General features: G+C 41.4%; 1 protein-coding gene and 1 long non-coding RNA gene across 7 annotated transcripts; both read left to right on the top strand.

Moving 5' to 3' along the window:
* The first annotated feature begins 1,378 nt into the window (after positions 1-1,378).
* LOC128915861 (uncharacterized) lies at positions 1,379-5,209 on the top strand. The gene is made up of 3 exons (XR_008468779.1): positions 1,379-1,661; positions 2,658-2,773; positions 4,980-5,209. It is a non-coding gene; the product is annotated as an uncharacterized LOC128915861 (long non-coding RNA).
* Positions 5,210-14,465: 9,256 nt separating this feature from the next.
* On the top strand, positions 14,466-106,960 carry TAFA4 (TAFA chemokine like family member 4). 6 transcript variants are annotated; one of them, XM_054216201.1, is made up of 7 exons: positions 20,880-20,987; positions 21,260-21,457; positions 48,070-48,205; positions 51,308-51,423; positions 89,549-89,704; positions 98,595-98,678; positions 103,227-106,960. In XM_054216201.1, the coding sequence occupies exons 3-7, from the start codon at positions 48,126-48,128 to the stop codon at positions 103,322-103,324; spliced, it is 534 nt and encodes a 177-aa protein (XP_054072176.1). In that variant the 5' UTR covers positions 20,880-20,987; positions 21,260-21,457; positions 48,070-48,125; the 3' UTR covers positions 103,325-106,960. The 6 variants fall into 6 exon arrangements, with proteins under 6 accessions (XP_054072177.1, XP_054072176.1, XP_054072175.1 ...); XM_054216202.1 differs by lacking the exons at positions 20,880-20,987; positions 21,260-21,457 and adding an exon at positions 14,466-14,636; XM_054216200.1 differs by lacking the exon at positions 20,880-20,987 and having other exon boundaries at positions 21,219-21,457.
* The last annotated feature ends 8,393 nt before the right edge of the window (positions 106,961-115,353 follow it).

Genomic DNA, 115,353 nt, shown 5'->3' with positions numbered 1-115,353 from the left:
CTCTTCACGATCCCTCCATCAATTCTCGTCATCCTTCTTGCATTTCAATTCCTCATCTCACAGCACGGGTGCAAAGCCTGCAGCTACTGGAGCTACTGACCTAGTCTGAATGGGAGCCGCTCCTCCTGTCTACGGACTGTGTCGGTCAACTTCAGTGAGGGATCTCTGCCTTATTTCAGCCCGAGCCAGCTGGTTCATAGCACAAACCTGCAGCTTCAACTCTTGGCCAGACACTCTTTTTTCCTGCAGGTAAGGGCTGTGGTGTAAGGGCTGGCTGTGTGAGCTGCTCCTCTGGTGTGGCAGTGCCTTGGAGCAGGTAGACGGGTCTTGGTTGTGGTTGGGGTAACCTTTCTAAAGGTTCTAGAAGAACCATAGAATCATCTAGGTTGGAAGGGACCTTTTAAGATCGAGTCCAACCATCAACCCAACACTGCCAAAACCACCACTAAACCGTGTCCCTCAGCATCACACCTACCCATCCTTTAAGTACTTCCAGGGATGGTGATTCAACAGCTTCCCTGGGCAGAAGAAACTGGAGCTGGAAGAAAACGACTGAGCCAGTCTTGGTGAGCCCAGGTCTGAACTTTTAGTAGCTTCTGTGTTGGTGGAACTGAGCAATTTACAGTGGGCAACTGATAAAAGCGTTTTGTGGAGGTGGGGAGGGAGATGCACAGAGGGAATGAGAGGGGTGAGGAGGAAGGAATGAGTAAGTGTAGAGGCTGCAGAGGGACAAAATGGACAGAGTCACTCCCAAGCCCGAGGCTCAGAAGACCTCTGTGAATGCAATTATAAATCCAGTGAAGTGTGTGGAAACCCCGTTGGGACAGAGCCAAGAATGAGGATAGCAAGAATGTTTCTGTCATAAACTGCACAGAGGGAGAAACCAAAGGACCTGAATCCCCTGAGTCTGAGCTGGGTGAGGACGGGGGCAGCATCCCCAGCCAGGTGGGGCTCGGGGAGAAGGGCCGGGGCTGGAAAACTGGGTGGTGACTTGGAAGTTGTGCTGCAGGGGGCAGGGGAGGTTGGCCGGGGGGATTTGCCACAGCTTGAGAGAGCTGACAGCACATTCTCCAATGTATTTTTTTATATGCTGCTGTCCTCTCTTAGAAAAGTGAAATACTTTTATAATATATAAATAGATATAATATATTATAATATATAAAAATAGATAAAATATAAAAATAATGTTAGTATATAAATAACATTTAAAAATATAATAAATAAAATAGATATACAAAATATAGTATAACTTCAGCTATTTCTGTTATTACCATTGTCTTTTGGATAAGGGCATAAAAGTCAAATAAAGAGCAGACTGTATCTCTTCCACTTATGTTTTCTTGGTTTTCCTTCCCCTTCCTATCTTCCCATTGGCAAATCAAAAAGGAGGAGAAGTAGCAAAAAAAAGAAAAATGGCACTATTGCTTAGCAGAAAAATACTTGAATTTGTTTTGAATGTGTATAACCTCTAAAGTGCGTTTTGCCTTGGATTTGGCAGGATTTCCAGGGAAGGCAGAGCGGCGTTACCGGCTGTCTTAGCGGAGAGCGGTAGGTGGCACTGGAGCCCTTTCCCACCTGCTCTTGGCCGTGCGGAGGGAATCTCCTGCCAGAGGCGGAGGCTCAGCTCGCCGAGGGCTGCAATAACCCAGCTGCTCCCGCAGGTGAGGATTTTGTTTTTCCCTCGTCCTGTTTGTAGAAGGAAATGCCTGGGAAAACTTAATCAAGGGACATTTTAGTTTTTCAGCCTAGAGTTCTTCGGATGCTGTAATATCAGAATATTTTTCTTCGGTTTTTCTTCAAGCAATTTAGTTGGTGATTGAAAAGAATTTTCAGTTAATCGTTTTGTAGCAAAATGCTCTTTCTCTTTTTTCTTCGGTAAAAACGTTTTGTGCCAAACCATCAATTTTTAGCAGTTAATGCAATTCCTGTTCTGCTGCAAAGTCTTGACTTTCATTTACGCAATACATTACTCAGTTGTGCAATATATTGTGCACCTTCCAGTACCTAATTACTTCTCCCACTTAGTTCACTTGAGGGGTGCGTGTGCATCTGCTGCATCTGACGTCATTGAAAATGTAGACCACTGACACTTAGAAAATAGTAAAAAAAAAAAAAAAAAAAAAAAGATGGAAAATGAATGGCAGTTTTTCTTTTGTTTAAAAAACCCAGTTACTGTGAGGGCATTTGTTTTTAAATAAAAATATTTGTGCTTTGCAGATTTTTCCCCTTTACCAAATTTATCCCACAGTTAGTCGTTAAAAATGGAATTGATTGACTTTTCTTTGCGGCTTTGAAAGCCTTCGAGCTGCCCTGGGGTGGGGTGCGATGTCCCACACTGCCCCAGTGCCTCGGTTAGAGCTGGTGGAGTTGATTTCTCTGCCTGATGTCTGACCTGCAGCTTTCAACATCTGAGCAAAATAAAAATAAGCTTTAAAAGTTAATCCAGGGTAGTAATTGTTTGAATTACTGAGGAAGAATGATGGAAAGCAGGTGAGTTTTGTAATACAATGGAAGTGTTGAAAGATGGCAGATGCTCTCCCTTTCCGTGACGCAGGAGCAACACATCCATCGTTAACTTTGGTGTTTGAATTGGGGCTCTTTGGAGTCCCTCTATGGGCACACGCGATGAAATCTGGAAACTCTCGTTTTCCTTTCAGTGGTGCCAGGGTGGGCAGACCCTGTGGGAAGAGGGAGGCCGCCATGGACAATGAAGGTCAAGAACTGACTGCCACGAGTTGGCATCTCTCCGCCGTCACCCACGGGCCTGCATCAGGTGAGGAACATGGGCAGACCCTGAACGCGCAAGGTAGTTTGTGTGCAGCTCGGGTGGAGGCTGCAGCAGGGGTTATCCCTGCTTGGCATTTGATTCTCGCACCTTGCAGATAATTAAAATCCTTGTTGGGGTCACATGTGAGGTGCAGGAACATGCCCTTGGGATGTGCAGGAGGCCCTGAGGGGCCGTGTCCGTGGTGGGGAGGGATGGTCGTGCTGCTCAGGGCTTTATGAGGGCCGCAGGTAAGAGGGTGTGAGCACAGCGGTGACAGCCCTTGGACATCATTCATTACCCCGTCAAGGACTTGTCCCGTCAGTCAGTGAAAAGCCGTGTGTGTCGAGCTGACAGCTCGGAATTGTTTCTTCACCAATTACCACGCCAAAGCCTGGATAGCGTAATGAAATATGCCTCCTACCTATCGCTTCGTCTTCGTCAAACTGACTGGGTGTTCTTAGTTTGTTATGACTGGGAGAACTTCAGTAGCGTCAGAAAAACAAGCAAGCTCGTCTCTGGTGTAAAAGGATCGAAGGCTTAAAGACAGGACGGCTGCTGTTAAATGTAGGTGCCTCAGTCCAGAAGAAAATGTGCATGGAAGAGCCCGCACGGACTGGCTGAGCCCCCAGCTCTGTCTTCATGTGGGACCCAGTGAGGGATGAGAATTGTAGGAACTTTTCTTTTGCTAGACGTCTTTATACTTAGTAAAGTATTCAGCCTTTCTTATAATTTATTCATTGTGGTCTAGCATAGTCTAAAATATCAGACCTTCCCTCTCTGTCCTTTTACATATGCATTCTTTGATGCCTCTTAATTCATTATTTAAGCAGCCTGCATTCTGCTTTACAAAACGCCCTCCTCCCCGGTAACTTAATGTTATCGGTTATTCTTGTATCTGCGTCAGCAGCTTTCCGGCAGGCCAGGGGCAGGGTGGGATGCTCCGGTCCCTCTGCCCTCGCTCCCTGGCGAAAGGAGCTGGGCAGCCGGAACTGGAGCGCCACAACTCCAGCAAAGCACTGGAGCGCTCAGGTGATGCTCAGCTGTGTGGTGCTTTGGAGCCCAGGAGCTCTTCTGAGTAGGAAGTGTCTTGGTGGCACTTTAGGGAACGGGGCACCGCGGCTCTCGGTACCCGGCCGGCCGGGGGAACCGCGCTCCTGCTGGGACCTCTAGTCCTGGCACAACGCGTCCTGCAGCAGCAGCTGCATTATCACCGCTGAAATGCGGGGGATTCCGCTTGGAGTACAAAGTATTCCTTGCCTTGTCATTAATTACAAAGTTGGATAACTGTCAACAGGAACCATTGCAGCTGAAAAATGCGTCTGTACATTTTGAAGTCTGAGCGATGCTTTGATTTGAATTCTTGCCAGCAATCCGTTTGCTCCCTGGGTGTCGTGTTTGAATTGGTGCCAAATGTGCCATTTCTGCCCCCCCCCAAGTTTTGTGTGTAATGTCTACATCTGGGAATGGTGAGTGAGGAAGGAGTCATGCTTATTTGTAGCACTACTTTTCCCCAACAAGGAAAACTGTGTACTTAGATCAATGCAGAATATTAAAACATTTCATTAAAAAAAAAAAAAAAGCTAAGTAAATCAAGAGGAGCACAGATACTCCAAACGTCCTTCTAGTGCCCTTGGTTGCAAAACTGCCCTGGATATTATCTATTCGATGTCTTTAACATTCCACCCAAAGAAAAACTTGGGAATATTTTACCTTGTGCTTCAAAGAAAACATTTCCCAAAGGTATGTAATAAATCAATCATTACTTAATAACCATAATGTTTTCCTTTCAAGTCAGGAACTCATGAGAAAGTCTAGGATTAAAAAACAAAATTGACAGCTTTCTGGTCATTTAATGTAAATTGTATTTTATTGATGAGATTTGAAAGCATTTAATATTAGCTAGGAGCAATGACATCAGCTGAGGATGCTGTTGTGACTTGGAGACAATAGTGGGAAGTACAAACCCCGTCTGCCTGGCAGCGGCTTGGGCTCAGCAGAAGGGACTTGGCTGAGGACATCTCAGACCCCACTGACTCGAGTCCTCAGCTACAATTTTTTGCCTTATGTTTTACGAACACTTAACAATTTTGCTTATTTTCAAGACTTTCTGGGATTTGTCTCCTCCTCATAAAACAATGTTTACTTGTTATCATATTTACTTTCTAACTACTCCAATATCGTATTTACACAATTGAAACTCTTCTGTTGGCAGATTACTTTTAACCGAGGAGTTTGTTAAAGTGTTTTTCACGAGGATGTGGGCATTGCAATGCTGTATCAGAGCGCTGCTGTACCAGAAAGGTTTCTCCTGAATGCAATAACACAGCGACTTGCTCATCAGACTTTGTGCGTGGGACGTTTAAATGAAGCAGGATAAATAGGAATGTGGCTGCGGACCCTGTGTAGATCCTTGTGCAAATCCTGCTGTGGGTGAAATCCTGCTGGACACCGATGTCTTGTAAAGTAAGTAGAGCACGTTCCTTGCGGCGTTGTTGTCCCCCAGTGTATCTTCCCGTTACTTTTTAAATTCCTGTCATTGAAGTTCTTTATTTAAGTCTTTTTTTCTTATTATTTTTTCCCTCTTTACTAAGAAGAGATGCTGAGTTTCTCTCCCTGGGGGCAGGTGTCAACTTACCCCCAGGATATTCTGTCAACTGTCTCCTCTTGGAGTTAACCAACCTGGACTGCTTTTTGGTAGGTGTGTTGTTTTTTTTTTTTTCTTTTTTTTGGAAGGGGGTACACTTTGGATTTTTGCCATCAGTCCGAGCTGGAGGGTGGGGGCTGGCACAGGCCACACTGAACTCTACAACTCGCCCCTCCTGGGACGTCAGCGGTGCTAAGATTGCGTGAAAGGAAGGGGCTGATGTCATTTTACATGGTGACATTTCTAGCAGCCACTCTCCCAGCCAGCACGTCACAGAAAAAAGTTTTGGCAGGGGTATTGAAGGGAGCTCAATTTCATTTTTTTTCTTTTTCTCTATTAAATATTATTGAAAGCAGCTTCCAATGAATTAAGAGACTAATGTCTACCGGGGAGCAGGGCTGCGTCGTGCTCTGAGTGTGTGTGTTTGTTTTTCTGTATTTTCATGCAGATTTCCCGAACCCCTGGAGTTTTTCTAGCTTCTCTCTAGTATTTGACATTTGTTCTTTGTGTGCTTTTCCAGCTCATTAATTTATAAAACATCAATGATGATGCAGGTCTTTGATCCCCTTAAAAATTAACCAGCTATGCCTGTCTCTTAACCGGTTCTTGAGCCACGGCCGTACTCCCTCTCTCCTGGATACTTCAGCTCATCAACAGACCCTCGCCACTGCCTTTGCCCAAGACCTTTCCAAAGATCACACGATTTATATGTAAGTTGCCCTTATTTTGCAGATTAACTTGCGGAAAGGTGCGGTTTTCCTCTGCAGAAATATATTGCACACCTAGGTGTGTGTAACGACCTCTCAAAATAATCAACTACTTTGTGGAAGGTAAAAAAAAAAAAAATCGTGGCTGGGAAATGGATTTGTCTCGAGCATTTCTCACTCAAAAAAGGGCGACGCCTGATGATAATGAGAAGGGGTCTCCGTGCTAGCGGCTCAGTTGCTCTCTCCTTGCAGAGCTTTTGGGTGAAGCCATTTGGCCCTGGAAATCTGCACTTTCCTCTGCGCTGCTGGCACCTCTCCTCTGCCAGAAACGCCTGGGCATCCCCGATGCCCAATCCAAGACTTGAATATCCTCATTTACAGGACTGCTTGATTCCTGTCCACGTTCCCAATTTTTTTTTTTTCTTTTTAGTGTGATCTCTTCCTATGGGAGGTAAATTATGTCAGTGTAATATACTGCAGCCCCTAAAGCCTAATGGTCCGGGCAGAGCTTATTGCTAAACTTTGGTCCCCAGGAGATGGGAACTTCCAAAAGCTGACTCCGAGTTGCTAAGAAACAGCTTGTCACTCTGGCAGGGCTGTCATCAGTTGCATACAAGTAATTAGGAGTTACTACTGCTTTATTATTAACTGTTTGTTGATTTTTCAAAAATGATTTTCCTCTCTGTCCCTGGAGCCCCCCGTACAACGCATCTGGTGCATCTGCATCAATTATGTGTTGTCTGTGTGATTTTTTTTCTTCCCTTGGAAACTTGGTTTCCAGAGGCTCTTTCTGGTGCTCTAGCCATGACCTGACCCTCCTTTGCTGAATAATTCCTACCGAGACAACACAGTTTCCCTGCTGTGTTTTCCACGCTACCGTGTTTCAGCAAGGCAAATAAATCAGGCTGTCTCCCATCACCAGGCAGCCTTGTTTGCTCAATTTTGCCATTCCATTTCTTGCTTTATTGAATAAGCATGTATTTATGTACCTCGTGTCCTTTTTCTGCCTGCACGTTTTTATTGAACTTCTCTGTCGGCCGCATGGTTGGGTCTTCCTGACAGGGGTTTGGATCTTAAAATGCTATTTCTTCTGACCAGCTGTCACTTCTGTCCTAACCTTGTCCCATGAGATCTCTGTGCATCACTTACGTGTCTAGCTCTGCCTGCCTGATCTAAGTGCCCCCTCACCTTCTCCTCAGCTTTTAGTTTTAACACCTAAATCTCGCTGGTCTTCCACCCCCTTCTCTTTAGTTAAGGTGACCCTCTGCTTTTTTGGCACTCTCCAAAAACCAGCAGCGACGCAAAATGATACCTCCACAGCTTTGTGCTTGAACTGCTCTTTGTGCCGGTCCCTCATGCAGGCAGTGCCGAGCCTGTGTCCACAGGGAGGGGGGGGGACCATCAGGGAGGACACTACTGCACCGCCCCGGGCTTAGATCTTTTCCCCAGTAACAGAAAGACAGTCTCCAGGCACAGACCTATGGGTTTGTTTTGACACGTGTCAGTCTGCAATAGAGCCGTAGAGTGAACTGCCAACGGTCCTTGGCTGGGCGGGTGGAGGGAGCCTCGTGCTCCGCTTTGCTGGAGCAAAAGCCCCTTTATAGCCCCTTCCAGTACCTAAAGGGGCTACAGGAAAGATGGGGAGGGACTCTTCACTGGGGAGTGTAGTGATAGGACAGGGGGTAATGGTTTTAAACAGGAAGAGGGTAATTTAGATTAGGTATTAGGAAGAAATTCTTTACTGTGAGGGTGGTGAGGCACTGGAACAGGTTGGCCAGGGAGGTTGTGGATGCCCCATCCTTGGAGGGGTTCAAGGCCCGGCTGGACGGGGCTTTGAGCAACTTGGTCTAGTGGGAGGTGTCACCCCCGATGGCAGGGTCTTGGAACTAGATGGTCTTTAAGGTCCCTTCCAACCCAAACCATTCTGTGATCCTATGATAAACACCCAGTGGCAGCGTGGGGGAAGATGTGCGAGTGTTACCCCCGCAGTGGGGATCTGCTCTCGGCTGATGTTATCCCCCACATAACGAGTTCAAATTTTAGGACTGGAGGGGAAGATTTTTCTGTGGATTCACGGGTTTGGGAAAATGCCACTTGGTGGGATTTCCCCCCTCCATCCCAACTCCCGATGTCTCTCGGGAGAGGACTATGGAGCTTTTGGGGATGTAGGAAAGCAGAAAACCTTTTCCCTAATGGCTCGTATTGCTGCTTAGTGGCCACCTGCCAAATTTGATGTCGGGAGATGCCGAGATCTGTAGGGCTGAAAGTTGGCGTATAATGAAGGAACGTCAGGATGCGAATGAGGTTTCTTGTCCTTGCACAGCTGAATGCGTGGATGTTATTTATAGCTGCTCACTTGCACCATAAGCACCTGTAGAGACTTTATTCTTCAGCCTCTCAGTGGAATCACAAATGACAGAAAGAGCTGAAGATGTAATGACCCTTGAGGTAGGAGAAATTATTTACCAAACCATAGATAAGGCGACTGTTATCTCCTGTACTGTGTTTAGGGCACCCAATCTATTGCAGATGTTACCATAGTCACGCTGTTTAATTTAAAATTGTCCGCATTCCTTATGTCTCAAATACTTTTCTTGGGAAACTAAATCCTTTCATAACCTAAATGCAGCAGAGGAGATGAAAACGGCTGGTTCGTGGATGGATATGGCCATTCCAAGGGAGCTTTATGTAATTGTTTTTTAAATAGAAATGCTTGCTCTGTTTTTTTGGGTCTGGTTCATCCTGGTTTTGTTGTTTGCCATATGTTTTCTGACATATGCTCCTTGTCTAGCAATAAAAAGCTACCAAGACTAAGAAGCCTTCGTTAATTTGTAGCAGGCATAGCAAGAGCTCTTCTCATTTTACTGACTTTGCAAACTCGGTGGCAAATATAATATAATAGAGGGATTATATAAAGGAGTTCTTACCAGTGGTTTCCTGGAATAATTTTCTTTGTGCATGGGTCAAAAGGATAAGGATTAACAATACTATTAGGTATTGGAGACAGTAGCGCCATCTGTTTAGCTTTTAAAATTTGTCTCTTAAAAGAGCAGGTGATTCTGGAGTGGGGCGACCTGGCACTCTCTTGAATGGAACGTGGTCTCTACTCCCCAAAACCTCATTCACTGCAGACAAATCTCTCGCCACCAAACACCCAAGAGGTCTGTCTCCTCAAATCGGACAAGGATCCCAGCTTTGTCTATGTATGAGGAAACTGATTTATACTTGCAAGACATTATACGATTGGTCACCTTTTTTATATTTGCATTCAACTGCAATGCCGGGCAGCGAGCTGTGTATGTCTGTCCAATGTGAGCTTTATTTATCCCTCACCAATCACATGTGAACCCTAATTTTAGTTTTCCTTCTTCTGAGACAAGGTTTTGGAGGCACTTAAAGGATGTCGGACACATACAGCCGCAGACAGCCCTGGGGATGAATTTCACCCACAGCTTTGTCAGTCCTCTGGCAAGACCCACGGTAAAGAAGAGGGACCATTTACCCGCAGATCCCGAGCTGTTCTTCCTGCGACTGGCACTGCTGCGCAAATCGGGGCGTTTTCTATAAAACGCTACTGCACAGTGGTAATCAGTCCCAGGCTAATGGAGTGGCAATCAAAGCTGTCAAGGAAAATGATCTACATGCAATGGCTTGATTATATTTGTCCTGAGATACTTCTATGCTAAAGGATTTTCAAGTTTTAATCAGTCTGCATTAACTGTGGTGCTCTTCCAGTTGATCATGGAAAGAAAGCAACTGTTGATTGTACTAAAAGCATTAAGTGACCTTTGCTAATTAAAAGATAATGTCAGTGCAACTAAGTGGAGTGCCTGGGTCTTCAGCCTTTTAGATAGACATTAAATGAAAATCAAAGAGTTTGTAGGAAATAAATGTGGTAAAGGTAAGAGACTTGTTTGTGGAAATAGCAGGTCATGTTTCAGTAAAAGATGTTTAATTCATTAATGGTACCTAATATGCCATATAACCTGCAATTTGTTGAAAAAGAACAAGCTGCCTCCCCAGTTGTGAGACATCTTCACTTACTCTATCTTGACTGGAGCCTTTCGCTTGGGAAAGCCTATGATATAGTGAGTCCAGTGTGTCTCTGTTGTCCATAAATAAACTAAACGCGTTTTCTCACAAATGCGTGTCACCTTTTAAATGACCCAGACGTTCAGTGTTAAGTTCTGTGTTCAGGAATAATGTAGTCAGTGTCTACAAATGCAGTCTTACTTGCCTTTTTTCATTAATCTCCGTGTCTGGGAGAGAAAACAAAACAGGTGGAATAACTATGTGCAAGCACATCCCTTATTCCTTGGAGACTGTAAATGGTAAACAGCCTCTTCAGCTTTCTACATTAATATAGATGCAGAATGAAACCCCTTTGGACAGAGAAGCAACGGCACAAATTCTGTATGGAATTGCCTGAAGGTGCTGCCTACCATTGTCCTCCAAGGAGCCACGGTGGCCAGAGAGCTCTTGGAGGAGATGCCAAAGCAGTTGGTAAAAGTTTGGTATCATTTTTCAGGTTCGTGCCTCACTCTTTGACTCCTTTCTCTGTGAGAAGAAACAGAAGAACAGTTAAAATAATTTTTTTTCATGTGGAAGAAGTTAAATCACATGTGGGAATAGAGAGAGGAATGTAATGGTTCAAACTCTAGTGCTCAAGAATGAGCTTGGCTCCACGCGTAAAGCAGAGGCTTCACGGGGAGGAGAGGGAAGGTCTCTGCTTCTCTTCAGATTAGAAGAAATGTTCTTGAAACCGAAGGTAATCTCTTCCCAGGCAGTTTGTAACTGAGCTTTACAGCTGCCAAACTGTATTTGGTCACATTCAGCATCTCCAGCTGAGGAGGCTGCAGGGTGAGGAGCAGCCATGTCACCGGGGTGTGAATGCATCCAAGCCAGCCCTGGCCTCGGTCTCTGTCAGAGGCTTTATCCAAAGTGTCTTTCCAGGCAGAAAATGCTCGTTCAGCCACCGTCCTGAAAGCTACAGGGCGAGGTGGGCTGAGTCTGCCTGGTGCTGCTGATCTTTTGGCCAGGAAACCTGTGCTGGGATGAGCTGGTGAGCTACAGACCCAGCTATTACCACTCCGTGCCTTGCATGCCATCACACTGTGGGTAAGAGATCCCCTTTGCCGGCACGTGGCCCCTCCTGCCCTCGGTGACAGGCGCGCGGGGCCAGCTGGCTGTGGGAACAGCACCTCGTGCACGGCCATATGATACTCACCTCGGATGAGGCAGCTCGGTAATTGCCTCTGACAAACGCAGCCTGGGCCCATCGGTGCCGCCTACGTCAGGCTACCGAGAACAGGACCTACGTGCAGTTCTCCGCTCGGTCAGGCTGGAGAAAGTCGGAGGCACGGACTGGTTTTGGGGTGCAGGGGGGAGAGCAGCAGCACCGGCACCGTGCCCGGCACCCGGCCTGCGCGCACAGGGGGCTGGTGGCTTCCGAGCAGTGTTTCGGGGCGGGGGGTATCCTCTTGGTCAAAGAGACTAACATGATGAGGGGGAGGTTTTTCAAACAGAAAATAGGGATATTTCTCAGTGCCACCTATCCTTCTTACAAAAAATATCATCCATCTGAAGGGAAATCTAAAAGGGGGGTTTTGACACAAATATTCCCTTTATAGAAGCCTTTTTTTACCCTCCCAGCCTTCTTGGCAGGTGAAATTTACATCTAGTTATGGGAAGCCCTGAGAATTTCACTTTGGGAAAAAAAAATAAAAAAATACCCTTTCTGTTTACCCTGAGCACTGAATTTCATGGAATCCACCCCTTTGTTGTACTGTGGTCAGAGGCCACTGCGGATGGGCAGTTCTCTAGTCTCAGCAGTGCCCGATGCCTCACTTCTCTCTTTGATGTTTTACAATAAGCTCTTATTATCAGTGGTTTGGTTTTTTTTTTAAGACCAACATGTATACCTGAAGATATTTTAAAGAAGCTATTTAAAAGGTTGTAAAAAATAAAATAAATACTTGGCATCAAGATTCTTGGAGTGCATGATGAATATTTTAATAGTTAAAAATGTAGCCAGAGAGAAATGAAATGATTTAGTGCTCTAAATAAATCTCTTTGTGGGTTTTAATGTGCAAAAATGGACAACAATGGCTTTAAAACCTCTCCACAAATACATCTGTGCCCTGATAGACTTTGTATATGTTATATCCGTAGCCAGTAATGGTCTGTTCTATCTTTTTAGATGCCGAGGGGAAGGTATTACACCAGTTTTTCTCCTCTAGGACTTTGCGTAATAACCTTTAGGTTCTGAGCAGAGAGTGTAGACCTTTGGGAAGATGGTCATGGTCGTAAAGCTCATCCTCAGCACCTTTGTTCTCAGAGGTTTTGTATCCTGTGTTGGAAAGTGGAAACCAGAGAGAGGAAAATTTTGGGGAGGCTGGAAGGGGAAGGGAGAGCTGGGAGAGGAACGTTCCCGTACAGAGTGGCTCAGGCAGCAAAACATTTTGGGTATCTCTGTGCTCGCACGACTTCTAATTGTCTTGTGACTGTAATAAGTTTCAGCCCAAAATAGAAAATATTTGGTTGTGTCGCTGCTTAACATTTCAAATTCTCTGTCTCACGCGCACGTCCCCCTGTAAGTGGAAAAAAGAAGCTTTTTGTAATATCAGCTATGACAGAGGTGGAGCACTGCTTGAGATGTCATTCGTGTGACTGATCAACGTGCTAGCTAAGAAAGCCTTTAATTTTTTATTTTTTTTAATTAACCAAATGTATTAGTGGCCATGAAACGTGCATCTCTGAGTTCCATTTCTGTAAAATACTCTTTCACCTGAGCACGAGTCCTTCAGTCCTGCTGCAAGGCTGCCTTTCTGGCAAATCATCCTGCTAATTGAGTCTTCTATATTTTCTTCCTTGCTTCTATAGTAATTCCTGTTGCTAAATGTAGCGAATGCAGTTGCTAAAATGACGGTGCCAGTGTAACTTATTAAAATTACATAGAGTAATAAAAATGTGTTGTGTATAAAAAGATACAGAACAAGGCAGTAAGACACAATCTTTTAAGTTACTTCAGAAAATTCTCTAGTATCTATAACATGGGCAAGCTATATATTAAATAGAGTTGGGTTTTGTCTTTGCATGTTCTCTAAAGCAAAACGTTCTGATGCCATACTTTTTACGCTTCCAGCTTTCCTTGAAAAAAATGAGACGGTGAGAGATCTGCTCACAGGTTTTTGATAATTTTGGAAAGCATCTTGGGTTGGATGCTTAAAAACATAGTGTCCGCAATCATAAGTCACTTCTGAAAATGTATGTGGGATGTTTGTAACAAGGAGCACTGAAAAGATTAAATTGTATGAAGTCCACTCTGTATCTAATCTATAAATTCATTAATTTAGCGCATAATGTCCGTTTCCTTTTTTTGTTAAAACAGTAAAGTAATTGAGAATCAATGCAATAAATAGAGCTTTTGTCACCTGCTGGCCCCTCGACCTCATAGTAATAAAAATAAACAGTTTGAGTTTTTTCTTTCTTGTAGCAGGCACTCAGAGGCTGGATATGGGAAGTGTTATGGGAAGTTGGAAGAGGCACTAAACAGCACAGATGTAAGGTCGGTGTTACACAAAAAAAAGAGTTCAGTGCATAATCTGAGCCCTTGATGGAGAAGATATGGTGAAATGTTGACTTTAATTGCCATGGGACATAGATTAGCAGATGGTCCCATGGATAGACTGCTCTCCATGTCTATAAATAACATAAGTTAATTTATGCAAGATCTTTCTTTTCTTTTATAGCTATCTCCCAACGTGTCAATATCTTTCTGGCAAGGAAGTACCCAGCACTGGAGCTAGAATATAGGTCCTGTCTAAAGCCCTGGCATCATGTGATTATGTTACAGCAAAAAAGCATCTGATCAAGTAACTCATGATTGAAAAGACAGGCTGTGACAGCCTGAGCTGAATGCACCTTCATTTCAAAAATAACTATTGGGTATCTGTAAGTCAGCTGGAATAATAGCTCTGAGAAGTGGGGAAGGCAGCACGGCTCCAAACGGGGTCAGGGATCTTCGCGCGGTTTCCCATCTCGGACTGGCTGAACGGCATTTCGCTTTGCAGATCTCATCTGCCTTCAGCTGCCACCTCCCCACCGCTGGATGAATTTCTCTGCTTGCAGATAAACCTCATTGCCACAACCTATTGCTTATAGCTGCTCTTTCCAGCTGGTCCTGCACAGCTTTGCTTGGTCGCATCCTTCCTCTCCCACTGCCAGTGTGCTCAGGTTTTGGGACTGGTCCCTGAAGCTGCTGTGCTGGGAGATGTTTGCCCAGTTTAGGGCAACCATGTTAACCTAACGCTGTTGGGGTCCTGCTGCTCCTGTCCAGCAGCTCGATGTTCAGTGGGACCAGCGCCTGCTTTCTGCCATCTCACGGGTCTGGACCTTGAGTTGCACTGTGGGACCAGCCACGACTGGAAGAGGTGAGTGGTCCTGCTGTAGCTGGTGGAAAAGCTCACGTCTCCGAGTACCCTCCATCGCTCAGGCCGAACAGCAAAAGCACTCGCAGGTAAGTGGCCGAAGGGCTTTGGATTGGTAGCAGGTACAGGAGATGCTGCTCCCCTAAAAAGGCACCTGCCATCTCCCGCACGGGTTGGTGGTGCAGCCCCTGCTCCTGCCCGTGCAGCAGCCGCCAGCCTCCCGTCTCCAGCCCTCTGGATCCTGAGTTTTGCCTCCCTGTCACGTAAAGCCCAGGTGTTACACCTGCCTCTCAGCTCCTTATCACAGGAACTCATTTTCCTCGTTACTCGGCTTTCCCAGGCCTCCCATTCAGAATCTCTCTGTCAATAGTTCCTGTAAGGGAAACCTCACTTTTTGGTTCATAGCTTTGTCTTCTCTGTCATTCAGGAAACCTCACGTTGGCAGGCTTGGCTGCAACTGTTACCTAGCAATCGGGTACCAGATTCCCACCAATATTTATACCTTGTGTTTTTGTGCCTCGTCCAAAGAACTCTTAGAAAGCCCCACTTTTAAGCAAATACATCCATTTTTGTGCAACACTTAGCATTATAAATCAGCTGAGTCCAAGCAATCTTTATGTCCAGTTCTCCCTTGCTATTACCTCGAATTAAAAAGGTACTAATAAATAAGAAATAAGCAAAGAATTTGCTAAGCTGCATGTGTAAGTACAGGGAACATTTTAAGAAAGAGCAATTTCTTTCCCCAGCAGTAGCACAGGACTACGCAGCAGGAAGGCTGAGCCATCCCTTTGCTCACCCCCTGGACAGGTAAATGAAAATGTAACAGGGGACCTGCCGAGTGACTGGCTTTGTGCCATCTCAAGCCCGATGCCCATCAAAATCAGCCACCAGAAACAGGCGTTGGAGGATCAAGGTCCAGATTCTGCTCCACGATAAATCTAACCCCGCTTTGGTTCAGTGGGGATATTCTAGATTTACCTACATGTAATTTAGAGCAGATTTTGGACCCCGCTCGTGAGCATTATGCCTTTCCCTACCGGAAGGAAGATTGTTTCTGACCTTACTTAAACTAAGCAGCTTTAATCGTTGAGTATGGAAACACCAAGACTGGGCTGGGGGCTGGGGACGCAGACATGGGAATCCTATAATCTTTGGTTAAGTTGTAATGAAATTGTCCAGGATGAGAGGGAAACAGATGGAATCTGATTAATTTCTCACAAGTGTAGACCTCAGCATCCGATGGAACATATGTGGCGAGCAAATGTCACTCATGCCTCCAAAGTGCAGAGAATATCACTATTGTCAGGATATATTCATTGGCATATTGGCTGCTGAACTCCCAGGGGTATAAGGATGCTGTGCATTACATTTAGTCCTGAATTAAATATTCAGAGGCAGAGATACCTAACCCTTTCCTGTACGCCTCACTGGTTATTGCAGTTGAACTTAATGAATTGAAAGAGGGAGGGGAAGGGAGATTTTCCTCCTCCTTTGTAAATCGTTATTTACTGTGGAAGGAATATCAAGACGGCTTGATATTTCTGCTTTACAGAGTTCAGTCGACTAGCAATACAGCCCGAGTTAGGCAAAATAATGCATCTTTGAGCTGTAAATGAGCAACTACGCTACTTTGATCTCATACTGATAGAAATCAGAGCCCAGCTCTGTGTTTGCGGAGTTGTTCTGGGTTTTGTCACGTCTAAAATCTATTTCATGTAATTGCATATTTTAAAAAAATGAAGTTCATTCATTGATTGCCACTATATTGTTTAAGGCAGGTAAGATAAGAGGCCAGAGCCACTTGCTTTTGTCTCCTTGTAGTCTTAGGAAGGGGAAGAAGCTCTGCATGTGAGTAAAGTGAGGCCCCATCTGCGCCGAGGAAAGAGATTCATTACAGCTGACTTGTCCTGTTAGAATTACTGCCCCAGACTGTTTCTCGGGAAAGGATGTCACTAAGATATCTATTAGAGTATTTCATCACCAAACTTGGGAAATGAATTTTGAGCAGTGGGGGGTCCCGTGTAGCTCAGGCTCTGCCCCTAGATAACGCTCCCCCCTTTCAGTCAATCCCTTGGCAAAACCAAGCAACGTGTACATTAATGTCTTCTCTTTAAAAATTAATTCCTTGTTAGAAAAATGGGAAAAAAATAGGTATTTGCCTCTCTGCTTCACTGTGTGTTGAAATTATATCTGTCTTAACTGGTGCATTCCCCTGTCCCCCTTTGGCAAACACCTCTCTGGTTCACGTTACGGGCTGGTTTGTTTGGCTTAATGATCTCCTTTTTAACAAGGGAATGTACATCTTTGGGGGAAGCTGAATCGCCTCAAAATTATTTCTGATTGAGGCAAATGGAGCTGATAGGGCTGGGCAAAGTTGGAGACATCCACGTTTGCCACTGTCATAGACTGTCTAAAGTGTGCCCGCTCGCTCTTTCTAACGCAGCGGTTTTTGTTCTAAATTGAAGCTGCAGCAAATCTCGGTAATAGCTGGGACTATACTAAACGGCACCCATCTTCTAAAGTCATGACCTTCATTTTAATTAAGACCGTTAGTGTTGGAAAACTTGACCTGAGATTCTTGTTTCCCTTTTCTACCGTTTAACATTGCGACCTGTGTTGGCCTACAGGCTCCTCTCGGCTTGTGAAGCACCGCAGTACTTGTTTGACTTCTGCGCTCATTAGAGACAACTAGTAGTCTCTATGCTTAAACCTTTAAAAATTCTAATAAGACAATCAGAGTCTCATTCCTCAGGAAGATGACCGAGTGTTGGTTTTGCTGAAATTCCCGAATTTTTGTTGACATTGGTTGTTTTCAATAGCTTTCACCTGTTGTTGCCTTAATTATGTGCCAGACGGGAGGGAACAACTTGTGCATCTGCAAAATTTTTGAAGAGCAGAGCTATCCCTTGTCGGTTGGAAACTTCTTTTCACTTTTTCTGCTTTCGACGTGGTTCCTGACAATGCATCACTTGGAGTTTCCTCCATGAATCTGTTATCAGTGCTAATGGGTCTAGGTTTGATCGTTGCTTGTGGCATCAAGACTGCACAAGGCAAAAATCACGTAAGTCCTCCACTGATCTCCAAAATCACTGGACAAGGTCAGATTGGCTCTTTTTTCCCTTGTTTTATCACCTGGCACTGGAATTTCCTTGAAATGTGCAGTCCCCCCTTTGGCATCCCGGAGACTAGAAGCTGCGCTGGGACTCCTTGGCCCATAAAAGTGGTGACATTGCAAAGCTACAGCGGGACTTTTTTTGACCCAGTTTGTGTTGCGTGAAAACCTCAGAGGCTCATGATGCCATCCCAGCTAAACACATGGTTTGCTGAATGAACCTACCTGCTGCTTTGCTTGGCACAGGGTTTTGTGGATAACCAGGAAAGCCTGAAACCGCAAGAAGAGGTGAAGTCAAGGAGAGAGGGGGAAGATGGATTTATAGGCAAGCTAAGATGGTGGGTGTGGACATCTGTATTAATTAATTGTAAAGCTAGAGAGAAAACGAATATACAACCAATACAGAAATAGCTTGTGGCTAAAAATAGTTCCCTAAATCAGTTTAACTGAGATAAACTCAGTCAAGTGAAGCCATTTCCAAGGTGCGGCATGATGAGAGAGGGACCTGAGTGCGCGGTGCCTTTGTCTCCTCAGCCGAAGCATCACACATGAAAGTCCCAGTTGCTGCTTCCTGTGTACAGAGGACCAGTACAGATATTAAATTGGGGCATAATGATGAATGAAACTGTGGGATGTGTCTTGATTATCCCAGGTTTCTAATGTATAATTGAATTATTTTGGTAAGTATATTTCAAGCCCTTTGATTTCTGGCCTCTGTTTTTAATTACTCAGCCCCCTCTTGCCCTTGCGCATTATTATGCTGTTCATTAGCATTCAGTGAGACTACAGAAGTTTGACTTCTGAATAAAGTAGCGTACAAAAGAGAAGGGATGCTTTTTATCTTACCACTTAATAATTTAAATGGAACTCTTTTCTTTAATCAATGTTTAATAGTACAATAGTTGTTTATTTAAACTGCGCATTGCCTAATTTTGCAAACAAAAAAGAGAGGAAGGATAAACACGTTTAGAAATGATGAGCTTTGTAACCATTGTAATCTTCAAAGGATTTAAAATATCTACAGCACTTATAATGTCAGTTCATCTCAACAAGACAGTAACACGGGCCTTGAATGTATCTGTATCTTTTAGGCAGCGCTAAGTAGTACAAGCCTGTTTTTTATTTGAGGGAAGCAGAAAACCTTGCTAATTGCAAAACTGAAAGCTACTCAGCAGCGTTAATATTGTTGGCATGACCGCCAGCTGTGACGATTAGGATGTGTGACAGAGGGAGAGATAATTTGATCACAGGCCTCGGGACTAGAAGCTCCTGCGTCCTGTTCCTTCCCAGTACACCTACAAAGGCAAGGAAAATACAGAGAGGGATTTGGGTCAGCCCCACAACGCCCACACTTTGTGGGGGGGTCCTGCAGGGCGCAGCGGATGCCAGAAGGACACATGTAACACCAGGTTGCGGGAGGGGCTGGGAGCTCAGACCCGGGCATTAACATGTCAAAGGCAACAGCTTTATGGGGGGTTAGTAATCAGGGGTGGATACACTGCAGGTGTGATGCTTGTTCTGCATCATCCGCAAAATGTGGCTTTGGACTGGGACTTGGTCACTGTGAGGCAGCAAGTCAGAGCCTGAGCCATGGCAAGGTCAGGGGGATCCGCAGGACCCAACATAAAAGAGATGGACTAAAGCATCTGTCCCTCTGCTTGGCTTCCTGTAAAACAGGAATCGATCAGGGATATCTTGAGGATTTAGAGATATCTGGAGACCGCTTTGGAGGCATTAAAACTAGTGCGCATAATATCTGCATTTCAAAGTACTCTTTGGACATTACTTAATTCATTTTGACAGCAACCCCGTGCAAGAAATGTGGCTGCCTCCATTGTCTGGATGGGAAAACTGAGTCTAAGAGACGGGCCTGAGACAGGGGTGGTTGGGGAGGGAAATGTGGGTGCGGGATAGCAGCAGGTCAGGGGGAGCAGTGAGCTCCTGTCTCCCACGGCTCAGCAGCCTGGTTGTAGGAGCACCCATGGCAGGTAAACTGCTCCGTCCGCACATACCAGGGGGGTGTTGAGCCTGCGTAATCCCTGTCTGATGTCCTGACCAGCCTGCTTTCAACAGATTGTTCCCCAGGCAGCAAGACCAGACCTTTTTCCTGCTGATCTATGTCTCCTGTCCTCTAAATCTTTCCCTTTCCCCAGTACATCCAATTCTCTCCCTTTTCCCCAGATCTACTTCTCACAAGCCTTTTTGCAAGCTTGGAGCTCCTTCCCTTCTCTACCCATTCTCCGTCACCTTTTCTAGGCTTGCTAGAGGACCGGAGGGGGGTTAATTGTCAGGAGCACTGGGCAAGAAGGTGGTAGCTCCACATGTAAGAAATGAGATGGAGAAATGTGATCTGATACTTGTCCCCTCCTGTTTTGACTGTATTGTAGCTCCTGTTGATTAAAAGAGCACAGATGAGTCATGCTAACGTGAAATGAGGGAGAGCTAAGGCTGGGGGTTTGGATCCTTTCTTTCAGGCTAAATGAATTTATCCAAGATGTGAGAGTCTGTTACTGTATTATTAATTTACAATGAACTGTGATATAAAAGCTACAGAGATTTTTACTGGTTTTCACACGTACACTAGAAAAGTTGCACACGGACAACTTGAAAGGCAATATGCAGTTCCAAATCAGTAGCTGAAGAGTGATTTCCTGTGAGAAAAGCAGCCTGCCCCATTCCACAAAGGTGTATTTTCAGTGGTTCTTCCAATTTAAGGAAGGTTTGTCTGTGATGGTGATGATTTGTTTCAGTACATCATTTAGGGAATATAGCCAAGATCAGCCTCCCGTTGCACTGAGCTCCATGGTCACTTACGGTGAGACACTGCCCCCTCTCATGGAAATGGGACTAATATTTATAGGTATTTAAATGCCTAACTCCCACTGAAGCATATATTTGGACAGCACTACTTAAACAAGCACCAGAGCTATAGAAGAAACTGAGGGTATGAAGTGAGTTGATAAAGGTTGTACAGAAACTCTGTGTCAGAGTGAGAACCAGGATCCGTTTCCCAGTGGCTGCTCAAAAGCCTGTCGAAGTGACCCCGGCTTTGTAGTCTGTGAAACACCATCTTTCACTTTTTCCATTTAAACTGAATTTTTGAAGGGGGTAATTTATTGATAGCCCGTAGGACTGCGGTGTGCAGGGCAGCAGTGATCAGACACGCGATAAGAGGCTTGGGGAGGTCGTAGCCCTGACCCTCTGCACCCTTCTCGAGTTGCGGTTGTCTCCAAAAAGATGCTGCGAACTCTGTCCCGGCTGCGAGCTGAAGAAACATCTCCTTTCTCTTCCCTCGGCTGAGCAGCGACCGCTTGGATGCTAAAATAAGGTGAGGGCTCAGCTAAAAGCCCGGGCGGAGCAGGGCGTGCGGCTCTGCCTCCGGAAGGCAGCGCGATCGTCCCCTGCTGCATCCTGGCTGCCCGGAGCCGAGGGAGGAGAGGGCACTTTGCCCAAACAGTTTTAGCTCCTGCACTTAACGTGCGCGGTGGAGTCGTGTCCTGGGGGGGCGGGGGGAGGGAGGGTGAAGGGAGGAAGCAGGGAGTGGGAGAGAAAGAAAAGCCGTAACACTGTGCGTGTGCTTCCTCCCCCGTCTCTGAGGAGGAGGAGGAGCGGGAGGGGGAAGCTCCGAAGCCACTTCGGGCGACGTGCGGGAGGTTGTGCGGAGCATCCTCCTCGCAGCTTGAAAGCCGGGTGCGCTCCCCGCTCTGCCGTGGGTGATTTCCCCCCCTTCCCGACACGTCTGTTCCTGCCTCCCTCCCTCTTCAGCGCAGCATCTCCTCGGGCGCAGGCGGCGGCCAGGTAAGAGGTACCCGGGGAGCAGAGCTGGGGCCGGGCGGTGCGGGGTCGGGCTGCCGAGCTGGGGGGAGGCTGCCGAGCCGGGGGTCCCCTCCGGCTGCCCGGGCCGGTGCTGGGCTCTACGCGTCCCGGGCGGGCTGGAGGGGGGCGATCCGCGCTGGGGCTGGCGGGGAAGCAGCTGCGCTGGGAGAAGCAGGGCTTAATCTGCGCGGTAACTCGTATTTAGGAGAGCAATTATCGGGAGCGCGGTGGATAATAGTGACTCATGTGTTCCCGAAGTGGCCATCTGGGTCTGGCAGGTTGCCCCAGCTGGGCAGCGGGCTTCTCTCGGCATCAGGCAGACCCCCTGACCGGCAAGGGGCTGGGGTATTTGGGCTTTTAAGTAGGTCTGTAGGGAATCCTGCGGGCTGGGCGAGCTCTGGCGCTGTGAGGTGCCTGCCCGAGTGGCAGTCCCGAGCACTTCAAGTATTTGCGTTGTAGTTAAATATATCTGTGTACCAGTCTCTGTGCATGCAACTCATTTACTGCTGTAGCTACTCTAGTGATAAGGATGTCACAAGCAAACAGACAAGCTTGCTTTGTAGCTATCTTTGTAGCTATCGCTCTTACCTTTTTTTTTTTTTTTCCTTTTTGAAAAGTATTTACTTTTGGCTACTGATTTTATAGCTGCTGAAATACTTTTTTTTCCCAGATCAGTTGGTTTCTCACCCCTGGCACTTTTACCTTTTTGAGTGGGAGATCTTGAAGCTTTCCTTTTTTTAAAACAGAACTATAACAATACACATTCCTTTCAGTGAGGTATATTTGTCTTCTGACCCCGCCAACTTCACTTTGACAAAAACAAAAAGCTGGAAATAATCACTTAAGAGATCTGACTTTCCCTGTTTCAACAAGTTGCTTTATTCTCTGCTCCAGTAATTTCCTCTAAGACGCGCGTTCATTGTCGTTATGTAGGTGATGTGGTGATATGAGTGATGTTAAACCTGCAGTCACTGGGGATTAATGCATGGGCATGACATCACCGACAGCCAATGAGGTGATGGTTTTGGACATGTACTGACCCAAACTGGCTTCCAAACTGATGTGGCGATCCTGCCATACTCCTAAGGAATAACGCAAGTTTGGACAAACGGAGCGGTTTCCTAGCACGGTTTCATTGTGTTTCTCAGTCTCGTGCCCTCCTCTGGGACAGGTACGGTTCATTAAACAGCCACGTGCATGTGGTTAGTCTGGCTGATCAAAGGTTTCACTTCTTGGGAAGAGGTTATTGAAAATGGACATGTTAGTTCCCTGGTATAGAGAGAGACGATGTGACTGAGCTGGTTGCTGGCAGAATACAAACAGCCACAGAGTTCTCAGCCTCTGTGGCAGGAAAGCTGCCAGAACAAGGGGTTTGAGCACACAGTGGATTTACCTGTAGTAAATTGCTTAGTGCCTGGAGTAGAGCCGCTCACATGAAGGTAGGCACAGACTCCGCGGCAGGGGAGCGATGAGGGAACCCGTGCAGGTGGGTGGATGCTGGTGAGGCAGAAAAATGTGTGTTCCCAGCTGCGCTAATGGCTCCTGCTGCGCTCTCGCCTTCACCCCAGGACCTTGGTGCCTCCATGTTGCCAAGGTCTAGCAGGTTTGAAGCCCTTGGCCTCAGTTCCTGTTACACTGCTGTAGGGTTACTCAGAAACTCAGCTGTCTTGGGTAGCTTTTGCAGACTCACACCAGATGTTGCCAAGCACGGTCTCTGAAATGTGCATTTCTGAGTTCAGGTTGCCTCCTCTCTCGAACGTTTCGTTAACCTTCCTCATTTTGCAGCAGACTCATTCAAGTCCCCCGCAGGTCAGTCAGGGGCTTCCCCGCAGGCTGTGTGCCCCCGCTTTGTGTCACCATCACAAATATTTGCACACAAATCACTTATATTAGCTTAAATATTTTCTGTTTGCCCGAGTCCTTAGTGTTGAATGTAGATTTTTGGGTCCAGATTTCACCCCTGAAGCCTTTCAATATTTTTGTTTGTAATTTAAATATATGTTCAAATATGCCCTCCCTTATCAGTGCTGCTACACTGATAGCCATTTATATTGAGGGAACTACGTAGAATATTAGCGGTATGACTGATGTGCCTCAGAGGTGTGTATGATTCTTACGCCTTCAATGCCAATAAGACATGACAGAATACATCTAATGAATTACCTTTAAATTAGAAAGCAGTAAACAACCCATTATTGGATTAGAGGAATATTAAAATTAGAAGAACGTTACCGTCTTTTGATATCCTGTGGCATATTTTTACTAGCTAGGAAATGACACGGGTTACTGCAGAGAGAGAGAGGGTCTCTAGAGAACTGTAATGATTTTCATCTGTGTGAAATAGATTTATTTTTTTCTAATGCTATTACTATCTTATGTTTAGATGATGCTGTAGCAGATTTCTTTTTTTTTGCCTTCTAGTTTCACATTGATGTTTACTATCATTTTTCTGAGTGACTTCAGTGCTTGTGGAAGGTACAGGTTTGATGTACTCTGATAGCTAAAAGCTTCTAATTATTGAAGAAAAACACAGACAAAATGATACAAGAGGCTTGGTGATAGATTTCAGTCCAATACTGAAGAGCCTTCTGCCTTGCCAGGGTGCAGAGATAGTCTGGGTCCATGCCACTTATTCCATGGCCCCTTTTCTTGGCTGCCTAGAAGGCTGCTCCAGCTCTGGTAATTCTGGGATATGATTTAAATTGCATAAAAAGATTTCTGTTGACTTCACTGAGATTTCTATAATTTCCTAAAAACTAGATTAAATCCACCAGTTCTCCCGGTCGTACACCTCACTTTGCAGGCGTTACCTGGTATCGCCTTCCAGATGTGACTGCCCTGGATTAGATCTGAATTGGCAACCGGATGGTGGTACTTGTGTGGCGCAGCTCCTAATCTCCCCACGCCAATCTTTTATTAATCTAAGGCCAACACCTGCTGTCCTCTCAGGCAAGCTGCCCAATTAAGGACTGGGCTTTGACTGAAAAGGGCAGAATTTGGCCAGTACTCCTCAAGTGTTAGAAAAAATGTACATTTAAGAGATAAACACTAGTATATTTGATGGAAAGCAGTTAATTCTCAGGTTCATCTATAATGAAATTTCTTATAAAATCTGGTTCTTGCAATAACACTTAGCTCTGGCCAATGAAAAATTAAGCCCTTAGTCTACAGCTAAACTTGAATTTGTTGGTGCAAGAAGTGGTTTTGTTGCAATATCAATCTTAAATAGCACTCTAAGTCAAATTTTTTATCCTTTTTAACTCACTATTGATATGAATACGGAGGAACAAGATTCCTTAGAGTGCTAAGCCTCATTCCAGTCTCCTGAGGAAAGTCTTGAGGATACGGTTTTGTCCTGGAGTTTGGAAGCATATTCAGAATAAAGAGCTCTCCTATATATATACATAAACTTTTTATCCAACTTATTGGATTTTGCTTGTCTCACTCTCACAGTTTATGGCCCTGGGACTCCTTGCCCCTTCTCAAGGTCTAGTAGAACTCCCTCAGCATCTCTTTATCCCTTTGAAAAATTTGATAACCGTGATGCAAGCGGTTGTTTTGAAGCCAGTGCCAACCCTGCAGATCAGAAGATCGCAGCATGCTCTCACCTGAGGTTAGGCAGTGCGATCTGAGCTGCTTTGCACGGGCAAAGCATCCTGAATACTTGCAAGCTATGGGGGTTTCTATTGGTCTGTGTCACTGAAGACTCTTTGCTATTTTAAAAAGGCTTATAAGGAGGAACGAAGGACTGAGGATTTCACCAATTTTGCTTTATTTTATACTTTCCAGCAATTATTTCGAAAAGGCTGTGAGCTGAACGCCCAATTTTCTTGGACTTGGTGCAAGTATGCCAGAGTAAAGCTCAAATGAAGGAGTATCAGGTATCTCAAATGGTAGCCTGTTGCTTTTATTGCCCCTTCTGTTGTGTTTCAATTTCAGTTACACTTTACAGGGAACATCTATGGAATAAAAACTCTAGTGGGGTCAGGCCTTTATCTTCAGAGAATATTCCCTTCTGCACAGCATTAGTACAAATTTTCTCCCTCCCTCCTTTAAAATAATAGGTATGTTACTAGTCAGGAGAGATATAACAAGCAAGTATAAATATATTTAAGAGGCAGCACTCCCAGCCGTGATGGTAAAAGTCTGGGTAAAAAACTTATCCCCAACCCTTGAAGCAGAGCTCTTGCCCCTTTCTGTTCTCCAACCAGCCACTCCCAAAGCACTACTTAGTCATGCCATGCATCCTTGTGAACGGAAGGATGCGGTATAACTGGAGTCAGCCTGGCCTTGCTCGTTCTGGAAGCAACTAACCTCTTTAAAAGGAGAGAGCAGGACTTTTTTTGTAGTCTGCAAGAAACTACTAACTAAACTAGAAGCATTTGAGTAATGCCTGGATATGGATAAACTGGTTAATACAAGTTCTTTTAGCTTTTTAAAACAAATTGCAAGTCTCAGGTTCATATTTGCATAATTCAGGTTATTAATTCATGTGTTTACATTTCCTAAACCGTGTGCCAAATTCCCATTTGGCACAAGTTTCCGCGTGCTAACCTGAGTGTAAAGGGGAAAAGAAGAAAACTGAGTTGTTGTAGGCAGCACTGAATGGTTAGTGATTTTTCTTTTCCAAAAAATTAAATGAGCTTCTTTTCTTCTGAGTCATTCCAGTGTCACCTCAGGTATTCGGTGAAAAATTTGTAAATTCTTAATTGATAGGGTACCCAGCCTTTTGTATGTGCATCTCTGGGATTTATATATATTTCAAGTTAATAAAGCTTCCAGCATACATCCTGTGCATGTGTAATTAAGGAGTGGCTGTATTTGATGTCATTTGCTCTGTTATCTAGATTCCAGTTATGGGGGCGATGGTATTTTATGTTGTCATCTGCAAGCAGGGAACGTCCCTGCGTGAATGAATCTGTTTGAAGGACCAGGCTGTGGCTGTCTTAGTCTAGAGAACATAGTTACTCACAGATTTCTTTGCTGCTTCCATTATTCAATGAGAATTATGTGTGTTTATGATAGTCCAATCGGCAAATAGAAGTGCATTGCAGATGTAGATATATTGTGAAGTACAGCGGTTTACATTAATAGGGAGGATTTATCTTGTTGCAATATTGAATTTATGATGCTAAGCTGCGATATTTTCCTGTTTCAAGATGTTATATTGCAGTGAGCTGATATCAGGGTGATAAAATAAATGTTTCTTTTTTAATTTAAGCCACTGTAACATGCTAATAATGTTGGAGACAGGAAGAAAAATGCCTTACTTCAGAAATGAATATAATGCATCCGTATTATGATTTCCTACCAAAATTCATGTAACTTAGACTCCTAAATGAAAATTCTTGTTTTGTTTAATCTCAAAAACAGACGTGGTTGAGATCTTTAATGGAAGTAAGCTTTGGTTACAAGCCATGGGGTTAATATGCCCTACTTAAATTAGTCTTTAAGACTCTCTCTTCCCTATTATTCTGAAAAGGAAATAGAGAATGCTGTAGTTGGTGGTGATGGTCTGGGCACTCAGGCAGCCCACACTCCTTGCTGGTTTCCTTCCAGTTTCCCGGCAAATGCTCAGCAGACTGGGTTACTAGGAAGGAAGGAGGGGTCATCTCTTCCCCTTTGCTTTTATCTCCTCTTCTGGCCATTGCCAGGGACCGTGACAACGCCGGGGCCATGTTCAGGATACCTCATTGCCCTGTTCCTAGAAAATACGATAGAATGTGAAGGACATCTTCGCAATGCCCCACACCTCTCTTCCACTGCCACCTGCGCACTATGAACATCAGGTCCCACAGGGAACCGGGTGAGCCTTCCCCCCACTGCACAAATACGCTCTTGGGTTGTGCCCCATCGAGCACGTAGGGAAGGGGATTCTTGTCAGCCACACTCCTACAGCTGAGCAGAGGGAAGGCTGTTGTGGCTGGTCCGCTCCGAAACCCACGCCACTGCTTTGTCCCCAAGGAAAATGGGGATGCAGCGAGCCAGTGAAGTTAATGTTGGTCAGCTGGTGTTGTTATTATGAGGCTAAACCTTTTCCTCTTTGTACATATGCAGCTGTGCCTCACTCCATGAGTGTTTTACTGATTTCACTGGAATTGGCCTAGTGTGAATACAGGTAGCTGTAAAAGACTGATCCTGACCGTGTGGTGGGCTCGTGTTTTTTGCATTGCCATTTGTACTGAGCGTTGTCAGTTTAATGACTTTGAAGCCCCACGGTTAGAAGTCAAGAGCTATAAAATTTTCCCCAAATACATGTCTGCAGCAGTGAGTGGACTTGCACATAAAACAGGCCATTGAATCTGAAAAAGGGATTAGTAATTCTGTGCAATATAGAAAGACAGTCATATGTGTGTATTCCTGTTACATTCTCAGTCAAACAGTGTCTCAGAACATTTGAACTAATATCTGTTATTTGAAAGAATATAAGAAAGTGTTTGACGTTGGCTTGTTTAGCTGAAAGGTGCTACTGGAGTAACAGTAGAACTGTGGAAATATTTAACAGTTATAGGGTGTATAGGCTTAACTGGGGCTGAAGAGGGAAAAGCAAAATATTTTAGTACTAAATTGTCCCCATATTTTTGGTGTGCTGCTAAAATGATGCATTCTGCTTTTCTTTAATTAGAGATGTGCTTCTGTTCAGGGCAGGAAAAAAAGAACAAAATTTTGTCAGAAAAAGTTACTTTTAAAAACCTGCATCAATTGTCTTAATTTAAGAGAGTATTGGATAAAAAGGATTCTCCCTCCTTTTCTACACCAAGTTGACACGGAGGGATGGATCTGAGGCGAAGCAGAGCAATTTCCGGCAGAATTAGCGTAACCTTCCGCCTGAGAAATGAATAGGTTCATTTGGTTCATTAACTGTTAGAAATTAATTGGTATTGAGCTTATCCACATACTTAATGGCATTTCCCTCCAGAACATTTCCTTCCTGTAGATGTTTCTAATGTATTTTTGTGAGATATATATCAGTTTAACAATAGAATAGACATAGAAGCCCTAAATCTTTAAGAATAATTACTGTTTATAACTCTGGAAAAGGTGCAGCAACTTTAAATACGGTTACTTACTTTGCCAGTGTGCATCATTTCCCTACGACATGCTTCTGGATGTGCTTGCTCTCTCCTTGCACCCCAGACGGAGATGAGCTGTGCTGTTGGGTGGATGCACAGGTAGCTGTGTTTACCCGGTGTCTTCACAGCTGTCTATAGAAATGAGAAAGAAATCAGATACTTTCAGCAAACCTTTTGGTTTTCACATGTGTTACACATTCTTCTTGAACAGAATCTGCAGCCCTGAATAAACTATTGCTGTTAAATCTTGCTTAGAAATGTAGTGGATACAGGCAGCTATTTGTAATTAGCATATTTGGAATATATATAATTGTATTATAGCTGAAAACTTCATACACCTTCTGTGTTTTCCTCATCTAAGAAGAAAAATAAAGACTGAATAAAGCCAAACTGGTCTTGTTTTAAACGCCTTTTTCTACAGAAGTAACATCTTCTGTTACAGTTAATGAGCATTGTTGTCTTTTGTTTAAATTCTTTGTTACAGAGGCTTAGAGCAAGAGGGCTTTAATAATAAAAAGGCCTTCTTCTCTGGAATGTCTGTCTGATAATAGCCTGTAAGATTTAAGAATAATACTGTAAAATAATTGGTTTTCAAATGAATAATTGTGTATAACTAATTGGAGGGCAAATGGAAAATCTGCATCCTCCAAACAAATGTAGTGTGTCTCTTTAAATATCCAAACAAATTCTCCTTCTATTTTTCCCACCCTCAAGATGAAAAATAATATCAAATCTCATTCAGGTTGTACTTAAATATGACCAAACTGATAATTAGATTATTATAGAGAAGGGCAGGATAGCTGGAGGATATGTACAAGGTGCATTAGTCCCGCAAATAGACGCTGATTTACTTATTGATAGTAGAGACACGTTTTAGTCACTTTATAGAATTAACAATTGATCAGCTTGTTAGGTTCTAGTCCTTCATAAGCACAGCATGTTTATTCATTATTGTCATTACATAGTGCAAGCGGCTGAGGTCATGTTCAGTAAGGCAAAATCTAAAAATATTTAAACTTGCTTAAATATAACTTTTGCAACAGGCAGTTTTTGAGCATGCACTGATTCTCACTTTTCAGAAATAAATATAACTTATACCTGTCTGGTTAATTGGCATTTCATTTACGTTTTTCAGAACCGTCAGGGTATTTGTTTTCCAAATGCCAGTGATTCAGGCTTGTAAAAGTGTAATAAGATGGGCAACATAAAAGCATTACTTTCAAATTGCCTCGGTCACTGTAAATATATATCGATATATAGTACTGCAACTGATAAACTAAACGCGCTGCTGCAGGAGAATGGAAAGATGTTATTCCAATAAATATATTCATGATTGTTTGTTACTAAGCGTAAGTTATATTTTCTAAATCAGCATTGACTTAAGCTTGAGCAAGCTCGATAGCAAAAATTCCCACAGAGGCTTCTCCTGCTACATATGACTAATATATTAAAGAAGATAAATAGTCATTTTTAAAATTTATTACACAGTAGGATTGAACACAAGAGGAAACCATTTTACAAATCTGAAAGTTAAGGTCACCCTGAGAAGAAAAGGACACTTAAGATGACTAGAAAAAGTCTGCTTCCTCAAGAAATTGAGATTCAAAGTTTACTCTTTTCATGGTGTCTTTTATAAAGCTTTACAATCCCAAGTGTAAAACCAGAGTCTGTTTTGATGTGCAAATATTTCCAAACTGTGTAGTGGATAGCTGTTTAGACACTCGCATCTAACCAGTGCCGCAGATTAACTTCCAGTCTCATTCATTACAGACTGTGAAGTTTTTTGATAGTGTTTTTTATAATATAATTCAGTATTAGGAATGAACTCTCTAAAACATTTCATTGAACTTTTCTAATAGTTTTTAATAGTTTTCTCACTTTTCCTTTTCTATTTAAAAGCTTTTTTTTAAAAAAAATCCATTACGTATATTTTAGTCATACTGAACACCCTTAAGCTTTTGGTTCATAATTCAGACTTCTAGGAGTATGAAAATGTGCTCAATAGTATTTTCTTAGGGCTTGTTAATAAAGTTAATGAATTATTTTTCTATTAGACTGTCTTATCTTAGCTAATACTGCTCGCTTGTTTGAGCTGTAGCAAATCAGGACAACATTGATTTTCTTTAAGAGATGAATAATGAAAGATCTACATTTTTAAATATGTAGATAAAGATAAGTGACTTAATTAAAAAATTATCAGTGGAAGGTAGTAAGATTAATTACCTGTTTTAATTTGTTGTATATGTCAATATGCTGTAACATAACCTGGACTATTACATAAAACCAACTTATGATATCCTTTTCTTTAATTTTTAGTGTGATTTCATAGCGTCTTCAGATGCTTATTCTTTTGAAAATTGCTTAAATTCTTGGAACTATCTACCCCAACTTCAGCTTAGGTAGGCCGTGACCCTGCGGATGTTTAATGCCCAGTGCAATGCAGCCTGATGAAAATAGTGCTGCTCTGATCAATAGCAATGTTTGCAGGTGTTGCCTTCGGTGGTGGAAGTCAGGTTATGGGCCTGATTGTTCTTCCACTGACTGGCAAATTCTGCTCTTTTATCACATGTGCTATGAATACCAGGGCTGGCAAAATTCCAGGCTAAATTGCTTGCTATTTTTTTTTACTAGCTTTACAAATTATACATGATGAAAAAGGGACATCTCGGGGCCTCTGTCTTTCATCCAGTGTTGCTTTTGGTATCGTGTAGCTCTCTCAGAGTACACAATGTAGAGGAGGAGCTGTTAGGAGGAGCTGCTCTATGAAGACATGGTAGTTGATCTTATCAAAGGAGGAGATAAACAGCCTTCTGCTGGAAGGGCTGCTCTCTGTCGCAAACTGGTTTGGGTTTTTTTTGGTCTCACGTAACAGAGAAAGCACCCACACAAGTTCCACTGGTGGATTCCCTGGTGGGAATAATTCTGTGTATAGTACTGTGCTTTCAATAAGAGTTTCACAATTCTCATGCTTAAATTTTAAGTGACTCCCAAGTCATGCTGGTTTTCAAGCTTCAAGATCCTGTTTTTCAGAATATATTTTCTCAGATCTCAGTGCAGCTACAAATACATCGTTTGACAAGCATGGCTGAGCTTCTGGTTCAGGTCTTTGGGTCACTGCCTTTCTGTTGCAAATGCATTGTCCAACGGTTGTTTTGAAGGTTTGTTATTCCTATCTTTTCTAGACATCTCTGTTAGCTTTCTAGGGTAAGACAACAGCTGGTTCATAAAGATTTTTGGAGTTTGCCTTCTCCTAATGCTAAATTCATGGCTGTCCTGTTTGAAGTAATTCAGGTGGGTGATGGGAAAGAGGGGTATGTTGTAAGTAGGCTATTCTTATAATGGGAAGGGACTGGAGAGACACTTTATAAAACCTGTGGGTAAAGTATTGGTTGGTAGATAGGACATGAGCCGAGAAGTCTGTTAGGGTGTCTCTGTAGAGCTTCCATGGGTCGGTTTGACAACTTGTGCAGGCAGATTTTACTCTTTGAGATTCTACCCAGCAACACCCAGACAAACTGCAAAGCATTGAGGGTAGACTGGTGCTTCAGGCTTTACTTTGTTTTATCTTTGTTTTATTCATTTTGTCTTGCTTCAGCTTTTGATTAAACATAATACTTGTGTCAATGAAATGAGTAGCAAACACCTGCCACATTATGGATTTTGCTACGTTAGAAGTAACGAATGGGAGCCAGTGTTCCTCTTTCAGAAGAGGAAGACTGCCAGAATCAAAGATGTAAATAAGAGCCAAGGAAAATTAATTGCAAACTTGTCAAGTCTGGTCTGTCTGTATTTTTATTACATGCTGCTCAGCAGATCTTTCTTAGAGATGTTTAAAAAATAAAATCCTGCTCCTTGTGTGAATTTAGCTGAAACTTACTCAGTCACAGCAGAGATACCGTTACTGGTCTTCTGTGCCAGCGGAGCAACCTCTGGATTTTTGCTTTCACTCTGAAATAGTTTTGCTCAACACTGTACAACACACAGACAGGATATGGCTGTGGTTTTGTGCTTTGGGACATGAGTCTCAGGACACAGGGTGGCCAGATGTCTCTGGTGGAAGAAAACTTCAAGTGGTCTCAGAAAACCTAAAGCCGTGTCTAGACTGTTGCACTGGAGCTTAAGCCAAGCTTGAGCACCATATTCAGAGAGCTCTGCTAACTTCCAAGCAATGCTAAACCCAGCCTGGTGTGTCTTCTCAGTTCAACACTGCTGCTTCTAGCCCGAATGCTGACAAATAGCATGCGGGTGTTAGCTTTTAGTGTGATGGCCAGACTGCTCGTGATCTCTCCCCACACTTCTGGGTCTCTGCTGGAAGAGGATGCGCTGTCGTTGAATGATCTATTTGACCATACATCCTCCTGAGTGAAGAACAGGAAGCTTCAGAAAGTAATACTTTCCAGTTAGGGTGAGTATCATAGGAACATTCCATTATTAAATTAGAAATTTTTCATATTCTTGAAGACCAGATGTTGATTCCTTCAGGTTAAAAAGGCAATAGATTATTTATGCAATACTGCTATTCTCGGGTAATAAGTTGGATGGTGCTATTGCAAGCAGAGAAATAATTAGGAATCCTTGTACAATGGAGTAGTTAAGTTAAAAAGGACAAAATCATGGTTTAAGAAACCAACTGTCTTTGGCTGGAGTGCAAAAGTAACTTACAATAATAAACCACACCCTCCAATGGCCATTTATTCTGTTTTACGCAGTAGTGTCAGTATACCGAACAAGTTATGCCATCTTCCTGACGTATAGATGCTATAAAGCACTTCATACTCACAAATACCTCCTCAAAATCGTACAATTTGAATGAAGCTGAACAGATAAATGCCCAAATCCTATTTGCTTAAAGCCATCGGCTTAGAAAAAGAAAAAAAGGACCAAGAGGGTAAAATAAGGGTGGTTGCGTGTTCTGAAAAATGTCCTTTGGGTGCTTACCGAACTGTATCTGTGAGCACAGAAAGGAATTTTGACCATGCCCGCGGATTTTAGGGGAGCATAGAGGTGGGCAGGACTTCATCCCTGGTTTAAAAACATGCGTTAGACTAAACTGTCAGGAAATAGCTGTGTGAAAAAAAGTGAGGCTTGCCTGAAAATAGTGCAAGGCACAGCTCTAAATTAAAAGTCTGTATCTGTATTTTTGGATGCAGTGGTACCCTCAGGTGAGTTCAGTTACCTGCAGCCTCTCTTGCTAATCTTGGCCAAAACACTTGTCATTTGCGAGGAAAGGATTTCACTTGGAGAGGGGAAAATATAAATCTAGTAAGTGATTTTCCATTTCCTTTTTTTTTTTTTTTTTAATTAGTGTTGCTGTTTTGCATTTAATTAGTGGCCAGTATTAAAGTAAAAGGCCTAACAAATTCCTGCTACGGTCCTTGAGATGTAGCACATTTTTAATAACAGCAGTTTTTAATCTAAAACAGACCTGTGACTGTCTTTGCTAACGGCCTTTCTGTTTGTGTGGCTGTCTTGCCTATTGCCAGGCTATGAAAACGCTTTGTGTGATAACCCTAGAATTTGAATCAATGATGCAACCACTCCATAGGCCTCTTTAAAAATGTATCTCACAGTGCAGGAAACTCAGATGGGAACAGTTAAAGTGAGAGAGTTTCACTTTTGTGTTCCAGTTCATCAATCTTTAAAGAGACACTAGTAGGTCAAATGGGTCTAACACTGATCGATTTACAAGAAGAATCCCTTTTTAAAGTGAATCACAATTCATCTCCAATGGGCAGTTGAAAAAATAAAATAAAAAGATACAGCCACTGGGGTCCTGGTGGGGGAGTACTTAATTAGCTCAGCCCCTCACACACTCTTTAGTTAGTCGCCCCTTAGAATCCATAATCCAGTCTGATCTGGTTTTTACAGTCCTTTACATTTTTGTTCAGTTAGCTCTTACTGGATCTGAGTACGTGTATTTGACTAATGCCTACCATCGAGAGGGGCATCCCTTCTTGACTTTGAGGACAGCTTCCCTGCAATGTGATAGAACAAAGCACGTCTGTCCCCGAGTCTTCTTACCAAAGGCTGCTTGCTAATTAACTGCACCTTAGGAGTACACATAGGACATTGCCTGGTCACCACCCCGAAAGGCAAGTATCTGTTGAACAGCAGTTCAACAACAGCACAAACCAGCAGTTGTCTCAGGATCTAGCGAAGTGCTCGTGATTGATCTTGTTTTCCTGTAAGGATGACCGCATTTGAGCTACAAGCAGCGTGCTGGTAAAGGTGTACGTGGCAACAGGATGGAAGGAAATGAGGCACATTGAGGGAATATTTTCATGGGATTGTTGGTGGGGAAAGCTACTGGAAAGTTGTATGTGAGATGGAGGGACTCTGTTTAGTTATGTTGCCTATCTGAAATCACAGAAAGGTAGTATCTGCTGAGACATTTCATACCTGTTGCTAACTCTAATATGATTGAAATTTGGAGGTTGCTTTTTTTATTGCAGTGAAGTTTGAGTACCGTTTCCCTCAGGACAGTATTCAGAGTTCATCTACTCAAAAATGGAAGAAAGGTGTATTGTGGGGATCTGAAAGACAAGATTCCACAAATAGTCAGAGATCAGAGAAATGGAAGACTCCTGCAATATATTTCCTTTTAAAAAAAAAAAAAATCAGCAGAAATAACTGAGTGTCTGCCCAAGGTGGCTGAAAATATTGGTTCTTATTCAGATGCCAATATCCACAACATCATACAAGCTCAGGAAGTGCAATCCACAGAAAGAGCAATTGCAGCTACTTGCTTTAGCTCTGCCATTGTGAACATGACTGCAGACAACTTTTTTTGGGGGGAGGTGAGGGGAAGCCAACTGCCAGTATGGGACTAAACCTGGAGGTGGGAAAATCTTCAGAGGGAGATTTGGAAGGGGGAGAGCAGGGCAGTGCTGGCTGTGACAAGGTGGGCTCAAGGAAGGCTTTGGGTGACTATCTGTGGGAGCCTTTGTGGAAAAATATTAAGTATGGTTCAGTATTTTCTATTTTGTTTCCCTACCTCTCTGGCAAACAGTATCTCATTGTTTAAACGAATGAATGGAATGTGCCACCAAGTTAACTTTTTTTTCTGTGAATCTTGAGATTTTTTTTCATAAAGTCCCAGTTTTCTGGATGAAAATAATTGAAGGAGATTTTTCTTTTCTGTTTTCTAATTATTTTTGAGAGTTAATAGCTCTCTAGTGGTGATGAGAAGCTGATTAAAAGCTGATTGTTGTCTACCCTGAAAATAAACAAACAATCAACAATTTATTACTTTCAACAGATCTCGCATCTTTCAGGCAGTTGTAATTGTCTTCAAGTGAGGTAGGAAAAGTGGGGGGATCTCATACTTCATTTCCAACCCTGAGCATTTCAAAACATAATCAAAATTATGCTGCTTACCCTCCCCTCAGCTCCTCCCATCAATCATGCACATGGTTATGTGATCATGAAGCAGCTTGTGCAGGAATGAAGGGGCAACAGAAAAACAAAAATCCATCCCAGGCAGATTGGGAACTGAAAGGCTAAAGCACAGCCTTCTCTGAACTTTGTGAAAAAGACTTTTTTTTTTTTTAAATGAATGAAGAAGATGGTTCCTAGCTTTAGCCATGAAAAGGACATGCTGTTACTTATTCAAAGCAGTGGTCTTACTTCAGACACACCAACTGACTGAGCCTCCTGTATGGAAACGTGCTGTTACTTCAGCTGCGAAGGAGGATCCTCTGACAATTCAGGTGCTTAGGGGGAAATACCATGCTAACACCTTCTTCACTGTTTCTGAGGAGCAGTTATCAGCTTGTTGGGGCTGCTGCTGTGCTGTCTTGGTAGTGCAGTGACAGGAAGGCATCTAGGACTGTTCTCCTTACCAATCCCTCAGCACTTTTTGGTGTTTGCTCCATTTTCGTTGCAACAGTAGCTCTATCTGGCTTCCTCATGCCTGTGAAATGATGAAACCAGCAGCCAGCAGATGATTAACCTGCTCTAAACAGGGACACCTTTTTTCACTGTTGATCAATATATAACTCAAGTGAGGTGTCTTTCCCAGAGGAGGCAGGGAGAGATGCTGGGCAAGCAAGAAACAGAAAGCGCTGAGAAGGGACAGCGAAGGCGGCCTGAAGGATTGGGCTGGAAGAGGAAAGGGTGAAAGGAAGAAGGAAATTCCTTCTGGAGGTGAGAAGGCAAAACGTAATTTATGGGACTTATGAAATTCTCTTGTATCAGGGCATGCAGTAGCTGGTACTGCTGGAAATTAAAATACCTGAAAATGAGTGTTACCTTACGCATTCATATTGGAATTTGGAATTTTTCTGCTTAGAAGGAGAAAGATATAGGCCTTCAGGAGAGAGACAGAGTCACTCCATGTACATGTCAGTGGTCTGCCGGGGCAACCAAACCAGCTGGGGCGTGCTGCTTACACATCACAAATGATAGATCTTTCTGAAGTCCGTCCGCTTTTTAAATTTGCTTTTTCTTCTGGCAACATAATATTGATTCCAGGGCCACAGGACCAATGGCTCAGGAGATAATTAACAGATATATCTATCTGCTAATTTTTCTTCTTGACTCAGTAGTAGGCTGCTGTCAGGAATTAGAAAACATTATAAGACTCCTGGTATCTGAAGAGCACAATATCAAACAGTGTATAGTTACAGGCTCACCCAAGTCTCAAACTCAATGAGCTAAACCCAGCTGTGCTGTGCCCACACTGTGACTGTGGTGCTCCAGTTAGATCCAAACAGGCAGATACTTCTCCATGGTACAACGTTGAGCAGAGGTCAGAGTTCAGGACTCAAGACCAATGCCGTCAGTGTTGGAATAGGAATTCAGTTATCCGTAGCTCAGACAGTGCTGTGTACAGTGTGCACTCCGTGTGATGGTCAGTACTTCCATTCAGCGTGATGTTGCCAAACCACAGAAAAGCAAATACAACTTTGAGATTGCTTCTGAATATGCTTTTTCTTTTTTTTTTCCTTTAACTAAGAGCAAGACTGAGCAAGGTTGGGTGCTTGTTTGAAGTGAAATTTTTTATTGACCCAACTCCAAGTCTTCATGCCATACAAATGCTTTGCTAGCTTATTAGCAGTATTTTACCTCTGTCATTCAATTACAGAAAATGAGGAATGATATTACCCTCCCCCCCTTTTTTTTTTAATAAAATTTTTTAGTAACAGTTCCTGAACTGATGGGTCAGGAACCCGCTTCTGGAATTTTCCTATTCAGCAGAGCAATGATTTTTTTTTTAAATAACTTGAGGAGCAGGCTCCAATAAGCAAACAATGTTTTCTAACACTGAATAAAAAGCTTGTCCCATAGCATGAAAGTCAAGCGACAAAACAAGGTCACGAATTTGGGTTACAGCTTTTTGGTCTGTGCCTCTCCTGCAAAGAAGTTTTGTTCTTTGCCACAAGAGATTCTGTATGCTAGGGGCAGAATTTTCAGCCAATTCCAAGCCGACTGTGCTATCTTTGTACAAAAATGGGAATATCTAAAATGTTACCTTTCAGTTTGCTAGTAGTTGTCCTACGTACTACCCCGGGACTGGCAGAGAGAACAGAGACAGCACACCACAAGATATTTTGCTATTGGCATATGTAGTTGATAAGACAGGTGCTAAAAAATGTGCGTTCAGCCCATAATTACACTTCTGGTAATTTAATGCTGTATTTATGAAATGCTTTTCATTATGATCTTTTAACAATTAGTTAATGAGTCCCAAGTGGAACAATTATCCCATATACCCAGACAGTTGGGATTCTTCATCAGCCAATGTGCATCCACTGCTCATAAAGCATGTTTGTGTTCTAAAAGCAAACCCAGCTATTCTGGGCTTTCCTCTTGGCGCGTTTCATAAATTGAAACAGAAGCAAAGACCAGACTACATTGGTGACAGAAATGGACAGACCCTGTTGAAATTAGAGCCTAATACAGTTTAAGGAAGCAAGAGTGGACATGCTGTAACCATTTACTGTAAATGAGGTGTTTTGGGGAATAACAAGAGAATACAGTATCCTAACGCAGCAGAATCAGAAAGAAGAAAATTTGGTTGCATAAGGATGCTCAGAAGCACCAGAAAGATATCTAAATATAACACAAGCTGACCCTGTCTGCATGAAAAAAAAAAGTGTAGGAGGCATTTTCAGTTTCTTTCTGCCACAGTTTTCTCCACTAACCTCTGACTTGATGACTGTCTGTGCTCAGGGTATTGAGGATGACACTGTGAACAGTGACTATTTACCTTGCATTTATATTCCAGTGCTTTTGTTACTCCAAGGCATAATGGAGATGTAGTCCTGCTACAGACCTCAAGCAAACATGTAATCCAACCCTATGGATGGAGAAGGGAGCCTTGACCATCCCGTGGTGTTCAGCCAATTTAAAAAACCCTCCATCGAAGCAGGCTCCATCAGTTTTTTGAGCAGCTTGTGCCACTAGTTTCCCACACTTAGACACAGAGAATTTCTCCTTGTACGCACACCAGATTACCTCTGCGGGACACTTAATTTATTTTTATGCTATTTGTAGTAGCTTCAGAGAACTGCTTCTTTAAATGGTGCCCTTTTTTTAAAGCAAACCTCTTCAAGGAGTCAGTTTGCATCTCCAATAAACTCTCTTTTCTTGACTAAACAAACACAGCTACTTCAACCTTTCTTTACTGCTTGCACTTGCTGAATCTCTTAATTTTCATGTAAATTCTTTGGGATTGCCTCGTTCTTAATTTGAATTGTCACCCATAGTCAGTGATCATCCGCTTCTTGCAAGTGAGCCCTGGGCTGGCTACCTGGCACCCAGAGCAGATCTGGGACCCCCAGTGCATTATGCAGAGGCACAAACTGCCGTGAGGCTCCCTCCATCCTTTCCCTCCCTTCCCCAGGCGATCTCTGCAAAATAACCTAGCAGCTCACCTGGGTCCCTGGTGAGTGGGAAGAAAGGTGAGTGACCTGCTCTTTAGCAGCTCAGTTATCTTTTCGTTCCATGGGAGGAGTTAAATTCCTCCATCAATTCAGGGTATAGAAAACAGTGTCTTACTGCTCGAGAGAATCTGTGCAACAACTTCAATGCTTTGCAGGTAAACTTTACAGTAGGGGAAAGTGTGCATTTGCCTTGTTTGAAACATGCTACTGAAGAGAATTCCTTCAAAGATGGTTCTCTCCATGTTTTATGGCGTGCTGCCCGCTTTACGTGAGTACTACTCTGCTTCTGGGAGGTCAGTTGGTGCTGGAGCGGGGCACTGTCTCCGCTCTGCCTCCTCTTTGAACAGGGTTGAAGCAATTCCTGTGCTTCGTTGAACACAGCGCCTGCAAGTCTGCCCATCTCTTAAGTAGGCCATACACCAGGGGGTGGGGAAGACTTTGAGCTGTAGTGAGGGACTGAAAGAACCTGGATAATCACAATGAAAAATTCTCTCTGATAAATGTAGTTGAAAGAGTTGAAATGCTGGGCTGTAATGAGGAGATACCCTGTGTTGGCTGTCCAAGTTGGGAAGTCTGTGCAACCTTAAAAATGAAACCTTGATGACAATTCTTACCTCTTCAGGCATTTACTTTGGCAGAAGGGTTCTTTGTGGGATGATGATGAATAATAAATAATGCTGTACGGAAGAAAGCGTCTATTCTGACTCTACTGCTAGAATAGCTGTACTTTACTCTCTGGGCAGTCCTATTGGTCTGGGTGGAATTCTTCCTGGAGGGAAGATGTGGACTTGTTTTGAGTTGAGCGAGCAGGTTCTAAAACATTTTCCTAAAAATTAATTTTTCTAAATGAGATTCTATTTAATTTAGGTGATCCTCTCATACACAGCGACTATACTTTTGAACTGCAAGTGATCAGTTATTTATGCCAGCATAATTCATATGCTTCATTAGCAAGACTACTTCTTCTTGCCACGTAAATACCCTTTAAAGCTGTGGGTTCTGGTGACCACAGGTCCCCAGAATATACACTGGAGTTAGTGTATATGAAGAAGGTACTGTCCCCTTGCCTGGAGGGGACCTGAACTAGCCCCTGTAGTTTGCATTGCATCAGGTTCTGAGTGGACACCTTACTTGTTCTGCCCCAGGAGAGGAGGCAACAGCTTTGATTTCAAATTCCTCCTTACACTGTGCGAAATTGAGATCTTCTGGCAGTCTTTTACTTCTCACTTTCAGTCCCTTGCTTGAATTTGTTTTCTGATTCTGTGCACTGCTGTTAGTGCTTCTGTGTGACCCGAGCTCCACTGGATTGGACTTAGAGACCACAAACTCTTACTTAAAATGATTCCAACTGAAAAAGCCTTTCCAACAGAGCGTCCACCCAACTCAGGATTCTCACTCTGGTAGAATTAACTGAGGAAGGCTAAGGTTACTGGGGCAGAAAATTAGGGTGGCTTAGCCATGTTTTTGCAGTCCTACCAGCACATCCTCTTAACGTAATCATAACGGGTAGAACGTTTGTTCTCATCTCTAAAGGAGACAGTGAAGACAGCTGTAGCCTAGGGAACTCCAAATGCTGGTGAAGGCAGAAATGTTTCCCTCAAAACACATGGCACGCAGGATATCTGTCTGTGTGTGGATGGTCCAGCTGCTGGTGTGGTTGATAACTCATGCTATACGGATATAATAGCAGTTGAGTACTCCCTTCTTAGGAAGCTGTAGGTTGTATTTCCTTTACTCTCATTGGCATGGATATCTTTTCCTCCTCACCTCCCCCAGTTGTTGTTAAGTGAGATTTTGAAATATCCCCGTGGAAGGGGCTGACTAGTGGTGATAGACTGAGTTGCTCCCAGCCAAGATTGATGTCATAAATGCAATGTGATGTCATAAAAAAAACACTTCAAAAATTGCAGGTGATGAGTGTTGGGAGTCTGCTGGGGTTTGAGAGGTGCTGGGAACTGCTACGGTTCCCCAGTGATTTTTTTTTTTTGCTACATGTCTGGCTTTCTTAAAAGTGCTGAAGCACACTTGCAGTTTGCTGCCACCTCGTTTAGCTAACTTTCATGCTGTTTGAAGAGCCTTCTCAATTCACTTTGCCTTATGGAGCTTGATGGCAGGGGGGTTTAGAATTAGATGATCTTCAGGGTCCTTTCCAACTCCAACCATTCTGTGATTCTGTATTATCTGGCCTCCCTCAGTGATACCTGTAGGGAAGCAGATGTAGTAGAAAGATTGGGTTTTATCCTGGGAGCAAAGGGTAGAGGAATTTGGCTCAATAAAAGTTTACGTCACTACGTGCATAACTTTGTGTCCTTCCTCAGTTTGCATAGTGCCTTCCTAGCTGGTGTAACTGTTACTCGATGTAATGACAGGCAGAACCGAGACCTTTAAGTACTTTATTTGTCCCCGTGTGATGTGCCAGCCAGGTGGACATGCAGGACATGTCAGGAGGGAACATGAAGTACAAGACGGAAGGTTTGTTACCTCCGTTTCTGGTGTTGATAATCTGTGATTATTGTCTCTTCTGAGGTTCACTTCAAAATACCTGATGTTGAGAAATTGGCAGTGATGCAGAGAAGAGCTGCATGGTGGATTTAATAGCGCAAAGGCTTCCAAGGAGAGGCTTCCTCCATCTCACTTACGTGGACGTCGGGGACGTGATGGCGGGCTGGGAGTGTGGGCAGCGATATTGGAGAGTGGTGGGTGCTTTCATCTGCCAGCAAGAGGCCTAATGAGATCAGATGCCTAGAAGGAGAAGCTGGACAAATTCAGATTAGAAGCCAGGCGCAGTGTTTAAAGTGAGGTTAATTAACTGTTGGAATAACTTAGCTGTGGTGAATTTACTGCAGCTTGAAGTCTTCAGATCAAGCTGAAGTTACCTAACCTGATGCAGAGGTTTCTGGGAGAGGGTTAAAGGGTGAAATTCGGAATCTAGACGGCATTATTTCCCTCTGTCTGGCCCGTTCCTGTGGGCTCAGGAGGGGCACTGGGGAAAGGTGAGGGACCCTGAGGAGCCATGAGGGACCCACCAGGCCTGACTCCCCCTGGCAGCGCCCGCAGCCCGGCTCCCTGAGAGCAGAGCGAGCGGAGGAATCCTGTGACAGTGGTGTGTTAATATGATTAATGACAAAACTTAATTTGCACAGACAGTTCGTTCTCGCACAAAGGAGCGCTTGCAAATTAGAGGCTTTGTGGCCAGCGGAGGGGATCTCTCTGAGGGCCAGGATGGCTCCGGCGGGGAACAATGCGCCGGGCTCGGTGGAACAATCGGTGCGCGGTGTACGGATGAGATTTAATAAGATTTCCGAGCAGTGACAAAAGTTGGAAGTGTTTAATAGCTGGCCGCTGAATTATGCATGCGGCCTGGGCCGGGGACAGCGCCGTTGTGGGGCGGCGGGAGGCCGCCAGGGGGCAGCAGCGCCACGCCGCGGGGCCGCCCGCCGCCCTCAGGGAGGGGAGAGCCCCCTCCACCCACCCTCCCTCCCTCCCCGCCGCCCCTCAAACGCGGTTTAGTTCCCGCAAAAATAAAGCTATCCCACACGGACAAAACGAATTCCCCCCTTCTGGCCCTGAAAGTGCCGTGGCCTGCCAGGCCGGGCCGAGGAGTGTCGGTTCTTCAGGCGTGGGCCCGGCCCTGAGGGGCAGCGCCAGCCTGTGGGCCTGTGGTAATACAGGGCTTCTTGCAGGGATGTTGCTAAATATCTGTCCAGTCGCTTATCCCTGAAATGGGCACTCTGCGTTAGTTAGATGGTGTGTAACAGGTAGAACTGGCCAGGCAGGTGTTTGCTTTTGCTCTTTTCTTGATTTTTGTCTCTATTTCCCCTCAAACGCAAATAGCAGCCCTTTGCAAATACATGGAGTGACCAAGCTAGATCTCTTTTTTCCCCCTCTTTTAAGAAATTGCAGATGTTTTCTCTCAGTTCTTTATTCAGTGGGATGTAAGAGTTTAATAGGGCTGACAGTGGCGTTAAACTCTCCGTCTGGCAAATTGCCCTGTGAAGTATGTGGTGCCCGTGGTAGCTCCCTTCTTACCAATTGCTGTACGGCATCACGGAATTTCAGAGTTGGAAGGGACCTCTAGAGATCATCTAATCCAACTCCCCTGCTAAAGCAGGATTGCCTAGAGCACATTACTCAGGACTGCATCCAGACGGGTCTTGAAAGTCTCCAGAGAAGGGGACTCCACAACCTCCCTGGGCAGCCTGTTCCAGTGCTCTGTCACCCTCACCGTAAAGAAGTTTTTTCTCGTATTTGATCGGAACTTCCTATGTTCCAGCTTGTGCCTGTTACCCCTTGTCCTGTCACTGTGAACCACTGAAAAGAGTCTGGCTCCATCCTCCTTAAACACATCCTTTAGATACTTGTAAGCATTAATAAGGTCTCCCCTCAGCCTTCTCCAGGCTAAAGAGTCCCAGCTCTTTCAGCCTTTCCTCATAAGGGAGATACTCCAATCCCTCAATCATCTTGGTTGCCCTTCGCTGGACTTGCTCCAGCAGTTCCCTGTCCCTCTTGAACTGGGGAGCCCAGAACTGGACACAGTATTCCAGTTGTGGCCTCACCAGTGCAGAGCAGAGGGGGAGAATGACCTCCCTTGACCTGCTGGCCATGCTCTTCCCTATGCAGCCCAGAATTCCATTGGCCTTCTTGATGACAAGGGCACATTGACTGCTCATGGATAATTTACTGTCTACCAAGACCCCCAGATCCTTTTCTTCAGAGCTGCTTTCCAGCAGGTCCACCCCTAACCTATACTGATGCCTGACATTCTTACTCCCCAGATGCAGGGGACTTGTCCTCGTTGAACCTCATTAGGTTCTTCTCTGCCCAGCTCTCCAGCCTGTCTAGGTCATGCTGGATGGCAGCACGGCCCTCTGGGGTGTCAGCCGCCCCACCCAGTTTGGTATCACCAGCGAACTTGCTGATGGTACACTCTGTCCCCTCGTCCAGGTCGTTGATGAATATGTTAAACAATGCTGGTCCAAGTATTGACCCCTGGGGGACACCACTGGTTACAGGCCTCCAACTCAACCCTGCTCCATTAATCACACCCCTCTGAGTCCTGTCACACAGCCAGCTCTCACTCCACCTCACTGTCCCCTCGTCTAGTCCGCACTTCCTCAGTTTCCTAAGGAGGATGTTATGAGAGACAGTGTCAAAAGCCTTGCTGAAGTCAAGGTAGATGACATCTGCTGCTCTGCCCTCATCCAGCCAACCAGTTATAACATCATAGAAGGCTATGAGATTGGTCAAGCATGATTTATCCTTGGTAAATCCATGTTGACCATTTCCAATAACTTCCTGCTCCTGAACGTGCTTGGATATGACATCCAGAATGAGTTGCTCTGTTACCTTCCCAGGGATGGAGGTGAGACTAACCGGTCTGTAGTTCCCTGAGTCCTCCTTCTTGCCCTTTTTGAAGACTGGAGTGATATTGGCCTTCCTCCAGTCCTCAGGCACTTCTCCTGTTCTCCATGACCTTTCAAAGATGATGGAGAGTGGCCAAGCAATAACATCTGCCAGCTCTCTCAGCACTTGCGGGTGCATCTCATCAGGGCCCATGGACTTATGTATGTCCAGTTTGGCCAAGTGGTCTCTAACCTGATCTTCCTCTACTGGGGAAAACTCTTCCTCTCTCCAGATCTTCCCCCTTGCCTCCAGGGCCTGAGATTCATGAGGGACAGCTTTAGCAGTGAAGACTAAGAAGAGGAGTCTTTTAAGGGATGCACTGTCTTTATTTTAAGGGAGAAGTTATTAAGAATGGAGAAATTAAGGCCTTTTAAATAAGTAATGGACAGAGGTTTTCTAAATTATTTAATAGCTTATTATGAAAGATGGCATAAAATGGTTTAGTAATTTATTCTTTACAGAAAGTAGCCGTAAGAAGTATTTTACAACATGTAAATATTGGTAGGAAAAGTACCTAATTTAAAATGCTATTTTATTCCATCTGTCAAAGGAATTATACAGTGCCCATACAATTTTCCAATAACTTTAGACTTTTATTGTTTCTGTTCTTGAAACACTTTCCTGGTGTAGGGAAATGCTATTTATTTCCATTACCCAAGTTCATAGGCACAGAGACAGTCTGTGCTGGGTCTGAGGTGCAGCAGATATGACCATTGCCAACTCCCTTTACCTATCAGAACCCACAGCCCTAGCTGGGGCTTGTGGCTTCCCTAAATATTGATGTGGGAGAGTTTTGTGCCCTGAAGTGCAAAGAAGTTGTTGTTCATGGCCAGCCCATGCATAAATACTGGGAGCAGAGCCCTTTGCCGTCTCCCCGTTCATTCTTCCCTCTTTTCTCTTTTTTAGCTTTGCAAGAGATGGAAGTGGGGGTTCAGTTGCCTCCTGGCTAGAGCTTGTTGTATAAAAACGACCCCTTTCTTCATAAGATTGCTTTCCGTGGGTAACTTCTGTTCAAATCCCTCTTGTGTAAATTAACCCTGCTGAGTTCAAGTCAAGGACTTCAACCACAGAATTCCAGCTGTTGTCAGATGTACTGGGGCTTCTTGGGAGGTGATGCTGGTTTGTATTTTGTTTAAAGTGGCGCTGGGTTTGCTCACAGGTGGTCAGTGGGAGGACTGGTGCCTGCTGGTGGGAGCAGCTGCCCTCGCAGGCCACGCTGCCCCGGTGCAGCTCCTGGTGCAGGAGGTCAGGAGCAATTTGCTCGTTTGTGCAGCCCCCAAATAAGCAGCTCTGCTTTTCCAAAGTAGTGCTGCGCCCTGAGGCAAGGCGGGGACCAGCACCGCTCACAAAATCCACGCAAAACATGGTTTTGCCATGAGAAGCTTGGAATATCTTTTACCATTATTAACCAGGTGAGCCTTTTGCTTCTCTTCTGATCTCCCTCCTTTATTAAAATAAAGCAGCTGAATCTCAGACTTAAGATTGCTCTTTAGGAGTTTGCCTTACACTCGCCTCAAACAGCCCTATTTTCTTAAGAAATATCACTGCCTGGAAAGCATCAGAAAGCCCCAAGATATGCTGGTGGCTGTATCATCTGCTTCTTTTGCTGTATCCATTTAGTTAGAATGAGTTAGAATAATCAATACTTCCTTGTCTTTTACCAGTGTTTAACATATGTTTACAGAACAGGTTACACCTGTAGATGCATCTACACAGTTGGGGTTTTTTCCTCTCTAATAAAAATTATGGAACAGATAAGCACTAAAACCTGTGTTAGTATATTGCAATATTGATTTCTGCAAGAGCAGTGTAAGAATATATTTATCTATCTGTCCTATTATGAAATGGGTAAAAATGTACGACGCAACCATTTCAGTCATTCAATACTATATTGAATAGCCTGTTTGTTTGCTTTTTCTCAATAGGCCTTTTAAGGCACACTGATTTTTTTTTATTTATTTTATGTGTATTTGTGGAAGAAAGGCTTAATAGAGAATGGCAGCGCTTTGTCTTAAAACATCTCTTTGCCCACATTTTGTTTTGATTAGAACTGTTGCATTGTGATTTTTGGCTTACTCTGAAACTTTCCACATTGGAAAGCAAAGACAGAGTAAAATGTGATTAATTATAGATTTCTAGGCTGGTGCCTCTTTAATTCCAGCAATTACTCTATTTTCTCATGGTGTTCTGAACAGAAACGAGTGGAGTGTATTCAGCCAGGGCCTTTCCTGTCCTAAGCTTCTGAAAGGTATCTGCCTATGTGCTTTTATGACCCCAGAGCTGCTTTGCCTCTCTAATGTGATAGTGTAATTTTGTGTTTCTTAAAAGCAAATTTCTAAGTGATCCAAGGAAGAGTGAAATGAAGAGAGTGGTGGAAGAAGATGAGAAAAGGTTATTGTAATCACTCCGTAGGTGAAGACCACATTATTATTACTCTCACAAATTGTGCTGTGTTGTGTTTTCAATAGCAGAAGGTCAAGTTGAGCCCAGGGATAGAAGTGAGAGAACAAACATAAACAATAAAAGTGAAGAGACTCGCATGTCTATGAAATGGAGTGTGTGAGCTCATTATTCTGTGGAACATGTGTCAGTACTGCTGCAAAAGTGTCTCCATATAGTGATTTCAAAGTGTAGCTTCTGGGTATAGGTGGGCTGGGTGTGAGATGTGATGCTTGAAAGAAGTAGAGACAAAAGTGTCAGAGGGTGCTGTAATGCATTTATCACACAAACGCAATCCTATGGATGTGACCTTACAGACCCTCTGCTCCTGGGGCAACGACACTCCAAAGGCCTTGGCCGAATCTTTCTGACGGCAATGAAAGCTTTCCCTGCTGTCTTTAATAATCTCTGGTTCAAATTGTTGGAGGCTTCCTGTAATCGGGTGGAAATCTGTTTGCACCATGGTGGTGTCTTAGATCTAAGAGCTTTCACAGCAGTTTGGTGGTGAGAGGGCACGTGGTTATACAGACACAGTGAGCTGTACACATTATGTTTGTAATTTCCAGTATAGCAAACTCTGCCTTTAGTTAATGTAGTGATATTTCAGAGCTGCCTCATCACAGTTTCTCTGTGTTCTTGGAAACAAACAAATGAAAAGAGCAATATGACTGCTGCCTTTTGCCTTGGATTGTACTGTAGATGGCACTGTGAAACAATGATTTTTGGTAACAAAGATCTATTTCACAGTACCATTCCAGACGTTAATTGCAGTGTAATATGGCTTTCTTTCTAGGTCCCCAAAGCGAAGGAAAAATTCTGAAATGCAGAAAGGCTTATTTGCTGCCGCAAATGGGAATCTGGAATAACTATGAAAAACACACTGAAATAATTGTGTTTGACTGGAACAAAATTCTTGCAAAGTCCCCAAGGTAAGAGTACTTTTTATCTTTCAAATGACACTGAAGATTTGCTGTTCTGGTTAGCAACAATATCCACTTGAATCCAACAGAGAACGAAGGCTTGACACTTCTGAAAGTGGCAGCCCACTGATGCTGAAGGGCTCAGCACCCCTTGCTGCATCTGTCTGCCAAATTACATTTTTTTCCCTGCGTTTTTAAAGGTCCCTTTGTATTTCTTTATGTTAGCGGGCTGAAGACTCATGTCTTGTCTACCTGCAAGGCAGCCTAAAGTCTGCAAATACCATATAATTTTAATGGCACTGGATGCTTTTAGCAGCCTTTCAGTTTGGATATAACTAAGTTGATGCTTTGTAGTGATACGCTTATTCCTGAACTTGAATACACTTACAAAGGGGTTGGGTTACCCTGTTAGCTGATGAAACCTGGTTTCGCATTCCCTGTCTAACATGAGGTCCATGGCTTCAAAAGAGTCAAACTCACAATCTGCAAAAGGCTTTGAAATGAGATCAGCATACAACTATTTCCACCAAGAGCAGCTTTGCTCCTGCACTGGGAATGGTGGGAACACCTGGCTTCACTTACATGCTGAAATCACAGCTGTTGAGCATGTGGCGCATGATTTGGGACTAAATACCTGTCCCTTCTATCAACTCACAGCAGAAAGGGCATGCTCAAAATGTCTCATCTGTGGTATTTAATTCCAAGGGTTAAATCCTGTTTTCAGTTGCACCTCAGGAAACCAGAAGGAAAGCCCCTGTCTTCATTATGGTACTACAAAGTGACACCAAAGCTGGGGTCTCCACTGATACATAGATCAGTTTCCTGTGTTTGCACTTAGAGCAACAGAGGGATGGTATTGCAAGACAAACAGATGATGACTTCCTACTTAGTGGTAACTGGTGCATGAGGTGTAAGCACTGTGTTTCTTAGGGAGAGAGCAAGGAAACTAAGGTTGAATTCAGCTCTCTGCTCAGGAGAATGAGATTCAGTTACCTGGGGAAGATTTGGGTGACTAAAATCTGAAACAGTAGGTTGATTTCAGAGTTTACTGGCATTTCAGAGCTTATTAGTCCTTAGACTAATATTGGATCAACAGCAATAATAACAACATGCTGGTTTCACAGTGACTCAATCCCATTAGCTGCAGTAGCATTATGTGGTTCAGCTGGGTGCAAGAGGTGAATTAGGTCCATGCTTATTAGCTGAAGTGTAGCTGCTCTGAATTAGCCTGGAAGTGCTCCTTAACAGGATACTTGTAGGGTAGGCAAGGGCCAGTGATGTCTTTATCTTCTGGGCTTGACTTGTGGTTGCAGAAGTTTCCTGTATACTGTTGCAAAAAAGCCTCTGTGTGTTTCTTCATGTACTACTTCATTTGCGTTCAAGCTGGCAACTTACCGGGCTCAAAACAGGACCTTCTTAATGCAAGAAAAGGTATCTTTTTGCCAAATCAGTCCTTAAAATGCAGCTTCTTTACATGTAATTTTTTTATTTCTTAAATCTGTAGACATGGTGATTATTTTTTAGCAGTATCTGTGTAACTTTTTAAAGAAGTTTGTAGGCTGGAGTAAAGTTTACAAGGACAGCTGAAGTTTTCAGCTGGGTTTTTCACCAATGTATTTTTTTCTCAAGTGTAAAGTAGTATTTGTTGCTAAAATATATTTACACACAACAGGCTTTTGGTTTCTTAACTTTTGATATTAATAACTGCATTTCTGATTTGTTTGGACTTTATCAAACGTTTGCATTCATACACAATGAGAGAAAAAAATTATTTTGTGATGTGCGAAAGGAAAAATTACGCAAGCACTTTTAAATGAGAAAATATGGGATCTGTTTTGGTTTCATTTGTAGATTGTTATCAAAGTTAAAACAGGATCAAAGTGCTTCACCTGGCTTTATTTTTATTTTTTTTTAAACTATCAGTCTATTCGGCACTTGAATATCGTATTAGCTGAATAGTCTGAGGTATTTTAAAGATACACAGATAAACAAATTATTTAGAAAATACTTGGAAGAATCAGAACTGGCATCTGCAGGGGAAAGAAGTTCCCAAAGGACTTTTTGGTGCAAGTAAGCATGCGTATGATAGGCTTGCCCAAATCCCAGCGTGCTGATTAACTGCAGACTAACATCACTGCTATGAAAGCAGTATTTAGTTCAATTTATGCAAATCTATAAATTGCCTTTAATTAATTTGATGTATTCCTGCTTACAGCATTTGCTGAAAGTGTGGAACATTGTATCTAAAGGTTCAATTGCATAATGCCCATTTATGTATTGCATGAGTAATAAATCATTGTAACTGATTTTAAGAAAATGATTAGATTACCTTTCTAGGTGATGAATGGCATAACATAAGCTATTGAGAGATTTAATTGTAGATATTTGCAACAAAATTACTGAGGATTTGTGGTCTTAGTTCTAACGCTAACACGAATATGACTAACAACATACCTTCTCTAGAACAACTGTTTTCTGTAATGCAGTTTCTAACACCCTGGCAGAGCAGTTAGTCCTCGCATATTTGACTGAGGTGCTGGTTTGGTGCGTGTTTAACCCTCAGCAAACTTACTGATCTCCAGGAAAGCTAGCAGATGATGTGGGCTTGGGAGATCCATCTAATTCACGTGCATGGCTACATGGGAGTTGGGAGCTTTAGCAAATATATTCTGAGAAGCATTAAGTAAAAATGATATTTTTCTCTGATGTTTCTATGATTTTGAGGCAGGTGCAGAGTAAAAATAGTAGCACAACTTATAAATATGTATATTTAGATTTGAGTGGGGGTGGATCTTAATCAACAAAAACCCAAACCCAACCCCTTATCTGAGACTTATAGAAATGTGTTGTACTCATAATGTGTTATTATAAATACACGTTGGTGGGTAATATGATGTGTGATAGCCATTGCCTTGCTTCTAATTACAAAACATGCTTAAAAAAGAATTGATCCCAACCAAACCATGAATATGATTTTGTCAGTGTTGCCTTGGAATAAGCCATATTATTTATTCTTCAGCATCTTTTCAGCCTTTCCTTCCCCGCATAATTTTTATGTTATTCCCTACTCACATTGTTCTTTCACTCAACTGTTTCCTTTTCTGCCTCCAGGATGAGATTCTGTGCCAAATCAATGTTTCTATCTGACTGGCTCTTTCTGGTCTATGTGTTAATGGTCTGCTGTAAATTGTTGTCCGCCTCTAGCCACCATCCCCGGGGGCACACAGGTAGGAGCTTTTAAACTCATTATATGCTACTGAGACCAATTAATGCTGCTTGCAGAATGTTAGAACCCAATTTTTAGCAATGGATAATTGATGAGGCTGTTGACAGCATGTTGTGATCAGTGCAATGGGTTAAAAAAACCAAAACAACAAGAAAAAATGAGTTGTTGTAAGTTTTCATGGTTTTTATCTAATAATTTTATGTACTGAAGCTCACCAGGGAGTTTTTGGAGTGACTTCATGACTGCTAGGGCCTTAGGATTTGTTTGTGTCCTTTTGCTTTATCCTTATCCAAAGATATTCTGAAATGTATCTTTATCTTCTCCCTCCTAATCCAGTTGTTATCAAGAGACTTTACAATGGTATCATTGTCTTTGGTGGGCAATAGATCAAAGCACTCAGACTTATGTTAGCCAGTTCTTTCACTAAGTAACACAAATAATGAACTGTGGTTTAATTCAGCTTGTGGTATGTTCCTTCTTTTCCTAACCTGAGGCAAACAGAAAGATACTGCATTTAAGAGGATGCACTATTGTAGCAGGGTATATCTACCAGACAAAATGTAGTATCTTGTTATAAATGACAGAAATAGCTCAGAAGAAGCTGGGTTGGCTTCATGAAGAGATACCAGACTGGATTTTCGAAGCAACATCTCTGTGCTAGGATCATGCAGAAACATCAGCAGAAAGAAATATAGATGTACTAGTGCTAATGCAAAGATATCGGTGCAAGTCCTAAAAATGGATAGCTGTGTTAGCCCTACGTCACTTTTGATCACAGAAGAGAGAGGTAAGTTAACAAAATACTACCTGCGTTTACAGAGAGGTCAAAAGTCTGGCTGCAACACCGTGATGAGATGACTGCATTCTCAGTACCATAGTTAGCTTCATGCTGGTTTGGGGATTTCTGCAAGTGTTGCTATTTGTGTTGTAGTCTCATTCTTAAATTAGGTGTAATGTCTTAAATCCATATGTAATGTTCTTAGCTCTGAGCCAGACTCTTGTGGGTCCAGGTCTAATGTTAGCATCCACTTCAGCTCAGTGCTAGGAAGTGGGGATGCATTTGTTAGAGGCTCCGTCCTCTAGATGAGACAATCTATTGATCTCTTACCTGGCTGCTTCTGGTGATTGTCTAGGTAGGAGCTGAAGGCTCCTCATGTGCTTGCCAAAATCTCTTCAGTCCTGGCAAGCAGGACTGACTCTGACCTGCATGTAGCTGCTGTGTCTGTCTACACGCTCGCAGCACATCAGCAGTGTGTGTGTCTGAGAGCTACACAAAACACATCCTTGCCTTACCCCATCACTAGCTCTGTGTTCCCTGGTGCCGCGGAGCACTCATATGTGTTTGCCATAAAATGCAGTCACAGGTTATGGAGAATAACTGACGTTGCAGCAAAAGCCCATAAAGTGATTCCAGTGAATACAGTGTCAGAGCATGATCCATATTACCATTTTGCAGGTAGCTGTTATGGAAACTAGTTGCACCACTTCACTGAGGAAGGGGCTCTATGCACAACGACAAGTTAATTAGGCCCTCTTGACCTTTCCTGTAAACAACTGCTGCTTAGCAGAGTATTTCAGAGCTGACTACACAGCAGAACCTGGAGAACAGCCTTCTGCAGCTTTTGTCATTCAGGGAAGAGCCTTGTAAAAAGAAATGTTATTTTTGTCTTTTAAAGATACACTTTGCATGTGGGGAAATACCTGTAATAAGGCAGTGGTGATCCTGTGTTGTGGGCTTGTATGATGAACACTCATGATGTGTTATGTAAATTATGACAATCTTTTCAATATAACACTTCAGAATGCTTGACTACATACTTTTAATTGACAGCAAGAATTCTTTACCCTGTATCAAAGAGGCACCGTAAAACACCATCAAGCTGCTTGACTGTTAAGCAAATTTGCATACTGTGCTTTTTCTGGTAGGCTAAAGAAAGGTTCTGCTCTTCATGAATAGTTTGATCAGATTACGGAGCTCTTTTTCAAATAGATACCCTGAAGCTGGAGCCTTCATGCACCTTTGTAGACTATAGTGTCATATTCTTCCCCAGACATGAGTTTCTCTTATGTGTATGTTGAAGTGACCCCTATCCCACTTCATGATTCCATTTAGCAGGTGAAGCAGTCGCCCATTTTTGACTCTCCATCTTTCTGTGTCTAACGTATGGCACCGTAGAGCATTTAGAGCATTTGGGGGGCTCTCCTCAAGGGGCCTGCATTTCCCAGACTCATCTTATCTTTGCTGTTTGATACAACACCTAGATTGACCTTCTAATGTATGATCAGGTCTGTGACAGAATCTGATATGTGAGCAAGACAACATCTTGTTCGTCAGGAAAGCAAATAATTTAGAGCTTTTAGTGTAGCCTGTTTTGTTTAATAAAAATTAGCATGTTCTTGGATATCAATTGAGATAAAATTTTTGCAGTCAATAAACATCTTTAACATTTTTCAAAGTAAAAAGTCCTGCAGCACATTAGAGGGATGAATTCAAGCTTTGGGTTTGGCAAAGGCTTTGTCCTGTGTTGCTTAGGTCATGCAGCTGCAACCTGGCAGGTAGGTACTGAGGTGGGAAATACACGCATGAGGTGCCTAGCCTGGGAAACTTTAGGAGGAGCTGGTTTTAAAGAACATGCTATGTCTGCTCCTGAAAATCAGTATGTTTCAAGCTGCGTACTTGACATCACTAGTCACTTTTGACAAAATGCTTACTCATTAAAGCTAAGAAAGTTTATTAACCAAGAGCAGACAATAGAATTTAAGATGAAAAAAAAGTGGGGATTGACTGTTTTCTTTTCAAAATACAGTCATTTTTAAGGAGCCTAATCTGGGAAAAGACAATTATTGACTTTGGTCGTGTTAGATGGTGCCTGAAAGAAAGACATTCGACAGCTGTCTCTGCAATATTCAGACAGGAACAGAGACTAGATCTTTAAAGACCAAATAACCATTCTGTTTCTGAAAAGTTGGAGAGAATGCCATTGAGCAATCCCTTTGACAAAAAAGGGCTCTTCCCTGTAACAAAGTGTAGGACAGACCTGGTTCTTTCTTTTGTTCTGCAAAATATTCACCACCATCAAATAACTTTTAGTGGAGAAAGAGACTCTTCAGTCTAGCAAGCTAGTCCTGCCATTGCTTTGAAGCACTGTGGTTCTTGAGCCCAGCTTGGAGGCTGCAGCCTATTTTTCATTCAAACACCGTAATTCCTTTGACTGGCAGAGTTAACTAGGCAAAAGGTAGAGGAGAAATGTTCCTTCTCATTACTGTTAGATCACTGAAGATGCTGCTTATGCAGATTGTTTCAGCAGGCTCCCCGTATATCTATGTAGAGTCAGAATATTCATCTGACTTGTTGCTCTGAATTACCCTTTTGAAGAGTTTGTCTTTTGCACTGACAATAGCTGAGGGAAGCATAAGCACCAACCTTACTATAGCTATTTAAAATTGGGCAGTATTTCAGGCTCCCAGAGTACCTAACTGATACCGATATAACTATCAATTCCATGCTGTGCTGAATGAAGCAACATACATTTAGTACCAGAAAAGATTTGTTTTCACCTCACTGCTGTAAGTCAGGATCCAAAAATGATGAAGCATTGAAAAGATGCTTTCGCAGGTCACCTCACGGGGAGGCTGGACTTATAGACCATTAATTGGTATAGCCAGCTGAGCAGTTTCTGTCATGAATTACCAGTGCAGCTTGGCTTTTTTGAGGCTGCTGTGTTTTATTTTTATGTGATGATGCTCACCTGAAATGCTTACAGCCGCCTCCTGCTTGCTTGAAGGGTCTAGATTTTTGGGAAGTCCTTTATTATTAACGTGCCTAGAACCCATATATTTAATAAACATCTATAGCTTAAGGCAGGGCCAAATTTGTCTCTGAATTGTCTTACACAATTCACATTTTCTCTTTTCTTTGTGATTTCAAGTGAAGGCTTCAGTGGTAACCCAAACAAGTGGTTTGCTCACTTACTATACCTGCAGGATCACAGGGTTAAATCACTGTATTTGAGTGCACTGGGACAGCATGGTCTTTTAGCCAACTGAAGGAATAAGTAGCAACTTCTTTTTGTGGAGTTTATTCCTTGTTGCACTGCAGACAGTTTAATTTGCAGGGTTATAAGAGGTTAAATGGGAGAAGTCTTGTTAAAAAAGGCAGTGGCAAGCAAATATGCGTGACTGTAGAAATTGGGAAGTGGGTTCAGGAGGGAATTATCACCAGCCTGAGCTGTTGTAAACTCTACATCTTTACTTAGTGAAATCCATCTGGAAATTTGTAATTTGCTGCCTTACATCTTAGAAGTGATCTCCAGCAACTGGATGCTGTCCTAGCTGGTTTTCAGAGGACTGGTGATTTCCATCACGTGTGAAAGACGAGCTGCTTTGCTGAGCAGGGCCTGAACTTGGACCTGAGATAATTTTCTGGGATTCCACAAGTGTTCTCCTTTGTTTCCTTCTGAATGATGCTTGAACAGGGAGAGAGAGATGTGTGGGAAAGCTCAGCTTGTGTAGGAGTAATCTGAGTGAATAATGCAGCAGTGTGCTTGACACTGAAGACAAAGGCTCTCCTCACTCCTGCTCCCTTTCTCCCTTGCTCTGTCTCAGGGAAAGCAGTCTTTTCATAATGCCTCTGTCTCTTCTTTTTTGTCCTTTTTTTGGTTGCTGTCTGAAGAGGTGCTGGTCTAACCTAGCGGTGGGATGGTCAAAGTCACAGAAACAAATCTCCTGTCATTTGGTAGTGGCAGCTATTGTATGTACATGGACCTGATACAAAGATCTACCCTCGATAGATGGCGAGCCAGACCTGCAGAAGGCAGTACAGAGGGTATGTGTTGAACTAGGTGTTTAATAATTCTTTTCTGTGTCCCAAACGGCAAAGAGAAGTCAATACCCTTCTGGAGGAGTGGAAGAATCCCACCCCCAAACCTAGTGACCACTCTAACACACTGGGAAAGTACATACTTCATTGCTCTCTGTTAGGTAGCGAGAGAGGAATAGCAGCCCAGAACAGGTAAAAACTTGATGAGTTTTCAGCATGGGGTGCGTTATCATAAAGAGGGCATCAGGTGAAGAAGGGAATGAACACTGCATTTCATCTGAAGGATGACGAAGGGATTCAGTGATGCTTTTGGACAGGACTTGGGGGCTGAGTGGCAGGTGGGCCTAAATGATACTGGGAACATTCCAGCAGAAAGTTGCTCCTTTATGCACAAAATAGCAATTCACATACCAAGGCATGTATCAGACATTGCTTTGGTCTGCAGGACACTCTGAGTCTGCTTTTTTTTTAAACTTCGAACATGAAATGTCATTGTCATCTGGAATTCAGACCTGTTAATACCTCTTGATCATACTTTTGGTTTCAGGCAGTCTGGAAGCAGACTGGATTGTTCCATATCAATTGCAGGTTTTCACAACTTTAAGGGCTTTATGGCCAGAATCCTGTCCCCAGTGGAGTTAGAGGAAAAAAATCCTCCCTTACGCAGGCTCCAGGACTTCATCTACTTAAGTGAAGGCTGTGTGTCTGAAAAATGCATTAGAAATATTGCTACTTTAAAGGAAAAATGGAAAAAACAGGATTCTGGTTCTCCCCTTGTTTTTGGGTTGGAGCATCATTCTTCCTAGCAGTGGTGTTGGATTGTCACAGGCATGGTTCCCAGTTCCACCAGAGGGCCCTGCAAGGCCACCAAAGGGGCTCCAGTGCACAGCCGCAGACAGGAACCGCGCTTGCTTCCTCGCAATTTAAATCATAGCTGTACACTTTACTAATTAGAATTGTGAGTACTTTTGTATTTCAATGGGTCAGACATGGTTAGTGCACAATAAGCTTTAGCCCTTTGTTCTATTTAACTCCTTTTATGTCTTAATGTTTTATTCAGTGTGTTATTTATGTGTTTTATTATCCAGCTTCTAAATATAGGGTAGCTACAATATACAGCCCTGGCTGTAATCTCTGCAAGTAATATAAGGTAGGGAAGGCAATATCTGTTGACCAATAGGTTCCCTTTAAGACAAAAAGGAGCAGAGGTTGCTGTGTGGAGTTTGCTGGTGTATTTATTTTTGAGAAGAAAAAAGAGGAAGAAATACTTATTTTCCTTTTATTTTTTTTTCCTTAAATAACAATGTGACTTTTAATACATATGACAGATTTTGACAATGACTATGATTTGGATGCATAGCTATTTTACCAGTAAGGAGCAATTCAGTGTTAATTTAGTCTTTTATAGGGAAAAACATAACTTCTGTTATTGTTTTCCCTGAATGTGCACTTTAACTGTGTGGCATGTGATTGTATATGAAAAGGTGCATTCCAGGGAGTCAGGGGGAGAAAAATTACAGAGAAACCGGTGAATGTGTAGGTTTTGTGTATCATATTTTATCGTGTTTTAAAAGGGGGGGGAAGTTCTGTAACATAAAGAAGATTGAGTCTCATCTAACACGCAAATGGCCAAGTCCAGAGTATCAGTCTATATTGATTGGGGAGGCTGAAACCAAGCTCTTTCCTGCAATATCAGTGACCTTATTTTAAAACCATTGGGGAAAGCTTGTGAAAATACTGTCTTTATTTTATTCATTTCACTGCAGTAAATGATAATTTACATTCTGTTGACCAAAATTCTAACTAAGAAAGCTTTCTTTGCTCTTTGTCTTTTTTAATCTACTTCTCCTAAACTAAGAACTTACATTATAAAAATTTTTTATATTGCAAATGGGTAGGCTTGTGCTAACGTGGGGAGAAAGAAATGGTTGGATTAGTGAAAATCCACAAACAGGATGGAAAGCATCTTGTCCTCAGTGTTCATCTGGGTGAAGCGACGCAACAGAAAGCGGAACGTGTTCTACTCGGGAACTCTGCTCTGGGTTTACATGGAGGTCAATATGCTGAGTCCTTCGGAGGATGGATGCTTGAGTGATGAAGGCAATAGATTGAAATGTAAAGGGCTTGCATTGAGTTTCTTGCTCTGAAATGATTAAAAGACCTGCCTAAGATGAAGTCCTGACCCCACTGAAGTGAGAGTTTGTGATTCTTCTGTGATTTAGTTTCCAGCCTGCTCCGGATATGTCATATGGTTTTTGGTCCCAGCAGAAAAGTTAGACTTCATAGTTATGATTTTATTAACACTTAAGCCAGTCATTCTTACAGAATTCATCATTCAGTGTTTTGCAAATCACTGCCATTTTGAGGGATGGAAATTGCTTTAGGGCCTGTTCTGCTATTGATCAACATGTCTGTGCTTACTGCATGGGCTGCACTGCCACAGCCTTACAATTTCATTAATTGTAATAGCAGCACAGAGCCTGTCCCAAACTTAAAGTCCAATTTTAATGTAATTGTAAGGCCTTGTGCTACTGGAGAGTTTCATCCCAAACGAGTGGCTGCTTGAATAAAAGACCATGGAAATGGGCAGCAGTTCCTGTTGACTTGGTTTTTAGACTTCGTCTCTGTTTTTGACTGTGCTACCAGATGAAGGGTGATTGAGAAGCAGGCTAGGACACGCTGACCCTCTATGCTGGCCCATGGTTTTGGCTGTAGGTGGGTGCAAAATATTCACCCTGTATTTAAAAGCAGAAAATTAATTGTCATACTTGGCTGTAGCATCAAATGTGCCCCATCTGTGCCTAGACCACTCAGACTGCATGTAGAAGTGCTCAGCTCTGTTCTCATGCCAAGCATGGTATTTTTCCCCTGCCAGAGAGCTGCTCCTCAATGTTAGTTTGAAAGTTTACAGTGTTTTAAGGACATGTTTGAGCAAGCATTTCTTCTTGGAAACCAGAAAATGTTTAATTAATACTGGAAGAACCTGGAGGTGGAATTTGTTTGTGGTTTTTTTTTTTTTACTAACACTTAAGTGTTTTGTTGGAGGAGCCACCTCCAGATTGCTGCCGATAGCCCTTTGCTGCAGCTGTCTGTTTTTCAGTGTTTGTCAGCATTCTTACATTACTTCAGGAGAGTGACAACTGGTAGAGGACAATGGATTCTAAATCAGGAGATTAAAGATGTCTTGCAGGGTTCAGCAGGGTAATCTCTCCTCATCAGACTGGAGATGCTATCCATCAGCACAGGAGTGGAGGCTACACCTGACATTCATTATCTTCCAGAGCAGCAATCTTTAACGATACCCTGTAAATGACAGAAGTTATGAGTGGAAAATTCTAGGATCAACAGTTCTATTGCTTGGTGTTTGGTCTGCCTTTATTTATTTTTTTTTCTTTGTTTTAATTTCTACTTTTGTTTCCCTAATGGACAGCATACATATGCCTTGCAGTCCAGTGATGGTCACTATTCTTTTGATTTATGTTATTGTTTAAAGAAATAATGACCAGATAAGTGTGAGGCAGGATTTCTCTTAGCATTATTTACTGCTTGCATCTTCCTGATACCAGTTCTTCCATTAGTTTTACACCTGTGTTTCCTTAAAGTAGCATCCTAAGATGCAGTGAATATTTTGGAATAAACAGATTTCTCTTACTGTCTTTTTGCACAGAGACAAATTTCTGCAAGTTAGCTTTGTGTGTTATACTTCTGGGGTGGAATGGCAGGATCTGTGTGTAACAGATCATGATTGTGTTAACAGGTATTTGTAGGGTGTTGCCTGTAGCCGATTTAGTTTCCTGTTGACGCCTGATAGCAAAAATGACATTGTAAGCAATTGTAAAGCAAGAATTTAAATGTATCAAGGTAGTTTTTCCACGCATCTTATTATCAGGTTGTGTGTAAAAGCTTAGAGTATCTCTTGTGCTCTGTATATCCTTTCTTCTATAGCGCCCTTATTCCTTGGGAGATTTCCTTCTACATAGCAGGAAATAAAAGTTGATAGAGAGCAGGCTGACCTTTCTTCTTCGTGCTGCCCCTAGATTGTCACTAGACAGGACGTGAGTTGAGGGGGTTCAAGGGCTCTAAGTTGGCATTAGCCTACTTGGTTAGAGCACTAGTGTCTTTCAGCAACAAACAGTGCAAAAGGGGAGAGAACAGCATGACAGTCCCTGATTCGGAGCTATGCCTTTTGTAAGGTACCAGATTGGATCCAGTGCTCTTCCTAATCCAGTGCACAGCTGAGACAAACTCTCTTGAAAAAGAGCATGGAAATACCTGTTTTCTCTATAAATACGTATTTACATCTCTCTTAAACTATCCTATGCTTTATACAGTTTGAAAGTATCGAGTCTTTGTGACACATTCCCTCCCCCTGTCCCCCTGTCATTTGCACTGTCGAGTCATATAATAAAAAGTATGTTGAAGCTCTGGAAGTTATGGAACTAGGTTATTGCATTTCATGAATACACAGTAAGCGTGGAAACGCTCTGCACCCCCTTTTTTTTTTTTCTTTTTAAATGAGATACAATAAATAACTGGTCACCAACAGGAATGGTGACTGGCCTCTTATGACTTACCATTTTGAGGAGATGAAACAGGAAGATCTTAGACTTTATATCATCAGTGATGTTTGTTGCTACTGCTAAGTATTCGTAGATTGTCTTTAGAAAATATAATTTACTGAAAGTATGAAAATCAAGTCAGAGTATAATTTGAAAAAAGTGCAAATTATGTCAGTTGGCATAAATCACTCTGGCAATATGAGCGTCTGGCCCAAATTGTGGATATGCTAATGATTTCTGTCTATTGAGTCCTTTCAGCAGATGCTGGTATTCCTCCAACTTGAAAAAAACAAACCAAAGCAACAAGAACAAAACCCCCTAAATCAATTGAAATTCCTCATCTAAAACAGTTTGAATATGGAAAGAGGTCCCCACTGTTCTCTAGGTGCTCTCTGTTGGAGTTAGTGCTGTTGGGGCGTGGAGGAATTAAAATATAACTGATATTTTCTGTGTTTCTAAATGCATCTTGCTTAAAAAGAAAAAAAAGAAGCCTGATTGCACTGTAAGTTGCCTTTTAGGACTGACACTTACTTGACTGTGTGTTCAAAAGAGTTGTCTGGTTTTGGAAGTGCCCACTCATAATAGAGTTTAATAATTTACTTGCATTGAGTTAATTTTTCAGGTTTTGTTCTACTTCCAAGGTTTAGAAATGGGGAGGGAACAATATAGTGGATTTTACTATCAGATCTATGCTCAAATTTTTTGTTGTTGTCGTTTGAACTACATAGGAAAAAGCACTAGTTTGACATTTCAATTGGAAATATTGTGGCAGGTGTGGTATTTTTCTCCCCCCACCATACACTAATTTTACTGGAAATGCAAAAAACCCACAACTTTGTGTTGACATTCTTTAGAAATGGAGTAAAAATGCTGCCCTCAGCAAAATGCAATTTACTGCAAGGGATGCCATAGTCCCCAAACAAGGAACCAAGATAATTAGTCTACAACTGACAAATAAGTCTGCTATGATAATGTAAAGAAACATCCTTTTATCAGACTGTATCACATGGTAGTTTGTGCCAAGCTAGAGAGAAAAGAGAGTTTACTCTGAAAACATGTCCTCTTCTGGGGGAACAAACCTAATCCAACAGTGACCATGGAAAGCATTTTCCTGACCCTTCCCCAGTATCAGGGGATTTGGATTAACTGAGTTCTGGATCAGAACCGAGCCCCAAGTGAGGTTTTATTCAAATAATTTCCATTTTTCTTTCAGCTGTAGCAAGAACTGCATCAAAACAGCATGAAAAAGAACTATGGCTGCAGCATGACCAGTTTACCAAAGGGATAAAGGTGATCCAGCATTCTCTATGTATTGCCTCTCAACAAAAGAGAGGGGTCTTTGCCCCAAGCGCTTCAGTCTAAACAAACAGCTATATGCTGGAGTAACTATCCTGGCAGCCAGACTCACTGAAATCAAAGCAATACAAGGTGTTTGTCAGTAGAACATGAAGTGCTTTACAAATGAAGTGAGATTATTCTTGTTCAACAGATGGGCTGAAACACATGTGTGCATGGTGAATGTTTCCAGGTCTTGGGAACAAATTGGACTCAGTTGCAGAACAGTGCCAGACCTTATATTTAGATTGCCTTGCCTGGGACTTGGTGGCTGGGCTACTATTTATGCAAACAACACAGAGCAGTACTTAAATACCACCACTGCACTGTGCTGGCCAGCTAAGTGAAGATACACACCTGCCAAAGCTGACAAGTGACCAGCAAGCTCCTTCCCAAACTTATTTCCAGTATTTCCTAATTCAGAGTCCATTAGACGAGTTGGTCAAAAGGCCGTGCAAAGAAATGGCATTTTTAAATTATTATTAAGATTTAGCATTGAATGCTAAATCATTTACTCTTACAGTTATTAAGTTTTGCTCACTGTATTTTATTAGGGAGTATGACATAGGCTTTCAACCTGAGATCTGTTAGATAATAAACGGTATTACCAAGGTCATTCCTTGACCAAGGAAAAACTGCATATTGTGAAATGATATATTCAGTTAGGGGACAAGCAATGGAAAGATGTCTGGTTTGTTGCAGCGTCAGCAGATGGTTGTAATGAGACAAAGGATATTGCTAATTGCCACTGCTCTTATATTAGCATGTTCACTAAGAACTGGTTTGCCACTTGGCTGTGGGGATGGGGGAGAGAAGTGAGGTCCTTCTGTCTCAGGTGAATGAGGTGATAAGACAGTCACTGCATACCGATAGGCTGATACTCATTTCATGCAGAAGTCAGTGTGAAGCACAGGTAACACTAAGGTAACTAGAGTGGAGAGGCAGTATGTATTGACCTCCGGCAGGGAAGGGTATGACCACCCTTTCAGTAATGTCATGAAGGCTCCCTGCTAAATCACAAACAATGCTAGCTGACGGAGGAGGAGGAGTGGGAGGAGGAAGCATTGTTGTGCCCTGCTCAAATCCCCTGTGAGAGATGCAGTGACTGTGACACTTAGGTGACAAAACTGTCTCTCCATTCACTACATAGAAAGCCAGAATGCCAGGGCCCCATTCAGACTATGGCCCTCCAGCTCAGGTGGTGCCCATCTTAGGAGGTGCCAACAGCACTCTGGCACTGCCCCATTGAAATGACTTGTTGATAGCATCGCTCTTCAGGGCATGCAGACCTCTGAGCTTCTCCAGGGACAAGGGCAGTATCATTCCTCACCACCATTTGGCCAACCTCAGTGGTAGAAACTTTAAAAATAGAATTAAGTCCTAAGACAGAACCAAGATGTGTAACGTTCTGGTTGCTGGAAAACAATAAGCTGTTTTTAGTGAGACACCATTCTTTCCCGGTAAAGTTGGAGTGACTGCTTAGTTGAAGAATGAGATTACAGTCTTAAATGAATGCAAAGGTACTTTTTATACATATATTGGAGATACCACATAGGGCGAGCAGCGTGAAAGGACGATGCTGATCACTGGAGTTGTCTGGGTGCTCTGATGTGTTTAGAGGCCTGTGTTTTAACCGATGAGTTACGTTAGCATATGAGTATGTATTTCAGATCTTAATTTCATTTTGTGTTAATGGATTTCTTAAATACCCCTGTCTTGCCATTTCCTCTTTACCTTTTTTCTGTATCTGTTTGAAAATCAATAAGTAGTATTTTTTTTAAAAAAAAAGGTCATTGATGTTATAACATGCTGTAAATAAAGCATTAAGCAAAGAATTGATGACTATAAAAAAAAGACAGTATGAAATACACAAGGATAAACAACTGTGCTTCAATGAGAGTGTATAAAGAACAACATCCAATTGCAAAGTGCTCTCTGGGGCAATGAGAGCTACTTGTTATTTTTTGCATAAATCTGATGACTTAGGCTATCTGCTCTGTGAAAGGAAGATAATGTCAGGCTGATTGATAGAGTGAACAGGACATGACAGTCTTTAAGGAAGAAGAAAGGCAGAAATCACTTTCAGTGGAGACAGGATCTCATGATGTCATTGAGCACTTGATAAGCCAATTGAAATTCAAAAATCGCATTTAAACTACTGGATGATGAAATGAGAGGGAGATAAATAGGTCTGCACTAATGATTACATACCCTCTTGACTACAAGCAGAGATTAAATAATATATTGTACATTTTCAGTTAATTCTGCTGTCCTGTATCCAAACAAGCATTAAAGTTTAAAACACGGTTAAGCAGTAACCTGGTAGAAATCTGTAAAGGCTGAGCTTATTCTTTGTTATGTGCTGTGCAAGTCTTGTCTATGCAATGCTTGTATGGGAGTCCAAATTACCAGGGCGTTTTAATGCTACAGTTAATTTTTTTAAAAGGTAAAAGAGCTTTTTGTGTTTTGGTATAGAGGCAAATCAAGGATATCTTTTTACTGACAAAACGTAACTATCTTAAATTAATCCTTCTGAAATTAAGCACTGAGAGGATCATTGGTTTCGTGTCTTGTTCAGACAGAGCTGAACTGAACATATGGCAGAAAATAAGGGCAGATATACTGGCAGATTCTCTGTAGAAAGCTGACTTGGTGCCTGGTGCAAATGCATAGCAAGTAACCACAGAGCAGCTCTAAGTTTTGCCTGTGACTCCAGTGGAATTTTTTTTATTGCATCTGGGACTTGCTGGAGAGTATAGGTGTTCTCTTTGTATCCCTGCTTTTCAGGAAGATTAACTGTACAAGGAGCACAACGTGTATCAGTCTTTGCAATTGCTATACAAATCCCAAGATAATCAAAGAGTTAAGCTGGTGTGGATAAGTCCTCAGTAGTCAAAACAGATGAAATGTGAATCATGATTCATCCATTCTGCTGATGCTGAATGTCAGTAATGGTAGATAGTGTCTACTGGGCCACAGATCACCCACCTCCTCCCATGCACCAAAAAGAAGGCATCATCCCCTTCTTTGTTGACTGCTACACCACTACTGCTGTTTGGGAGAGCTCTGTGTAGTGGGATTTGATGCTGCAGATTAAATGATAATTTTATGTTGCTTGTAGTAATTTTACAGGAAATATACGAAGGTATGAAAAATATGGCCATGGAGAAACGAGAGTCAGTCTCAGTAGCACCTCAGTCCCACAAGCAGAGAGCTGATTGTGCAGCTACACTGCTGAAGAAAGCTTTGTCCTTTCCTCTTTCCTAGTCCCAAGTCAGTCCGTTTCCCCCTGCTTGCCCCCCGTTCTCCTTGATTTGCTGGAGAAGTTCTTGCCTATTGATGTCTTGCCGTAGAGTCCTATTAGCATTAGAAATTTATCTTCTTCATAAATTGCCCTGTAGACTGTACCCTGACAATTTGAGTTGGCTTTAAATTGTTGTCACTGCCTCTGCTTCATCATCCACAAGTAATGATAATGAAAATGTTATGCTATCATTTACCAATTCTGAGGCCCTCTGTTATCTATGAGGAGATGCTAAGTAGATATCAGAGTCTCATTTTGCTCTACACATCTATATTCTGAGCTCCCAAGTACTGAAACAAGGCAGATGCAGGCTTTTAAAGCCAGATTTAACAAGATATTTAGATACCTATCACTGCAGATTAGCAGCCAAATGTGTGTATGCGAGGTAGTTGCTGAACTTCCATTTTTAACTGCAATGAAATTTGTAGATTTGAAGACTTCCAATTTGTGATAGTGTAAGCTGAGATCCTTCATGTTACAAAGCTCTGTGTAACCATCCCTCTGTCAGCTCCAGCATCTTAAAACAGCTAAACAGCTGCAGGATGGAAGCGGATCAAGTCCACAGAGTGATTTCGCAGGCAGCACCAGGATGAGCCGGAGTAGCAGAGTGCCTCTTTTGTCCTTGCGCAGAAGGTGCAGACTGTTACAACGGTTTCTTATTCAGCACCTGCTTTATTTTACTTTCTCTGAAAACTTTCGTCTTCGAAGGCATTGGCAGCAAGGTGCAGAGTAAGCATCAATCTGATAATGACTCAGACTCAGCCCTTGTTTAGCCATCGATCTTTACTCAAGTGTTTTGTACTCAGCCTCCCCACTGGATGGCAGCAGCAGAACACATCCATATATTCCTTTTCTGAATAAGGAGTGGGACTGTCCAAGTTAGAACGTATTCTCCTAGCTTTCACCTGACCTTCTCCCTACTTAATCTTCTGTTATTTGCCTCTGTGTATCCAGGAGAGGATCAGCTTGATCTTCAGTTTTTCTCTTCTCACGGTGTCCAAGAGTGTGTATTGCTGTACTAGATCTCCAAAGAGCCGGGGGGATGAGTCAGGCAGTGGGTAGGTGATGTGCCCCTCTACCTGGTGTGGGTCACACTTGCAGCAGTGACCAGCTCGGCTCGCTGAATGTCAGGCAGAACCTTACCTGGAAAGGGAACTGAAACTGAGCATGAGCGTTTCCCTTCCAATTTTTATTAGGCTATATCAACAGCAATTAAAACAGGCAGGTATTTACTGCCAGATAGCGTGGACAAATAATTTAATTTCCCACTACTTAAAAAAAGATCCTCATCTTAGCAGCTTTTGTAATTAGATTTGACCTTGAGCAATCCCACATTCCTCATGTTACTTGAAGCAGTATCTGAATTTTTGAGTCTCTTTAAAATGTAAATTATGCTACTTAAAATATGTAACAACATCTTGTGTCTTTATAATATAACACATTTCTTAACTAAATGTCATGATTTTATGCTGAGTGCTCAGACCTACAATACTTTATATGCGTGCCAGCATTTAAATGGGATCCAGCTCACCTCCGAGGCTAACAATCCATTGGGATGAAAGTGTGGGCAGTTCACCTTGGTGTCAGTGCTGTATTTTTCAGTGGTTTGTGTGCCCAGTCTGTACAGTAAGAGAAAATAGATTTGTACAGCTAAGGCACTTTCTGCAGTATGAGAAACTCCCACAAATATTAAAATTCTAAAGATAGTGACATTTTTGGCTATCTAAAGAGAGACTGAACTTCAGTCAACAGAACAAGAGCTTTTTTATTTTTTTGACTTTTGGTTTCTTGCAACTGTATATTGAGAGTTGGTATTTTTTTGATTGTTCTTGACTAATTAGTAAATACTGTAGCTGAAATGATACACTTTTTAAAATATCACACCTGCTTTCTTTGGTGATGGCTCTAAGTTTAAGAGGAAATACTTGTATTTACGATGGGGTGAATATGGTATTAAGTGGGTGGAATAAAGATGGTGCTGTTTGTTGCAAGCAGGAAATAAGAGATCAAAACACAGACTATTTCCCCAAGAGCATCAGGGCCTATAAATGCCACAGCAGTGGCACCCAGTGACTGGATTGTTAACAGTAATTCCACAGCAGTTCCTTTTGGATATGTAGAAGACACGTAATCCCAGCCACGGGTCCTGGTGGTGGTGCTAGACAAGAATGAGGAGATAATAAAGTAAGGAAAATTATTTTGTGGGGAAAAACGCAAGCTTGGAGCTGGTACAGGCTTGACCTCTATTATGGCCCTCAATCTTGGAATGAAACAAGATTTTGGCAACTTGTTCACCTTCTTCTGAACTTGCTTGCAGATATAGCGACACAAACCTGTTTGAAACTTATCAACACAAGCCATGTGTGCTGGCTGAATGTATTATCTGATGCTGCACTATGGAAATTGGGCTGTTTGACTTATGGGACTGTCCCAGCTGTTGAATTTACCTGGTTAGCTTAAAAGGCTGAAGGAAAAACCACTTTGAAGAAGGATTTTTTAGAAATAAAGGAATCTCTTAATTAGGGTTAATTGTATCATTCAGAGAAGGTAACTGGTTAGCATTATTAATCTAGCTCTGTGATTGACCCGTTGGGAGCGGTGCTGTGTATGCCCCAGGTGACGAATGATGGAATATCCATGGAGAGAACAGAACATCTCTAGCTGGCAGACACATGAAATAATGCATATGAAATTGGGGAGTCTAAGGGGAATTTGGGAGTTTTAAGAGCACAGTATAGATGTGTACTGGGATTATCTCCTGTACATTCATTAGGAAATGATACAGTATAATAAAGGGACGATTTATTCAGTTGTAGTAGTTGTGTAAAAAGGCTGCTGTTAAGTAGATCCCTATGTTGGTGTCTTGTTCCAAGTATTGGGATTAGCTACCGGTGGCAAGAACAATGCTTTGGGTTTTGTCCTGAGCAAGTTGTTTCTTCCTTCTCTTTAGTTAGTCTGTTCCATTTTGGTTTGCTCTTGTGTATTGTCATACTTGTCAATCTAATAGTCCAGCACATTCTGAATTAATTATGAAATGCTTCAGAGTAAATGGAACTGGGACTGTTGCAGAGAACAAGAGATGGCTGAGTCTTACTGTGTCTAGTGAGATGGTTTAATTCACTGTGCTTTCCAAAATGGGAGCCATGTGTACATCTTGCATTTCAAACATCTCTTAACCCTGAATGACTAAAAGTTCCTAAAGGAGCAAGACATGCATAATTTTACAGTCCTTCTACCTGTCACTGACTCCCTGGTAATTTTGTGAAACTGCTGGTCCAAATCCAACCAAATGAAAATCTTAAACGTGGTAGGGTTTCTAGGAATCTGAAGAAAACCAGCAATGAGTTACATTATGGTCCCCACTAAGAAAAAGCTACAGTGTAGTTGTGAGGGTTACTTGTCCTGTGTGTCCTGGCACCTTGCTGATTAGTACATCTCTACGCTGGAACCAGTGCTTGTGTTATTGTAGTCAGGGGGCAGAGAAGATGCCTGAGCACTGTGAAGTGGATGAGAATGGAAATCATGGCGGTGATGTGGGGTAGGGACACAAAACAGACATGTTGTCATGGATGCCACTTAGTGGAACAGCACAGTCAATGAGGGATTATTTCATCACAGTTGCCTCAAGAAGTGAGGGTTGCCTCTGAAATGGGATTTGGCTTGTTTATTGTCAGCAAATTTGGTTTCTTCTGATGGGACAAGATGGTGATGATTTGAATGCTGGTTTTCATGGCATTGCCACTGTGAAATGGGCCAGATATAAGATTGTGGGGCAATTCCACCTGGCCTGTGGTGATAGCGGGGAAGGAAGCAGATATTGCACTAGCTTGAAAAATCCAGTAAATGCATACATGGGCAGCTGCTTATGGCTGCGAGCTATAGCTGTTGTGTCATTGTGGACCATGATACCAACACTGGGGTCCATCCTGCCCACCCCAGCACAACCATTGCCAGTCTCACATGTAAGTGTCCAACTCACACTCGATTTCTGTTCCATTAGATTTTGATTATTAGATATGATCCATTTGAGTTAGTAGCAACAAATGCTGAGCGGGAAAGGTCATTGTTTTAAATGCTCCTGGGTCACATTTTAGACACTTCTGAAAATCCTATCTGCAAAGTCTGACTCTTATTAGCCACTTTTATTGTATGAGCAATGTCACTCTTCATCCTGAAATGACAGGGAAACACCAATGGCAGCTTGCCTATTGCATCTCTTTAATGTTGTTTCATGTTCACTGCCAAAGTTATAAAAAGTATTTAGCAGGATCCCATAAATAATTGCAAGCTGAGAACGGAATAATGATGGAAAATAACTGTTTAGTTAGCCAGATCATTTAACTGCAATGCTATGCGTTGCCAGGAAGGACGTATTCCAGGTTGCTTGCAGAGCCTCTGTTTTGAACCTCCTTGAAATCTGGAGGAAGTCTAATTTGAGAAATTTTATGGATTTCTTTATGTAATAGTTCTAAGAAGCCTTGCCCCCAGTGACCTAATTATGTCACCTGCATGCCGCACAACTTTGTACTCGAGCAAGACTGCCCCAAGGCATGTGAGCTTTGTAGTGAAATTTTTTTGTAAATTGGATTTCATCTTTTCTTCCCCCCCGCCTTCCAGTACAAGCTGCTGACTTCAATATTTTACCTAAGGTTGGAAGCTCCACTGATTTTTGTTTTGTTTTGTTTTTTCCTTTCCAAAAGGCCAAAGATGCAATGATAAGACTCATTTGTCTTTTTAATCTTTACCTTGTAATTAGAGCTAAGAGAAGCTGGAAAGAGATGCCAGGCAAGTAAGCTCTTCTCCTTTAAAATCTCTCCGGGCACATAACTGAATCTTGGGAGAGCTTTAAAGGAAAGCAGTAATGAAAATCCTGCAGAAAAAGACAAATAAGCCAACAAAATTAAGACTTAAGTGTGCTATTTTTATTCAGGACTGGGGGTAAAAAAGACTCTGGTACCTCCTAGGTTCATTCTCAGATAAAATGTTTGAATCGCTAATTATTTTTAAATGTTCTTTTTGAACAGATGAGCTTCCCGCTTTGTTTCTGCCCCACCAATTTTCCCAGTACTAAGATTTTGGGTGATTCAAGATGATGTTGATCTTACTTGGAGGTTTTGGAAACATTTTACCTCAGCTTTGTTTGAAAACCAGGTTGGTTTTTTTTTGTTTACTGTGAGATATGTAATTTTCCTGAAGTTTTGTTTTTCTAGAAGGCAAAGCCCCAAAACACAAAACCCAATTTACTGAAATGCTAGAAATTGAACAGCTGTGGAATTTAGGCACCTGGATCCCAGAAGGTGTTTGAAAAGGCCACACTTTTTGCTCAGGCAGAGCAGTCACCATCATCCTTGTGCATCAACTGCAAAGGAGGTGATGGTGGTGAGAGAGACTGAATGGCAAAGGGTCAACGCCCCAGTACTGGTCTCTTAGGAAGCTGAAATAACAGTATTAATCATGCCTTTGGGCAGGATTCTGCAGTCTTATGTCCGTAGATTTCCAGTGGTAGGGCAGCACAAAGCTGCCTGCATGTACAGATCTGCTGCTAGGATTGCTCTAGCACAACAGATGCTTTGTCTCTAGGAGATGCATATGCAAAATCTGCATTATTTGTTCCCTTCTGAATACATCTAATGCAGTGAACTCCAAAGACTTTCTTTTGCCAACTGATCCTCAAAGAGTCCCGTGACTTCTGCTCTCAGTGTCTTTTTCCTTAGTCTTTAACTACCTTTGTTGTATAGATACTAGTTCGTAGCATCAAAATGATGACTCTGAACATTGCCCTGAAATAGACAAAGATGTTGTAGAACTAAACCACATTTTTTGTTGGCACATCATGCCGCGCATGAGACTTACTGTTTTGCATTCCTTATATGAGAAGGAACATAAACCTCATCTTGTGCTTTCATTCCTGAGGAAAAATGAAAACACGTGTTTCTGAACAAGATTTCTTTTGATCAGTCAGGTACCCAGTTAAAAATGAAACTCAGGCCCTTCTCTGCTTCTGTAAGACTAGCTTTTAGTCTTTTTAAGGAAGAGATGTCCAGGTGAATACACAAGGCCCTAGCTGGTATTGCCTAAAACTGGATTATTCCCACCCTCCCGTGGTGGGGCCATGAATGGTTACCTTTCCCTCATTTCTCTCTCTTTTGATTGGATGTGGAAGATTGCAAAAGTGGTTTTCTTCTTTTCCCCTAATAACTGTCCTCTGGTTTTTTTGAAGTGAAAGGGTTTGGGTTCTTTCGTTGTTTCCGGTGGCTTAGTGAAGGCTGCTTTCTCCATTATCTTAGCTGGAAGACGAGGCTGAAGATCAAAGTGACGTCATCCATGGTCTGAAGAGAGAGAAGGATAAATAGCAGTTATGATTTGTGAGCTAATGGTAAATGATGGTGATTTTTATATTTCTAAAACTAAATTTTGGAAATTAGCAAAATCCTCCGTGATCAAGGGTGTTCTCAACTATGCGCCTAACTTAAATGTATTAATTTTTTCAGTAACGGCAACAAAGTCAATGGACCTGACTTTTTTTATTACCTGTGCCTTCATGCAGTCACTGCCCTGGTATAAATGCTATCATTTGGATGTTAGCAAGCAGCTGTAAACCTCTATTCCTTATTGCTCCCTTGTAACTCTGTGCTATGATGCAGCTCAGCATGCAGATTTTTGAGTAAGGAGAGGCAATAGTTTTCAACATAAACAAGTCCGCTGGGTCACATTAACCTCCTTCAGTCTCTGTGTTAAATAATTAAAATAAACTAGGTAGTGTTTAACTATACGTATTTAGAGGCTTACTGGAGGAGCTTATTAGTTCAATATCCTAACACAGTGTCTTAAACCTTTCTGAGCTCCAGGATCCCTTATTAAATATTTAGTGCGTATTGCTGAAAAAGTCAAGATTTGCTTTATTTTTTAGAGGCAATTGCTGTTCTCAAAATTCTTTTAGCCTGTAAAATACTGGCCATCTATAAATAGCACTGTTCTCAAGTTGTCATTTCTTGCCACCAAGAAGTATTTTTCATTTGTACTGATCTTAATAGCACCCCAGGAATTAATACTTGCAGAAGACTCTGCAATGCATCCTTGCTGTATTCTATAGAACCACCTCAAATACCTTTTTAAGCAATTCGACAGCAGCTCCGTCAGTTAGAAAGAAAATGCATGTCAGCTGCTGACTGTGGTTTGGAGATATCAATATTTCTCCTCTTCTGTTTCCAAAACTGTCAAAATGAAATTAGTTAATTGGTGAGTATTTTTGTGTAGTTGCTGTGGGATAGTAATTATTGGTGACAAGGACTGCTGGATGTGCGCTAATACAGTACAGCAAAAGCTAAAATTTGAAAATATAAGGCATTATCCTGCAATACTGTTATGACTAGTCATTTTGCCATAGTCTACCTTGCTATAGTTTCAAACCTTCAAGGTCTTCTTGCCAGGAGAGAGAAGTTTTTGCTTTGTACACAGCAGAGTTTTGTAAGACTTGCCATAGAGATGAGCAAAGGCAGCTCAGTGGATTAAAATAGCATCAGTGATATCTCTTGTCTCTAGGGTAATGAGTTATGAGCAAAGCAAAGACCTCCAGGAAGAGTTTTGTTTCTGTGGAGTCTCTATTAGATGATGCTGTATAGTAAACAAACAACAAATTGTTTCACTGAGTCCGTTCTAATTTTGCCTAATTGCCTGTCTTGGTTCAGAACTGGTGAAGATAAGACATAAGGCACGTCGTATTTACTTTTACACCAAACGACTGGTTGCTTACTAAAAGAAGCTAGACAATGTGTTTTCTCTCTGCATGTAGCTGGAAACTGGTCATTCCTTGCTACAGGCTTTTATTTAAAGATGTTAATTCAGCACTTTCGGTGGTGTTCTATGGTCTGGGGTGTCAGGTGAGAGAAAGAGTCCCTGTGCAGTGTCAGTGAAAGCATCAGCTTGTAGTGTGAAGGTATCTGGGCAAGCCATTTACAGAATCCTGCAAACAAAGATGTTTCCCTCTTCTAACAGTAAACCTCCATATATTGTCTGCGTGCCTTGAAACATAAACTATCTAATAATCCACCTCTATACAAATGCTTAAAATAACTTAAAAGCTGACAAAGGATAATGTGATGGACCGGCAGCATGTTGAATCTCTAATATAGGATCTATTCATCCCAGTAATTACCATCCACCTCTCATCTGAGACTTACCTCTTCTTTAAGCAGTGAATCGTGATCAGCCATAACACTGTTCTCACTAATATTAGGAAGGATATGTGAGAAATTCTTTTAAAGAAGGTAGTCCCAAGTTTAACAAGACACTTCATGCACAAATATGTCTGATTTTTCACTGTAGTATATGTCTCACTGTAGCTTTATGTGGTCTAGATCAACAGAATTTTCCTCTTCTTTACTGCAATTTTTACTGAAATTTGATGGACATGTAAAAAGTTAATTTAAAAAAATAATATCTCTGGTTTAAACTGACAGGAACATTAAAAGAAACAGAAATCTATTCTCTCTTACCCAATTCCAGTTTTTTAAATAACAATATATTACCAAAGTTCTTGATACAATGTCAATAGTTTTAAATAAACAAAAAAGGAAAAATGAATTATGATGTTCAAGAGACTGCACCTTTTAATTTCGCAGTGCAAAATACATTCCTGCAGGAGATAAATGAGGCTGTTTTTTCTAGTCCATTGAAAGTAGCTGTCAAGTTTGTTGCCAAATAACATGTCTGATTTCATGTCTAATAGTTAGCAAAATTTAATGAGTACAAACTGAACAATGGAATGGTTCTCAGTAGGAGGGTAACTGAGTTCTTCTTTTGACACACCCCGTTGTTCATTTTATTGTAAAAGATACTTATAGGTGGCCATTCAGTGCTCTCAATGCCTTGCCTGTGTTAAAGAATGAATGTGAAGCCAGGGCACCTTGGAAACGAATCCACCCCAGCTCACAGTCTGAATAGATTTCAAGAGGAGGAAAAAAGGGTGGCCTTTGTAGCTAACAAGAGGGCGTTGGTGGTCTGAGGTTTTTACTATTGATACTTAAGGTACTTGTACCTAAAGTTCTGGAAGGGAGTAAAATTTATACTAAATACTGTGATTCAGTCCTTCAGGTGCCTAACTGTTGCAGTCAGTTTGGAAGCCATGCTTGAAACTTCTCCAAGTTTTTCTCCTGGGAATCATTTGCCAGCTGGGATCATCAAAACACAACCTGCTGTGGTCTGAGTGGGCTTGATGGAGAGAAGTCCTATCACACTTCGAGTGTCCCATCCACAAGCAATGCAGAACACGTGGCTCAGGGACTCTCTTGTGGATGTCATCTTTCTTGGAGTTGTCATGGTACTTGGTGAATTGCATTTGCCTACATCATTGTGATGGTTCTGTTGTTCAGGTCTTGTCGATAAGATGCGTTAGAGTTAAAACAGTCCGTGAGGAAAAGGTGACTGAAATTTGTCATTTAGCCACCCCATGTGGAACTGTAAGTGCTAGAAATGGATGTATGTTCTGGTGCTTCCCTGCTTTTTTAGTGAACTTGGATGGCAAATTTCCTTCGGTAAAAGTAGGATATTTTAAGTGAAGTGTCAGATGTTTTTAAAGGTCATACCTGAACGCCTTCAGACTTGGTGCTGAGCCTTGTAAACCAACACTTAGCGTAACTTGGCATTAGGGATACTTTATACATGGACAGATCAAATTCTGAATGTGGTGACTGTCAGCTCATTGGTCTAGCTTACTACGTAGTGTTGAGTTATTGTGATTAAAGATAGATCATTATTTTTCAGCTTCTCGGAGCACGGGATGCTTGGAACTTGATATTGGAAAACCTGTTTTCTTGTTTATAAGTGAACTCTTTTGGGGTTTATGATAACCTCAGGCTATCTGCCACCAATTTCAGAATGAATAAAAAATATTCATGCTAGATGCATCCGTTCTTATCATACCCAGTGATTCACAGCAAAATCTAACTTTTGCTGTATTTTATTGTTTTAAACCCAGTAACTATTTTATACTCATTCTAGAATCTTTTAAATCTTCCTTCTCTTTTGCCTATCCCTTAACCTTTGCCCAAAAATAAAAGGAAATTTTGCCTTAACTTCTGCACTGACATTTTTACATCCTCAGAAGCAACTTGTTGGAGAGCTCAATTAAAATTTTCTTTTATTTCATATGTAATACACGAGTAAAAAGTAAATGACTTGGGTAGAAGTATTTAAACAGGAAGATTGCAGGCAATAAATCATATATAACATGACAAAAAGATTTTTCAAAAGCCATTTCTTTGTCAGCATTTTCATGCTGAATAATGCCATGCCTTTTGCCTAACAATAAATTTTTTTTGTAATATTTTTAAAGCAAAACTCAAGTTTCTTATTAATGCAGAAATGTAGGTATTCTTACATTACAAAATTCAGACTATTTCATTAAAGAAGTTATGGCATGGCAGTCCAGGTCTGTGAATAATTGTCCTTAAATGTTCTGTTTGCCAAGGTAGAATTAAACTGAACTAGCCAGGACTGTCTGTGTGCTGACAATTAAGTTCTTTTCACATGGAAGTGGTAGCACAGAAACCAATACGTTAATTATATTGCTTAATCTCAAATAGTCAGGTTTGCATGCTCCGAAGGTGTATAGTCACTGTAAAGAAAGTCTTGTAATTTCTTGTGCTCGAAAGAGGCACTTGTAAATAATTACAAGATGCAATCACATGAAAACAGGAAGCCTCAATGGAGTAGTAATGAGATACAGAGCCTTTCACCTCAAGGTCATTGTTTCTCATCCAGATCTGCTTGGTAGTGTTTGGAAGTGCCATTAGACAGGTGGTTAGTGTGAAATTAGTTGGAAATCTCAGGGCTGTTAGTAAGTACATATCCATCTAAGAAAAATTGCTGTGGCTGCGGTTTTCTTTCTGGCTGTCTCCTTCCCTCTTATCTAGATAGGAGACAGAATTTCTGCTGTTTTCTTGTATTGAGCCAACTGTGTAAGATTAATGTGATTCTGGCCAGTTTCACTGCTGCTGAGAACTACCTGCTGGGCAGTGATGATGTTATCGGACATGAGTCCTCTGGTGTGGGCACCGTAGGGAAGTCGGCAGAGGGATGTAGTAGAGTAGTTCATGTTTAAAGGGAAAGCTAGATGAAGAACAGGGAGGCATTCCAACCACACACAGTGTCCTAGGAAGCCCTGAAAATAACAGGAGTTGAGCAGACGTGAGCAGAAAAGTCTTTTTCCATGGCCTATTCAGCCAGTGTACAAGTGTGTGGTATAGACGATGAAGGACTTCACAGCTCATTAATGACAGCAGCACTGATGCAGTTGTTGCTGACTTCCGTTGTGATTTACCACAGATTAAACTGACCTTTCTTGGGTTCCCAGGCACTTCCAGCAAGGGGTCTTGCAGAGGACTCTGCCTTTATGAAGCTGATACTGGTCTGTAGGACAGCTATCACAAGCAATGCCTGTTGGTCCTACCCTCTTGTGCGGCACTGAGTTAGAGGAAGTACCAGAAGGACACTCTCTGATGATGTCCACAGACTTTCAAAATTAGTTACCATTCTGACAATTTACCTTGCCAGTGAGGCAACACATCTTTTAAGATCAGGAAAAGCCAACCACGCGAGCAGAAACTGTTTTCTAATGAGTTTAAGTCAACACAGTTTTTAAAGGTAGTAAAAATAAGCAGCGTAACTGTTGATTCGGCTTTTTTTGTTTTTTTAAAATATGATCAGAAGAAACATTTTAAAAGTTTCCCCTTTGTAATGTGCACACTGCAAGAGGAAAAACCCAACGATTTTAATTAGAGTACCATCTTTGTGGAGACATACTGGAACTAATGACAACTGTACCAGGTCACCTTTAATCTTAGTCAGAGAGGGGAGATGGTGGAGCATTGCTGTTAAAGTCAATGGCTCTTGGGGGAGGCTAACCAGCCTTGTGTAAGTTAATGGCATGCCCGCTCCTGCCACCTATGGCTGCTCCATTATCCTTCAAAGCAGCCGTCAAATTTGCAGAGCTTTAACAGGAACATCTGCTTCTCTCCCCTAGTTGTTTCCTTCACATCTGCAGTGGCTGTGACAGGGCACGTGCTCTTCTTCATTCACCCTGGTTGCTCTGACCTTTCCTGTGGCTCATTTTTTATGCTCTGCCTCCTTAATGACTATTCTAATTCATCTCTGCGTTTGCTGATAGTCTCATTAGGGCCAAGGGAAAATTCACCAGGTGAGGAAGCCTGTTGTTTTCTGGTAAGAATAAAAGTTTGTCAAATCTGACAAGCTAGCTGGGATACTTTAGAAGGAAAATTTCACTACATTGTTTCTGCAACTTGCCCAGTTGTGACAAGTGTTCCTACTAAAAAGGGCAATCCCTCTCTTCTGTAGCGAATGAAGTATGTCCCTTTTTCCGGATGACCTGTGTGGTTTTTTTTTTTTTTTTGGCCAGGTTCTAGAAAGATGTTCGGGTGTCTTCCTGCTATTTAAACATCTCTTTTCCATTGATTTCAAATAGATTTCATTGCCAATATAAGAACTGGATATCTAATGGCCTTTGGGAATTTGAGACTTCCCCTTCAATTCTACCTCCTTTGAGCCTCCCATCCAAATATGCTTTGCCAAGTGTCCTTGGGACTAAGCCAGTGACTCTATTCCCACATACAGGTGTAGGAAAGTCCTGTTATTGCTGCTGCTACATCACAAAACAAATGTGCTCAGTTATCAGGGAGCAAACTTCCATCTCATGGTAGAAAAACACCTTCCAAATACAATAATCTGCATGAGTCAAGAAGCTTCTTAGTCCTTTAAGTGGTGACACTGAGGCTTGAATATCATTCAAGGATTGACCTGTCAGACTTTCTCCCAGAGTTGTAGTCTTTTTCTGTCGAAGCTAAGACATGGTGTGGAGGGAGACTTTTGATACTTTCCAGTTTGTTTCTGTTGTACAGGTTACATGATACAGTAGCTTCTATACCACTTTAAAGTCATATTTTAATTTTTCACTTTGAGCTGAATGGCTTAATTAAAATGGATAATCTACCTAATCATTGTCAAGGACTGTCCATTTTAATAAGAATGGAAGAAGGGTTGTGTTCTCTGGTGCTTGGAAGGGGATCTGTGGAACAGGAAAAGAATGTCTTAATTTCAGACTTTAGTCAGTTAGAAGAGGCCCAGCTAAAAAGTAAAATTACAAATCAGAAAATTGGTTCTGTTTTACCTCAAACCAGGACACCTCCAGTTCTTCCATTTTTGAGAAGGGTCTGTTAATGCTCTATTTTTACTGTTTCATGTAGCTTTTTCATAGCAACTCGCATTGTAAGCCTGGGTGAAATATCTTTACTGTTGCTAGTTGTCAAGTGAAAAAAAACAAATTTGGGTAGAACAAACAGTATACTGAGTGCAAAAAGGCATAAGATCATAGTTTAATAATGTAAATAACATGGAGGAAATAAGGTGAAATATCAGCATGGGATGTGTATTGCGGCAGTGTCCATTTGTGCGTGCACCTAGTTATTGAGCACAGATCTCCAGATACGGCTCTTCAAACTGCACTTTTCTGGGATTTTCTTGCACCACAGCCTGCAGCTGACATGTCAAAATTTTAGATTTGCACCTTTATTCTTAGGTAAAGAAGATTAAAGAGTGAAAGTTGAGAGGCTCAAGAGATCTACAGAACCTTGAAAAGAAAAAAAAAAAAAAGTATTAACAGTGAAGCTTTGAAAAAGAGCCATCAGTATGAAATAGGAAATGTACAGACCCTCACAACTTCTGAATTCTGACCTTCTTTTTAATTACTATTTTATCGTTAGCTGTATAAGTCAGGGACATGAGTTATAATGTGGGCCTATGGGAAATTGTTATCAGGTTCTGATTCTCATTTTATTTCATTGTGACTGTATTTTATTGTTGTGTCTTTCACTGTTACAGTGTAGCATAAAATGATGGGCACTCTGCAGGGTTATTTTTTTTTCATATAAGATAAAAAACATCATTCAATAATACTGACTACAAAATAGTCTGTTGGCATTCTGGAAACCTCACTTACGCTTTGCACTTATGGATATAATAGTTAAAATAGCTTAAGTTCAATTAGCTGTTCAGCCAGGTTGGCTACAGTCTGCACATGCTGAAACCATTTAAAAGTCCTCATGCCACTCAGAATTAAAAATGCATTTGTGCAATTTAGTTTTATGACCTGTTATTGCTTAACTGGCAGCTGGATCTTATACTTGGACTGCCGCAATGCTTTCCTTGTCCATTCCATTAGAATAAACCCAAGATAACCATTACAGCTATATAAAACCTGATATAAAATGAGGCAAACTGAAAATAATTAATCAGTGGTGATCAAGACATAGGGGCTTTTCCAGGGATTAAAGACCAGCTGAGGAGCTGATGGCCTGGTGCCCGGTGCATTAACTGATCTGATTGCTTGTAACGTTTCTCAAAATTCCATTTGCCTGATTTGCCTATCGCATGAAAATTTCATCTCACTTCAGCAATGAAATGTATCATTCAAATTTGCAATCTTATCCACTGGTCCTGGTTTTTTTGCAAAAGACAATTCTTCTAGTAGCAACAAATACTGTTGCATGATTTTAATAAATATAGAGCAATTAAGTGAACGAGAGATTCACTGCCAAAGTCAGTCTTTTAAATTAAGACTGTCAGACAGGACAACCAGAAAAACTTTTGTAAAGTACGCCATTTGATGACAACAGTTATGTCTGGATCTTTCTTTAGCAGATTCTCAAATGAGGGTTAACTAATGAATAATTATTCACTTGTCTACCTCTAACTGCCAAATTCAGGCACAGTCCTATTACTGTACAGTCTCATAAAAGTAATTTCATTAAAGGAGGGAAACGCTCCTTTGCATTTAAAAAATAAAACCCAGAAAAGCAGAAGTTCTTTGTACTTTGTAAATTTGAGCTGTTTTGAGCACTGAAATGGAACAGAGTACAAGTTCCCTTGGTTGCCATCCTCAGTTTTACCCATTATACTTGGACATGAGAATAAAGATTTAATTTTCGCTTGAAGTGAAGAAGATGCTTCTTTCCCAAACATCTACATTGTTTTCTGGCAACTGCCCTTTGCTTAATCTGCAGAGCCTAATGACTTAGCTGACAATTGCTGTTTCATATTCTCTAAACAAATATCATTCTTGTCTGATGAATGACCTTGAACTGGGTTAAAAATACCTCTGGTATTTAGTAGATTACAAACTTTCATTTTACACAGCCAAGTCCAAAATGGTCATTTGATGTTTCAGGTGATAGAGGAATGCTTGGAAGGTCACAAGTTTTTCTTGATTTTTTTAATTTCTTAAACTTTAGGATAATATTAAAGGCACTTCTGGCATGCCAGGCACGTGAAGGAATAAATTGTGCAAGTCCAGTACTGAGTTTGGGTATGGTGAGCAGCTGCAAATGGCAGCAGGCTGCTGGGAACAGCGAGCTTACCGGGGCCCTGATGCCTGCTTGGGCTGCAGTGATGCTGTCTTCGTCAGGATGGCTTCTGCCGTCGATGAAGAGCTAGTTACGGATGTGGATGGGATAATACTTCCCAGTTTGCAGTCCCACGTATGCTACTTTTGCTTTCCAGTGGCAAGGGTGAGTCTGTTTTTAGAAGCTCTCACAATTGTGACAGAAAACTTAATTTTTTCTTGCAAACTGGTGAATAACCGTAAGCCTGGCCTATACAGATGTGTGTGTACCTGTGTCATGGTTTCAGCTGGGATGGAGTTAACTTTTTTGCTAGCAGCTCATACAGTGCTATGTTTTGGATTTGGGATGGGAATATTGTGATAGCACACTAATGGTTTTGGTTGTTTCTAGGCAGTCAATGCCTTTTCTGCTCCTCACACTGCCCTGCCAACAAGCAGGCTGGGAGGGCACAAGGAGTTGGGATGGGATACAGCCAGGACAGCTGCCCCCAGTTGATCAAAGAAATATTCCATGCCATATGACGTTATGCTCAGTATAGAAAGCTGGGGGAAGAAAAGAAGGAGGGGGAGACATTCAGAGTAATGGCATTTGTCTTCCCAAGTAACTGTTATGCGTGATGGAGCCCTGCTTTCCTGGAGATGGCTGAACACCTGCCTGACGACGGGAAGCAGTGGATGAATTTGTTGCTTTGCTTTGCTTGTGTGCACGGCTTTTACTCTACCTTTTAAACTGTCTTTATCTCAACCCACGGGTTTTTCTCACTTTTACTCTTCTGATTCTCACCCCACATCGCAGCTGGGGGGAGTGAGTGAGCGGCTGCGTGGCTCTAGCTGCTGGCTGGGGTTAAACCATGAGAAACTGCTTCCTTGAGGCAAGCAGAAATCTCTCTGGGGAACCAGTTTCATTCTTTTTCCCTTTCTCTCATGATAAATTTGTGAAGGAAGGAACAAATGAGAGAAAAAGAGTGGTCCGCATGTAATAGTGAGAGGAAATGTTAATAGGACATGTGGGAAATACTTCTGTATTAGAGAGCACAATGTTGCTCATTTGCTACAAGATATGATGGAAAACCAAATCTTTCCCTGGTATTTTCTTCTCTGCCTCACCTAAAATAGTCACACAGTAGAAAGATTCCCACAGGAAATGAATAGCACCACTTTACTCCAAGGTACTTTATGAAGTTTTATGCTTTTAGATTTCATTTGTACAAATGATATGTGTGCTTGAACCAGGATGAATATTACTGCCTGGCTGAAAGGCAGTCCTTATTGATTGACTTCAGCATAGCACTCCAGCAGGTAGAGAGGCTCATGTTTTAATTTGTTTTTCTTCCAGGTCACTCTTCATCCACCTTTCTTTTCATTTGCAGCAACTTTCCTCTCCTTCCTCCCCTATTTACGGCACCTACTTCGGTCTCAGCTGTTTTGATTTATTGACCACTCAGATTTAATGCTTCGTTCCTTGGAGAAGTCTCAGTGCTTGTGTCTGATCTAAGGTCACCTATGCTACTTATTGCAGGGGACTTTAATCTCCATATGGATGTGACCTCTGACACTCGCCAAAGAATTCACTGTATTACATGATTCTCTCCAGCTGTGTCAGCATGTTCCTCCACCTGCACTGAAAGGTTATGCTTTTGATTTCATTAACTTTTTGTGTCTCATTATCGGGCTTTGAGGTCACTCACCTTGTTTTCAAATACACATCTAGATCTCCTATACCCCTAGGGTTCCTTTCAAATTGGTTGCTTGTTTTGAGAGTTTTTGTTTCCTCGGGTGTCACTTCTTGCCCAAAACAAGCTAAAGTGGTTCAGTGCTGGTTCCGTCATTATCCAGTTAAAATGCTGATTGTGATTTTGCACACACTATACTACTGACTTCCACAAGTCACAACTACTGACTTGTTGATTGGAACAAAGGCTGTAACTTTATAGGCTGTGAGAAACTCTTTGGTTGGAAACCTGCACATTGGGTGAGCATCAACCTCAATTCCTTCATCTGAGAGATCCCTGTGTCTTTGCTTACTTGCTTCGTTAGAGATTCTAGCTCTAGTAATCACAAATACTGCTATGTATTTGAGGAGGAATGTGAGAGTAATGGATAGCAAACTGGATTCCTTGCTCCCTTTTTTGTGTTTGTGTGCTACCTCTTACTTTGCCTATTAGCATGGGCGGGTTATTATGGGAAGCTATTTCTTGTTGAACGGGCCTTTGGTGGCACTTCTGGAGTATCTCTGAATATCCCCTTAATGCTAGCAAGTGAAAAGATAAAACTTTACAAGTGAAACTGGAATGAATTGTATATGCAGAGACAATTTATGAGAAAGTACATATATAAATATTGTATATCCTTGAGGAAGGAGAGCACCTAAGTCAGGACCTTGTGACATGAATGTGAAATTATTATGAAAAAAATCCAGTGGCTGATGGAATGGTAGTAGAGCAAAACTCTACTGAAATTCTCAGCCTAGAAGATGGTGTGTTAATTTTACCTTCCAAGTGACTTTTAGCTTCTTCTCTTGAGAATAGGTGTCATCTTTAGAAATACCTCTTCCCCCCTTTCCCTCCTGCAAAAACACCCCATGAGGTAGAGAGATTCTCATAAATATGTCTGGTAAAAAAAAAAATGTGAAAAATAGCAAATGTTATTTCCTTATATGTGTTTTTCTAAGAATATTTGCCTCTTGGTGTGTGCTTCTGTGCGTTCATATATTTGTAAGCAAAAGCCAGCATGAGATGAAGGTGGAACAGATGATGAACTGGCACCAAGCTTCTTGGTGTGCTTTCCTCTTCCAAACAGCATGAGTGCTGACTTCTAAACTCGCTTGTTTCTCTTACTGTTGTCTGCAACATTAGGTTCCATAGCCATTCATCTTCCTATTGACAGGCATCCTCTTCCCCTTTAAATAAATAATGCAGTTGATTTTGTGCAGACCAAGCTTGCTGGTTTTGAGGCTTACTGAAGAATGTGCTGAGATAAGGTCATATTGTCCTACTGTCCAGATGTGCTGTTCTCCACAGTATTAGTTGCTTTCTTCATCAGAGAGGGCAGCTTACGAAACAGAGATAAAACCTCCCTTTAAATATGTATTTTCCATATGTTTCTTGGCTAAGAAATTAGAAAAAGAGGAGGTTATTTGGGATTTTTGATAAAGGCATGCTGCCTGTATGTATCTGGCATTGAAAGAGTACTCCTTGGGAGTGATTAGAATTAGTCACAAAGATGAAATGGATGTGGACGGAATTGGCTAGCAACCTTCTGAAAGCCTTCCTCTTTCTTTGATATTTTCCTTGTAATTTTGAAGTACATAACTGTGATGTTTGATATTTTATTAACAATAATTGTATTTTCCTCTTTTCATTTGAAGGTTTCAAAGAGTTTTAGAAGCATTAATTGCATATTTGCCCCCTGAGTTCTGTGAAGAAAGTGAAAATAAGGTCTTGTCAAATAAGTTAGTTGAAAAAATGTATTAAACTGAGAATAAACAGTTCAGTGGTAATTATTCAGTCAACTCTACTCACAACACTCATGCTGGCTTGTAATGTGCAAGTCTAATAACTTCCTAGTTTATACTTTCTTGTTCTTCAGAGATGGTTGCCTTCTCTGAAAACTGTGAAGGCTGCCTAGCAGCTCTACACAATCTACCATCTTCTGGGCTGGAAAGCCCACGGATAAGAAAGAAATGGTCACAGAGCCTTTTTGTGGCTAGTCTACGAGGTCATTAGGAGGCATTCTGGATGTGGGCACCTGAAGGCTGTTAATATTTGTAGGTCTTTTACAAAAGGCAACACAATTCATAGCAGGGAGTGTCCTGGAGGTTGCTTCCATTAGAGACCCCTATCCTAATATATCTGTGCCCTCTACGGAGAGACAGGGAAAGTGTCCTTAGTGAGCTTGAATAGCGTTGGTATTTCTAAGGAACTAAGCTGTAAAGAAATTGGGATGTGGAGAGAAACACATGTGCTAAACTCCTTATCAGAGGTAACCCAGAGCTCCATAGTTTTCGACATTCAACCTCTGTCCTCCACAGTGCCTGGCTGGTACACACCCCCTCTTTGGTATGCAGAAGGTGTTCTAGGACAGGAACCTTTCTCTGGTACTGTTGCTGATAAAACGTATCTCTCCTTGGAGAGTTTTCTTATTTAAATGTGAAGATGTAACTGAATTTCAACTGCAAATATTGACAGCCCTTAGGTTGCAGATCTGAATAGGCTTACAGGTGAAGAGCTCTGAATTTATGGGCTTTTTATAAGTGAGCCCAAAGGGGCTTTGCTCTCCAGAGCCTGGCTTTCTCCCTATCTCTCATTGCAGTTCTCCTTGAAATGGCTTTCCTGATGTGTCTGGCATAGAATTCACTTACTGCAGTCTTCACACTTTAAAAATTCTTCGGTCCTCTAATGCCTTGGTTCCTGAGAATCCATTGATTATAAAATATTTTAAGACTGTTAGTGAGTTTTTCTGTCATTATGCTTTCAGCTGTACCTCAAATGTACTTTAAACTGAGATGAAGGTATATCCAGTGCAAGATGGAGATTAAAATATAAAGGACAGTATTCTTATATTCTTTCTTTTTGCTACCTTTGGGCACCTGAATGTAGATACAACAGGTTTCAGTAGATCTAGGCAGAGAATGGACTGAGTTGATGGTTAATTTTTGAGATATTCTATGAGTTTTCTTAAGTCTGAAAGGCACTCTGTAAATTGAGTGCTTGTCCTCTAGGTTGCTGAACGCTGCCAAAACCAGGACAGAAAGCTAGCGTGGTAACACTTAGCATTTGTTCAGCACCTGTTCACAGATGTGTTTGAATATTAAGAAGAAATGCGTATGGTGTTCAACAGAATAAAAAGTGTTAAGATGTGCGTGAACAAGGAGGAGGAAATATAGATGTGACTATATAGGAGGGGGAAGACTATTACAGGGGCAATCCAATTAATGCAAATGATGCATGCAGATGTCTTTGGCTTTTTAGTGCCTTTCACTGTTATACTGCATAAGAGCTGCGCACTAGGGACAAGGAGAAGAGCGCTGTCTTCTTTGCATGGCAGCAGTATTTTCAAACCTTAGTATCCTACCCCTGCCAGCAGATGAAGAGGGGACACCTTCTCTTACCTGCTTGTATAGTTGCAAAGTGTGAATAAGCATATAGTAAAGCGCTACTAAACCGAAGGATGCATTTATGAGGTAACTTAATTTTGCCTTCTGCAAACATCTGTGTGCCTGTTGACTCCTGGCACTTCAGGGGAGCAGTGTCACTGCTTTAAAATTCAAACAAGATAATTGAAAGCGAGCCCCAGGTTTTTTTGTCTGTATGCTTAGGGCCAAACTGTTTGATTTATTTTGGTATTGACTTAAAAGCACTGTTCACCTAAAGGAAGCAGGATTTGAGCTTGAAAATAGACATTCTTTCAGCTACATATTGATCATTGGAGCTGAATCTAGTCCATCCTTATGATATACCTTCTGAAAAAATAGCTTCTACTCTTATCTTGACATCTGATGTCTGGTGAATAATGACTTTAATTAGAAAGAAGAGCAGGCTACTTGGTCTTTTAGACGAGATACACGGCAAACTCATGTATGTGGCCTGAGCAGTTCCAAATTTTTGCTTTTTCTTCCCTCCTTTGTAATTCCTTCTCAAGAGACAGTCCAGACTGTGATCTTGCTCTCCTGAAGTCAAAAGAAATTTTGTTGTTGACTCCAGTGAATGCCTCTGTAAGCACTGTAGGAAACCAATGGAAATTTTCCCTGTTTAGTTCAAAGGGATTTGACTCAGGCTGTAGATCTAATAAATAAATAAATAAACTCTCTTAGATGAACAACCTCATTTTACAAAATCTTTTCTGTCAGAAACCCTGGCAATCTGATTATTATGTCCAGACAGTGTCATGTGAGGTGTTTTGTAGAGCAATTTTTTGGAATGAAGAGGCATGGCCAAGTTAATTTTCCTATTTATTTGTTTTCCATACTGACTTACAGAGAAGCTACTGTCCTACAAGTTGGTAGCTTTTTTCAATTTTTTTCATGTTTATTATGATATGGGTATTAGGTACTTGCATGAAAATTCGTAATCTGCCAATAAGCTTATTACAGTAGCTATGTAAGACACTTTTATGCTGTCTTCAACATTTTTCCAACTTTTTGTAAAATACATATTATACATTTTTCTGCTGTAGCATGTTTTTGCTTAGAAGTACAGTGTAGCTTTATTCCTCAGAAAAAAGAAACCCAAAACCACCTCTGCATATTTAATTTCTTTTTACATGTTGAGTGCACAAAAGAAGACTAAATTTTCTTTCCAGGATTGCATATACACAGTTTCTTGTCCATTGAGGTTGTGCATACAAATTTGGCAACAAAAGCCAGGCAGCCCTTTAGCTGAGCTTGAAATACTTGTGAAACCAAAACACATACAGCAAAGGAACATTGCTAGGCCAAACTTTTAAAAAGTTAGATATATATATTTGAATACTCTCATTATTTTGGACTTCCTACACCCAGAAGCCTAAACTGCATTGCTAACTCTTCAAAAGAGTCACTTAACCCATAAAAATTTGTGTCCCCAAAGTAGTGATCTTAATTACAGAATCACATAATGGTAGGGTTGGAAGGGACCTCTGGAGATCATCTTGTCCAACCCCGCTGACAGAGCAGGTTACACAGGAACGCGTCCAGACGGGTTTTGAATGTCTCCAGAGTTGGAGACTCCACCACCTCTCTGGACACCTGGTTCCAGTGTCCTGCCACCCTCAGGGTAAAGAAGTTCCTCCTCATGTTTAGGTGGAACTTCCTATGCTCGAGTTTGTGCCCATTACCTCTTGTCCTGTCGCTGGGCACCATTGAAAAGAGCCTGGCCCCATCCTCTTGACACCCACCCTTTAAGTATTTCTAAGTGTTGATAAGGTCCCCCCTCAGTCATGTTTTTTCCAGACTGAAGAGACCCAAATCCCTCAGCCTTTCTTCATGAGAGGTGTTCCAATCCCCTAATCATCTTTGCAGCCCTTTGCTGCACCCTCTCCAGCAGTTCCCTGTCCTTGAACCGGGGAGCCCAGAACTGGACACTGTACTCCAGGTGCGGCCTCACCAAGGCAGAGTAGAGGGGGAGGATGACCTCCCTCCACCTGCTGGCCACACTCTTCTTGATGTACCCCAGGATGCCATTGGCCTTCTTGGCCACAAGGGCACATTGCTGGCTCACGGTCATCCTGTTGTCCACCAGGACTCCCAGGTTATTCAATAAAATTTCATCTATATGGATGTAAGCCTTGCCATATTGCATCAGACCAAGGTGTTCTCTATTTCAAAATCCTCTATCTGGTATTAGATAGTAACAGACAGTGTAAAAAAAAAAAAAAAAAAAAAAAAAAAAAAAAAAAAAGAAAAACAAAAAAAAAACCCCAAACAAACAAACGAAAACCCAACCAACCAACCAACCAAAAAATCCCTAACAAACCAAAGCATGGAATGAGTAGGAAACAGGACAATCCTCCAGGCTTGCCACTTGAAGGATTTGTCTGTTTCTGGAGTGCTCTCCCTTTCACCTTCCTTTTAGTCTGCTGTACACCTACACCAATATCTGTACCATAGCCTCTTCTCGTATAAGGAGCCCGTACTGCTTTGATGATGAATATTTTTATTATTCTCAGTGTTGTCTCTCTGTCTAGCTCCCTTATTAAAAAACCCACCCTGTTCTGTAGTGCTGCTAATTTACAAGGTGCTTTACAAACACAGATAAGAGCCATCTAAGGCCCTACTCTAAATAAGATGAGACAAATGCAAGATGAAGCACTTGAAGGCTGTTCAGGAAATTGAGGACATGGAAATGACTTATGCAAAGAAGAGAGGGGTTTTGTGAGAAAGGGTTTTAGGCAGGGTAGAGAGTAATTTTGGCAGTGGACGAAAGTGGTTGGGTGCAAGGAGCAGTGGAGCTAAGAGGCGAAAGCGGGAGTGAGGAAGGGAGAGGATGGGAAAATAAACTCAGAGAAATAGGGGACAGTGAATTGTGAGGAAGGACCTTTGAGAGGAAAGCAATAGAATAGAATATTTATCATAGGTTTCTTCAAAATGGGCTGGGAGGGAACTTGGGAAATCTATATAGGTTTCTGTGTGGGGTTTTTTGGTTGTTTTTTTGTTGTTGTTTTTGTTTTGGTTTTTTTTGACAAAATTTGGCTATCTATGACAGCTTTTCAGCCTACCTTGTTCTTAGCCTACCTGCAATGATAGCCATAGCAAGTACTGCTTACATGTTTTTATGTAGAAAGTTTCCCTACTATTTAAGATAAGTTCCATTAAATATTATCCTGTTCATTGTATCCATTTATGAAGGGAAATAATTAAATATAAAACCTAATGCAAGACAGGAAGCCAAAGGAAAGGAGGAGTGTGCTCTGTCTGTGGATGTCTTCTTGTCTAATCCATCTAATTGACTATTCCAATCTCCTTTTCTCCCTATGGCTTTGTAAGGGCCAGGGAAGACAGATTGAAAAATTGACTTGTTATGATGACCTAATCTTTATTAATAAGAATAGGATGAACTTGGGAATAAGCCAGATCCTACAAGATGCTTTGCCCCTTTGTCTTCTTGGGATTTAAACTGGCCTTTGAGAGATTTGGTATCTTGTAGGACTGTACAAAGTGGCTTTTTCTTTACGCGCTGGTGTTTTGTTTTGCTCTCCATCGCTTATCTCTGCAATTATTAGGCCAGCACCAAGTCAAGCAAGGGACATGCGAAGTTGTGGCAGTGCATCGTTGCTGCAATAAGAACCGGATTGAAGAACGATCGCAAACAGTCAAGTGCTCCTGCTTCCCGGGGCAGGTGGCTGGTACAACAAGGGCTCAGCCCTCGTGCGTGGAAGGTAAGGAGTCTCCTGCTCACTCATGATTCATTAAGATTGTTTGAAAGTTTAGTCTCCTTGATTGTTTGACTTCCCACTGCCTCAAAAGCATAATCCTTCCTTTTGTTAATTTTGGAAACATCTCTGTGCATTGATGATAATGAGCCTGTGCATAAATCTGTGTGTAATTAATCCTCTTAATATATGTACTCGTCCATTTCATGTCTGTGCCAATAAAACTTAATTTTTTCACACAAGAATTCTCCTTTAAAACTAGTCTGAAAACAGCATAAGCCAAGAAATTCAAGCTTATGATATTAACCCTTCCAGTTGTCTTTAGACTTAGTACCTTGGCTAAAAACTCACTGGATAGTAAATGCAGCCCTAAGACTGGGCATGCAGATAGTGCTGGGACATCTGATTCTTAGAGCTGTTCTCTAGATGATTGTTTCACCATTATATGTGCCTAATGGTCTCACGCCAAACATCAGTGCTATAATGATGCCCCATGTCTATTCAGTTTCATGTGTTGTAACGCTAAATACATTAGAGTTTGGAGAGCAGAGCAAGCATACTGCTGCACAGGATGCAGCGTCTGAACTAGGACACCTATCTGATGAAGGAAAAATGTGGTACAGTTGCCTTAGTCCATCGCCTTCCTGGGTAGATGTTGAAATCCTCACAGAGCTCAACATTGCCATCCTTACACTTTTAGCAGTCTAACGCATTTGAAATTAAATTGATTGTATACACTAAAGCTGAACTCTTACTTTGACTGTAGTGTTAACCAGGCATTCTGAAGCTATATAAAACTTGCTTCCTGGAGGTTCACTCTGCACCTCGCCCCCACCACTTTCCTGTCTGGTTTACCAGCAGTTCAGAAACTGTGGGTTACACAAAGTGTATTCCCTGGAGAGGCTGCTGCTCTTGTTGTAAACAGTTATTCCAAGAAAGATTTTTTTTTTTTTTTAAGAAAAAGTCTAACAGCTATTAGATGCAACATTTCACTAATTCATAAGCAAGATCCTTCTATTTTAATTCTTTCTCACACAAAATTGCAACCATTACAAGTTAAATATAAAACAAAAGCTTTAACATCCAGTTTTTAATCTAATATTCAGAGATATTTAGTTTTAAACAGAAAACTCTATATTTATGCGATGTGTCTGATTTTTTTTTTTTAAATTACCGTTTTGAGAACCTCTTATTTAAGAAAGTTTTTTTTTTTTAGGTGCTTATTCTTCTCATGCCTTGTAAAAATAATTTTACATACAACAGATAAATACAAGTCAGGCATTGTTTTAAACTTGCTTAAGGATTGCAAGGGTGACACTGTCATTCTGTGATACAAAGATATAAATGCACGATACCGTAGACGCTTAGTTCAGACAATGCAAATAGTTGCTGAAAGAATTTAGTAGCTGTTTTTTCTTCAAGTATAGTTGAAATTAAATATGACAAAATATTATAAATTTAAGATTTTGGTTTCTAAAGTTGAAGCCTTTGATTCCCCCTCGCCCCTTAGGGTAATGCATTCACATGCTTTGCTTATTTTTGCAAGCATCTGGGACTGCAGTCAGTGTTACTCAGTTGCTGTTGCACAGAAACTGTAACTATCTTTCCTTAGCCTCAGGATTAGATGTGTTTTTTCCCACTCTCTACATATCCTTCAGTAGGCTTCTACACTGTGGAAGCCAGCAACAGTTTAGGTCTTGAATTTGCATATTTCAGTCTGATACAGACATTTCATTTTCTTTTCCAGCACCTTTTTACTGAATGCAGGGCTGCTTAATTTGCCTGTATTTTGCCCTGAGCTTAAAGGGAAGGATATGCCCAAGGCACAGACTTACTTTTCTAACCAAAAGAAAAGATTTTATAGAGCAATTGGCTTGTAGTAGTCTTTTAAAGTATTTTCTTTGAACTTCAGACCTTACCCAGTATTAGTTATCGTTTACGTTAGGGCAGCAATTATCTCATGCATGGCATGCACATGGTGGTTGGTAGCTGTAGTTCCTACCTCAAATGACAGAATCATAAAATATCTCAAGTTGGAAGGGACCCATAAAGATCATCGACTCCCTGCTCCTTGCAGGACTATTTATCAAACATATATAATATTATATGTGTTCCTTTTCCAAGTTAAGTAAAGGTGGCCTGTCCACCTCCATAAAGACCAGTGATTAATGTCTTTAGCAGGATAGATAACGTGTCATGACTCTTAAAACTAAATCATATGACTAGGAGTGTCATTGAGATGCTCCTTTAACTCTGAGAGGCTTGGTGCCATGACCACTTCCCTGGGGAGGCTGTTCCAGTGACCCTCCACCCTCAAATTATTTATGTGCTACACTGTGTTTGGACAAAATAAGAAAACAAGGTAGTTCACATTCATAAGTATGTCTCCAGAAAGTACCACCACCCACCTCTTGTGTCAGACTACGCAATTTTTAGTTATACACATAGAGATGTTCTTACCTATTGGAATTTTTGGAAAAAAGTAGCTTAGTGCTTATTAGTTTTTATAGCAAATATGATTAAGTATGTTCTATTTGGATTTAGAAAATATGTTCTATTTGGATTTCAGCTTCTTCTACGTGCACTCAAAAGGAAAATAACTCTGCAAGTAATGCTGGAAAACAACAGTAAATAGGATGAAATCAGTCTCTCTTATGTCGACAATGCCTGTGAACTTTCCGGGGTTTGCGCGTTTCAGATCTTCTTGGGCAGCACCAAAAAGACCATTAAAGCAGAGTAAATGGGATCATATTTCATGTTCTATGTAGAGTAGCACCCTTTATAGAGCTATTGGAATGGAATTATGTTTTCCTTTCTTGACCAAACAAATCAACGGTTATATAATTAAATAATTACAATTAATTTTGTTGAGATCTGCATGGTGATTTTGCAGAAGTCTGCTGCTTCTTGCGGTTTTTAAATGAAGGTCTGATTCCAGGAAACAGAGTTGATTCTAGCTTTCCTTTAGGCCAGGCAAGCATATCACTGGTCATAGATTATAGATGCTCCATGAGAAATTAAGAATACCACAAGAAATAGATTCTCACAGTATATGGAAGACTGCAAAGGTCTGGGACTTTAGCAAAATCTAGACAAACTGTACTTACATTCTGTTCTGAACTCAAACGTGACGTTTGAGCAGCTTTCTGCTCTAACCTATTTGGATTTTTTCCCCCAGTAAATTGTAACCAAATTAATATAAGCCTTTCTCATTTGAAATTTATACATCTGGTTTTAGCATTTTGCAGGTTTTTAATTTAGTTGGGTATTTTACCTTAGTTTTCTCAGTCTTGCAACATACGGGTTTCCTGACCCAGATCCCAGTGGTTTTCAGTGACAGCTTGTTTGTTAATTTGGGTGAGGGTAGAGCCTAGTTCATCAGACAGAGCTGCTTGTTGATGAGTATTGGGCGTTGTGCCCTTTTGTGTATATAGGCCATGAAATAGTCTTATAGAGCCCATTATCATGTTTTTTAGGATACAGTCATAGGCCAGCTGGATATTTACGTTTTGAAATAGGTTGACAGATGCTAAAGAATTTTACACAAGGTCAGATTTAAAGCAGCAGTTTATTGGAGCAGCATTATATGTTAAGGCTAAGCCCTGCTCAAGGAGATGGAGAATTCATGTGCCAATATTCACAGCTACCAAAATTTCAGGAAGGCCCCCTATTTGAGTCAAGGCAGAATGGTTGTTTGCATAATTACACTCAGGCATACACCTACATGTAGAAGTGACTTTTTTTTCTTGTGAAATGTGCTAAGGAGGAAAATAAGTACTTTAGTGGTACAGAAGAAATGATAGACATCCAGGTGAGTTCCAAGGAAAAGGTGTTGAAGTGGTGCAGAAGGGAAAGTAAAAGCTAGTTAAAACTTGCAAATACAGAAAGTGAAAGTCTTAAGTGCCTTGATTGCTACAAATGAGTCCTTTTCCATGTGGTGCAGTAATATTATGTTGTGGGGCCTAACTGACATTTATGGAGTGCTTTGCATTTCTATAGTGTCTTTCATTTCGGAAACTTTAAATATTGGTAGTAGGAGAAGCAAAAGTACTTAATTTAAAAAGAAGGATATGAAGGTGAAAAATCAATGTTTGTTGTAGACTGAGATCTTCCCAGCATTTTTACAAGGACTGTAAAATCACTTGTCATAGCCTAGATGAGAATACAGGGCAAGAACTCTTTGGGTCAGGATATTTTTTGTCCTTTGTCCATGATAACAGTTACATAGATAATTGCATTTTGATCGCATCCAACAAGAAACTGTCATTTGTGTCTTTGAACTTAGTTGTGAAAGCTATTGACAAGCATCGGCAAGCAAAAAAAGCAAGGCTAGTTCTTCTGTACACGTGCACACCTCACTTTCCTGGGCGTTATTTGAGCTTCCAAGCACAGGCCCATTGATACTTTGAGAAATGTTGCTGTAGATAAATCGAGCTGCTAAACTCAGGAAAAAAAAGCAGAGCATATGAAAGAAAGTTTTTAAATATGTAGAGAGGACATACCACGCAGCCTGTAAACCCTGCCTTGAGTTGTAGCTATACTACTTGATTACAGCTATAGAAATTTTTTTCTTAGTGGAGGTCAAACTGTTCTTCTGTCAATGACTAAATTGCATTTAAAGTAGTCATGAAATTTTGTTTATCTCCATTTTCTTTATGGAAATAAACATCCTTGAGTGAGTACTTCCAGCTTGTCTAACAGCTAGTGCCAAGAAGATAAAACATTAATAACTTTTGTCTGTAGAGTAGCTATCTCCACTAAGTGCGTTAAATGCTTCTAAGTAAATCATCACTAGCCAAATCATCTTGCATCCAGGCAATTCTATTAGCCCTAGAATTCATGAGGAGTAAACGCTCAGATTGGAAAAAATGTGAATGGGACTAAAGAATTGTTTAAAAATTTTCTGTAGGGCCAAAGAGCCACAATGAAGAAAAAGGACAAGTTTGGCTGAAAGCCCATATGGGTTCCAGACTGAAGGGAAGCGAACATATAGAAACAAGAAAACAAAAAATCAGTACATAAGAAACAGATAAAAGAAGAAATAGCTGAGAAGATTTCCCTCCCACTGTTTTTGAATGGATTTCAGAATACTTGAGAATTCAAAAGGATGCTAATGCTGTGTCAGTATTCAAAGAAAAAAAGGAAATATACAGTAGAATGAATAGTGTACTGGAAATTTATATGGAAGAAAGCTTAATCCATTGCACTAGGAAAGACATCTGTATTTGTCCAGACTAAAGACAATATGAATTTGCTTGTTCAAATAGAACACACAGAAATCCTTAACAAGAAATATTGGCCCATAATGCCTGAAATATTGACATTGTTAAAGCTGAGGTGGATCAGTGTCACAGTTCTCCTTTTGGTAAGTAACAGGATGAGGAGGTACTTAACTTGTTGTTAACTAAAGAAGGTGCTAACCAACACCTACTGGGATAAACTTTGTTTTGTTTTTTAATTCTGATCCTGGGTAGTTTAGAGTCCTAACAAGCTGGCTAATAGATCTCTGGTCAGTTGTTGTAATTCAAAATGTATTTCATAATACTTGAGATATTCTAGAAGTGCACTAGTATTGTGCCACTTTGGAGAGGGTAGGCAGCATGGTCTAGATACTTAGGGACAATTGAGGCTGATCTCAATCCTGTGTGAATAACTGAGAAGCTGATATGATATCCCATTAGCAAGGAATTCCTGGAGTAGAGATCACAAAAGTTTCTGTGGCTTTCTGAAAAGAGATTTGACAGACGCTACTGATTCCATTTCAAGAGGAGTTTTCAAAACTAATACAGGTAGTTTCTGGGTTTAATTCATGTAAACCCGGGTTTTTGAAGTTACCTTGGAAGATAATGTATAGTTTATTCAAGTAAAGACTTGGTTACTAAATAGTCTAATTAGAAGATTTAAGTCTCATGTTTTTGTAAGCTATTTAATTTTGAACCATATGCCATTGTGTGCACCGCTCGGGGTCAGCTACCTAGCCTACCTCAAAAACACATCTCTCCACAGACCCATCAGTAGGAAGCAGTAGTCAAATAGCACATACCTACTGGGATTTCACAGTGCTTAGCTCCACACCTCACACTCTACAACATTTTTAGTAATGACCTGAAAGCAAATATAGAATCTCTCCTGACAAAAAAATGTATGGGTTTCATCCAGTGGGGCAAAGGAGTAATTAATGACAAGCCCAAGGCAGTCATATGGCATAGACCTACTCAGAGGAAGTTGAACCTCTTTGAAATAACTGTCTTAATAAAGACAAACGTGTTGTGGTGCGAAACTGAAGCTCAATCATCTCAGCTTATCAGGCAGAAGATTGAAAAGTTACTTGATTGCAGCACGTTCAATACCTTCACAGGGAGAAAATGATGATTACTAACAAATGCTGTAATGCAGGAGAAGAACGCATAATGGAAGAGGAAGAAAAGTAAGGCTGTGTGGTTCATGCTGAGATTGTTTAACTGTCAGAAAAAATGATAATGGGAGAAGTTTCTTTCTTCCCTGTTCTAGATTGGCTGGGAAGACACTATGTAGCCAAACACAACTGGGGACACAGTGAATTGCATGAGACAAGATGAGATGATGTATTGACACCTTTTGGCTTTATTCTCTATGAACCTTTTGTTTCCATGGAGTCACGTTATCTAGAGAGCGATGTCAGCAGAAGAGTTATTTCTGGCAGAGTTTCTGGCTGATTTCCAGCAAGTCAGCTGGCTAATGTCAAACTAAAGCAGTCTCCCTTCATGTGGGTGGTTGTGTATGAGGATGACATAGCTGCTCTCATTTCTTAGAGAAGTCATCTGTTGAAACCTCTCCAAGAGTGCCTCAATCTGAAGAGGAAACCTTTATGTCCTCCAGTTAGTCGCAAAGTTAAAGGGACAATAATGGTTAAAGAACTTAAGCTATGAAGATGAGCCTAAGGCTCTGATGGAGAATTTTAATGGACTAATCTCAGGGGTGTGTTTGACACAAACAGCTACAGCCAGTTAGGACGTATAGATCAGCAGAGTGGACACTACAACTACAATGAAATTGAACATAATATGGATGTAAGAATTAGTGGATTGCTACAGCAAAGAATTGGGGATTTGCTGGAAGCTAACGGAATGAGATCTGTATTAAGTATTTCAAAGTGTTGCCATTACTCTGAGGAGAGGTATCTGCACAGAATAGAAATCAGTCAACAGAAGGGTAGGAGTCACTCTCTATGAAGGTGTCTAAACAAGAGATGAATAGAAGGTGAACTATGTAGTCTATTGAAGAGCTTGTGGTTCTTGTTTGAGTTATTTACTGAGCAGTGCTTCCCATTTTCATATGTGCTTGTTTTAATAGCAGATGGTGCTGCTGGAGACGATGGGCCAGTTTCACTGTTTTCAGTTCCACAGGGTCCATGTGGACCAGGAATTTGCATGGGCTCAATTGGTCAATAATGCTGTGTGAACTCGCTCCTGTGCTGCACTTTTGGCCGGTCAACTAATGCCTTTTTTTCTTTAATCAGGTGTTAGGAGCAGGTTGATGCACTTTGTATAGATAAATAAAATCTGCTGTGTTTGGTGCATTTTCTGTGGTCTCAAAATGTATTGCACCCAAACCAATATGCAGGAGACAGGTGAGTGAGAGGTGGTTTTCAAGGTCTGAAGTTGAACAAATGAGCTAAGGTCCAAATGACTGGTGAAAGGAACCATGCGTTTATTTTATAATTTTATGAGATTGAAAGAATAGTTTATAAAAGCCAAACTGGTGTTCCAGAAGTATATTTTTTATAGTGCTTTTCACATAGGCTTAGAGTGAAAGTGCAAAAGTAATTGAATAAACATTTCAGCAATATCCCGATGTCAGCTTGCCTGCTTGTCACCCTAATTTGAATGTTGCAGAAGTACGAATCTACCTTGAAATTAAAAGGAAAAAAAGTGCTTTAAAAGAAGTAGATTAAATTATTTTTGTTCATTTCTTTTGGATGTGGTATCTTTTAAAGCATGCAGTTCAATGTTTTGTGCATGTAGTAGCATAATGCAGGCTAACTAAATCAACATTTTAAGCTATATTTTGTTTTGAAATCCAATTTAGATTATGTAAGGTTGTGAACTGATATATTTCATAATAATTTTCTGGGATTTGATGAATCCCATGAACAATGCAAAACTGAGAAATACATGCAGAGGTTTGCAGCTGTTTGTGGGAAAATATATCTGTTGTTAACAGCAGTATTATAAAGTCATGACTACATTGTAAAAATAACAAGCATGGTCTTATTAATGAAAATTAGCTTAAGGCTAGAAAATCAATAAATTTGCAGAATTAAGGTGTACTACTGTAATCTTCCAAAACGTACTGCAAAACTGGCAGTGTAAGTGCAAGTAGATTCTTAGTTAATAATCTAATGTTTGCCAGTGGTTTCCACGTTCTTATCTGCATTAGTTGCTGACAGACCTCACATGCTTACATCTCTGTGCAATTCTATTTTCTCACCCAGTGAAGGGAGAAACTGGCATTTCTTCATCCAGTCTCACATATGCATATCTGGGTTAAACAAGAAGCCTTAGTTTCATTCCACCTTATGGCAGGTACTTGACTGAAGCAAGTAAATGAAGGAGGCAAGTCGTCTCTGTAGTCAGTGGAGATGGAAAGGCACTTCCAGAGGCCAGTTCAAATGTTGGAGTCAGTCTCTGGCAGTGCTTGCCTATCTTCATGCATATGGCATCTACCATTCTGTGTGCTGGTGAAGGTTTTTAGCCACATTTTTAGCTCAAACACAATCAATGTGATTAGGTATTAAAGCAGTAACTGTTGGTTCTACTTTTGAAATCGAACAATTGAACGTTTCAGAGACAACCTCCCTAATAAAACTGACAGTAATAAAAAAAAGACTGTTTCTCTTTCCTATTTCTTTTTCTAGCTTCCATTGTCCTACAGAAGTGGTGGTGTCATATGAACCCCTGTTTGGATGGAGAGGACTGTAAAGTACTACCAGACTATTCAGGTTGGTCTTGCAGCAGTGGAAATAAAGTCAAAACCACAAAGGCAAGTACAGAGATCGCCTATATTTAAAGGTGGCAGCAGTCTGCTGATAGCACTTGCTTATTGCATTGCACCTGCAGGTGTGAGCAGCAGTTCTGGACTCCTTAATGTTTTGGAAAGTGACGATTAATGCAGTTCTCAGAGAGGGAAATGTTGGATCAGAACTGCCCTTTCACTGCCAGCCTAGTTAAGTTACTGGGTGCTGGAGTCAAACTGAAGAAGGCCCTGCTTCAGTCTTCAGTGAGCAAAGAAACTGTTCAGCTGTGACTAGTGCTAGAGTGATAATTGTGTTCCGGGATCAATTCTTCTGATTGCAGACTGACTATATGGATCCAAGGTCTTTACCGCTATCACCTAAAGTTAGATTCCCGTGCTACTGGAAAGCCCTTTTAGCTTTTGAAAGAAGTAGCCTGTCTTGAGAGTTGAGAATCTGCACTGACACCAGTGGGAACTGTGCGACACTGAGCACCACTGGAAATCAGGCTTGTTCAGATCATTTCTAATTACAGGTCATCCTGTAGGCTGCTTGTTTTTTAAAAAATATACCATCCTATTTCTTAATTAATGGCCAGCAGAGAGAAAATATCATGTCTTCTGTCTGCTTAGCAATCGAAAATGAGTTCAGTGCATTGAAGTTCAACAAGTCATAGCGAACTGCACATCTAAATATATCATAAAACAGGAGTCTTTAGCAGGCAGTAGGAAGGAAAGACACATGCTTAGCTTTTCCCTTTACAGCCTCTTTTAGTTGGGAATGAATATTGTTCATTAGGTTACAATTTGAGTTAATAAGCAAATACTGACACCAAATGTTGTTTAATAATGGCTGTTCTAACGAGTGAAAACTGTGCTAATTTCTGGATGAAAGAGAAAAGTTGATGGTTTGGGCAGCTGTGGTGTGATATCAGTGGTCTAAAGCCCAGCTACAGACATTACACAGTGGCAAGCTCGCTGGAAACATCTGACCAAACCAACCAGTCTGGAAAACCCTATTCCTTTTTTCAAGATCAGAGGAATTGTTGGAAATCAATGTTATTTACCAAATGCCAAAGATGTAGTCTATGGTGTGCCTGTGTCCAGCTGTTCTCCTGTGATGGATACAACACCCACATATTGACCTGCACTCTCTAGAATCACTATGGGTACTGGCAGTCAATTACCAAAAGGTATAGATCACCCTCAGCCTTTAATTTTTTTCACAGGCACTGACTTTTAATATATGTAGGTAAACAATTGTTGTAACATTACACTGAAAGGTGAGACTGTCAAAGTAGGAGTTTTAGATATTGCATAAGACAACTTCATCTCTGGCCATAGCAGAAGAGAGCTGGCACTTAATACCAAAAGGACCTTGTTGGAAAAAAATAAGCCAGGGTTAAAGACACCTGATATTTTCAATAAATACTAGAGGGATGAGGGGTAGAAGAAAGAACTTTATGTTGGCATTGATGACTATAGGCCTGAGGCATTCATTCATGCAGCTGTCTCTTCCTTCCTATGAACATTTGCCTTTTAGTTCATTGAGGTCAACTGACCACATGAGTCATGTAGCCTGTGTTCATGGCTCTTGCTCTTAAGCAGTGAAAAGAGGCAGCCTGAGTCAGTGGGAGTTTACTAATAGAAGGGCAAATTTGGCATGGATCATTTATTTTATTATCCATGACAAATATTGCAACGAGCAAACTACAGAATATGGTAATGCATTCTGATGAGTTTAGGGATGTCTTTATAAAGCTAGAGTCGGACAAATCATCCTGCCTGCAATTAGACCTGTGCAAATTCATCAACTGCAGTGAGTTTGTGTGGGTCTAACAGAGGGCAGAGTGTAGCAATAAGAGTCCAAATGTTGTTTCATTAAACTCTTCCTCTACTTTGCTGGGATGTGGAGTAATGCATTTTGCATTGATTTTTATCACCATAGGAGATGCCTTTGAGGGGCATTTAATTGAATTGATAAGCAAATGACTGGCACCTGTGTGTAGTTGTGAAACAGTCGACTGTATTACTGACATGAGAACTGTTCATTTTCCTTGCGTGGTTTTGTTTTCCTTTCACTGGCCTGTGTTGTTTTAGGTTTGAGCATGTTAAGATAGGCCTGTATTTTCTTGTGCATGCGGTTAGCAACAGCATAAGGGAGATCCTGATTCTGATTGGGGTCTTGGAGTACTGCAACAATATAAATGTAGATAAGAATAACGAAGTTAGTGGTTAAACATTACACTGAAATGACACAAGAGAGTCCTAACCTTTCACTAGTGATCGGCCATGCTTGAAAAGGGAATGGGCAGACATCCTTAAAGGGCAGATCCCTTAAAAAGGTATTCCAGTCTCTCCCTTTATGATTACTCTTTGCTAGAAATTCTTCCATCATTTGCTGTATGTGATTTACGTGTGGAAATAATTACTTTCATGCTTTTAAATAATTTGGGATTGACCCATAAAAGTTTTTTTCCATGCATTTACCTGTGTTGTTACTAAGTGAACCCTGAAGAATTACTTTTGGGGGCTGAGACTTAACATAGCTGTATCCTCAGTAGTAGTGACATTCGTAAAATCAGAGGACTTGTCATAATATCACCAAGCTGTTTTAATCCTGTAGTTAGTTTTTAGTATTGTACCTTTTGAGAATCCGTCTGAAATCGTGAAGTTTGTCTTTCATTGGTCTAAGTAAGAAAGGACATGCTTTGTCCAAGATTTTGTGGGTGGGATTCATTGTGCCCAGCTGGAGGCATGTTTCCATCCAAGCCAAGTTGTTTAGGATTCTCCAAAGTCATGTGGGGAGAAATGGGTGATCTCACAGCATGACTGTGCCCATCCACAAGAGTGTTCCCACGAGTACTTCTTTCTCTCTGCTGTGCCTTAAGGAAGCCCTGGATGACAATCTTGCATGTAGATGTCTGCTTGCTAGACAGCAGAAGCTGTGCCACAGAATCTGTCCTGGCATCCATATTTCCTCTGTAGGTATTTTCCCTGTCTTGTGGGTGGTTTTCTCTCTATCTACCAAGATGTAGTTGTTGCACAAATATAATGAGTAATAGTAATCCCAGATTCTGAACAAAAGCTTGTGGCACAGGCAATATTCAACTGGAAGGAAAATACAACGGAAAGAAAATTTTCCTTGTTATAAGGAAGAAGAAAGTATGATGTAACTTATTTTTTTATTTTAAAAATGAACCAAAGATTTTTCCAAACTCATCTCAATCAACAAAATTGGTATGAAGTGCATTATTAGAACTTTACACAGAGGACTGGATGAACTGTCAGACCAGTAGTCCAAACCACACAGCAACCTGTGTTTCTCAGTGCTGCAATACTTAAATCAGAAAGACACAGCAAAACCCTTGTGGACAATTATAGAAAATGCACACATACATTGAAATTCTTCCAATTTAATAGTTGGCTTATGTCTAAAACACGAGAGTTGAGATCCATTCTGTATTAATTTTTTTTTCTATGTTAGGTAGCAAAGATGATCTCATTACCATTTAAATTTCTAATCAATTTTTAAAGCTTTTTAAGACCCTTGGATCAGTGCTAGTTGGGACAATGACTTACACAGATTAATTATATGCTGAAAGAGGAAATGCCATTTAATCAGTTTTAAGTCCTCTATCTTTTGATTTTGTGAAAATATTAGAGTAACTGAAGTCTATGAAGCACAAGAGACTCCTGATGCTACTCGGTATTTAGATGAATAGTTAGTAGCTGAGTGGGACAGTTAAAACGTGAAAAGCTGAAGAGCTCGTATCGTACATCAGTTACCTCAGGGAAGGAAATAAAAACTTCTCTATGCTGTGTGTCTGTTTAGTTTTGTAACACGTCTCGACACTACAGAGCAGAGCTGACAAAGCTTTCTTCCTTGCAGGCTGCCTATTCGCATCCATTTCCAGGGTGGGAAATCTGACAGGACCCCTTCTTGCCGGGAAGCCAAACCCACCGGGTCTGCACAGTGCTGTGTGTGCGCATTCAGGCTCGCACATACATCCCTGCAGCACCCGAGGGAGTGCGCGTATGGTTGTAAGGGGAAGAGACCCCAGGGTCCCACGGGAGAAGTGCTATCTGGGAGTAGCTTCTCCTGCAAGAACAATTGATCCCCTCTGCAGACCATGCTCTGTCTGATCCCTAGTTCCCCCCCATAAGATGGAGTGCTAGGAATTGGGTAGGAGTTTGTGTGAATGGCCCTTTGGGATTTCAGTTGTACACGTGCTGTAGGCATTGGTGTTGAATGCTAAGCAAAATAAATCAGAATAAGATTTCTGTGAAATGCTGGTGGCAAATTTAATAGTAAATGGCCGTTTTTTTAACCTGCAAATCTCCCTTATACTATTGAATAACGGTGTAATTAACATTTGCGTATAGGTTCTGTTTCTCTGCAAGGTATGTAGGTATGGCTGGGGCAAGTTCATTCATGATGTATTCATGTGTACAGTTACTTTGCAAAAACAAAGCACATACTATCATCCTTGTTTGATCAATTCTGTGTAGGTAACTCTTTCCTCTTCTTTTATAGGTAACACGGTAGCAAAGAATAAACCTGTGGGTCATTACCAGAACAATGGCATGTGCAACTGTTGCTTGGCTGTTACACAGAGACCCTTTTTGTGGTGATGCTATTGACTTAATTCTTTGAACTTGCAAAATTAGTCAGTAAAAAGGACAATACTTCTCCTTTCAACTGTGGCTGCAGTTCCTGAACCTGGATTTTGCTGTACAGAATGGTACATTTTAATTTCACAAGAAAACGCAAGGAGATTTGGTTCTACCTGAAATGCACCTTGGATTCCGAAGGACCTGACACCTGGCAGAAATTCGTGGAAGAACACACCTGAACTTCTGCGGTGCATCAAGGATAAGACTTTCTTAATGACACTAAGATATGTAAAGTTGTTTTAAATGAGTTTAGATCATGAATGTAACCTAAGGAGTCAAAGAAAGAAAATGCTTATGTTAGAACTGATACGGATGATCTTAAAGGTCTTTTCCAACCTAAATGATTCTGATTTTTATGGATTGGTCTGAGGTACTTCTCACATATAGTACAATACAAAAATACAAAGCTGATCCCAATGCTAAATGAGTTGACGCGACAGTGTTAGTAAATGATGTCTTAGTGTATTTTCAGCTGTGACGTAGTAACTATCAAGGTTGTATGAAGGTGAAAAGGTGGAACTTACAAATCAGTAGCAGTTGTTATAGGGCATACTTTGGTTATATCTGTGCAATTAGATTTATTTCCTTAGATAGTTCTAGGTGGTTTAACTTTTACATTCATAAGTGATGGCAGGAAAGCATGAGGAAGAGACAAAATTTGAAAGTAGACATAGTTTTTCTTGTCCTAAAATAAATCCATTCTCTAGGGGAATAGCAAAGTATACATATTCTTGCCTCTTTGAATCTAGATATGGAAAAGAATTTAGCCATTAGCTAGAAATATTAATTCAATCCTTCAAAAAAAGGAGAGCATGCTTGTACTGCTTAAGGAAGGCTTACTGGAAGGAGGGTAATTTGTTTGGATTTTCATAGCTTTGGTTATAACCTAATAGGTAACATACTTAAAATTCATAAGCAAAATTCTAGATAAAAGCGAATCTTCACTTTCAATTAGTTCTTGTTCAGAATTATTATAATAATTAAATGTCCAGTTCCTTGACAGACTGAATTTCCAAGTGGTTACATTTTGTGACACGTAATTGTTCCATATTATTGTAGATGCATTTCATACTGTTTTTCTTATTTGCCTGTTACAGTTTTTTGTCATTGGTCTTCACAAATAGAACAGCAAGTAGAGGTGAAGCTGTAGCCAGTCTGTTCTCCATTACATCATTTTGTGACGTAAGATGCATTGAAACAGACTAAAATGCAAGGATGCAGATGGCTATCATGCAGACGAACTGCTGCTGACCCAGCTACTGAATTCATTGTTATGCTTTATGTAAATATTAAGGTAACAATGTATATCTAATTTTTATATAGACAGAAAAGCCAAAAAAATAAAACAAGTGTGTTCTACTGATTTAGGTCATTGTGCATAAGCTTTCTAGTTTATTGGAAAGATAGCATCAGCAGTGTGAAGCTGTTCAGAGTAATAGTTGTTAGCTTTTGATTTGCTGGAGTGAGTGGGAGTATTCAGCCCAGGTAATTCCACTGAAGTCAGTGGTGGGAAGATCTGGCCCTGCGTTATTTGGTTTTGATTTCTCTGGTTTGGTTCACTATCAATTATGTATTTGATTACAGCTGGGATCATGGTGGTCATTGTACTCGGTGAAAAGTAACAAGAGATTTTCTGCTCTGTGCTTGGACAGCTGAACAGTTAATAGACTCCGCTTGCTCTAATGAGCTCTATATTCCTAATATTTTTCCATTGTTTTGGTTTTCTGATTAAATTTTAAAATTTCCTTTATTATTTCTACTGTTTCTGTGTGTATGTATTGAACAATATAATCAGCGAAGATCATTTTCATTTACTATTTGTACAATGTTGACCTATAGCTGGTATTTATTTATTTACTTATTTATTTTGCTAACTACTCTACAAAGGCATAGTAAAAATCATTGCTGGGATGTTCTAAATGGGCAAACAAGAGTTTTAGAGAAAAGTTGGTGGTTTTTTTCTCATTTTTGAACACAAATACAGAGAAAATAAGTTACTTGCCAGTGATTATACACTGGATTTGTGGGGGAATTGAGAACATAACCAAAATTTCTTATGTCTATTTTAGTCTTTCCCATTCAAGGCATGTTACATGCCTTGCCATAGCCACCTGGAAGGTGCTTTCGCTACCCCTGAGGAAGGGGGAAATTACAACATAAGTTTGATAGCATGAGATTATGAAATACAGCCCAAATGAATGACTTGCCTTCCTAGATCCTCAGCCCATGACAGAGATTATATATTCCTAAAGCAGCTTCGTTCCAGAGGATCTTGGGTTGATTTACAGCTTTTTCTGGCTCATTGCACAAATGCTGTAATATATGCCTCTCTCTTTTTGGAGGATTGCTGCTTCTTCTAATGCCGTTGTCTGGCATCTGACACCAGCATTGCCCTTCTGCTGAGCGATAGCAAAATTGAAGTCTTCGCCAGCAGCTCTGTTAGTAGAAGAGATCAGCATCCCAGATTCTTGGTGTGTTCTCTGTGTAAATGGTTTAGTTCATGTTTATCTACTTGTTCTAGAAGAGCAGTTTTTGTAAGCAGCGTACTTGCAATCTCTTAGAAACCTCAGTTTGCATCCCACTGCTAAGTTTCTATGAGGCTAAAATCCATGTGTCATCGTGTCCAGCTTTTGTTTGGGCAGGCGTTGTCTCCTACAGTCTGGTTCAGAAAGTAATCCTCTTTGTCTTAAAGTGGCAATGTTTTGCCACGCAGTTACTAATAAAGATTGTCGCAGACACTCCTCTGATGAGATACTATTCTAATATCCAAGCTGAACTGACTCATGTCCTGATTATACCTGTATCTTATTTCTTAACTGTGCTCTTTTCTCCCCTCATTAGGATGACCCCGATGTATTTTTCTTCACCCGGGTGGCATTTCAGTAGGCATAAAATAACCACGGCCTCTTCGTCTCCTTTTTTTTCTCTGCCTATCTTTGTAGCCTTCTTTGCATCCCTTGCAATTTAGGTGAATCTTTTTTTGAATGAGGATTGCCAGAATGATGCACTTTATTTGACATCTGCCATTGCCAGTTTTCTAGAGTGTCATTAGCACTTCCCCATCTCTGCTGCAAACGCTTCACTTTCAACCGCCTATGTTACTTTTGCCGTTTTCGTAGTTACGTCACGCTAGCAATTCAGTCAGCAAGCATTTGACTAATATTCTAGGCTTGCTTTTTTCAGCTCATGCCTCCTTGCTGATAGCGTATATTCTTCCTGATTCTACTTTGGAGAATGGCCTTGAAGTTTGTGAATGTCACCCACCATTACTCTCCCATGCTGCAGTGATGAGGTGCTGCCTGTTCCCTGTGCTGAGGTTTTCTGTGTGCCTCTTTGCAAGGCCATGGTCGAACACTACCCAGACTGACGTAAGGAACTCTGTCCTGTCTCATTTTGAACAAGAAGTACCATTGTTCACTCTTTAGCCAGTTCCTTACCATTGTCCTTATCTTCTCCAATTAGATAAAGAAATATCTGTGGTATCAAAATAAATGCTTTGATATATAAACTGGATTAATGGAATTTTCTTTATCTAGAAAATAAATTATCTTAATAGAAATCCCTGCAAGGATTCTCTTGTATCCTACAACTCTGTTAAATCCATGATAGATTTTATTCCGTTTTCCATTTACCTCTAAGTCTGTTATCTTCAAGGATTTGTGTTAGAATTTGTACCTAAAGAGAGTGAATAAAATTTTTACATTTGCTGTAAATTTTCTCGAGAGTTAGTTCATAACAAACCTACAATAATAGAAAATGTCTTTGAAGACTAACAATTTGCTTGCAGACTCAACATACCCTGAGGTAAGAGCAGTTAAGACTTCTGTCATAACAATAGACGCTTCTGTATCTATTGAAAATATAGATGATCCTGTAACAAACTTGTAACTGTTTAGGATAAATAAGTGCCTCTAAACTGTGGTAATGTCATTTAAAGGACTGCTTTTCACAGCACAGCGTCACCACGCACTGCATTGTGGTAGTAATTCTGGGCAGTCTCAGAATGGATCTGCTCACCTTGGAATTTTGAATATGCTGCTTATGTCGAGCTCATGAGGATTTTTTTTTGAAGGTATGGCTGCAGGGATTCTCACTGCATGGAAATGAGACTCCTACACCTTAAAATGTGGAGTATGCACTATTTTCCACTTCAGTAACCGTAGTGTTTAGTTGGAAATGAGATTCCTACACCTTAAGATGAGGAGTATGTACTATTTTCCACTTCAGTTACTGTAGTGTTTAGTTGAGCAACTAGATCCCCTTTGCAAAAGCAGGATTATCTAGACAATGATAAAAGGCAGAGGTTTTTTCCAAATTATGACTTTTCCTTGATAAACAAGCAGCATTTCTCCCATTGATTTTCATTGTCTCTTTTGCTTGTTAAACAGTTACTCTTTTAAAAAAAAAAAAAAAGCACCTATGCAATGTTTTAAGCTTGGACTTTAGAGTCTAGAACCTTGTTATGGGTATGTCTCAGTTACCAGATTTTTCCCATTTGGATGAAAATTCACAAAGGTAATTGATTAGGATAACAGCCTGTATCAACCTTCAAGAGACCTATAGCACTTTATAAAGTACTGTAGCTTTATTATTGTTATGAGGACAAAGTCACCTGCCAGGAAAAATTAATATTGCTGTTAGAACACTTCAGGGGCCATTCCACCCTGCTGTGTGTGTGTGTGACGTTCCCATTAATACTAATAGAAATTACGTGCACTTGAAGAGCAGTTTTGGTAGCATAGATAAAAAGTTTGTTCGTTACAGTCATTTATACAAAATGATAGTCAATGAAATTTTGCCAGAAAAATCACTACAGGCTACACTGAGTGTGAAGGCTCTAAGCCTGTGAAAGGCCACTGTTGCATGTTACCAGCCCAAGATCGGTCCTGGAAATGAATGTGTCTCTCTGGTCCTTTGAGATGTAATGCCTTGCGAAAGGTGCAAACATGAGGGAGACTGAGTGGAAAGTCAACTCTGGCTTCATTCTTCTTGCCCATGTCATACAATGAAGAACGAAGATTGTGTATTTAGTCTTTGTATGCCTTTCTGGGGCTGAAGTTCAGAGACTTATAAATCCCTTCTGGCCAGTGTAAGCTTTTAATTTTGGAAGGTATCTAAGGGCATGGTCAGATCACAAGTGATTAAGCAGTGCATCTTAACAAGATACTGGTCTTTAGCTGAAATGCGGGTATTACACATACTTGTGGTCTGTGGAGATACTTCAACTGCTATGAAGGTTGCAGCTGGGGGGCAGTAACTTTAAAAAAATATATTAAGTCTCTGATTTACAGTTGTCTGCCTCAGCTATAATCTGCATTGTACCTGCCAAGTAGTGGTTATTTAGGGACACTGGATGATCCAGCACTAGCAGTGACTTCTTCATTTAGGGTATAAAAGGGTTTTATCTTTGTAAGTGAAAATTTGCAGAACTGACTCTTTCCATTTAGATCTTGGTATTTAGCCATTGAAGACTTCTCAGCAGAGGAATAGGAACACAAATGTTTTGTCCACTCACTGGAGTTATGTTTCACTTCATGACAATCTGCACTGACACAATATTGCACAGATTGGTAAGGGCATTTACGCAAAAATGTATAAATCGTAGGAATCCAGTATGCCTTCTGCTCTTTAATGTATGCACTGGGGGAAGGTTTAGTAATCCCGCTCTTGGCTATAGAGTCCTTATTTGTGTTCTCTGAAATTCAAGTTTGTGGGTGGATGCACTTTCTTCACATACTTTTTTTTTTTTTTTTTTTTTTAAATTTGAATCATCAGGGAGTTGTTTCACAAAAATGCCTTCCAGTCAGGAAACTTCTTGCTGAGTCTTCTGAGTAGAGGGAATGTTTGGTTCAGACATCAAAAGAAAGCTAAGAGGGACAAGGTTCATCCAATCCCACAAATGATCTCTACAGGGAGCCCGAATAGTAACAAGGTAACATTGGCAAGATACTCCTTAAGATACCTTGAGATATTCCATATTATTTATATAAAGGGTTATTCAATAGACTTTTCAAGGACAGTTGGCCTGTAGCCTTCATATGCCTGAGACCTGAGAGCCATAATAAATGGAAAAGTAATTTTCGTACATCTTAAAGGCACATCTACAATGCTATCCATCAGCCACCACAAGAAAGAGATGAGGAACACTGCAAAAGTGGAAAAGCAGCCTAAAAGAAAACAAAAAAAATAAGTACATAATCTATTTGTCTGCTGCATAGGAGTATGCAGATACACCCAAGCTTATGCATTGAATGATTTTTCAGTTTACAAAAACACAATAATTTTTTCTTTACCACATTTTTCGACAAATATGCCCATTGCTTAAAATTCACTAGAACAAGTGATTTGCAAGCAAAACTGTCAGCTGTTTGCTTACCCTTTAAATTAAGTGGCTCACAAGTAATCTACTACAGTGGTAAAATCAATGTAAAATGCATTACTCTAAGTCCCAACAAAATAAAATAGGTGCTTTGTAAAACAGCACTGGTATTCACAGGACTAAACTCTGCTGCCACTTGGATTCATATGAAACTCCCGGAGCTGATGAGTTCACGCAGGTCCAGATGAATGCACAATGATGTTCTCTAGTCTGTCTTTTGAAGATGTGCCTGCAGACAGCAGGAGGTATTAGCGAATCCGCGAGGAATATTGCAGGAAGAGTACAGAAATGGTACTGCTACTTTCAAAAACTTTTACACAGTCTTTGGAAAGTGATTGGAAAACTACTTCATTCTACTTTAGACCATGGCTTTCACAGCCTATGGATGCGACCCTACCCCTGTAGAGAACATACCTGTCTAACAGTGGTTCTCGGCGAGCTGATGGCTTGCTGGCAGTGGTTAATGAACATTGATTTGACCGAGACTGTGCAAGTCGTAATGTGACTGTGCTGAGGGTCTAAATATGTATTTCAGGTCCTATAAAGAAGAGGTTATGGGGGTACTGTGCACCCTTAGCAGCCCAGATTGGTTGGGGGATGTGTGAAGGAATTGCAATGTCTCTCCACATGGTGCTCTGTCCTGAGACATTTTCTCTGTATGTGTGCTGCAAATGCATTCCAATCTTCTGACAGGAGGAAAATACAAACAGTTGCAAAGGGGATGTGAATTCTTGTAGCAAGGGCTAAAAAGAACATTTTTTGTCACTAAGTAAAGCAGACAAGGTAGTATATCCCACAGGACGCTAATGAGCCACCTGATAACACCAAGTGCTCACCTGACCTCTTGACACATGAAGCGAAGATGACAGATGTACTGTCAAAATACAAATCTATCAACTTCATCATGTAAATCTACCCACAGATGCTTTACAGCAGAGATCTGAGGGGAAACAAACATTTTAACTTACAGAGTAACCTTGTAAACAGGAACTTTTTACAAAAGACTCCAGTTAATAATTTATGAATAGTAACAGCGTCATGAGAAAAGGATACCAAGCATTGATTTTTGGCATTGAATGACAACAAAGCTAATCCCCCAGTTTCCACAGTAATGATGCACTCACAGTTCTAGTGTTGGGGTGTATTGATATTCATAATGCATTTGCATAAAATCCTGTGTCTCATCTTTTATATTATTCATTTTGTGCTTTCCATCTCTTTCCCAAATGTGTTGAGTTTGCTGCCTTAAACACACAGACTTCTATTCTGCAAATGGGAAGCATCTCAGAGTCACTTCAGGATGCTGATTTTTGCTCTTTAATTAGGTTTGTAAAGAGTTTGGTTCTTAGAGCAGGAATTAATTTTTTTGTTGTTGTTTATAAGTAATTTATTGTGACCTCTCCAAATGATAGCACTTGCCCAGTGTGAAGACAGTTAATTTTCCAAGATGCGACGAGCATAGTTTTTAATTAGATTGGGGTAATCATGTCAAAAAAGGAACTTTTATGAAGCACACAGATATTTGAATTCTTTTAGCAAAAGCTCTTTTTTTTTTTTTTTCTTTTTCATGAGTGAAAATTAAGCCTAGCAACAAACCAGATCTGGGCTGCTGGAGTTTAGGCAAGAGGAAAATTTTTGAGCTGTTTATAATATTTTTCAGGACTCTGCTCACAGAGCTGCATTTGTGGTACAATATGTTTATCTATGATGAATGTATCAATATTTTAGCTTTAATTTTAGAAAGGTTCTATCCAAATATCTGTGAATACTTTTACAGAGAAACCCTCAAAATGTGGGCTGGGTATAGCTCTGATTGTCGTCGTTGCGTCTTTGCTCCCTTGTGCCCTTGCTCTTTCTCCATTTACTCACCCATCAGGTTATCTCGCTTAACACAACAGGTTGTCTTCCATGAAGGTCATAAAGACCTTCATAAAATTCTTCATCCTGGGTTCCTTTCCTGACAAGCAATGATGAGGAATGGAGATCTGGGAATCAGCAGGGCGCAAGTAACTGAATGCTGAGGCAGATGTCTTTGTAGTGCAACTTCTGTGGCCCCCAGCACACCAAGATGAGTTCAGCACATTGACTGCTCACTGGTCGGGGTCCAGTCACTTCGCCTTTCCCAAGGTTTTACCTCCCAAGCTTTGCCCCTCTGCTCCACTGCTGGGAACATCACACATGGGCAAGGGCAGAGGAGAGAAGAGAAGAAATGTTTGGAAGAGCGGGGGGAACAGGAGAAGCTGCACAAATGGATGGGCTTGTACTGGGTGAAAAAGGAAAACTGTAGCTGTTGGTCTCTTCTCATGGCTCAGGACAGAGGCTTGGCCACATCAAAAACCAGCTGTCCACCACATCAAAGCAAGGCTCTGGCATTGAGCAATGATGGGACAAGTTCAGTCCCTTTTGGACATCCTCTCTTTGGGAAAAGGTGATGAAATGGGAAGGCTGGCTGGGCTGTGTGGGGAGGTTGTGCTGTGTTGTTTTGACATGATTTCATGAATGAAATCTTTGTTTATTCATTCAAGCATCCCTTTGGAGTTCTGTAGTCACAGCATGTAAAAGGGGTGGGGTTTTCAACACGATCTAAAGGGCCCATAAGCACCTTGAAGATATTTTAGTTAATAGTTCTGATGAGGCTATTTCAGTCTGTCAAATCAAATCAGACTTTGCTCCTCCTTTAGAGAGATGCACATTTGTAGACCTATGGTTTAATGGACCGATGGCAATTTTAGAGATGCTACAGTCTGCTGAATTGCTGGAGGTGCATTGATGGGTTAGACCCTATAGGCCTATTTCAAGCCATTAATGTTCACCGTGTCAAGAATATTTCAATAGAGTTATGTTCCTGGGTCATTGATCTGGTGATCCATAGATATATAGAATTACGTTCTGTCAGACAAACTCTGCAACTGAGGCAGGAACATTTTCTCTATTCTCCAACAATATTTTTTTACCTTAGGAGAGTCTCGATTCAAGGATTGCTTTGGAGATTCCAGAGGTTTTTGAAATGAAGGAATGACATTATTGAGCCTGCTGAGGGTGTTCTCTCTGCTCGATCAGTGGCTATATAAATGAATAAGTAGCCTCTGAAATTATAAACTACATTATTTCCTTTCTTAACTTTTTCTACCACAGCACAGTACTTCCTGGGGTATGATTTGTTATGTTCTCAAATCTAGGAAAAATCAATATTTGATGAATAACAAAGTCAATATTTTTTTCTTTTTTTTGGCAAGTTCCATAAGTGTCCTGATCTGTATCATGAGGATCAGGTCTGAGTTGATTTCAGGGAGTGGCCAAGCAGGAGGCTAGGAGAGAGGGCTTGAGAGAAATGCTGGATTTGGTTCTGCTCTTAATCAGAGTCCTGCAACGGAGGTTGTGTTTGAGATCCAGTTGCAGACTGTGTTACATACGAAGAATGACAAGATGGTTGAATAAATGCAGATAGTGTTAAATGCAGTGGACATCCTAGTGTGCATGTTTATCAATAGAAATTCTGCATGAATGGTGGAGCCCAAAGGTTTTCAATCAATGTCTGAAAGCCATTACATCCCTCTCTGCTTTATCGCTTATAACAGTGAGGGCTAAGAAGCCTAGGCTGTACCCATTCTGTCCCCGAGGCATGGGTCCAAGGGAGAAACCAGACAACAATGTTTGCCTAGTGTGGATTCCTGTAGCCCACCTGCCTACAACTCTCTGTCTGCTGGGTAGTGAGTAGGTAATGTAAGATGTAAGAAGCTTTGCCAACTTGTCTGTCAAATATTGACTGTGTGCAGCTACTGTGAGGCATTACAGCGAAAACTTGGCTGGATGATAAAAGCTACGTCTATACCATTCCACCCACGATCTAGATCCAAATTTTCCTCACTCCTGTTCTCCTTTGCCTTCCCTTTCTTATATCCAAACTGTGTACAAATGCACATTCAAAAGGCAATGGAGAGGTACTCATTAAAGCTTCCTGCACTGCTGTTGCATGGACAGGATTTGATGAGAGCTGTTTTTCCTTTCAAAATAGCATATTATGCTCTTCAAGGACATTTACAGTATTGTGCAACAGGGAAAGTTCTTCATAACAGCATTTAGTTCTCACAAACAGGTGCTGCACCATGGTTTCCCATAAAGGACAGGCTTAAGATTTGCCAACGACTCCACAGCTGCAACCAGATGCCGTAGTGACCCAACACAGCCATCCTGAGAGCCTATGGGAAGCTGTTCTCGTTTACCTGTGACTGTAGAGATCACATCAAGCCACTGTGGAAATCCATAAAAGGATTTCCTTTTATGAAGCTGGAAATGCTTTTACTTTCTAATGCTGCAGCGTGCGTGGCACAGCATAACTTGCATTATCACTTTTGCTGTTTGCCCTGTTTATAGTCCCTGTTGGGACTGATTTGGATCAGTGGTGAATGTGTGCTGAAGGCAGGCAGACTGGTATTTAATGCTGAGCCCAGTGTCAGGGGGGAGACAGAGGTGGAGATTTTCCAATGGCAGGTGATCAGCTGCTGGCTTTAATCAGCCTCTAGCACTGGCTTAGCCAGTTGGATGCTGCAAAGGAACAAGGAGTATCCCATATTTACCAGTACTTTGCTTATTTGCATGGCAGGGAAGTACTGAACGCACAACGTTGTGCTGCCATCGTGTTGCAGTAAGGAAGAGACAGACAGTGCCAGATGAGAAGCTGTGAATCTAAATGCTCCTGATTTCTTTTATTCCTCTCCCCTATGTTTCTAAATTAGCTTGATCTTCTATGGTAGATTGAAGTTGTGTTAACTGAAGGCAAAATGTCATATTTTATTACATATTATGAGCAGAAGCACCCTTTTACTTTCCTTTCTTTAGAAAGGAAAATTTTAGATTTGCAGAGGTGTTACTTTAAGACATATTACTGAAAAATCTGAAATTCATTTATTTAGCTTTATAGGCCAATACAAACTCTTCTGACTTTGTTTTTTGTTTCTGCAGCCCAAGGAGACTGTCTTCTGTGGCCCTGGAAATGTCTCTGCAAATCTTAATAAATCCTCAAACTTCAGTTAATGTCTTATGTATATTAGTCACATGTGAATTTAATCACCATTATGAGAGCCTACCATGGGTCATGGTCGCAAAAACCATTTCCCTTGGAAATAATTACCCTCAGCTGCAGTATAATGTGTTAATAGAATTGCTTTAAAGCAGGATAGCAGCCCTATTAACACTTGTCAGTGCTCTGTGTATTTTCAGTATGTCTTTCTCTTCTATTGTGTACCATTAGAATGGAAATGGCTTGGATGCAGTAAATAGTCTGGTACAGGCTGGCAGCTGTGAGCAATGAACTGACAAGTGATTTATCCAAAAGGAGACATCTAACGCTCCAAAGACGGTTGTTTCCTAGACATACTTGGACTGATGCAAGGTCCAGCTCGGCTGCTGAGGATACTCAGGTGAAGCGGTCTGTTTAACTGCTCTTTCGCTGGCTGCTGCTTGGTGTTCGTAAGAGCTGCTGAACCAGGCTGTACAGCTGCACATGCCAGTAATAGCCAATGGTGAGCTGTTCTTTGTTAAAATGATCTCAAAACCAGAAAAAAACCACAGGAAGTTGTAGAGAGTTGGGGGTTGGTCTCCTCTCCCA

Source organism: Rissa tridactyla, chromosome 10 (assembly GCF_028500815.1).
Source record: "Rissa tridactyla isolate bRisTri1 chromosome 10, bRisTri1.patW.cur.20221130, whole genome shotgun sequence".
Classification (NCBI taxonomy): domain Eukaryota; kingdom Metazoa; phylum Chordata; class Aves; order Charadriiformes; family Laridae; genus Rissa; species Rissa tridactyla.
Note: the sequence above shows the minus strand (reverse complement) of the source record. Positions and strands in the feature narration are given on the sequence as shown.

What these genes read in the sequence shown, in the direction of transcription:
- TAFA4 (XM_054216202.1), top strand. Translation starts at nt 48,126, where the DNA reads ATGGGAATCTGGAATAACTATGAAAAACACACTGAAATAATTGTGTTT. An exon ending in TCAGCCCTCGTGCGTGGAAG is followed by an intron (nt 89,705 to 98,594) that starts GTAAGGAGTCTC and finishes TTCTTTTTCTAG; the next exon opens with CTTCCATTGTCCTACAGAAG. An exon ending in AGTACTACCAGACTATTCAG is followed by an intron (nt 98,679 to 103,226) that starts GTTGGTCTTGCA and finishes CTTCTTTTATAG; the next exon opens with GTAACACGGTAGCAAAGAAT.